The following is a 138,356-nucleotide window of genomic DNA, read 5'->3' on the forward strand; positions in this document are numbered from 1 at the left end:
CCACGCCCTTGGTGCCCCTGCGCCACGGTAACACAGTTTTTTCCTGCTCATCAACAGAGGTGGGCCTGTCGGCTTCAAATGCCAGGGCTGATTTTTAGTCCCAGTCCGGCCCTGCCTGCCCTCTTCTATTCCCTCTAAGTGTATAGAGTTATAAATGTAAAATGTGGCTGATCTGCATATGAACACAAGCATACACATTTTTTTATGCGTATTTCAGGGGGAGGGGGAACATATATACTCTACATGAGCCCACAGTATCCAACTGCACCATATGCTGATCTCAACAATATGAACATACAGGTACGATTATTTCAAAATGCTTTGTGGAGATCTGATCATTTGGAAAAACTAAATATGTTTTGGGAAATGATTCAGTAAAGGGATTTACAGTAAGCTGGCAGGACTTCATCGTGCCCATGCAGCACATTTAACTGTAAGGGATAACAATTTCCTGGCAAAACAAAATGGTTTTTTTATGTAGAGTCTGCATTTTATCATATTTATCGTTTGTTTGTCTTTTTATAGTTGCAAATATTTTCCTTGATAACCATCTGAATTCTGACTGTGTTTTGCCACAGAAAATGTAACAGATATCTGATTCTTGTTAAGCATTCATCTCTTGTGTTAGATCGTTTAAGCACTTTTTTCGCGAGACAGGACAGGACTTCTTTCAACCACCTCCCAAAGTCACGAAAGGCAGCTAATGTTTTCCGAGACCTTTTAAATGAAAGTATTTCAGTATGTTTGCTACCAGTTACATATGGTAACTAGAAAATCATGAACCCAAATGTTTGCACTAGGTCTGCACCATTACCCCACTCCCTCTTGTACATGCACCAATGCCCACACCTTCTCTGTATGCACCATTCGTTTCTTAGCTAGGGCCAAGGTTAGACAGACCCACCTTGGTTCCGAGGAAATTCCCAGCAGGCCTCATTACCTGAGAGTCCCGCCCCCTACCCTAGGTGGTCAGAACATAATTAGGTCACGTCTTCAATACTGTCATTGGAGAGGAGCCAGACATAGAAGAACAGAAGTAAGTATGTAATACAGGGCTTGAAACAAATGTGGGGTGTTTGTCCATGGGGAGAACCTGACTCCCTGTAATAGCTGTAGTTCTACTGTGGGTAGCTAAAACTGACCTACTCAAACAGTTTAACACTCACGAGATAACATAACGTTCCTGGATGTAGTAATTGAATTTGTGATCTTCACCAGAATATCTGTATTCCATGTAGTCAGCAGATTTTATGAAAATAATTATTAATAAAAGCTACTATAGTTTAATAGATTATTTAAAAGATTATAATAAATAGATCAAGGTTCAAACGATAATGCATTTGAATGTGTATTTATTTGGATATCACAGGTGAGAATTGCAGTTATGTCTGCAATATTTATTATTTTGGTATTAATATGACCTCACTTGTTTATAGAGATATACAGAAACAGATATATTTTGTTCAAATCCATTACGCAGTGTTTATGAGGTGATAGTTTTAAAAGATTTTAATATCTTGGGACATTTTTTTCTTCAAGTACTTAGTTCTTCCACCTAATTGACCCCTTATAATATACTTAATATTTGTGTTATCATTGCTGCCTGTATGGAAATATGCTTATTTGAGTCCATTTACATTTTTATGCTAATAAATATTGGTTTTTTTGTAAATATATACATTTATGTAATATAATACCTTTTTCTTATACATATTTTTATCTTATATATATGTATTTTTAATACGATTATAAATGCAGCCAATTCTTTGCCCTTTTTTTCCCCTGACTAAACTAAAGAGACCATAGAGTCTCCTTTGGCATTAGCTACATTTCTTATTTTTTATGATGGTGAGGGCAGATAATTTGATGGTAGGGGCTACTTAATTTAATATGAGGGTCATGGTTAGTGCCTGTTAATTCAAGGTGGGATGATGGGACAATTCATTTAATGCTTGTGTGGTTTGGGGAGAAGATGGGCTATTTATTAAATACAATTTATTTAATGACAGAGCTCTTTGGGGGTGGGATGGGTTTATTTACTAAATGTGAATACTTTTACTTTAATGTCAGGGCACATTAAGGGAAAATAGGTCTGCTTATTAAATGTGAATGTGTAACGGATTAGGCTGCATTTTAGAGCTAATCTCGATTGACACTGGATTTCCAGAGGTGCGGTGTCTAACGAGCTCCCTGGTGTTCCCCCGGGATGGGCTTAGCTGCCGGGAGTTCGCAGTCCTCTGGTCTGCCTCTGGATGTAGCACTAGCAGATAAGGTGAACAGGTAGGCACACATAGTCAGACAACTGGATCAGGTACACACACGGGCGACACAGTACAGAATCAGCAGGCAGTCTCAGCATGAGGGGATTCCTTGGTTCGGTACACAATCAGGCAGCAGAAGTACAAAAATAGCAGGCAGGAGCAACGTCAGACAAGCCGGGTGTCAGGGTAAGGTTTAAATAACCAGCAGTTCAAAATCCCTGCCCTGAGCTAGCGATCATGTGACCACCGATACCCAGAAGTGTGGCTTCCAATTGCAGAACATAGACAGCGCTGGAGCGAGGACAGCTAAGTTTATGACAGAATGGTATTAATTTAGTGTGGAGGTTGGTTGCAGGTAGGGAGGCAGGCGCACACTTACGGGGGTTCTAGAAACACCCCCTACAGATCATTCAGACCCACCTACACTCTATGGGGTAAATGTATTAATGTCCGGATTCCTCAACTCCGGCATGTTCAGCGTCTTCGGCGATTAAATTTAAAGCGGCGCTGCATTGTAAAGGGAAGTTGACAGCAACAGAGAAATGAGAAAAGTTCCAGGAAACAAATAAAAGATAAGAGTCAGGTGACAGGGAGCACACGAGGGTCAGATAGTTTAGACAGTTGAGTGGTGGACAACAAGAGAGAAGGGGGAGGACATGTCAGAGGCAAGAAAGAGAAACATTGAGGAATATTAGGCAATAAAGTATATGAAATGAGAGTATTGTGACATACTAAGAAGATAACTATTGATACAAAAGTAGGATACGATATAGAGAAACCTTAGACTACAAGGATAAGAATCTGTTTGTCAGGAATATGTCAGTTTTGAGAGATAAGTGTATCAACCCACAGTCCTGTAGCAAACAGTGTGTGTAATCTGCCTATAGATATTTATATAACTGAACTACAGTGGTTTTCCTTTAAAAAAAAAAAGAACTGGATTTAGAGATAGTCAGACTAAGATTTTTGCTTCAAGCAGAGACAGTTAAATTATAATAACCTTTTACCACACTCCCTGTATTAAGATAATGAACACATTATTATATAGGGCCTGATTCATCAAAGGAAGCATTCTGAGCGCAACCCATGTGCAGTATTATATGCACGTATTTAGGCCTTGCACACATCAAGGCTCGGATCTCAAGGTACTGTGCTAGATTCATCTGGCAGTAAAGTCATTTGCGCAGCGTACAAACTGGCATGGCGTACCACTGCTTCTGACTGCGTAAGTCTGTGTTCCAATGTAGACTACAAGGCTCACGTAAGTTTGAGCACACTCGGCAATTGGTTTGCCTGCTTGTTATAGATAGGATGCTGCTGCTTACTTTGCAGGGGAGCTCTTAGGAGCTGACTTTGCATCATCTCCCAGGGTTTTGCTTTTAATTGAATCCTGCAGTGTTTTACAGATGAAAGACACTTCATGTAGGTGACAATAAACACTGGGTGTGTATTTATGGCATTAAAAATTATGTTACACTTGTGTTTGTGTTTGATTTACGTGTTTCTTTGGGACTCTACAGGTCGCAGCATGTGCTTGCAGCCATGGGTATGCTAGTACTTGTAGTACTACACGTGTCAGCATGCCCAGAACTTAATGGCAGCCTGGCCATGCTGGGAACTGTAGTGCTCCAGGGACAAAATACTTGATACATTATACTATATATAAGAGGGTTTTATGTAAGGGACTACACTACAGCCACTTATTCAGACTGGCAAAAATGACCTTTTGCTTACTTTGCCACCTGGAAAAACAAATAAAGCAGTGCGGTGTATCCCCTGCTCATTCAGCAACAACAATAATAATATATTATTAAATGATAAATAAATGTGGATCAAAAGAGTCAAGCTTTATAATTTTATTATAAATTATTATAAAAATGTAACCAGTGGTAGAAGTGAGCTGGTATATGGTGGTATGTCATAGCACTACTTCTCCTACTGCCTTCATAGTAACATATTCCACTCACTTATTGTCCTCCATACCACCACTTCTAAATTTCCACCTCGACCACTGAATGAGATCGTAGGCAAGTTCAGGACATAAAATATATCCCAGTAATAACTTGATCTATGCATACATAACTCTGGGTATAAATTATATAATACAATGGTATACTGCGCTACAGACTTGATGCATAACACCTTGTTGGACCTAAATAGAATTGGGTTTTATGTGAAGTACTCACCTATGTGGATTACACTGTTGTGATTGAATAATATAAATAATTATTCAATCATTGAAAAATAAAGTTTATTTAATAAAAAGCATGAATAAGGAAAATAACTACGAATACGCTCCTTATTCGACCAAATTCTTATTCCCTTATTTGTCTACACCTGCCAGTTATTTCAAGTTAATTTGCATTTCTTCATAACATCCTAATGAAACCAGGACACTGATAAGCTGCCTTGACAGGGAACAGAAGACAATTTTGGCAATGTTCCCAGTAATATTCCATTGTAAATCTACAAAACTCAGATCATTATCCTTGGTATGCAGAGGAATAAAATGACTAAATGTGTAGTCGACCTGCTTTTTTTCAGTTAGTGAGACATGACCTGTATCCATATATTCCACAGTGTTTCAACCAATTTTTTTACTACATTTCTACATTAGTGGTGCTTAATATTTATAACCAACAAACCTCTTTTTGAAAGCTGTGGAATCGGGTACGATTCGCACTCACTCTCAGGAGGTGTGTCTCTTGTGGACAGGGCCGGACTGGCCATCGGGCACTTCTGGCAAATGCCAGAAGGGCCGATGGCTAGTTGGGCCGATCCGGTGGGGCACCATGCCCGCCCGAGCAGCGCAGCTCACTGCGCGCTGCTCGGCGGAGGGAGTTAAATGTGATGTGCGGCCATGTAATATTAATCACATGGGAAGGCACCTGTCACATGGTGTGCGTCCCATGTGATTACTGGCAACGGCCGCACATCACATTGAACTCCCTCCGCCAAGCAACAAGATAAGTGTGTTTCTCTGAGGGGGCTGTGTTTCTCTGAGGGGGCTGTGTTTCACTGAGGGGGGCTGTGTTTCACTGAGGGGGGCTGTGTTTCACTGAGGGGGGCTGTATTTCTCTGAGGGGGGCTGTGTTTTACTGAGGGGGGCTGTGTTTCTCTGAGAGGGGCTGTGTTTCACTGACGGGGGCTGTGATAAATGTAATGTTTTATTATAATGTACGTATCAATGCCCCATGTTGGCCACACCCACAAAACAATGTAGCCACGCCCTTTTCGGTGCCGCCGCTACGCGGCGTCACACAGTGTCTTTCATACTTGAACTGAGGTGGGCCTCTGTATTTTAAATACCAGGGCTGATTTTTAGTCCCAGTCCGCCCCTGCTTGTGGATACTGGAGGGCTGTTTCTGATTGGCTGCTTGCACATTGATTCCTCTAATATATAATTCACTAGTGTGCCAGCTACATTATTTAATTTTTAAGCAATGGATCTGGGGTGTTATATATGAAAAATGTGTGTTTCACATTTATTGATAACACTGCCAAGACAATATGCTATGTATATGCAGTGCTGATGCAAGACTTCAAAAGGCCCTACCAAAGCTTCAGTCTGCCTCCTCTGCTACCTCAATACTCACAGCCCATCACACGTTTGACTTTTGTAAAATTAAAATAATAACTCTTACCTCCTCATGGCTGTCCGGCTGGCCTGCTCTCTCCTATCTGTTCTTGCAGCTTTCACCTTCTGCTGCTGCTATTGATGTCTCAAGTTCAGTTGCTGCTTGTCTGGATCCTGGAATGTTGGTGATCTAATTAAAAAAAAGAGAAGTACATACAATTTAGAAAGCCCCAACCAGCCCCAGCATTAAATCAATAGCACTCACATTTAATAATTAGGTATTCATCCCTGCAACCAATCCCAAATATTAAATGAAATCAAATTAATAGTATTCACATTAAAAACATGGACCTATTTCCCTCCAACCAGCCCTGACTTTAAATTATCAAAAAATGCGGTAGGTAACCAAGTCTGCCACAAAGTACTCATGCACGGTGAAACAATAGAAAAGGGTATTTATTAAAACATTCTAAAATCCACATAAAAATGGTATACACATTATAACCACATGTTGGAGATCTCAGTGCCAATTAGAACATATAACTAAGTAGGTGCACCTACACGATGTTCAAATCATCAAAGGTATTGGTATATAACCAGTCCAGCAGCTTCTGCAACCACTCGTATTATTGAAATATAGCGCTATGTATTATATGTTGCATGGAGACAATATTCCCGATGATCGTGGATCCACAGTTTGGAGCATTAAAATAGTAGTGATGGAGGGTATCTTTACATAGATGGTAACAGGATTCCAAATGGTATAGTCAAAAAGGTATAATAAAGTCTCTTACCAGATCCCTGGCATCACACGCAAGACCAATACCGTGACAGTAAATTCCGATTCCTGTGTTTAATAAACCTCCTCCAGTTGGAAAAAGTGAGAGATGTATAGTCAGAGCTCTACTCACTGCTCCTATCCGCTCCACGTGGTAAACAACCAATAGCGCCTGGGTTCGCGCACTCCTGACGTCATAGAAGTGCGCCCCGTCTTTGACGGAACTCTCCGAAATTTGCTAAGAGATTAGCGGTTGCTGGTAAAGAAGCACTGTATGTATAAAGATGGCACTCTGTTTCATCCAACAAATACTTGTTGCTTATCTGACGCGTTTCATCGCCGTAAAGGCGATTTCCTCAGAGATAAAATTCACTCTGACCCTAGACGTCTTTTAAGTTCACAACTAATTGCAAACAATCATCACATGGTAAAAAATGCATTAACTCTTAGTACTCCGTGCATGAGTGCTCAGTCCCCATCATAGAGGGAATCTATCTATGCGGGGAAGGTGTATAGAAAAGACAAGGAGGGGAGGGGGGGAAGGAAAGAAGTCACTGCCTAAAAAGGTATAAAGGGCAAAATAATAGAGAAGATATGTTAATCCTGCAAAGGAGCGACAGCCCTCTAGTGCATAGTTCAAGAGCTCAGTCCAAGAAAATTTATTGGGGGTACGATAAATGATGCTAGAAATAAATTCTATGTGGTAGACCTGCCAGATCCAATTAATATTGTATAGGATGGAGGGTGGTTATGGACTCCTCCAGGAGAGGGCAATCTGGCATCTTGTGCTACTGAGAATATGTGTGATCAGTTTCTGTGCGTGTTTAGGGTTATCTGGGATACTGCAAGGTAGTAAGGAATTTAGCAACGTCGGTAATACCAGTCAGAGCCGGATTTAGACCTCATGGGGCCCTAGGCAAGATATTGGTTTGCCCTCCCCCCCTCGAAACAATGCATAGCATATACTCCTATAGTTAAGAAAAAGGGTAAGCTATGTCCCGCCACTCATCACTCTGCTTCTCCTGCGTCACCTTGCGACCCCTCATTATTGTCCCTCTCTTCACACTGTGCCCTCTCTGCCCACACCTTTGTCCCCTCTCTGCCCAGCACCTTCACACATGCCTCCTCTCTGCCCAGCACCTTCGCTCCCTCTCTGCCCAACACCTTCACACATGCCCCCTCTCTGCCCAGCACCATCATGCATGGCCCCTCTCTGCACAGCACCTTCACACATGACCCCTCTCTGCCCAGCACCTTCACACATGTCCCCTCTCTGCCCGCACCATCACACATGGCCCCTCTCTGCACAGCACCATCACACATGTCCTCTCTCTGCCCAGCACCTTCACACATGCCCCCTCTCTGCCCAGCACCTTCACACATGCCCCCTCTCTGCCCAGCACCATCTCACATGCCCCCTCTCTGCTCAGCACCTTCACACATGCCCCCTCTCTTCCCAGCACCTTCACACATGCCCCCTCTCTGCCCAGCACCATCTCACATGCCCCCTCTCTGCTCAGCACCTTCACACATGCCCCCTCTCTTCCCAGCACCTTCACACATGCCCCCTCTCTTCCCAGCACCTTCACACATGCCCCCTCTCTGCCCAGCACCATCTCACATGCCCCCTCTCTGCTCAGCACCTTCACACATGCCCCCTCTCTTCCCAGCACCTTCACACATGCCCCCTCTCTTCCCAGCACCTTCACACATGCCCCCTCTCTGCTCAGCACCTTCACCAGGAACAGACAGAAATGCTGCAGCTCCTGCACATTGCACACTGACTACCATAGAGTTCCAGCAACCCGCCTAACACTGTGTACCATGTGACTGCTGATGACCCTGTGATGTCAGAGTGACATGGGAAGGTACCTAAGCTTAAGATGATTTAGCCGCTACCATAACACCAGCCCCTCCCTCGACTCGTGGCACCCGACACCCCGGGGGGGGTGCCGCGAGTTGGGGGAGGGGGCCGCAATTTTTTTTGTGTGTCCCCCATCTGGGCCCCCTGAGAGCCGCTAGGCCCTAGGCAGGTGCCTAGGTTGCCTAGTGGTAAATCCGGCCCTGATACCAGTGTTTAAGTGGTGTATTTCTTTCCAGAGGGGGACTAATTTTGGGAAATGCCACCAAATATGTGACAGAGCATCCACATCACCACAGAAACTCCAACATAGAGGGGAAGGGTAACATTTTCAAGCAATAAACTGCAAATATACACAAATCCCCACAAGTAAACATGTTTTTGTATGAGGTGTGTTTTTCTTTATATTTTACTCTTCCAAACATTCAAAAGGGGCCTGTTAATTCAGATCATACAGACTGATGGATCCATGAGTGCAAACGTTGTTTTTGTCTTGGACACCCAGCTCCCACTACTGTGGGAACAGAGCCAGGCTTAGAAGGAGTTATAGCTGAGAGATAAGTGAGTTGAGGTGAACGGTTCTGACTGGGTGTAATTTCTCCCATTGTGCTGATCAGAAGCAGTCTTGCTATCATCCCAAGTTAGTAAAAGACTATTTGGCTTTGATGTGCTCCCGCCAAAGCTGGGTCGCTTGATTACTGCCCTGCTGGCAGAGAGAAAGCACATGGGTAATCATTTTCAGGAAGAGGGTGATATATAAGTATCAGGGGTTGAGTTTCTTCCTCTTTGTGGATGTGCAGTGGTTATGTATGCAGTGCACTGTTGTAACAATTAGTAAAGGTGTTATATACATAAACTAGTTGTGTTTGAAGATACCTGCCTAGGTGATGATCCGTATCAGGGTAGCAGTACCGAGAAAAGGGTTGAGGCTGGCCAGATAACCTGGGTGTTGGAGCTATTACACTGGTCAACGGCATTTTTGCTGCCCAACGTTTTAAAGTTGTTTTAGGACCAGTTTTTGGTGCTGATTCCAAATATGTAATCAGATTTCCCAGATTGGCTACAGTTTTTGAGATATGAGGGGTCACGCAAATTCAATGAAAACCAACGATTTATCGTGATCACATGGGTCTGATCGTAAATAATACATAGGTAATTGCACACAATCAGCACATTTTATTTTTTCTGAAGCACACACAAAATTCCTTACAATAATTTCAACTAATAAGATCGAAAATCCTGTAAAAATCACTTGTAAAGCAAATATTCAATTGTTAATTCTCTTATACCTTTCAATAATGCTGTCTGTAGGATTTTCTTTTGTACTGTAACTTAGAACAGTCACGCTGGAGGTTCCAACAGTAGTCCGCCATCATATGTATGTCCCAACTGCCTTGGTGTCTCTCCTCCATCACCTTGATGTCCTGGTGAAACCGCTCCCCTTGTTCTTCACTAAAATCACCAAGATTGTGTTGGAATTTGTCTAGGTGGCTATGCAGGAAGTACACCTTTATGCTCATATTAATTCTCAAATTCTCTCCAAACCATGGGCACACCAAAGCTTAAGCTTTTCCATTTACCATTTTTCCAGTGTCTTAGGTCCTCTACACATGGTTTACAAACCTTATGTGGTGCCCATGCCTTGTCCTGGTCTCCTAATTTGATCCCAAAATATGTCAAATAAACTTGTTTTGCAAAGTTGGTCATGGTTTTTTTTTGTTTCACAAGAATATAGCTACCACATATGTAGCAGAATACGTCTGGATCATTCAAACAGCTTCTACGGGAGGAATTCATTTTTTCGGGGGGAAGAAACAAAGTTATATTGACATTATTTATATGTTTGACCAAAGTGTAATAAGCTGCACAACATGTTATGTTAAAGGAATCATTAATTTAAAAAGACAACCCAAAAATGATCCGACTATGGATATCGGCAGCAATGCAAATGTTGCAGAAAAAACACTTAGCTGCTAGAATAGTACCTCACATATCTCGAGAACCGTAGCGAATTGTGAAAAACGGGTTACATTTCTGAAATCAGCAACACTGATATACCTCAAATCCATTTAAAGTTCCTGGGCAGCAGACAAAAAGTTAGATTTTGTTGAGCAGTGTTTTTGGTTAATTCTCATACACTACTCACTGGTTGACATGGTAAGAAAGACCACAGCAAACCCAACATTGTGAAATGTTGTGGCAGCAGTGAGATCATCTAGCCCTGGTTAGACAGATTGAGAAGAGCCATCGGGGATCATACTTAAGGTACATTACAAGACTTTGCAAGTATCTTTTTCACCCAACTCAGTTGACTTCACTGACAAAGACATAGCCTCTGGAGGAGGTGTTAGCAGCATGTCTAGTGAGGTCAATGCCATTCAGCAAGCAGAAATGCAATAGGCATACCTGGAGCAAAAATTAGGTGCCTGTAGGAATTAAATTATGCCACTTACGAGAGATTGAATTCCTGCCCACCAATACATGGGAGGCTCTTTTCTAGTTCGAACATACAATGGTTCGTACAATGGCAGTCACTAATTTGGCATACAAGGTGCAAACTAAATGTCAGAAAAACATATAGGAAAATTCCCCATAGACATATGTAACATATATACGGAAGTGTATCAAAATAGTTCCATAAAATGCGGCTAGGGCAGTAGTTCCGACGCGCTGGAAATCCCGAACGCCCCCTCTGATTATGGACTGGTTCAATAGAATTGACTATTATATGTCCATGGAAGACATCATCCTCTCAGCCAATGACAAATCCACAGAATTTCTGGCCACATGGTTTTCCTGGATTGAGTTTAAAAATTCAGAGGATTTCAAGACAGTTTGTTCTTCACCTGTCTGCGCTTGCTAGCTCCCCTCCCCTCTCCTCACCTTCCTCATGTGTCCTCTATCCCGTCCTTGTCTCCCCTCCCCTTGGGGAGTGTTTTGTTTTTGTTTTTTTGCCTTTCTTTTTGTGTTTGTGCCCTATTCTCCGATTTAAAATTTTTGCGTAAGTGAAATTTGTCATTGTTTCGGGCTATTGATGGTCCATTTGTTACAAGTGTATTGTACTAATAGTGTTTTTCTTTCTCCTAATGGACCATTCTTATGGTCAAGCCTGTAATAATTCTTGTTCACTCGCAATGAAAATAAAGAATTTAAAAAAAAAAAATAGTTCCATAAAATCCTTAAACCAATCCCGTATCATATATCCTGAAAGGGTAGGTGTCTTATGATCCTCCCTAGGTCTTTTCTAGTTGTTTGGTGAATGGGATCGTGGACACCCTGGTGAGATGGGAGAAGATGATTTGAAGATGAGGAAAAAGTCCCACGACAAGTCACAAGCATTCCCCTAGAAGCAGTACTTCCAATGAGTCTGAAACAACATTAATATGGAAGTCCTAGTGGCTCTGGGTCTGAATGCAACAGAGAGATTGCATCCTCAGCTGGGATACAGGGATGTACCTGAGTTCAATGAGACTGTCACAGACCTAGTTTCGTCCCTGGGAATGGCAGTAGGACTTCTGGATGAGAAGTGATCATAGGAAATAAATTGGGACAGGGTCTCTCCAGTCTGAAAGCATTGACCTGTAGCCACATCTCTACCAGCAGAGTCCCTGACTTTGGCACCAGAGCCGGTACCATCTCACCAGCCGCCAGTGGTGAGTAATGATTACAATGACTTTACTAACCTGGGGGTAGACCTGGGTAACTCAGCAGAATTTAGCACTGTCCGTTGGACCAAAATATCTTGGGCCTACAATGGATAAAACGACCTGATTAAGCAAAGATTTCTGGCAAATGAATTAAGTGACAGTGTGCTTACTATGTGTCAACAGTGGACCGGAGCAAAGACCACTGGTGGATGGCCCCTTACAAGTGAAGTTAAGAGAGAGTCATTTTCATCACTCTATATTTAAATTTACTGTCAAACTATTTGGACTGAAGAATATCTAGTTACTTCACATTCTGGTGGGATGAAGTTGAGGCCATTTTAATATCTTGGGCTAGCATCAGGACAGGGAGAGTTTGGTACATGAGCAAGGTTTATGGTTCTCCTGATGTTATCTAAGCCCTATCAGCCTGGTATAAAACACATTTGGGGGTAAATTTACTAAACTACGGGTTTGAAAGTGGAGATGTTGCCTATAGCAACCTATCAGATTCTAGTTACCATTTATTTAGTGCATTCTGCAAAATGACAACCTAGAATCTAATTGGTTACTATAGGCAACATCCCTATTTTTTCAAGCCCGCAGTCTAGTAAATATACCCCTTGGACTGGGTATACTAGGTATGGAATGATCCCCTTAATACTATTCACTAGAATTTTGGCAAAATTGAATCTATATTAAGTTGACAAATTGGTCTATAATGGGCTTATAACTGCTAGAATCGTTACGACCTTTGCCTTGCCTGGGAATGACTGCAATCTCTGCACAGGTGGTGGCAAGTTTAGACCAATGTAGGTTACAGTTGAGAGCCCAGCTAACAACTGCACTAAATGCCTTTTCATCATGTCTTTTTAAGATATCCTTTTCTTAAAACACATACAAGATTTGCTGTGCAATACATCGTTCACGGAAAATGTTATTATTCAAAAGTTAATGCATTTACACACCAAAAAATTACACCGTTTCATTAAATTAAGTGACATCAGCAACCCAATCTTTAGATGGTGAGCAATAGCTGCACACACTCACTTCTTCTTTTTAGTTTTCATGAAGCTGGTACCCCATTTTACCAAATGATCAAGGATCCTCAGGGTTGCCAGACAGAGGCATTACTACTCCCTCTGGGATTAACCAGCTATCCTCCCAGTCTCCCCCCAGATTCCCATGAGCTCCTATTATCTCAGCAAGTCCTTCTCCTTATAGATTGTAAGATCTTAACAACAAGGTCTTTTTTACCTGTGGTCTTACGTCCGCATCTTCTTCGTCAGCCTTGCATATACTTGTTCTCTTTATACATGTTATTTCTTTTATATATGATTTGTTTTATGTATGATGTGATATACTGACTGACCAGTGCAGCAGATTTTTGTGGCGACTCATAAATAGATGATGATCATTTCTAGCAACTCAACAAGAATTTGAATTCCAGGTACAAGACATCCTCTTTGATGGTGTGTCAATGTTCCATAAATATGTTTTCTGATATGATGAGGCTTGTAGTGCACATGCTCTGAGAACACATTTGCATATGGAGTTCAATTCCTGACCATGGCCTTATCTGTGTGGAGCTTGTATGTTCTCCCCGTGTTTGCGTGGGTTTCCTCCGGGTGCTCCGGTTTCCTCCCACACTCCAAAAACATACTGGTAGGTTAGGGAATTTAGACTGTAAGCTCCAATCGGGCAGGGACTGATGTGAATGAGTTCTCTGTACAGCGCTGCAGAATCAGTGGCGCTATATAAATAAGTGATGATGATGATGATATGGTCAGTATCCCACAGCATTCTGGTACATGTAGTTTTATTTAGCCACATTTCCTTAAAAGTGAGGAAACAGATCTCTGTCTGTTCTACTGCCCTCCAGAGAGCTCTATGAAACAATACAGCCATTTTAAATTGGCAGGACCATAAAATATTTAAAAAGGTATTTATATATAGTCATATACATTTTCTCAAATATGTTTTACTCTTAATTTAAGATGAAATATTTGTTATATTTAGCTAAAATATTTGTTGTATTTAGCTGCCATGGCTACATCTAAAATTTAGAGTCCCTTAGATAAGGTGTATATTTTCTACCTAGACCCCACAGGGAGAACTAGCTTTAATCATGTAGTTAGGTCTGCACTTCGGTCTCTGTGAAAATTACACTGAGTAATTCCAGACAAGTATTTTCTTTGGCTACTCTGAACTGTGTGAAGATGTGTAATCTATGTGCTGGGGGAGGGAGACTTTCCATTCCTTGAACTGAAACTCCGGCTTTCAACCTCAGCAGGAGATACTTGGACTAGGTTCATAGAATTGCTAAATTGTTGTTATTTTAAACAGTTTAATGATTTTTCTGGCCTATTTTATGGTTTAAACCACTGCAATGACATGATGAGTCTGTGTGAATAATTCCTTCAAGTGCCGCTAAACGAAATACAAGCTGCTTTATAGAATAATACTAATAGCATTAGTGACAATGGATGGGGAAAGCTCACTAAGTTTTTATTATATAGAACATTATTATATTTTAATGCAGGGTTTCCCAAACCCAGTCCTCAGGGCTCCCTAACAGTGCAGGTTTTCCATATCTGCTTGCTGGAGCACAGGTGTATTCATTACTGACTGACACATTGTAACAGATCCACAGGTGGTCCTAATTATGTGTTAGGAACTTACCTTATTCCCGTTCCGCTGCGCTGTCAGCGTGGTCTGACAGCAGTATCCGATCCGTGCAGCGCTTCTCCTGATGGCGCTGCCGCACTTCCGGGTTCTCCCTGCTGCCGATCATGTGACTCCTGGGCGGGGAATTCAAACTCCTATATCTCCCCTGCTCTGACACGCTGCCTGTGTCAGAGCAATGTGTTTCCTGTTCCTGGCTACAGTTCCTGTGTCCTGACTCCTGTGAACCTGCTCCCTGTGTATCCCTCTATTCCTCCTTCTCCTGTGTACCTACCTGGCTGTGACCTGACTATTCTTTGGCTTATCCCTGGCACCACAAACTGGACTATCTCCTGTGTACCGACTCGGCTGTGTTACCAACTATTCTCTGGATCTCCCTCTGGCACCGTATACCTGATACCTTCTGTGTACCGACCCGGCTGTGTTACCAACTATTCTCTGGATCTCCCTCTGGCACCGTATACCTGATACCTTCTGTGTACCGACTCGGCTGTGTTACCAACTATTCTCTGGATCTCCCTCTGGCACCGTATACCTGATACCTTCTGTGTACCGACCCGGCTATGTTACCAACTATTCTCTGGATCTCCCTCTGGCACCGTATACCTGATACCTTCTGTGTACCGACTCGGCTGTGTTACCAACTATTCTCTGGATTTCCCTCTGGTACCGTATATCTGATATCACCTGTGTACTGACCCGGTCGTGTCTCTGGACCCATATCCTGTCACGCACCCATTGGCTCCGTGCATCTTCCGGTTACTGTTCCAGACCTACAACGCCTGGAATTAACGGTTAGTGCCTGTACTTGCACCGCTTTGTCTATTTTCTTGTCTGCCTGCCATCACTTAGAACTTTCTCCCTTACGTCAGTAGGCTAATCTGGGGGCCGCGACCTGCGGTTCTTTGGCAGCAAAGTCCACACTACCTTGCGGTGGTTCTTGGTGAAGACCGGAAGGCCGTTAGACTCCGCGCCCTAGGTAAGCCTGTGCTAATACTGACTAAGGCATCATAATCGTAACATTATGTCACATGTGATCCAGAAAACCTGCACTGTTAGGGAGCCCTGAGGACTGGGTTTGGGAAACCCTGTTTTAATGGAAAAAATGATTTACAGATTTCTAGCAGCTTAGTGTGTAAGTTAACTATGCGTAAATGTTGGTAGCTTTCATGAAGCTGGTAACCCATTTACCATGTGATCAAGGCTCTTCCTCAGGTGTAGGTACAGGCGGCTTTGTAATATTGTGTGTGTGTAGTTAGGTTGAGATTGTTGGATCATTATATAGGGCTTATATTATTATTATTATTATTATCGTAGATTTGTAAGGCGCCACAGTGCTCTGCAGCACTGTACAGTAGGGAAAACAGTAGATACATAAAACAGGGATATACAAGGTAGACAAGATAAATGCAGACATGAAAACAAAGGGTATGGAGGACCCTGCTCATTAGAGAACTTACATTCTGAGTTGAAGAGGGCACAGCTGAAATAAGAGGAGCAAGTGTGGCTCAGAGTGGAGATTGGGATAGTTGTGAGGGTGCATTAGTGTAAATAGTGTTATCAAGGATAAGGTCATCTCTAAAAAAGAAATGGGATTTCAAAAAGCATCTATAGTTTTGAAGGCTGTGGGAAAGTCTGATTGAGTGAGGTAGGAAATTCCATAAGTGGGGAGCAGCACAAGAGAAGTCTTTTATTCATGAGCAGGCTGAGCTGGAGGGCAGGGGGTCATATGCCCCCTGAGCCGGTCCCATAGTGGGCTACCTGCATTTTTTTTCCTTTAAAGTTCCTAATAGGCTGCTGAGTTGAGTCTCGTCCCCAGACTAAAATTTTCCAGCCAACCCCTGCTTATTTTCTCTCAGGTTTGCTTTTTAAAATGTTGGTAAGTGTCTGATTTCTAGGAAAATAACTATTGTGAATTATGAATATGATATGGAAGCCAGTGATCGGTCTACTGGTGTGATTGTCTAATTTCGGGCAGGGCTGCAAGTGAGCAGTGCAGCCTTATGATGTGGGTAGGGGGATGGAGATAAGCAGAAAGACAGAGTTAGGCTGGGTATAAACTACAGGGTTTTCAGCAGATTATCAGGCCAATCACATGATAAACGACCCTTCGGCCCGATATCGCATCAGTGTGTATGCTCCAATGATGAATGATTATCGGTCCAAAGCACATTGAATTGTTTAATTTGATTTTTAAACCGGTCTAAAAATCTCTTTCAACAATGGAATGATATTGTTCCAATTCTGCAGTGCTTATGCACTCACGACAAGTACTGTAGGCAGATCTCTATCGGGAGTGCAGTCAGAATTTTTGGAGGCGATGGTTAGGATTGATGAAGTTACTCAATCCCAATTTTCTTCTCTGTGTATTATTTTTCCAAAGTACACTTTCACCCACCTGTAGGGGGTCTGCTTGAGCATTTTTGTCATAGCCTCTTATCAGTCTCTGCTAGACTTATTGTGCTCTCTCATGTTCATGTTCTCTCACTATTTCTCCAATCCCATTATGATGTTCAATTACCTTTTTAGTATGATCTGAGTTTGCAGGATTCAGTTCACTCTTTGCTGCAATTTTTCAGCAGTGGGTAATATGCCCATAGCATAAGGCAGTATGGGATGTACACAGTAGACATATTTAAAGTGTGCCAACTGTGGTAAGAGTATTGGCCATTGTTTCTTCTACTGATCTGACTAAGCTCTTAACGTGCCCAGTAAAGTCCTGTAGTTTTACAGACTCCATTGCGTTGTACGTAAGTTTTGACTTCCATAGGTTTCACAAAGTTCTTTAAATGGTTGACTTTAAAATGCTGCACCTTGGTCACATTTCAGGACTCCCATAAATTTATATAAAACGACTCAATAATTTGTTGGCTTTGACTTTTGCAGTTAGATCTGTTAATGGAACCACTACAATATATTTGGTGTAGTATTCCACCATCATGAGTACATATGTGTAATTATTATATCCTGTTTCCAACTTCAAGTGATCTATTGTGTATAGAACAGACGTGTGCAGTGAGTTTCACTGTATTCAACCTCTTTTTTTTTTTTTTTTTAATTCTTTATGTATTCAACCTCTTTAACAAGCATGGGAGAGAGATCTCACACCGATAATCAATGTACGTTTTCATTGACATCCAATAAAATCTTTCATATGGTGGCTTCAGTTTCCTGCTAAAGTGTCTTTCCTTCTTTATTCTCAGGCCAATATTGGCCCTTGTCCCTTATTACTAGTAGCAGTATATAGGTTGAATGGACAGCTGGGTAAGCAATAAGGGTGTTTCTATCAATATCTGTTTAATCTCTTCAAATGCAGTTTGCTGTCAATCAGTCAATGAAACCAAACTCATTATGGAGTGTTTTTGTAATTGTTGAAAAGTTTTTGATGAAACTCCTGTGATAACTAGAGAAACCCAGGAACTGCTACACTTCTTTAATGCTGTGCGCAATGGTAAATCTTTTTACACCATCTTATTTTCGTGTCCTAGAAACTGCATCTCAGATTTTAGAAAGTGACACTTGTGGGTCTTATCTTTAGACCAAATTATTTTAGACTGACAAAGACAACTCTAAGGTGAGTTAGGTGTTCTATGTAAAATGTATACTATGATGTTATCTAGGTATAATATTACTATCTCAGAATTTCAGCTTTCCAGACAATGCTCCATTAGTCTGCCACGTTGAAAAACCTGAAGGCCATCGTATTGAACTCAGATAAGCCCATTGGGAGGTGATGGTGGTTTACTGACTCAGGAACCATGGTCACTTGTCACCATCCCTGGCAATGTCAATTCTGGAGAACAATTTAATTTCTGGATAAGCATCCTCATGTGTGATATTGTTAAGCTAGCTTGTGGGTGTTGGCTAAAGGAGGCAGCTTGTTCCTTAATCAAGTCCAATACTTGAGTTCGGACTTATTCCAGTGTCTCTTTAGTCACTACATTCAGTTTGTCACACCATTTGGAAGATGTAGTAGAAAGTGGTGCAGTGGTGGTATCATTACAGCAATAGTGTGTTCAGTTTGATCCTGAAACGAGGTAACCATACGAGAACTCTTCTTTTTAGTAACCATAACACAGCAATGGACTCCTGCTCTTCAAGGATAATGTTAACGGTGGTACTGCTCCCCACTAATACCCCCCCCCTCTAATGTTTGATTTAGACCTGCACGGGACTCTCCAGAATTCCTTGATCCATTTTAGTTGGCATTTAAAGGCACCTGGTTCTTGCGGTAACATTTTCACCCTATGTGCCTGCTTCTTCCGCAATGACTGCATTTAGGTCTCCTTCTTCATTCTATCTGTCATAATGTATTCCTCGTATTGGAGGTTCACTATTCCTCATTGAATTTATGGCAAAGGTTCTTTTTTCCAGCTGCAATTCTGTCTTCATAAGCCTAAATTCCTTGCACATCTCATTTATATTTTTGCTCACTTTGGTGATGTTTTCTGTGTCTCTCATCTTAAGAGTTTGAATTTGCACTTTTATACTTTCTTCACGTTTGCCTGCTACGAACTGATCAATCAGCCGTTTATCTGCCTTCTTGTTTCTCATAAGTTCCATTCTTCTGACAGCTGCTATGTTTTCTATAGCATGAGTCTCTTATTGATTCTCATGGTTTTTCTGAGTAAGATTACATATTCATCTCAGATGCTGTTTGCCTAATGAATGTGGTTCTCATTTAGTTGAATATATATTCTGCAGTGGGAATAAGAGAAGAGGTATGAGGACTACCTGAGTGCTACAGCACAGCTACTGTTAAAGGATTTCTTACACTTAATATTAAAGCTGACATCCATACCCTTGTAGCCCATATAACACTTTTAAAATCTTTTTTTTTTTACATGCTTGAACATTTTTTTGTACCTATGAAGCTTCACAACACTAGTTCCAGATGGCAGCTGTCAGATAACTATTCACAATGACAGCTGCAAACACCTTTTCTCAATTCCTGTAATCAGCACTCTGCTAAGAACAGCAACCTAGCCAGTCACCTCACCTGACTATGGCACTGCCTTCCCTACTCTTTAATCAGCCATTCAGTGAAACAGTCAAGTCAATCAGAACAATTTATCTCACCTGTTTCTAGCCTTTATAAGTCCTTCAATTCTATCAAACCTTTGCAGAAGCAAAGTTTTGTTTTGGATCTCTCTGCTTGTGCTTTGAAGAAGAAGTGTTTGACTGTACATCACGATTATACCTTCTACAATCCCTATGACTTCAGCTTCGTCCCCCACAATTCTACCTTCTACAGTCATTTGACTTTGGCTTTGTCAATCACTATTCTACCTTCTACAGTCCTTTGACTTGTACCTTCTACAGTCCTTTGACTTGTACCTCACATCCACTCCTCTCATGAGTGAGCGACTTGGCCGGATTTGATGTGTCACTGACAACTACCCCAACCAAGTGGTTCTTTCCTGTGAGCTGCCAGCGCCATGACAGTACCCTGCATTTCCTGGTGTCCCAAACTCTGTATACAAGAATAACTTGGTCCTTAGCAACCTTGTTTTTCCATTACTGGTGTCATCAGACACTATAGGCAATATCTTGTCACTAAACTACAAGTCTAATCATATCTCTAGTTGGCTCTTTCTTCGCAAAATTAATCTTGCAGCTAGACATTGCAAAAAGGCATCATGGCGTGTGTCAAATACCAGTTCTCACGGTGAAGGATGCAGCATCTATCCCTGCTTTCCTGTGTCCAGGCAGGACATTTCCAGAGGCAACTAAAGCATAAACAGTCTGCTGCCTGCAGTAGAGACACAGAAACACATTCAGAGGAATGGCAACACAAGTAAATTAAGTATGTTCTTATCTGAGAATGATATAACTTATAACCAAATCTGTTTGAAAGTGTTTTGATGCCCCAAGGACCACAGTTCAGCCAATTTCTGTGTGACCATGAGCAAGTGAGTCGTAAGTGGAATGGATTTGGCCAACAATTAGCCCATCTGAGCATCTAACTATTAACAGTAGCACAGAGTAGTGGTGTGAGGCTTGCAACTGGTGTGAGAAGCGGTGGTAATTGCTTCAACAATGATGATAAATCCGACACCGAGAACACCTACAAGAAACAAACGATTTAATGAAAAAATGACAGCAATATTGACAGACTTACCTGAAAAGCGACAGTGCAGATATCCAATGGCAGCAGAAGAGAGAGCTGGCCAGTCAGACGGAGGTCCTGTCAGCCTTCTACTGCCATCGGATATCGGCACTGTCGTTTTTCAGGTAAGTCTGTCAATATTGCTGTCATTTTTTTATTAAATCGTTTGTTTCTTGCAGGTGTTCTCGGTGTCGGATTTATCGTCATCGTGGAGCCGTACCCAACCCATGAGAAGATTGTGGTGTCAAACTTGTATGAAACAAAGCTCATACATCCAACCTGTTAATCAAAGAAATGGGCCTTGGAACATTCGATGAGAGTAGACTTGATAAATTATTGGGAATAATTTGTGCAACTTTCTCCCTAATTTCTATAACTTTTTTTCTCCAAAAGATTACAATGAAAGCACAGGACCATCAGGTATAACCTACAGTTTATCTGGCTTTTCTACATCTCCCCCATATATCTGAGATGGGGAGTAGATGATTCAAGGACAGGAACTCAACATCATCTCGATAGGCTTTTATTGTGTTCTCACTAATGAGACTGTGTACATGGGAAACGTTTTGTTTACTGTCATGGTGCAAACCAGTAATCCCAAAACAGTGGTTAGTACCTCAGCTCAGGCTAACCCAACACAGCGGTTCATCTTGTTGCAATACAGGTCAATGGGAGGCATTGTGCTGTCTTTGATTGGGTGCATATCAGTCATAGCACTGTGCAGGCCAGTGAAGACAACTAAGGCGCACATTTATCAACATACAATGATCCATATTGTCAGCCAGTTTCATCTGGGTAGTCAAAAAGTTCTACACATTATTATTGTTATCATCCTTTATTTATATGGTACCACATTATTTAACAGCGCTTTACAAAAATGGTGACACATTTAATATATAACATAACAAAGAAACATACTAAGGGACAAGACCTTGTTTTAAGAACTTATGTTATTTTCATTTATGTTTTTGAATTACCACCATTGCAGTTGCTAAAACAACAGTTCTGTTGAGGTGCAACACTTTGACTGCAATCGTTATTCACATCCCCTTTCTTATTGGACCAATAAACCAAAAATACAAACGGTCTAATGTAAAATAGCTTCACTTATTAGATATTGAGATGTAGTTATGGTTGTCAGTAATCCCAATGAATGACACTGCAACCAAACTCCTAGTGAAAATAGCCAAATAACAGAACAAATGTAAATACTACACAATGTCACATATCACTAGTTCTGGCAACATATGGAAACTGGCACAACATTATTAATATTATTATTAAAATTTGTATTTAAGACTTACTAGTAAAATAATTCTCACAGCTTTCTCTGCAGATGGTGCTTTTGCATATAAAGGTAACAGGGAATTGCTGTCTGAATTCTGACATGACCTTTACATTGTGTATAATGCAAAAATCACATTTTCCAGAGAAGATTTTCATTTCTTGTCAAATGCCTATCAATAAGCATATAGGAAATAACATATAATGTATAAAAAACAAATTGGGGGACATTTATTAAAACCGATGCACTGTAAATTTTATTGCAACTCATAGAAATAAGTCAAGTATAATAATAATAATAATAATAATAATAATAGAAATAAAATCCTAACTAATTTTCCTAGCACATACACAAATAAAAGCATCAAGCCATCTGACTCTTGTTGGTTACAGCACCGGTTTTATAAATATACCAGTTTGTATTTTATGCAGCTAAAATAAACTTCATAAACAATAAGCTGAGCTCTAGACTGAATTTATATATATATATTACAATTAAAAAGCAAAAACTAAAACTAAAAAGTGAACGCACTGAGTCATCCTGTTCATCACTATACAGTCTTACAGGAAGGTCTCTAGAGCATATACTGAATCACCTTTCCAATATTGTATCTATATATACAGATGGGCTGAAATGATCATTTATGTCTATTTAGATAATATTGTTCTCCTGACTTAATCCTGCTGTGGCTTTAAATGAAAACATGACTCAAGATGTGGGGGCAAAGAACAATATATGATTGCCACAATATAGTGAGGATGTCCAAATTATGGTTTAAGTACATAAATTTGAATTGACTTGAACCTCAATAGGTATTTTTTCAATAAATATTTATTGGTCTTTTACAATTTAAATACAATCAGGGATAAACAGATGGATGAAAAAAGAAATATAAGTGATAGAAAAGAGAATAAAGAAGCAAAGGGACAAGACTACACAAAACGCCCCTCACCCCTTAGACCAAACTCCCAAAGCACTAACAGGGACAGTACATCAGAACATGAGGAGCGCAGGATTGTATGTGGAGGGGAAAGTGAAACAGATCTGTGGACACCATGTTAAAAAGGAATGGAGCTTAAAGTGTTTTGTTAAAAACTCATCAATTGTTTAATGATCAGTAGAACGTGTCCTTATCTTTACCAAGGCCAAGCCTAGCAGTTTTTCAAGATCTCACCAATATAATCTTGAACTCCCCAAAAATATAAGAGATTATTTTATAACCAAAAAAAAGTATAAAAGATTGTTTTCCTGATTTATTAGCCATTTCCACATGTGCGCCCTCTGAGGATTATATGGGAGTCCAATATTAAGGACAAAATCAATAGTAGTGAAAACTCATATCCAGAAATGTTTGGCTTGGGACAAGCCCACCAGATATGAAATAGTGTTCCTTCTCTTCCTCGTCAATGGAACATAGAACTATATTCAGGGAGCTATTCAGAAATCTTTGAAGGAACTGTGTATGTGATCAACACATCAGCACTTTAAAAGAAGTTCTAAAGAAAGGGACATATACTAAGACACATACCTTGGATTCACTTTATTTGTACATAAACCTTACGAGAGTTTAACAAGGACCTCCATACATCAGAAAACATTTTGAGTAATGAGACATGTTTATTGCCTTTATGCAATCATTCAAACTAAGCAATACTAACTTGTCAGAATATATACAACCCTCTTTTCTTTATTTTTATTCTTAAATATATTGGAGAGCCTCAGGATATCCTATTTGGGGATATCCATTCTTGGCCCTACAGCAGTTACTGCACAGTTACTCCAGCAGCAGATCAAGTCCTAGTGTTGGACATTACTGATCTGTTTTGTGGAATGTTAGAAGATGCCCAAATCCAGTTCTTGCCTCTAAAGAATAACAATTCTAACACTGAATGACTTGAAGACTGCCCATCTTGGCTCTATTGTACGGTATTATCATTTACAGTGCATACCACCCAATTCTCTAGTCTATCAACAGGGCAGGACCAGCCCTCGTGCTTCTAGAGCCGTTCAATGTTAAAGCCTCTGATACCTTTTAGTTCACTGCAACTGAAAGGAAGACAATTTTACCCCTCTGCGTGCAACATTCCCTTCTACACATACTCCATTTTAAACAATTTGTACTTCCTTTCTTTAAAAGGCTCGTTTTAGGCAACAGAACCCCAAAGCAAAAGACAATGATGTCATAAACAGAGATCTTATAGATTCCTGAAATATGCAAAGTCTCTTTAGTTCATCGCTAGGAAATCTGTGTCTTGGTCTCAGATTTTTCATCCTCTATCTTGTCCTGAGCAAGTCCCTCTGTAACTTCTTCTTGAATGGTAAAGTGAACATCAGAAGAGGAAGATTCCGAGCTCAGGCTGCTGTCTGCTATATTATTGTCATTACAGAAGCGGCCTGGGACCAAGTTGTCCTGCAGAATACTGAACATGGTGCACTGTTGGGGAGGTCTAGACACAGAAAAAGAAGAGGACCTCTTTCTGGGCTCCATCCATTGCTTCTCCTCATCCTGGTATAGCAGAAGCAGTTTGGATTCCTTCTCCCTCCTTTTGGATCTCATGTAGACCAGCATGATGCCCATCAGAAATATTCCATAGAAAGACATGACAATAAGGATGTAAAGATACTCATTGCTATCCTTCCCACTGCTCATTTCACTTGGTGGGTACTGATGCAGACCAATGCCTTGGTTTGCCATGGTCCCATTGGCTGGGTCTTCCATCCTCAACATTGAAGCAAAGTTGGATCAATCAATTCAATACGTCCTCTGCCAATTTAAACTGATAACACAACCTGAGAAGCAAAAACAGCATAATGTCAAAACTTCTAGGAAAATTCTATATTCTCACATGAGAGAACTGGCAAGGGGACGAGTAGGCATTATTTTTACAAAATGGAAAGTTGCCAGGCAACTAGCTTTGTTTATTGCGTATTTAACGAACCAATTTCATATGTATAAAGCCACCAACATGGAAAAAAAAACATTCGATTTTTAATAAAGTCACACTAACATGTAGAAAATGTCAAGGCTGCAAAAACAAAGTATTTGGATTAAAGTTTTCAGCTCACTACAAATGCATTGTTACAACACAAACAATGAAAAGGCCAGGGGATTGAAATGGTGTTTACTATTTACAGTGATTGTAAAATATTGCATTGCTCTGCCTTTTGCCTATACAGTCACTTTGTGTGACTGTCTCAGAATCTGAAAACACTAAGGGCTAGATTTACTAAGCTGCGGGTTTGAAAAAGTGGGGATGTTGCCTATAGCAACCTATCAGATTCTAGGTGTCATTTTGTAGAAACCACTAAATAAATGACAGCTAGAATCTGATTGGTTGCTATAGGCAACATCTCCACTTTTTCAAACCCGCAGTTTAGTAAATCTAGCCCTAAGTCTTTTTAGATATGATGCACATATACTGTAAATGTTGAAAACCAGACATTTGTTATGTGATAGCACAAAGCTTAATTGTACAGTGTTTTTTCACCTATTACAGCTATCTGTGTAGTTGCACTATGCTACTAAGTATGGCTTCAAATGTCAGTGCCTACTTAACATGTTTTGCAGTATGTGTATTTATGGACACGCTATTAGTGCAATAGCTATACATGATCTATCATGCTTAGTTTCTACCGTATGTATTACTTTAAATATTTCACAATATCCATCCTTCTTCTAAACTTTTAATAGTTGGTTTCCATTGCTGTTCATGGAATTTCCCTCCAAGGAAGTGGTGAATGTGGTTATTAAACAAACCATTTGTTAATCTAGCAGCAGGGAAGTGTAATTACAGTGATATATGAGTCTTATACCACCAGGCTCCCAACATGCTACAGCAGTCTTTTCAGAATTAACTAACAGATATTTCAGAACCATGATCTATTATCCTAAATGCAAAAGCTAGTTTCAGGGTTGAGGCTTTAGGTATTATCTTCCTTATTATAGAGATAAGATGTGTATCCACCGAATTCTAGCCTGCCTGGGCTTACGTGAAACTTATCATGGAACCAATTTCCTGTCTAATTAAATATAATACAGTGTGTTTATAGGATCAGATATTAATGTGTTTTACGTAATATGGGTAGATGGCTGTGCAGTGAGGGACTACTGGTTTTAACAAAATCTATGCAAAATACTATTTGTTTCATTTGACAGTTAATTGGGCCCCTTCCTTCCTCATCACAAATTCCCAATACAATCTTGTGCTCATTTCACAAGTAGCTGTATACATTCAGCAGCAAAGTCTCTCTGGAAATTGTTTTCCGATATTGGCAACTAATCTACGGCCATGCAGGTTCCCACTTTAAAACAATGGGAATAAAAGATTTGTGAAGATGCTGGTGGTTTAAACACCATCACTGATACTCATAAAATATTTTTATTGCCAACTGCTCTTCTCTAAAACCATTTCTGTGTGCAGAGGGAAGTGCAGGATTTCCACTGTGTGGTGAGTCCGACTGTGTGTTTCAATAACACTGCCGCTGACAAAGTTTTCCTGCAGTGGAAAAGTGTACGTATAGCACTGTCATATAAAGAATGAATGGCACATGGCTTATTTTGATATTTGATAAAGCACTTGCAGCATTTTTGGTATACAGGGCATTCTACACCTAATATGCCCTGAGCTTGCCGCTGAGGTGCATCTGGGGAACTCTTGCCAAATCATTCGGTTTTGTTTGCACTGTGATATATAATAGTGAGTTAAGCTGTCATCTCCAGTAAGAGAACCAGCTACAAACCAGATGCCTCATTGATCCACCGTATTCTGCATTATTTCAGATTTACAAAAAAAAATGCATATGTCAAATTTCCACTCATTTAAAGTACGTTTATTGCTTGCTTGGGCACTTGTTTTATAGAAATGTTTCTTTCACTTTCATGGAGTAAACTGGCCAGATATCTGTGTTTGTGTTGTAATGGTAGATGGATTACATTCATGAAATAGTCTCCAAGCAGTTGTGGTGGGGATTCATATACTAAAATACAAGAATGCATAGGACAACTATAAAAAGAAAACTAACAGTGCAGAACAAATGAACCAGCAGGTTCTTTTCTGCTGTCAAATTGCCTGAATAAAGTTAAATGTTATACAGCTCTACGGCATATGTTAGATCTATAAACATAATGATTAAAATAATTATGATTGTATGTGATACAATGTAACTCTTATTATAGAACACTGCATAATACCCTGCAGCTCAGTTATTTGTGAAAATAAATAAATGGCATTATCACAAAGTATACATTAGCTACTCAAGGTGTCCATCATCTATAGATAGTTATATAAAGATTGTGTAGGAAATAAGCTGGTCTGGACTTACGTGTGAGAAGTGCTGGGAGGACAGATACAATGATATCTGCTGCTCTTGGTCTCTGTACGTCTGGAAAGCTGAAACCGGTCTCCACTTGATGCTGTGATAGCTGTTTGAGCTGCTGGAGAATAAATAGCCAGCTGTGGACGTCTGTATGACATAATGCAGAAGGGGGCGGGGACAGGCTTGTGCTTGAAGACACGCAGAACATCCCATTGAACTTGTGATAGCTGCCAGGGAGAGAGAACATGCGCTTGGGGAGTAAGGAAGGAATGGAAAACTTTCAGGCCTAAGTAACATAAGGAAAGCAAAGAAAGCCAAAAACAAATGACTGCATGGGGTTAATCTGTTATGTAATGGTGCTGAAGGTAATACATTCTACCATAGAACAATTTCACAATGACGCATGTAATACAAGTGGTTGGAGCTTTTTCCTAAGTATAGGCAGATAGACTCTGGTCAACACAAACGTATACCTCTCAACTGCCTGGTTTAGGAGGGACAGTCCATCGATTGAGATATGGATAGGTATTGCTCCAAGGACAGTTGAAAGACGTACCCTGCTGTTTTTAGGGGAAAGGACTTGGGCGTTGCCTAGTGCCTTGAAAGCATTGGGCATGTTCCAAGAAATTTAGCATGCTCCGATGTGCAATGACCAAACCGCAATGCATATGAGGGTCAAGGCCCAAAAGTAAACTTGTCCCTTTAGGGGGATATACATATAGACTGGGAACCTGTATTACATTGTAATTTGTGATGGAGTGTGCATACATGTTAATCAGGGGCAGATTCGCTTAGTGGGACATAAGGTATGCCACAGTGGGCCAGAGCAATTGCTTCGAGAGTCTCCTTCTCTCCTCCTAGATTTTTATACTCTCCGTTGTTCAAGTGGTACGGCTGTGCTTACAGCAAATATGCTGGGGCCAGGGCAATGTGACCACCTGCAGAACTTCCTTCAGGAGAAAATAGCAGATCAGTATTGTCATTGACTGCTCAAAAAATGTCCACCACCCAATCAAAACTCAGTGGTTGCTAGAACTCATTGAGCAAATGTAAGCGATGTCATTGGCTCCACTGACTGCTTTCCACAAATTAAGTACTGGGGGTAAATGTATCAATCTGGTTGGTTGTTATAGGCAACATCTCCACTTTTCAAACCCATCAGAAACTCAAAGCTTGATACATTTACCCCCTGGAATATGCAACACATTTTTATTGTGCCCATCATCTGCTATGTGTCCACAGCTTGAAAGTAAACCACTGACTTTGCTAACTAAATAGTGAATATTACCTGCACATGCTGTACTTAAAGTGTCTCCTGCCATTCATGTTCCTTAAATAACCCATTGGATCAATCTAATAAGAATTCCCCCTGGACACATTTTTCTTACAATCCTCCTATGCTGCCAATGCCAATATTCACATAACAGTCCCATTATTGTATTGAGTGGAAGGGGTGTGGCCTGTCAGGAACAGAGGTAATCTTAGTGGGTGTGGTTTGAGTGGATCAGGGATATTTATCTATTTTGCCCTGAATTTCCCGTCTAGAATGTTGGCAGCTATGAGGGTGGGGGCAGCATTAGGCCTTACGCGAGTCTGGGGAATGATGTGTAAAGTTGCATATGGGGTACTTGAAAAAGTAGCTGAGTAATTTCTAGTTATCCCTCAATAAGTTTTATTTCTTGGAAGTATGTACCAGCACCACCAGAGACGCATAGGGTGACTCTGGACCTGGTACATTTCTGAATTTTGAGTATTGGAACCATCCATTTCTATTGTAACCCATCACAACATACACTTAGTTTTCATGGAATAAGACAGTTGGCACAATGTGCACAGAAATCTGCAAGTAGTGACAAGGATAAGATCTTACTTGTGTGTTGCTGCCAGTGCAAACTTAAAATGAAATCATTTATTCTTGGTTTATGTTCAGTTTTGACAGGCTGCTTACAATGCAAGCAGAGAAAAAAGAGACCTGGGATGCAGCCAGATTTAAAGCTGTAATGTGATGGACATTAGTAGCCAGTGATTACTGTACATTTGGACAGTTTGGTGTTATTTTTAGGGAAAAGCAACAGAGCCAAGTCAGAGTGTCGTGGAAGGCTGAAAGATGTTAGAAGCTCTTAGAAATCTATATTAGACCATCATTATTCAAAGTAGATATATCAATACCCATATTCCCATGCATGCTCATTAACATCAATATTTTTTTACTGAGATAAAAAGAAACTTAATTTTTCACCACCATCAAAATATAAAGCAAAAGTTAGTGTATACAAATAATGATAATTTATTAAAAACACACAAAAACCTGAATATTTTCTGGGAATCTAATGGGAAAAAAAACACATGTGGCAAGTCTGAGGTCACTGCAGGCGGCTGACAATAGAATGTTGAAGGTCCGGGCACGTGTCAGGGCAGGTGGAAAGGTACAAAATCCAGGCAGAGGTCAAGGCAGCTAGAGAGCAGAAAAGGTCAAAATAAATAATGCCAGGGATGTCAGAAACATGAACAGGGGAACAGTCTATTCAGGTACACAGCACCCATCATGGGTATATACAGCTAATGCAAGGCTCCAAAAGAAGCTGAGCCACCTGCACACCTGCAGCTGTATATAGCTGAAAAAGATACATGATCACAACATTTAAACTACCTGCCCAGCCACTCGTAAAAGAGTAACTTGTGGAGGTGCAGTCCTGCAGCCGCAGCTTGGGACACTGGTATAAATTAAGGAGCCCTTTACAAAACACGTCAGCCAAGTGTATTACATGGTGATGGAATTGTGATTGAAGCAGCATCTCCGTAAAGGAAAAAGGTACAGCAGAATCTGGGTACTTTGGGATTGGCCATAGAATATGTTTCCGTAAAGTACAGGAAGGAGCACACTGCTTCCAGATTTTTGATAATGGCTGTAATGATTGACAGGCGATTTTTGGCAAACTGCTGGTAGCAATTTGCAAGTGGCAGGAAACATTGCAAGGATTTTATGTGTATTAGTTGCAGCCTGTTAAGTACTTCTATCATTTTCGTAAGGTCCATGCACTTAATATTCTCTATGGGCCTGAGTCATTAAAGAGAGCAAAGCAGAAAAAAAGGAGTAACTCTGCACCTTGGCAAAACCAGGTTGCATTGGAGGGGGAGGTAAGTTTACAATGTGGGGACAGATTTATAGTTGGAGTAGGACATGCACTAGATCAACTTTAAATTTCATTGTAAAAATAGAGTTATCAAGTATTTGTGTGCTACATGACAAGAAGGCCAGTATGCTTATGTGCATAATAATAAACTAATTTGCACCCCTTTGCATTGTAACATGGTTTGTCCCAGGATCAAATGTACTCCTTTTTGTGCCTTGCTCTCCTTAATAATTCAGGCCCATAGAGAATATTGACAAAAATGTAACTAAGCAACTAACAAAGACGCACATTGAAGAAGTTAAATTACTTTAAGGCAAGCAACAAAAAATGAAGATCCAAAAGAACTTGACCATCTCTATTGGATCACTGTTGATCACTGAGTTGTTGTTGAAGCCATGATAGGCCTATAGGAACTGAGTTTAAGGATTTAGTAATAAAATATCAAATTTTCTGCTTATGCATAAACCCTTCTTGTTATTAGAGGAAGCTCTATTCCAAATAGACTCACCGAGAATCATACTTCCATGAATGACTAATCTAAAAGGCTTCTCAAAAAGAACAAGAATATAATCTTTGTTAACCAGAGTTTGTTCAATATAATTACTGATAACTCCATATTGCAGCAAAGGAGCCCAGACAGAAAAGCCTGGTCCTACAGAATGTGACTAGACGGGTGAGGCAATGACCGCAAACACTTTCACGTCATTGAAATTGTCTGCATCTTCTTTCCCAATTAGAATGGGCACGTTGCAAATCTTGCCAACAATGATACGTCAGTCAATTAGAGCTAATGTTAATTGAAAGTAATTAACCAATGTAGGATTTGCAAACAGGCTACGGCAGCAAATACGAAAAAAAAAAATATATATATTTTTTTATATCTTCACCTTTGCAGCAGAAAAGTTGGTTTTGTTACTGTAAGGAAGATTCCACCAGTAGCTAAAATGTTGATGTAGTAACATTATTAATGATGAGTTTTCTGTTTGTTTTATGTAGCAGAATTTCCAGTTTTGGCTATTTGAGAATCTGACTCTTCAAACTGGAGTATTATAGCCATGGAACAGACCCAGGCTCACTCACTATTTATATCTGGCTGGCTTGCGGCTATATCTTAAGGAACACAGCTGCTGTCATGGAAAATGTGAGCTGTTTAGAACACAAAAGAGCAGACAGGAGGCTGAAAGAACAATACACAAATCTCCTTATCCTGCTGATGTTAAGGTGCCATCTGACTGATCCTACAAGTATACACAGACCTATTTCCTAACCAAGGAAAGAGCTGAATTGTTACTATTACAATGCAGTGGGTGAGAGGATTAATATCCAGCAATTTACAGATATTCTTAATTTGAAAAAGAATGTTCAGATAGAAAACTGTTCTCCACCCAAATTAAAATAAAAAAATAAAAAAAATCTGTATCTATACTCCACCCCAGTATGAGCCTCCCACAATTTAAATCTTTTTTTTTATTATTTAAATTGCCCTTGCTGGCAAATCCAGCACTGGTCTAGAGTAGGGATGTGCACCGGCGACTTTTGAGGTCTCGTGTTTTGTGTTTTGGATCCGGATTTTCGTTATTTTTGAGGTTCGGATTTGTCTCGCAGAACACTTGACGAAAGGTCTCGGTTCGGATTTAAGGTATTGGATTCGGATTTTTTTTGAAAAAAACATAAAAAGTTTAAAAATCAAGTTTTTGGGCTTATTTTCACTCCTAGGCTATTATTAACCTCAATAACATTCAATAACAAGCATTTCCACTAATTTACAGTGTATTCTGAACACCTCACAATATAGTTATTAGTCCAAAACGTTGCAAAAAGGTATCTTTCTGGACTGCGTAGAGGAGTGGGTCACCACAATATCTTAAAAACCCTGAACTTTTATGATTCGCACCAATAATTGTACCTGGACTGCGTAGAGGAGTGGGTCACCACAATATATTAAAAACCCTGAACTTTTATGAATCGCACCAATAAATGTACCTGGACTGCGTAGAGGAGTGGGTCACCACAATATATTAAAAACCCTGAACTTTTATGAATCGCACCAATAAATGTACCTGGACTGCGTAGAGGAGTGGGCACTGGGCACCACAATAAAATATATAAAAAACCTTCAACAGGTCTGCATTACACTACACATACGGCTGCTCCTCCATCCTCTCCATCATATACATGTTGGAGTTTTAGCGTGTGACAACCTCTTGTTTTTGATAATGTCAGTGCATTTTGAATATTTTTCAATTTGCCCCACACCACTGAATGTACTTTATCTATGATACGCATCTATCTATCTTGACTGCGTAGTGTGGTGGCCCCGGTACACAATTTGGTACCGAGGCCACAATATAATTAAAAAACCCTCCACGTGTCAGAATTCCACCAAACAAGTATCTGGACTGCGTAGTGGGGTGGCCCCGGTACCCAACTTGATACCGGGGCCACAATAAAATAAATACACCCTCCACGTGTCAGAATTCCACCAAACAAGTATCTGGACTGCGTAGTGGGGTGGCCCCGGTACCCAACTTGATACCGGGGCCACAATAAAATAAATACACCCTCCACGTGTCAGAATTCCACCAAACAAGTATCTGGACTGCGTAGTGGGGTGGCCCCGGTACCCAACTTGATACCGGGGCCACAATACCTCCTCCAAACATGCTACAGACAATTCGTCATTGAGATCCCATTAAGTATGTTAAAGACAGACAGGGTCCAAGTGTTATTAGTTGACTTTGTAAAGAAAAAAACTGTCCCTGTTGCACATAGTCGTGCAATGAAGACTTACTTTTTCATTTAAAGGCACGATCTTTCAAGTGTAGTGTTTGTAAGTCTAAGTCATATTATACTTTTGGTAAAATTGGTTTTTTTTGTTCCTCTTTATGTTAATTAATTAGTAATAGAATTAAAGTAGGAAATAGAATTAAATAGAATTAAAGTAGGAAATAGAGTGGTATAGAGTTGTAGTGTGGTATAGATAGAGTGGTCCACACAATATAATAATAAAACCCTCAACTGGTCTGAATTCCACCAAACAAGTATCTTGACTGCGTAGTGTGGTGGCCCCGGTACACAATTTGGTACCGAGGCCACAATATAATTAAAAAACCCTCCACGTGTCGTAATTCCACCAAACAAGTATCTGGACTGCATAGTGGGGTGGCCCCGGTACCCAATTTGATACCGGGGCCACAATACCTCCTCAAAACATGCTCCAGACAATTCGTCATTGACAGACCCCAGACAGACAGGGTCGTAGTGTTATTGTTTGACTTTGTAAACCCAAAAAAATGTCCCTGTTGCACTTGCACATAGTCGTGCAATGAAGACTGACTTTTTCATTTAAAGGCACGATCTTTAAGGTGTCAGAAAGAGAGAGAAGACACAGGAGAGGAGAGTTGTAGCTGGGGACCTGGGGTGGAAGCTCCCAGGCTCCCCCAGCATTGCCTGGAAGTCTGAGCGTGGTGACTGAGCCAGGGCAAGGAATGTGTGCCCTGGATGAGGGGGAGAACTCCATGCCACTATAGTGAACCCAAGAGAGAGGGGGACACTGCACATGGAAGAGGCCCTGGAGTGAGGGCTGCTACAAGAGGCATGGTAGCTGTAGTGTCAGATCCTGAGGCTGAGAGTACACAGAGTGACGTGTCAGAGCACAGGAGACATTATCCCCGCAGAGGAGGGATGAGCTGCAGTTGAGAGGTCTGTTGTTGAAATAGGACATGCACACTTTAACAAACCAATCATTTCAGCGACAGGGCCTACCAAACAACTTTGACTGAAATGATTGGTTTGTTTGGGCCCCCACACCAAAAAAGCTATTCATCTCTCCCTGTACAGACTAAACAGGCTCTACTGAGGCAAGATGTCGTCCTCATCCTCAACCTCTGATTCCTCTCCCCCTACAGTGTGTACTTCCTCCTCATCACACATTATCAATTCGTCCCCGCTGGACTCCACAACCACAGGTCCCTCTGTAGTATCTGGAGGGCAGTGCTGTACTTCATTGAGGAATTGATTATTCATTTTTATAAACATCATTTTTTCAATGTTGTGAGGAAGCAACCTCCTTCGCCGCTCACTGACCAGGTTCCCCGCTGCACTAAAAACTCTTTCCGAGTACACACTGGAGGGGGGACAACTCAGGTAAAATAGAGCCAGTTTGTACAGGGGCTTCCAAACTGCCTTTTTTTCCTGCCAGTAACAATATGGACTGTCTGACATGTCTACTTGGATGGTGTCAGCAAAGTAATCATCCACAATTTTTTCTATTGTGACAGCATCCAATGCAGCGAGAGGAGATATGTCTGCAATGGTTGGCAGGTCCTTCAGTCCGGACCAGATGTTATCAGCATCCCCACCAGTGCCTCTTTTGGGAAAACTGAGCTTTTTCCTCGCAGCCATAGATGTGGAAGAAAATGAGGGTGGAGCTGTTGGCATGTCACGGTCCTCTTCAGAGGACAATCTCCTGACCAGCAGGTCTTTGCACCGCTGTAGATTTGTGTCCGCCGGAAACAGAGACACAACATACGCTTTAAACCGAGGATCGAGCACGGTGGCCAGAATGTATTCCTCTGACTTTAAAAGAGTGACCACCCTCGGATCCTGGCAAAGCGTACGAAGGGCTACATCCACAAGAGCTACATGCTTGCTGTAATCGCAATGGCTTACCAGCTCCTCCCTCACTTTCTCCAGCTGCTTCTGCAACAGCCTGATCAGGGGAATGACCTGACTCAAGCTGGCAGTGTCGGAACTGACTTCTCGTGTGGCAAGTTCAAATGGCTGCAGAACCTTGCACAACACGGAAATCAGTCTCCACTGCGCTTGACTCAGGCGCATCCCCACTCCTTTGCCTATGTCGTAGGTGGCTGTGTAGGCCTGAATGGCCTTTTGCTGCTCCTCCATCCTCTGCAGCATATAGAGGGTGGAGTTCCAGCGCGTCACAACCTCTTGTTTGAGGTGATGGCAGGGCAGGTTCAAGCTTTTTTGATGTGCCTCTAGTCTGCGGTAGGCACTGGCTGAATGCCGAAAGTGTCCAGCAATTTTGCGCGCCACCGCAAGCATCTCCTGCACACCCCTGTCACTCTTCAGGTAATGCTGCACCACCAAATTAATGGTGTGGGCAAAACATGGGACGTGCTGGAAATTGCCCATATTTAATGCCCGCACAATGTTACTGGCATTGTCTGACACCACAAATCCCCATGAGAGTCTAAGTGGGGTAAGCCACTGGGAGATAATTTCCCTCATTTTCTCTAATATGTTGGCAGCGTTGTGCCTCTTATTAAAGCCTGTAATGCACAATGTTGCCTGCCTTTGCATGAGCAGCCATTTTGTAGATGCTGCTACTGATGCAGCTGTTGCTGTTGCTGCGGAAGGGGATGCATCTACCCAGTGGGCTGTCACAGTCATATAGTCCTTCGTTTGCCCAGAACCACTTGTCCACATGTCCGTGGTTAAGTGGACAGTGGGTACAACCGCATTTTTAAGAGCACTGAGGACACTTGATCGTACTTCTCTGTACATTTTTGGTATCGCCTGCCTAGTGAAGTGGAATCTCGAGGGGATTTGGTACCGGGGACACAATACCTCCATCAACCCTCTAAATCCCACTCCACTGATGGCGGACACCGGGCGCACGTCTAACACCAACATTGCAGTTACAGCCGCAGTTATACGCTTTGCAATAGGGTGACTACTATCGTATTTGGTGGTCATGGCAAACGACTGTTGGACGGTCAATTGTTTGGTGAAAGACTTAGCGGTCTTACGACTTCCCCTCTGGGAAGATGACCGACTAACAGCAGCAACAGCAGCAGTGGCAGTAGTAGGCGTACCGCTGCAGGATTCCTCGGATGAATCCCGTATTGAGGAGGACTCAGTCTGGCTGGTGACTTGGGCTGCAGGACTGAATCTGATGGAGATTGTGGAGGAAGTTGACGAGGAGGGTGTTGCTGGTGTGTATCCAACTGGACCACGGGATTTAGGTGTCCCTGTACCGATGAGGGTCCTAGCCCCAGTTCCTGAACTAACCACTGAACTATGAAGGTTATTCAGGTGACGTATAAGGGAGGATGTTCCTAGGTGGGCAAGATCCTTACCCCTGCTTATTTGAGCTTTACATAAGCTACATATTGCCATACATTGGTTGTCTGGATTTGGATAAAAATAACTCCAGACCGAAGAGGTGCATTTTTTGGTCTTCTGACCAGGCATGACGATGGGCTTTTTCATCCCATGGACATCAGCTGTTTCCCCCCCTGGTGCCTCATTTACAATAACCACATCACCATCCTCATCATCAAGTTCCTCCACAGCGCCAGCTACATCATCAATAGCCTCCTCCCGAGCCACCTCTTCCCGTACAGTGATGGGAAGGTCAGGCTTGACAACCACCAACACCCTTGGACTCGCCTTGGGGATTTGTGATAATTTCTCTTTAGAAGGCAGAGTTGTTTGCTGTTTTGTTGCTGACAGCATAACTCTCTTCAATTTTTTGTAGGGGGGGGGAGGAGGAGGAGGGCTAAGATCCGTGGGTGAAGCTGAACCACTAGTCATGAACACGGGCCAGGGCCTAAGCCGTTCCTTGCCTCTCCGTGTCGTAAATGGCATATTGGCAACTTTACGTTTCTCCTCAGATGATTTTAAGTTTCTCTTTTTGCTACTTTTTCTTAACTTGGGCTTTTTGGATTTTACATGCCTGGTACTACGAGATTGGGCATCGGGCTTGGAAGACGACGTTGATGGCATTTCATCGTCTATGTCATGACTAGTGGCAGCAGCTTCAGCATTAGGAGGAAGTGGGTCTTGATCTTTCCCTACTTTATCCTCCAAATTTTTGGTCTCCATTATATGTAGCACAAGATACTGCAGAATGTGTGAACTTGGTAATATTGCAGTACCAATGGACTTATAATGCTGGATTGGTTTTGCAAATTTGGTTATAATTATTATATTTTTTTATTTTTTTTTAATTTTTTATTTTTTTTTACTTTTTTTTTATTTTTTACAAACTTGGGAATAATGGGGAAATAACTATGCCCTTAGAAGCACAGAGCACAGGACACAGCACCACTGGACTGAACAGGACACGGCACAGGACCCAGCAGCACTACGGAACTCAGCAGGACAGAGCACAGGACACAGCACCACTGGACTGATACTGCAGAATGTGTAAACTTTGTAATATTGCAGTACCACTGGACTTTTACTGCTGAATGTGTGAACTTGGTAATATTGCAGTACCAATGGACTTATAATGCTGGATTGGTTTTGCAAATTTGGTTATAATTATTATATTTTTTTATTTTTTTTAATTTTTTATTTTTTTTTACTTTTTTTTTATTTTTTACAAACTTGGGAATAATGGGGAAATAACTATGCCCTTAGAAGCACAGAGCACAGGACACAGCACCACTGGACTGAACAGGACACGGCACAGGACCCAGCAGCACTACGGAACTCAGCAGGACAGAGCACAGGACACAGCACCACTGGACTGATACTGCAGAATGTGTAAACTTTGTAATATTGCAGTACCACTGGACTTTTACTGCTGAATGTGTGAACTTGGTAATATTGCAGTACCAATGGGCTTATACTGCAGGATTGGTTGTGAAAATTTTGTGGTAATTAAAAAATATTAAAGTAGTTTTTGGTATTTTATAAAAAAAACTTTTTTTTATTTTTTTAAACACAGGGGAATATTGGGGAAATAACTATGCCCTTAGAAGCACAGAGCACAGGACACAGCACCACTGGACTGAACAGGACACAGCACAGGACCCAGCAGCACCACTGACCTCAGAAGGACAGAGCACAGCACACAGCACCACTGGACTGATACTGCAGAACACAGCACAGCACAGCACAGCACAGCACAGCACAGCACAGCACTAAACAGCACAGAACTAAACAGCACAGAACTAAACAGCACAGAACTAAACAGCACAGAACTAAACAGCACAGAGGACCACCTAACACACCCTCCCTCTACCCTGATCAATGCCCGAGTGAAGATGGCGGCGACTAGCGGGGAATTTATAGGATCCGAGTATCGCGAGATCCGACAACGGGATTATGAGTCAGAGCCTCAGTTTCACTTTTGAATTTGGCGCCAATACCCGGATCTGTCTCGGATCCGACTCGGATCCGCAACGTTCGGGTGGGCTCGGATTTCAGAAATCCGAGCGCGCTCATCCCTAGTCTAGAGGTGTGTAGGGACTATTCCCATTTACACAAGGCTCTCTTGCCTCTTCCAGTGCACTTTAATGCACTGTATAGGAGATACGTATAGTGCTAAGCTACATTATAATGTACTCTGATATATATCACATTATATGTTATCAGGTGTTAGGAGCCGCGGCGGTGCCCCTCTCCCTGGTGTCCCGGCCGTCTCCATGACGACAGGGAGGTCACTTCCGGGTTCTCGGCCCGACCGTTGCTAAGGCAACGGCCAGACACCGAGTGTTCTGTCAGCACGCCCCGGTAACACAGGGCAGCCGGGCGCGTGCGCTGGAGCTTATACAGCCTGCGGGCTGATTAATGAAGGCAATTAATTAAGCGACCAGGTCCTGAGGATTGTTACAGGGCTAAGCCCTGATTGGCTAGTTATAGTATTTAAGGCAAGGAGGGCTTAGCCTCCTTGCCGGTTATAGCGTAGAGTTTCTCTGTTGCTGACCTGCTCCTGTCCTGTTCCTGCATGTCCCAGTTTTCTATTGGACCTGCTGTTGTGACTCTCTGCCTGTACCTTGGACCTTTTGCCTGGTTCCTGGATTCTGCTGTCTTGCTGGCAGGGCCGGACTGGGACTAAAAATCAGCCCTGGCATTTTAAACACACAGGCCCACCTGTTGTCGGCTCCATGCACAATATTGTTGCACGCTGAAGTGGCGTTAAAGGTTCCGGTCACCGTAGGCAAATACACCAACAGCACCCTCCCCCCCCCAATGTATAGGAATACTCCTAAATATAAATATTCTGAAATATTCTCCAGCATTCAAATTAAGATTGATTGCGCCGTTGTCTCTTACCTGTTCTTGCTCTTCTCTCTTGCTGCTTTGTTGTCTTCTCGCTGGCTTTGGGAAATTTGGAGTCCTGTATTGAAAATGCAAAAAATTTATTATATTACAAAATGTTAAACCCAGAATGACTAGGGTCTTTAATTAAAAAAAAAACCACTCTATTATGACCAGATAACACTACCCCAATATACAGGCATATATAAGTAATTTCTGAACATTTGTGGTCAATAAAATGTTAACCTCTACCAGCCCCATCTCACTGGTATTTAATATTCCAGTGATAGTTGAGACCAGACATTTTCAGCCCCTCTCCACCCCCCCTGCAGACATTTTCAGCCCCTCTCCAGCCCCCTTGCAGACATTTTCAGTCCCTCTCTACTCCCCCTGCAGACATTTTCAGACCCTCTCCACCCCCCCTGCAGACATTTTCAGCCCCTCTCCACCCCCCCTGCAGACATTTTCAGCCCCTCTCCACCCCCCCGCAGACTTTTTCAGCCCCTCTCAACCCCCCCTGTAGACATTTTCAGCCCCTCTCCATCCCCCTTGCAGACATTTTCAGCCCCTCTCCACCTCCCTTGCAGACATTTTTAGCCCCTCCCTCCCCCTGCAGACACTTTCAGCCCCCCCCCCACCGATTTTTCTATTCCTCTCTCCCCCCCCCTGCACACATTCTCGGGTCCTCTCTCCCCCCCCCCCTGCAGACTTTATCGGGTCCTCTCTCCCCCCCCTGCACATATTATCGGGTCCTCTCTCCCCCCCACCCCGCACATATTATCAGGTCCTCTCTCCCCCACCTGCACACATTATCGGGTCCTCTCCCCCCCCTGCACATATTATCGGGTCCTCTCTCCCCCCCCTGCACATATTATCGTGTCCACTTTCTCCCTCCCTGCACATATTATCGGGTCCTCTCTCTCCCCCCCCCCCCCCCGCACATATTATCGGGTCCACTTTCTCCCCCCCCCCCTTTTGCACATATTATCGGGTCCACTTTCTCCTCCCCTGCACATATTATCGGGTCCACTTTCTCCCCCCCTACACATATTATCGGGTCCATTTTCTCCCCCCCACCCCTGCACACATTTTCCCTGTGAAAGTAAGAGATACTTACCTCAGCAGCCTCCAGGAATCTGTGCGCCCTCTACAGCCAGTCCTACGCGGCCACGCATGACGTCCTGATGTCACATCGCGCGGCCGCAAACCTATAGCGCGGGCCGGCCCACAGAGCTGTCATGACGTGTGACGCCATGACGGCTTCAAAAATTTATTTAATTTAATTAAATCGGTGATCGCAGGGAGCCGGACTGGCCCGCGGTGCCATCGGCCCTTTTGGCATTTGCCAGAAGTGCCAGATGGTCAGTCCGGCCCTGCTTGCTGGTGACCCTGACCCTTGGCATGCTATTTGACCATTCTAACTTGCTTGTGACCCTTGACCTCGGCTTATGTCTGACCATCCGTTACCATCTACTCAGCCTCCTCTGGCCTGCCGCTGTGGTATTGTATAACTAACTCACACTACGCGAGAAGTTAAGTCCTGGGGATATCCGAGTACCGGTGAGCACATAAAGCTCTACAGGAAAGGTGGCTGCTATAAGTGAAGACCTCTGTCATCTGTTCTGTGAGTTCGTTATCAGACCGGCAGCCTAACATCACGTAGGCAAGAGCTGGAAGTACACATTTGATTCTTGAATATTCCAAAGTCAAACTCTCATTTACTCACTGTCTTCAGGTATATAGGAGCAGTTCTCTATGCCCATCTCTTTTGCAATAGATTCAGGCCAGGACTTAAGTATGATGTGTAAAAGAACCTGTTCTCTACCATACGTCCGTGGAGAAATAATTTCAGAAGTTTTTATTGAGGATATTAGACTGACTAGAGTTCCCTTTTAATCCACCTGACCTGTCTCATCCAGGCCATATTTCTTAAGCTGCTCAATTGTAACTTTATATAACTTATCATATGCTATAGGCCAACTGAGCTTTTCCCTGTATCTTGTGCCACATGCAGTTTATGTACATCAGATTTGGATTCCACACAAGATAACCTAGGCTCTTGTCTAGTGTCTCGTGGTTATAAGGTGGTGGCTTGCACTGGTACCTGGGACTCATACAGTTAACTTGCTGGGTTGGAGATATGGGGTGATATGGACGCAGTTGGGGTTCCGTCATACACAGTACGCAATTATCTTGTTAACAGTAAAAATTTACGATCATGCTGTCTCAGGATTTAAAATAAAGTATTGCTTTGGCAGTGTGATAATATAATTAATATATGGACATACGTAAATTCATTTGGGGCAATGCTAGTAAAATATAGGGACTCTCCCACTATAATTTGGGGACTTCTATTCTGTCTCATGTCTACACTGTCTCAGTCAACATTGTATGATCGTATTCTGCAAGATTTTTTTCTACCAAATGTGTGGCACTGAGGAGTTTTCTGGTACCTTACATATAGTCATAGATATCTTCACTATTTATAACTAATATGGGGCAATAGTAGGGGGGTACTGCTGATATAAATAGTAAGGGAACACTGCTGGAATGTGTGGGGTCATTGTGTAGATCAAAGGATGGGCCCCCCAAAACTGCTATTCTAAAGTTATGTCATGTAGGGCACCCCAGGACACCTTTTCATAAAAGCTCCCCCATAGTTCGTTTTGTGTGCAAACTGTGAATCAGTTTCCATTGCATTAACTCCGCTAAGAATCGAAATTCTAGGCAAGTAAAAAATATAGTGTTAAAACAGGACATGTAAGGAGCCCTAATCTACCCACAGTGCCAGAAAACCACCTGTATAGACACAAGCTCTAATCTCGACAAAGGATAAATATTTAAATTAATTTTTCTAACTTTAATGTACTTTATTTTATTTCTAACAGAAAGTGTCTCCCCTCCCCGTTACTGGGTTCAATAGAAAGAGGCAGATGTGGGGAACCAGGCTCAGAACTGCTCACCACCTAGACTGCACTTTGGTCTCATTTACAGAACATGATGGGAAAACAGTAGAAAACTAATGGAGGAAATGATTTCTAGGAAGGAGTTCTTTATTTTAATTTTCCTTGTTGACATGGATAGATGGCTCTAGAAGGGGAAACTGGCTGCTACTAAACTTGGTTGTATACAATATTTCAGTTTCATGGATGTTTTAAATGTTTTTAGGCAAACTATAAGTAACACCGTGAATAAACTTTCTCCACTACTGTGTTAGGACACACCCGCAATTCCAAGTTGAATATGTTATTCAGAGGTCATAGGTAAAATGCCTTAAAAGGATGCTAAACATTAAAGATGCTTTCTCTATCTCCTGCTCCTCCGATACTTATGCCTCTTTGGTCGAATCCAGCCTTTACGCCAGGCCTATAACGTCCCTTATACACAAAATAGGCGGGGGGAGAGTAAATTATTGCTGCTAAATCACATAACAGGGTCAAGGTTCAATTATCTTCTAGGCCCCCCACTGTGTTTGAGAATTTATGCCTATCAGAACCATCTTCAAAGGGTCTCATCTCCATGCTGTACAATGCCTTACTCCCCACCTCCCTGGAGGTCAGGGACAGATTCCAGACACAGTGGGAGGCAGACTTGGGAACGTCCCTAGACCCAGAAGAATGGTCAGACATCTCTGAATGGACAGCACATTGCTCCATAAATGTCCGCATTAAAAAAAAATGCCAATAAATTGCTCCATAGATGGTACTACGTGCCTTCTAGGCTCCACACTATATATCCTCAAACAAGTCCAACATGTTGGAGAAATTGTGGCCACATTGGCACCATCATGCACACTTGGTGGGACTTACCCAAATTGCGCCCGTTCTGGACAGAGGTTCTCACATTAGCAGCGGCTGTTCTTGACACTCCCGTACCCTCCGTTCCTAAGCATGTGTTATTACCCCTACCTCTCCCAGACTTCCCAACACATACCCATAAGCTCCTCCGGCATATAATTAGTGCAGCTACTTGTCAAATAGCTGCCTACTGGAAAAATCCCACACCCCCAACTCTCCAAATGGTCTGTGGTCGGGTCTGGCACACCTATCAGATGGAACATATCCCCAGTGTGCTTAGGAGCTCCTCCGTGTCCTTCAACAAAGTCTGGTCTCCCTGGGCTTCATATTGTAATCAACTCTGTGATCTACCATTGTGACCTTTTGCCTGTGACCCTGACCTATTGGCTTGTATTCTGGACTTCGCTGTTTCACTACGGACCTCTGACCTCAGCCTGCCTCTGACCACCCGCTCCAGCCTGGGCTAGCGCCCCAGTTTCCATCTGCACTGCAGCCATCTTTGATGAGCTTTTACTACTCTGAGCCTAAGACCTGGGGGCATCTGAGTACATAAAGCTCTACGGAAAAGGCGGCTGCTAAAGGTGAAGATCTCTACTCTACTCTAACTGTTCTAAAAGCTCATCTAGGTGGTCATGGGCCCTAACAGACATTGGGAAAGGAAGGGGGGGGGGTGTATTTTACTCAAGCTCAGTGGAGAAAACTTTCCGTATTGTGCAAGGTGCTGAAACCATTCGAAGTAGTCACCTGTGAAGCGAGTTCAGACACTGCTAGCTTGAGCCAAGCGATTCCCTTAATTAGACTATTGGAAAAGCAGCTTGAGAAACTGAAGGAGGAGATTAAACAAAGCAATTACGCTAAGTATGTAGAGCAAGTACTTTAATAACTCTTGGATCCTGGCGAAACGAATAAAATCTTGAAATCGGATCACTACATTTTGGCGACTGTGCTTGATCCTCGGTTTAAGAGATAGATCTTCTCTGTTTCCAACTGACCCAGATCTCAAGAGATGTAAGGAGCTCCTGGTGAGCAAGATGACAGCTCAAGTGTTACGTGACAAGACGGCATCTCCTCCTTCAGTTTCTCAATCAACTGCTTCTAGGAAAAAAAACTTAGCCTTCCCAAGAGACTCAGGGATGATGCAGAGGACTCAGCACAACATTTGAACATATTGTCTGGTCTAAAATAAAATGCTTAACGGCTGATATCTTTAATTTCTTTAACTTCTTAACCTTATTTTAACCATTCCTGAATAAATGACACAACACCTTAGTGTGGCAAAATTAAAGAAGTTTAGTTTGAAGGTATAGTGGTAGATAAAAAGAGTCGTCAGTTCGACATCCATCAGGCAAACCAGGATGCCCCAGCAATAACCATGGGACACCCGCAGATGGGGGTACAACCAACACACACCCCAGGCGCACATATCTACCTTATATGGGGCATTCACCCCAGGTACTACAGAAACCCACAACCCTTCTGGGCTAACAGAATGCAATTATAAGCCGACCTGCTTGGGCGGTACTTGGACCGAGACTATAGCCAAATCCATCGAAAAAAGGCAGGTTAAGGGTGCCCGCTACCGTAATGTGCACCCTAACCACTGGCCGCCGACGGCACTGCGTTTTCAGGCAACTTCATCATCCTTGATAATCACCAACACCACCAGACATAATCGAACCGGAGTCATCACTATACAACAGCCTGCATCCCCAGCAGGCCCTAATGTCATCCAATGAGGGAGGGTGGGTGGGCAACTTCCAGAAGTCAAGAGGCTGCCCTACTCTCCGCCCATCTAACTTATGTGCTATGCCTGGTCCTCCCCTATGACATCAGATGGGCATACCCCACTTTAGTTAAACTATTAACCCCAGCGTACTAACTAGTTTAATGATTCAGACTTAGATTTTAAAATGCTTCAAGCTTAATTCAGCCCTCAGTTCTCAGAATTGACCAAAAAACGTGACACCTGTGCTGTAACTCCACCTGATCTTACTATCAACATCCAAAGGATGGTGGAGGATTATTTTAACAGCAGCATAAAAATAGACAGATCAGACAGTCCCTTTACATACTGGGAGGAGAAAAAGGGAATTTGGGACCCATGTACTAGCTCACTTTGCACTACCTAAGTTGCCTACCCTCCAGTGTGTTTAGCACAGTCAATTTCCACGAGGAAGGCCTTTCCCACCAATTACATCAAAATACAGAGACTTCTGTACTCTATAATAGTGGATTCCAGCGGTGATGAATTAATAATGTGTGAGGATGATGTACACACTGATGAGGGTGAGGATAAGGTGGAGGATGATGGCAACATCTTGCCACAGTAGAGTTCATTAATAGCACTGTTACCTTAGGTGCCTTAAACCCATTGTTGGCTTGTTTTTGTGGGGGCCCAAACAAACCAAGCACTTCAGCCACAAATGTGCACTTGTTGTCGCTTAAGTTCTTGTTTTTTTTTAAAGTGTCCATGTCCTTTTTAAGAGCCAACATAAGGGTGGGTGGGAGGGTGCAAGGACAATTCCATCTTACACCACTTTTCCTTTTAGCTACTGCTGTGTGCCAATGTTACCTACATATGCTATATACTGGTGTATGTTGTGCAAAACTCAGACACCCATTGATGATGCAGATGACTCGGCACAACATTTTGACATCTGGTCTAGTCTACTGTAAAATAATTGAGCAAAATTAGCGACACCGCTGCTGTAACTGCACCTGATCCTACCATCAACATCTAAAGAATGGTGGATTATTATTAATTTTTAATTAAAAATGTAAGTTTTATTAACAAAGAACAACGTTGCTTGCAGAAGTAATGTAGGCATGGATGTCTAAATAGATGTGTATACGTGTTACTCTAACCTTCCACTTTGTGCAATACTGATGAAACAGCAGTAAAGTGTTTTTAATCTGAACTTTATGTCAAAGATACCTAGCTATATTTTACGTTTTTGAGAATTGGGGCCGATTCGAAGCTCAGTGATAATCTTGCTTTTTGCTGTGAATTTCAATGGCTCTTTTTAGTGCATTGTCTGGAACAAGATCCGATATACTCATGTCAGAGTGATCACAGCCAATTTATGTACTGCTGGTGGATTTACCCTTCTGAAGTTTTTTAGTGAGGCTTTCAATTGCTTCTTTCTCATACATGTGACCACATACTTTGTTTTTCACTGGGTTCACCATCTCCAACTGTGTTATAGAAGTGCTCTGGGTGATGGGGATCTCCTCGTCTTCATCTTCCAAACCTTAGTCTGCAGGGGCCGGGTGACACACCCATTTGTTTCCTCAGGTCTCTTAGCTGTTCCTTAAACTGGACATATCGTCCTGCCTCAGGGCCTCCTCTGTATTATTCTTCTGAAGCGCAGTGTATCTCTCGTGTACAAGGTCTCTTAAATTCGGGATCTCATCCGGTGGGTCACGTTTTGACTTAAGTACTGTCTCCTCAACTGTGTCTATATATTGGTTTAAATCTCTGTTCAATTCAGCATATTCCAACATGACAGATTCCATGCTGCCCACATGTTCCGTGCCACAGTCTGTCTGAAGCAGATCTAACGCCACTCCAGTTGTAATATCCATTCCTGTGTCTACATAAGTTTAGGTTCTTCAGAGATGAGAGGGAAGTATTCACAGAGATTAAAGATGCAGCACAAGCAGACATGGTTTAATAATGTAGTGTTCATTGACAGCACTGTTAGGCTTAAGGCAGCTAAGCTACTGGTAGCTTGTTTTGTGGGGGCCCAAACAAACCAAGCACTTCAGCCACAAAAGTGCCACTGTTTCTCCCTTGAGTATCTAATTTGTTAAACTGTAGATGTCCTTTTTAATAGCTGACATAAGGGTGGGTGGGAGGACAATTCCATCTTGCACCACTTTTCTTTTCTGCCACTGCTGTGTGGCAAGGTTTCCTAAATCTGCTATGAACTGCCGTGTGTTTGTGTCATTGATCTGTCGCTTAACATTCTGTCAGCTTGCTGCAGTCTGTCAGAAAGTGTATGAAAATATTGTGACCTGTGAGGTAGTCAAAATTGACTGAAAATAAGTGTTATTGAGGTGAACAATAATAATGTAGGAACACAAAAAAAGAGCAAAATTATGTGATTTTATCATATTTTACCTATTTTTATTAAAAAATAAATAAATAAAACAAAATACAGATCCAAACCAAAAACAGACAAACGCGGTTTTGCCAAAACACAAACTTAATCCAGATCCAAAACACAGGGGTCAGTGAACATCTCTACTAAAAATATCCACAAGGAATACTAAAAACAGAATTTCAATTGGGAAGCAATTAATGGTTGTTAATTGTAATTAACATTCAATATGTATATGATTCATAACATTTTAGGCATGTTACAGAAACCAAAAAGACTGAAAGCCTCCAACCTCGAGGAACACGTCCTAGAACTTGGACTTCCATAACTTGGAAATGAGAAGCAGGCACCTATGTGATCTGTAGTTCAGGTCATAGTAATTTATAGACTTCTGTTTCGGTGGCACATGAGGTCTTATGCCATTTCTAAAGAAATATGCTACAGGAGCTAAGTTTCCATACAACATCAAGTGTGTTATCTCTCCAAGCTATTATATTTCTCATTTTAGGCACTGGTAGACTTTGCAAAGGAACTTTGCTGCACATTGGAAGTCTTTCCCATATTGAAAGCCTTCTCTCAGACATGTCATGTCTACATCTATCTATGATGGTCTGCAGTGTATTTCTGAGAAACGTTGAATTGTTTGTAAGATTCCGGGGGTGTCGGTAAAAGGCTGGAAAATCCCAACTGCTCCACTGGTTGTCACTCTCTTATCCTGCCTTATGTTCTGTCTCCCAGTTCTCACTACCAGGATATCATACTGAAGATTTGTTACTGGAAGAATGAACTACAATGAGTGACACACAGTTACAGACCTCTTGCTGGATTCTTTTGCATGTGCCAAACAAATAGGATGGGTTAGAGGTCGGCTGTTGCCATCACTGCACGTGCTATGGATACTAGCGCTAAACGAACTGTGGTTACATGTGTCACAAAACACTATCTTCCTAATGACAGATATTTTGTCTAAACATCCCATGTAATAAACCATTTTAGTGTTGTGGTACAGAAAGCAGATTAAGCCACAGAGAGCTGGAGTATCTTCTGACACATTTGGTCTTCCCAAAGAAAGCTTATGATTAGGAATTAATATGTCGTATTTTGCCATGTGGAATTAAAAAAGTGTTTTAAAGTATTTGGTATATTGTTGACCATGAAAAACCCATACAAAATTATAAAAATGAAGCCAAAAAAGGAGATTAGATGGACCTGTAGGTTATTTTCTGCCAAAATTTTTTAGATCCAGACTAAACAACGATTATAAACAGTAATGTGTGCAAGCTAGAAGATGGCACAACCCAAAGGAATACCAAATATCTAATTCAATGGCAAAAAGTTCTGTCTTTACGTTCACACATTTTGATAGTTCTGTTGTGACTAGTAAATTAATTATACAGTAATAATGTATAGTTCTAAAAGTTCTAACGATGAATCAGTGATGTCCTGGTTTATAAACTTATAATAGAATACAGAAAATTATATGGATATTACAAGACCTAGCAGAGTTCTCTGTATAAAAACTATTAGGTGTTTCATATGGTCATAGAACTCCGTGGTGGCTTGTAATGCAATAACTTATCCCCTATGAATTTCTACATCACAGACTTAATATAAATCACTTTATTATCCTTTTGTTTATTATTAAAGCTGTAACTCAAACTCTGTCACTCAGCATTGAGGCATTATATGTATATTTAAACCCAAATTCTGAGTGCTCAGGAACTATGCAAACATTATAATTTACCACTATCTGTGATGTCATTTGGAGAGAGGGAGACTGAAGATCTCAGCCAATTAAAAAGTAATTACACATGCCACAGCCCAGCAAACAGTTGTGTTAGGATGCAGGGGAAATCAGTTTTTCCTGTTATGTCATTTGTACAGTAAATACATTACACAAATGTCATGTGTAATGGAGGATAAAGCAAGTTTTAAGAAAAAAAACAAACTGACAAGTTGAATGAAACCTAAATGAGTAGACAAACTTTAAATGATCAACCAATAGAACACCCCCTTGACTTGTTGTGGCTGGATCACTTATAAATAACCTATGGTATATATTTATTTATAGGGAATAGTGCAGGGTGCTTTTTTATATTATTGTAGTTGTACTTATTTTTGATAGTGTGCATTTTGGTATAGGAAATGTCTTGTTTTGGGGTTTTGAAATTACACTAGTGCAGTACTGTATCTCCTACACCGCAGGGACGCCATTAATGACAAATAAGAATGGATAGGTTTTTTTTTTTCTTCTCATCTTCATGTTGATGTTTAACCTTCACATTTTCCAGAAATAAAAAAGTAAACAAGCAGGTGGGGACCTATTTGGACAGAAAGGTAGTAACCAACAGGGGTTTACAGCTCCCACAAGTACTGTATACTGTATACAATTCATAGCTACTATTCCAGTCAGTGTTAACAATAAACTCATGAAGAGATTGTGAAATTTTACTCCAGGACCAGGTCTATAAACTCAAACAATGAATATTGTAAGCAGGGTTCTCTTACCTCTCTGTCTGTATGTATTACCCAGTATTGTCTTATTAATTTTTGTTCCCAATTGTAAAGCGCTACGGAATTTGCTGGCGCTATATAAATAAATGTTGATGACGATGATGAATGAAATACAAGGACAACCACAAAACTCTGTGACTGTCAATTCACATCGTTTATTTGAAAACCTCAAACCATTTAGAGTAACAAATAAATAAACAACATAACCCAAAATGGACATTCGCTTTATCCCTAGCAGAGCCAACCCCAACATATCTGCACGTTATACTACTTGTCATGTTAACCGTGCCCATCTAAAGACAAGAGAACATTTACAATTCAAAGAACAATGGGTTCACACAGATCACATTTATTTAGTACACAAATATTAGGAAGAAGTTGTTCTATATAAAAAGTTTTATTGGTTTCTTAGAAAGACAGAAAAATTGACCTTTTTTTTATGAAAACACCACTCTGAATGCCATTTATCAGCCAGGACACGTAGCTGCTTCATAGAAGCATTAGATTATTATAATAGAAGAAAATATAGATTCAAGAATATATTTTGGGTGAGCTGTTAAAATAGTTTGCTTTAAGGAGGAGGGTAGAAACTCTTCAGATCGGAGGCACTGGATGAGCGAGGGATTTGATACAAGGAGAGGTAGGATAATCATCTAAATGGAGATCAAGCGAGAAATGTAAGGGCTGCTTTTCTCACATAAGATGTAAAACTAGAAAAGGTTATTTGGTTGCGGTTACAAGATTGCCTGGCTCCAAACACATTTTCATTGCTTGCTATGGTTTATATTATTTTAATGAGACAAATCATTTCAATTGCCGCTGTCCACATTCTCACTGCTACTAAACCCTGCATGCATCAACTTAGGCTCCAATTTAAAGTGACAAGTGTGTGTGTACAAAAAGGCCTGCTAAAGATCGCAGTGTCAGTCAGACATTATTCCTTAACCCATCAGAACAGCTTTGCAGATGCATCTGTGTAAGTAATGTCGCTAGTTAAATCATGAAAGACATACCCTGTCAGCAGTGGCTGAACATTCACAACTGGCATCCATATAAAGAGGTTTTTAACCAAAGAATAATCCCACCCGATTTTGTCTGGAACATCACAAGTTCTGCTCCATGCTTTTACTTACCAGAAGAGCAGCATTCATGTTGGGCCCCAGGTAAGTAAAGCATTGGGATGGGGTATAACCTGTGATGCTCTTCAGTTTTGAATGATATAATCCTTTAACTACTATATTCTCTTCATTATGGATGTGCCTTGTTTTTTGAGACCCAAAAGCACAATAGCAAAATACACATTATATAAATACATGAAAGTTAAAACAAACTACCTGCCAATCACATAAGACGACTAACCAGACACTAGCACCCAGTATTAATGAACATAGAGGCAAGTAATTATCTAGGAGACGCTCTACAGGTATGAGTGTCATTTCTTAAAAATGTTAAAAGAAAAACAAACAGTATGACAAATTGTTCTATACGACAACACAATCACAGATACTGGTTATGTCACTAAAGCAGAGTAGCTTTGTGGGAGAGATGTGTGTATTGCCATGGTTTTGCCAGCATTACATTTTGTCCATGTTCACATATTTCTGGTTTTCATGCCTTTTTTCAGATGTTTGTCAATATGTATTTTGGGGGGGGGGGGGGGGGGGGGATTCAATTCCCCCCTGAATTTGCGCAGCATTAAAACTATTAGTTATTACGGTAGTTTTAATCCGGCTTTCTGCTCGCAGCAGCCGGCATTGAAACTACCGTAATAATGGTAATAAAGCGCATCATTACCGTAATGACAGTAATAATGCGCAGGCCGCGTTACTTTTACCTGTAATGCGGCCAATTGAATTCCCCCCTTCAACTGCAATAAAATATAGAAACATTTTAAAAAGGTGTAGATCTCGCCAATGTGTCCCAAAATCTCAATATTGCCTTTCTGATTTTACTGTACACTATGTTCTGTGTACAAATTACTAACATATGTTATCATCTGTAACATATAGGAAACACATAAGTGTAAGAAAGTGGATATTTTCATGCGATGAAACCCATTAAACATACGGCAAGTGCTTGAGCATAAAACATGCATTGAAAACGCCTATAAAAAGCGTTTCAAACATGTTATGTGAATGTAATCCAGCAGTTATTTGTATGTGTGGTGGTTAAATAAGTTCTATATTAATAAACTTGAAAATCTCACTGAACATGGATATTTGCTGGAAAAGGAATAATAGAACTGTACACAACCAATAGCTGAGCGGTGGTGAATTAGAAATAAGGAAGGCAGCTGACCAAGAGCAAAGCTATTCTTCCAATCTTTAAACTACCCTAATTGTCCCCGTCATCTACACACAGTGAATGCAGCCATTGTTCAACCTATCAATTCACTAGTGACATCACTGAGGCACGAAGTACTGAATTGATAGGTTAATATTGGCTCAGCCCACAAAATGGCTGCCTCCACGGTGTAGATGAAAGTGCCACTTTAATTCAAAACATTTTTATATTTCACTACCCTGACTGTGGACATATAGTACAACCCATATCATGCAAGCATAAGCTACTTTACTATGCATATGCTACTTTTCCATAGGCTTGCGATAAATACATGTTTTCTGATAATAAAAGCATAGGTGATGACAAAAGACCCTCACTCACAAAGTAACATTCATACAGATGTATAAAATTCTGCAGCAATGAATATACAGTCTACGATAAGACTACAGCATTAGATAAAATGCATGACTGGTGACAGGACAGAACAAACATTAGGACAAATTTCAGTAACCACCATAAATCTCTGCTTTCCTACAGCACAAAAGATTAATGAAAAATGCATTTACATATACATACAGCAATAATTCTTGTTCAAACAGGTCCGGAGAAAAATGACCTAGAACCCTTAGTGGGTTTAATAAATTAAACAGGTTAAGTATTCTCAATGATTCTTGTACAAAGTTCATGTTATGGCTCTCACTTTACAGTTTTCCTACAAAGTAGATTTAGATTTAAAATGTAATTTACTGTTCTTAATGCAGCAGTCCATGAGGTAAAAAATAAAACTCTGTGGTCCCCATTACTCCACGGGCCTTATGTACAGAACACACTAAATGTTTGCAGCAGAACGCCTTGGCTCTTACACTGAAGTATCTGGATTGTTTGCCAAGCGCACATCAAGGTGCGCGTCTACTCCTCTCAGAAGACAAAGGCAGATGTGCGCCTGGGTGTGCAGGGCCGCACTCTGCAAAAGTATAAACGTTACATATAAGTATATGGTGTAAATTAAAAGTCTTCTTGTGAACTAAAAATGTGCTCTCCTCCTTATAACAAGGAGCACCATATCTACCCCATCTCATCATAATAAACCATTACAGGATGAGACCTGAAGACCACCACCTCCAAGCTACAAATTGTGTGTCCCTCCACATAGCAAGGAATGAATAATCCTATTAAAAGCAACAGTCGCAGTGGCAAATAAGTAAATTAATTTGATAATTTGCAATGAAGGCAGTAGAAGTGGCGGTATGGCATACCACCCTATACCAGCCCACTCCAACTGCTTTTTAAAAGTACATATCATTTTTGTTCGTCTAAACTAAGTGCACTATAGTGCCTATTCTGCACTGTGCAAAGAATGCCCTCACCCCGTCTATCCCCTTCCCTTGGCGTGTTTCTCTGCCAATCCTGCCCATGTGCTTTGACACTAGCACAAACAGAGGCACACAGCCGGACAAAAGCAAGCAGCCTTCTGTGCGTTGTACATCTAGTGTAAAGTAATGTCTATAACTCTGGAAACCTGCAAAGCCATATTTATTACTGGGCAACTCTCCCTCTTATTTACTGTAAAGTTATACATGTCAGTTGTGATCTAGTGCTCTCACTGTAGAAGGCTAATACCTGCACACAGCATCCCTTCCTCTTGCAGTCAGCAACGGGTGCTGTCCATGACCTGCAAAGATAGTTACAGGACACCTATTTATACCCAATTCCTCCATGTGAAGAAACAAGAGTTGCAGCCTTCTGTATTATCTGAACTGCAGCCGCAGGTGACAGTATAACAGGGGTGCTGCATTTGGACGAGGCACAATTGTAAGGTGGACTGTGTGTGCATTTGGCTCAACACTGAAAACAGCCATCCAACAAGCGGCAAGATTACCCCTCCATCTCCGGACCAAAATGTTAGTGACGCTATGAGAGCGATAGCTGCAAGTACCTTACATGTACAAAGAAAGATAATTTGCTCACAAGAGAAAACACAAAACAGAGAAAGTCATTCCTTGATTGTTAGGGGGAAAAAAATCTTAAATATAGTGGACTGCTGCTTCAAATAACCCTGCTTTTACAAAATGAAAAAATCCATTACATACAAATATACACACACACACAGGGCACACATGTATGCTATGAAAGCATGTGTATGTGATAGGATGGGCTAATATATTATGTATATTTACACAGATCCAGCATAGAGTATTATGATCTTGTAGGGCTCTTCCATGCTGCTATAAATGTGCTTTTTGCACACTAATTAATGCATTAAAAAGAGATGTCACTTCAATACCAATGCTGTATAAAATATTAAACACTGTTTAAGATTTTAAGGCAAATCATGAACTGTTTTTAACGCACTAAGGTTCCTAACTTTAGAATGGGAAATAAACCGCAATGAAATTGCATTTAAATAAAAAACAATGCACATTTAATGCATTAATAATTTTGCATATTAATAATGGGCTGTATTGCCTGTGTGACCAGGATGACAGGTACATACACTATTGTTTTATATGACATCACACAGTAACCTATGCCAAAAAATGGTATTTAATATAGTGGCGTTCACATTGGCATTTTGTCATGTTACGGGATAGCAGTGTGCCTTTAATGTGCCACATTAACAACACAGTCATCGGTATTAGGATAAATAACACAGAAGTCATTTGAATCAAAATGACACATGTTGGTCATTGAGAAAAGCAAAGTGGCAATCCGGAATCAGTGATGTCATAAAAAACACATAAAATGGTTTCATACAAATAAAAAAATCTCAGCAACCCTGTATTAAAATAATTCTATACATAGAATGAACGAGCCAGTAGATTCCCATGGGTCAGACAGTTGCTGCAATAGCTCATGTGTTACAAAAACCATTCATTCCAATTGCACAGCCTGGCTGCCTGGAGCATAATCAGACCTCTTCTAGTTTTAAACATTGGGATCTATCCGCTAAAACAAAATTAAATTCTAGTTTTGTTGCTGTAACATGTTTTTGTTTCCCTGTGGTATAGTAACAATATTCATGTAGGGCATATTCAAGCTTTTCCATTGATCCCATGACCTAGCTACAGGCTGACTCTTCGTACGATCTGCTGCAGCCACGTTAACAAGTAACAGGTTGTTTTAACAACAAAGGGGGCAGAAAGCGTCCTGGGCTTCATTTCCCCCCATACATCCTCTCAATGTCTTCCAGGTAATGACTTTTGAGCTCTTTGCGTTTCAGTTTAAAGGCATCTGTCACCAATCCTGTCTCAGGAGTCCAAGGCTCAGCAACAAGGCGGATCTTTGCAGGGATCTCAAACTTCTCAAGGGTGGCTAGATAGAGAGAGAAAAAAAAGTGGACAGTTTAGGGTAAAGTTGGTTTTAAAGAAGTTTTTAAAATTGTATCACGATTAGCAATTCAGGTTACACATAAGAAGAAAAAGACTGGAAAATGATTCCAATCGCCTTCCCTCCTTACAACATGTAGAAGTCATGGAAGCTAATACAATGAACCCCTACGAAGCTCTGTAAATAGAGTGTCACCTCTGCTTCCAATTCCTAACAGGATCCTATAATCTGTTATCACACAGACAAGGAGAATAATAAACACTTCCTCCTATACTCCACAAAATAAGCCATTAACATGTGGAAGAAGCTGTGGGATCAGGTCACAGATGTGATACATTAATACAAACCCCCTACTTCGTCACAACGGACACACACTTCTCAGTTTGCCTGTTGAGTTTCAGGATCTGAGAGTGGTGGTATAAATCATACATACAGTTACTAGAAAAACAGGTTATCCATATGTCCTGTCCTTCTGTCACCAGATCTGAACCCAATCGAGCATTTATGGGATATTCAGGTACAACGTCCGAGACAGTGGTTTCCACCACCATAAACCAGCAATCAGTGAATGGACTTTTGTGGAAAAGTGGTGCTACATCCCTCCTGAACAATTCCAGGCATTGGTAGTCAATGCCATGGCACATACAAGCCGCGTTTGGTGGCCCAACGTCCTATTGAGTGACTTTAAATTGGATTTTCCCATTTTTGTACACTTTAAAAACTGTTTATGAAACGTTGGTAGACACTCATCAGCTACTTACCTGCAGCAGGAGATTCTACCAGCATTCTAAGCACCTCCCTCTCCATTGCTGAATTATTGCACAGAGACTCAAAGCTTCCTTGTGCTCCTTTCTTCCCTGCTAGCTTTAATAGCTCCTTTTGGTTTGGCACCACAAAGCCAATAACATATGACTGGTCACTGGAAAGGAAGAAATAACATAGGTTTGTAATCTAATAGACTGAATTACACGTGCAAGAGTAGGATACATTTGAATGAATTTTATCTCTCTTCATTTTAAAACAACAAGTAAAACCTGTGTTATGGTGTCCATTATTCCTGAACTATCAGACCTGTCCAGAATGGACCCAGTTGCTGTCTGTGTAAACCTTTAGAGAATGTGGGTATTTTATAACACACTGCTTAGGAGGGTGGTGCTTCTTTGTTTTACATTACTCTGGGGAAGTTCAAAGCCAGAGCTTTTGTGATTTGCTTCTTAGTTTCCAAAGTAACAAGTATTCTGGACAGCCTGATAATTAGTGGATTCATACAAAGTGACATCACAGCAACCATAACTGATAAGTGGTGCGCTTCCTGATAACAGCTTCAAACAGGGTTTTAGAGATGTGACAATGATTGTAAGTGTTTGCGGTGGTGGGTACTAGGAATAAATAAACGTCAATATGTAACAAAATGTCCTAGTGGACAGATCACGAAAATTGTCACAAAGTATAAAACCAATTCACAAACAAAACAGAAGAGTGCATGCAGCCCTGGACAATGCATTTTATATTCAAGAGTTGTAGGAAAATGTTTAATAAAAGAACATAATGCCTATTTTTCATGAGACATATGTAACATGTAAAAATGCTACTCGGAGAGCAATTAATTGTATTTATGCAAGACAGGAAAGACAACACAATGCGGACAAATTATAACATTCACAATTCTGGATAATAATGGTCTATTCCAGATCATATTCAAATCTGTAGAAAGTTTCAATAGGTGTGTCAAGACCATTTAACAGGCCCCATGTAAATGGTACTACAAAGCCACGAAACACAAGAAGGTATTTAACCTAGTTGTACACAGAATATATACCCAGAACCATGATACAACATAACATTCAGAAGCCTTACCAAAGTCACCTTTATTGGTCAAACAGCCAAATTAATTTGTAACACATACTTTTAATTAATGGGCCATAAGTAGTAAGCAAAATAAGCAGTTAAAGCAGAAGAAACTTTTTTAAAGGTTTCTGACAACACAAAGTTTTCTTTCCTGATTTGCTCAGATGCTATTTCTAACTGTAAAGGGGTGGAACTGGAGGGTGCTGGGACCATTTGCTTTATTCTTGGGAAATAACGAGCCATTTAATGTCCATTTATTTTCCAAAAGTCATATCCGTTTCACATATCTTGTTTATGCCATGTCATAGTCCAGAAACTCGTGGATTTGGATGGTTGGATAAATGCTACTTAAATCCCTGTGTGTACATATTTCAATAAGAAGGCTAACTGAGCTAACATGACTAGTATAGGGATGGAAGAAGTGCTGCCAGGACATACGCCAACATGACTAGTATAGGGATGGAAGAAGGGCTGTCAGGGCATACGCCAACATGACTAGTATAGGGATGGAAGAAGGGCTGCCAGGGCATACGCCAACATGACTAGTATAGGGATGGAAGAAGGGCTGCCAGGGCATACGCCAACATGACTACTATAGGGATGGAAGAAGTGCTGCCAGGGCATACGCCAACATGACTAGTATAGGGATGGAAGAAGTGCTGCCAGGGCATACGCCAAGATGACTACTATAAAGGATAGAAGAAGTGCTGCCAGGGCATACGCCAAGATGACCACTATAAGGATAGAAGAAGCTCTGCCAGGGCATACACCAAGATGACTACTATAAGGATAGAAGAAGTGCTGCCAGGGCATACGCCAAGATGACTACTATAAGGATAGAAGAAGCTCTGCCAGGGCATACGCCAAGATGACTACTATAGGGATAGAAGAAGTGCTGCCAGGGCATACGCCAAGATGACTACTATAGGGATAGAAGAAGTGCTAGCAGCGCACACGTCAAGATGACTTGCGGGTAACTTCTTTCCCTAGACTCTCCTCCTGCATTCCTACCGTGCAGGCTGCCTGTTGTAGCCAACGTCTCGCAAATTGAGAGTGGGGTTAAATTTTTTCTAATACTTCTGTGAATGTGTCTGGGGAAATAACCAGAAACACATTTTAATACTTAAACTCTATGAATCCTCAATAAGCCAAAGCCCACACTGCACCACCATCACAGAGCAGCTCACCAATATACTGAACCCTTAGTCCTCTTGGTTTCAGTCCCTGGTTGTTCTCACCTGTTTGCATATGCACAGATGTTGTCCACTATGGGGAGATTCTTCAAAGCGGCCTCCACTTTCCCAAGTGAAACATATTCTCCTGCTTGGAGCTTCACCAGGTCTTTCTTTCTGTCTAAAGGACATATTAATAGACTATAAGAAAAACTTCTACCAATATATTCTCTGTAAGCAAATACCTTTTGTTACAAGCGATTACAGCCACAGAACATGTTAAGAATGCCACTTTAAACACTTAGACCCCGATTAGTTGTTCTTTGTTTTCTGCAATGCTTGAGGCTATACAGGACATATACTGTATGACGGAATGAAACGGCCATATCTGAACTACATAGCTGAGGCAGTAATTTCATGAACATTCATGAGATACAACCTACCAGCCCACTATGTAGTACCGAGTTGATAGGCCACAATATAGCAGCCGCCAATGTGTGCATTTCCAACACATATATACAATTACTACAATTATACTAATTTGTACCCCCTCTACTAACACTTCAGAGGAGAGACGTTTAAGAGCTTAAGACTCTGGGTCAATGTGTTTAATGGACAGCTCTGTTAGTAGTGACTGGAACAGCCTATGAATTACACAGAGCAGCTACAATTAACAGAGCGCTAAGGAAACATTAAATTACAGGAACAATTTGATTTGTGTCTATAGTAGTACACAGACTACTGGAAAACAGAGCTGTTAACAGGCATTGAAAAGTAACTGGAAATGGGTACCTTAATGTATCACCGTAAATAGCGAGTTTTTATTTATTTGGGTTTAACATTTCATGCTAAAAACAAAAGAGAATCACTTCTTTGTGTAGAACACTCAATATATAATAGAAGTACATAATAGAAAATGGTTGTAGACACATAACAAATGGTTTAGTATAACAATAGCTTTGAGATCTAAATGTGACTTTAAAATAATTGGTTAGTAGTAGTAGCAAAAATGAAAATAAAAATACCACCTACATTAGTATACGTTCTATGTGTGTGTTCAGGATGGTCAGTAAAACAAGTAATAACAGCCACCTATTACTTATGTTCTTTCCCCAGTTGTGCAGATGTTTCTTTGTCATAGAGTCTTAGGGCTAGATTTACTAAGCTGCGGGTTTGAAAAAGTGGGGATGTTGCCTATAGCAACCAGATTCTAGCTTTCATTTATTTAGTACCTTCTACAAAATGACAGCTACAATCTGATTGGTTGCTATAGGCAACATCCCCACTTTTTCAAACCCGCAGCTTAGTAAATCTAGCCCTTAGAGTTCTACACTAAGCAGTACAGATGTGCTAAGTGGAGAACAATCATCCCTAGAAAGGCGCAGATGGAGGTGAAAACATTACACTCCTAATATTGAGCAGCGGTCTACATTTGGCTACAAAATTTTGCACACTTTGCTATTGACATTTGGCCTCAAGTGTCCCAAGTCCATATCAATTACACAAACTTCTCCACATGTACCCCAGTTCCTCTAAAGAGGTTATAGCTGGTTACAATATGATACCAGACCACAGCACTGCATGGAAAGCAATCAAATATTCTACAATAAGCTTGTGTTGTAGGCCGAAATGTGACTATTGAAAAAAATCAAAACTAAACCATTGTAATTAGTGAGGAGTACGGATGCTGTGAGTATTGACCAACACTTACCAATTATTTTTAAGCAGCCATCAGAGTGGAATTCTCCAATATCCCCAGTACAGAACCAGCGTTGACCATTTTTATCCACAAAAAAGTCCTCCTTGGTCTTCAGTTCATTTTTATAGTATCCCATGGTCACGTTGGGACCACCGATCAGGATCTCTCCTCTGGGGTACGGCTGGTCAGTGTTAAAGTAGCCTCCTGTGTGATGGAATGAGTTATACATTAGGTAAAACGTCACAGTGAAGAAACTTATCACCAGCATCAAAATACAACATTGAAATGTGTGTAAAATAATCATTCCCATGGATATTATCACATTTCTAAATGTTGGGAGATCTTCTAATGAGAAACTGCATTTAGGAATAGCATCACATTAGGAAAAAGTATGCCTCATGACAACACAGAACTGTATTTCCTGCCAATATATCACTTGTTGAAATCCAAAATGCCTACAAAAATAAACGATATTCAATGATAGAATCATTGATAAGAGTCTATTTTTGAAGCATGTGGACTTTCCTCAACATGTTATTTACTGTAAAATTAATTCTTAAAACAAAAACTCCCCACTTGATTAACTATTGGTATTATTTGGAATGTAGCCAGTACTTTAAAGTTTATCTTTAAATGTAAAAATGCATTAATCAATATAAAAGAAAATAAAATTGTGTAGCTGACACCATCACTCATTCCCAGCACCAAACCGCAGAATCCATTTTGGTAAAACACTAAAGTGGCCAAACTGGACAGTTCAGTCTGTCCAACAGGGACACAATGGGTCCTGTAAGTCCTATACTGACCTGATTAACAGGCATGCCCAAAAATGATGTGAATGCATTGCAGCAGACTTATGGGGGCAAGGCAATCATTTTGAAGCTGTAAATGCAGCATATCGGCCCAATTTGGCAATATTCCTATGTGTGGTGTGTGTCTTACATTCATGTAAATTCCCAGATCAGAGAAGCCAAGATATTGTATGTTCTTGTGAATTTCTGTGCTTTCTATCTTATAGCTCCCACAAAACACACAACATAGGTTATCCACCCCTCTAATGAAGTTGTGTTATTCACAATGGAACATGTGAAAGGCGGTGTTGCTATATTACAGGGTCCATCGCTCAATTTGCATATGGGATGGATAATTGGTCCCAAACGATTCCATTCAAACCGGATTTTGCATAAGTTGTTACTAACGGAATGAAGAGGCTTTGGGAGACCTGCTGGAGACATAGGGCCATCTGCAAGTATTTGCTAACCTGTCTCGTATCTCATTAAGCCAGTATTTGTTTTTTATTAGCATGCAGCTCAATTGCGTACAATAAAATCCATTATTGACAACCGGGACTTTTGTTCCTTATTGAATTTGCATTACATCAATAATGTTTAGTAGTAACCGACATGTTTAATTTGTGCCACTAATGCCATCTTGCTAATATTTGCCAATCTATGAGGATCCCAAAATTTGAGACTATACACTTTAGAAGTTAACCTAAATATCCCAGTTTTGCTTTTATTTGGTCTGATGTGCATGTTTTTAAGTGTACATATTCTAGACTCTTTACTATATGATACTGACATCTCTATCAGCTGCCATGGATCAGTACCTATAGCAAGCGCCATAGACACCATAAGGGTTATATTTTTTTTTTGCTAAAATCTTGGTCTCTGGCAAACTTCTGAAATGTTTACATACATACATTTTTACCATATACTCCATTGTATTAAACATGACTTAAACAGTCATTTCTATTCCAGATGTAGCATAATACCTTGAAAGTGACAAGCCCAATGTTACTTAACTTACCTTCTTCCCAGTTCTTGAGCTTTATCTCAGAACAGACCAAAGGGGCTCCAACTCTGCCTGTACTGTAGTCATACACTGAAAGACAGATGAACCTTAGATTAGTAAAGATCAGTGATCTAGTATCTGCTTTATAGAATGTCATTCCTACTGCAGTTTGCTCAGAGCGGAAGCCGGAAAAATACCATTATCTACATTATTATGATAGCCGTTTCCCCAAGCAACAGTGTGGTAATAATATAGAGCATGAGGCACTCAAACTGTTAAGTGAATATACTCAATTAAAAAATATAAAGCTAATCAAATGGAAATACACATAAAAACGGTACAAAGACAACGTTGTATTCTCAGGATTCAGTTTGACAAATTAAAATCCCAACTATACAGTACAGCAATCATGGGCAACTAATAGCCCTAGCCCTCTGAGCCTTCACCAGCGGCCCCAGCTCCTTTCTACTTTAACTTGCAACACCTGTTTAAAGCGTCAATATGTTATTACAGAGTCCCTGTGCCAGTCTCAAAACTCTAAACAGAATTACAGACCGTATAAAGTGCAAGCAGTAATACAAATCCTGGTATAGGTTCTCATTTAGATGAGGAACCTACAAGGTACACTATTAGTGAGCGACAAGAATGACTTTGAATCTTTTATCTTGGTAGGGTCCACACTCACTTTCAGTGATGTTGCCGGCACCACATGTTTCGGTAAGGCCATATCCCTGCCCTACTGGACAGCAGAAGCAGATGTTCATGAAGCGCTGGGTGGCAGCAGAAAGCGGGGCACCACCAGACAGCAGGACCCGCATCTTCCCTCCTAGTAACTTTCTTACTTTACAAAACACAATCCTGGAAGGACCAGAGATAGACAGTCTTAGTTATATTGCTCGCACTCCTACGTAAACAGAATACAGAGAATCATTTTCTTCCTAATCCATCTTTATTTTACTGGCGATACAGAACATCCCCGCAGACACTGCCCAGGCACAACTATGCCATCAGTCAGTGCTGTCCTACAATTACACTGTGCACAATAAGTCGCAAAATACCGTCATACATGCACATCTTCTATCAGAATCAAATGGAGTCCTTCCATCACAGACAACAGCGGTTTCTAAGCAACATTGGCAACAATACGAGATATGAGTATCATCATGTTTTCCTTCTTTAAAAAAAAACCCCAAAAAAAAAACACATGAAGAATGTACTAGTTTGGTTTAAAACACACTTTGTTCCAAGTGTCCCCATTATGGTAGTGCGAAATGAATTTACAAGAATTAATAAGCCATAAGAGAATTTAGAGATCACACCCAATGGGGACTGACCCATGACCCCACTAGCTTCAGAACAGGAAATCCATTAATACGTTGTGTAGATATTGAGCTTGTAGACGATTCATACTAGTGTGATAAACCAGATCTTAGTAGGCAGTACTGGAAATAAGTAGCATGTTTGCACTAATCGCTTATACATAATACAGGATTTAAAACAGACCTAAATGCTGGGTGAGGTTTATTTACCCTGCAGGGTCAACTCTTCCTCTGAACAATTCCATTCTGCCAGAGAGCAGCTGGGAGAGGACACAGCACAGGAAAAGCCACCAGTAACTATACCACTACACAGGCGGTTCATCTTGTGAACTCCAGACTTCACATGAAGCCATTAACAGACCCACACTGCAATAATCCACTTCCTAGAATGCAGATGATGACTCCAAGTCTGAACACTTTCCTCGCAATTTACTTTACATGTCACGCCATAATGCACCATCCTTGGCCTCATCTTTCATAGACCAGCCCAATGGCCTTCTTACCCCAGCAACTTTTATTTACAGCTGTTTACACAATATACTTTCAGAGTACATTTTACAGTAATAGTGGAGCTATATTATGACCTACAGCTTCATTTGAGTCCTTTAATGACAGAGAAATAAGAGGACCTCTGCATTATGCGATTTATTCAAATCCAAACACGATGTAAATACACTGAAATATGTCCTTATGTCCTCTTTTTTAATACAATTTCCGTGTAAGGATAATTCTACTTACAGTATATCTATTACAAATTATATTACACTAAATATATATATATATATATATATATATATATATATATATATATATATATATACATACATACATATATATACATACATACACACACACACATACACACTCACATATATACATACATAAATAATAGGGTGGTATACCTGTCACATAGTGGCGTGGTGGACCCTTTGGAGATCTGCTTCATTTTGTAGTTGTAGGCAACGCAGAAAAGACTTCTCTGCACTGGACTCATGGTGGCCACTTTACTCATGACATTCTTATAAATGCGATCCATTATTTCCTAGAAATATATAGTGTGTAACCAAGAGGAGTTCAAATACTAGTACAACAGTAACTATCCAGTTACTGCAATGTACGCCACCACACCATATATGTATAACACAGATGCAGGCAGGAGCTCTTCACATGCAATAAACCAAAACCCACCCCAAAGAAATTCTGGAGGCACACTACTACATAAATATTTATCACGTTATTTATATTTATTAAAAGAAAGAAGAAAAAGAAGAAGAAGTGGAAATTAACCTTCTGCAGCAATTATTTGGGGTTTGCACTTTTCATCTTCATACTAATGGCCAGTCTCGTCATGTGCTTCAAATATTTTTAGTTTGTTTACATGTTCTAAATATTTCATTAATATCTATATGAACCAGTGTCGGACTATTCCATGTGCTTTTGTTCTTTACTGTGCATAGAATAGTAATTTCTTTTATTGAATACTGTATAATCCTCCCACGTTTTGTACTCACAAAGCTCATCAAGTAAAAGCACAATTGCATTTATTCCTCATATTTGTATTGTACCGAAGTATGAGTAGTTACATTTTCTTTTTTAAAGAACTCTCATAACACGTGAATGTGTGGGGAGGAGGGGGCACTACATAAGAAACATTTGATGCATGCACTGTGGTATTATCACTCATTGCACAGGCTTGCAGGACATCTTTGTAAATATTTGTACCTGTAGCTCTTCACACTTTGTACTACAAATGTGAACACTGAGTCAGTCTAACGTCAGGGCAGCTAGCTTACAGTAATCATGAGGGTGAGGGTAGAGGACATTTTTGGAGTGTGGTTTTTTTTTTTTTTTTTTTACGAAACGCCACTTACAGGGACAGCGGCCATCAGAGTTGGTTGAAGTTCTGATGCATCCCCTTTGCTTCCTTTCTTGATCTTAGTGGACTAAAAAAAAAAAAGATTTTTTTTAAAAATAAAGAAAAAAAAAATTCAGAAGTTATGATCTTATAAATACAGGTGTATACAAAAGGATGACAGCTGTTTAGGGTAAAGAAAATATAAGCAGCAAGTACCACATGCTTTGCGTCATTACAATGTTCCCTATACACGTGCATGTTACACTGACTCATCGCTCATCATGTTTCTTTAGATAAAGGGCCTCACAGAACATTCTTCTCTCTCAAACCACAACAACGGAACCCAATGTTCCTATATTCCATAGATGTTCTTGAAAACCGTTCCAAATAAATATAGAGATTAGATTGCAGTGTCGTGATAGAGTCTCCGGTTACACTGCTTTCCAAATGAACCATGAGAGCCAGGCAAAATTGCCGAACAAAAATACAATTCAGGAAAGTAAACTACTAAAAATAACTTATTAGGTTTTTGATCTACAAATAAGTACATAATAATTAGTAACAATAGTCCTCCCTCATTGTCTCACTGGTGAATGGTGATTCTAACACAGGGTAATGTGGCTCTACTGAAGAGCGGCTGGATCTCTGCCCGATGTGGCCACATGCGTACATGGGAAAGATCCAGCTGTTTGACACTTGGTTGAAAGGCTGAAATCCAATGTGGTTCTATTATTTCTGACCACATACATGGTGGCCTTTGTCCAACTGCATCTATATCTAATGTGGATTGGCACCAGCGGTCTTTTCAAACTAATTTACACTACGATTTGTAAAGTATTAACAGATTCACTTGACCGTCAAACTACAGCATGTATGGGCACCTTTATATGTGCTCCAGGTCTATACCCTGTAACTCCCATGTAATTATCACTTCAACACGCCTTACTGCTTGGTAACAGGGGGAAAGTCCTCATACTTCAAAAGAATACTCAGGATAAGTTTAGCATTGGACTGTTCACCAGGGAGAATACCATTCCATCCCACAACTGTTATTGCATGGAGCACTCAAACACCTAAAGCATACATTTCACTGGGAGAAATTACTTCAGCATTTGTTATCAATTTGAAATGTAAAAGAACCACTAGCTCTAAAATACATTTAAAATAAATATTAGTAAGTTATATTTACAAGCATATGTGCAAAAGTTTCAGGCGCTCATCTGAACTGAAGATATACAAGATAAAGCTGTGATCGTGGGGGGCGAGGGTTTATTCAGGCAGACTTCCTGCCTTCAGTCAGTATGAAAATATTAGTTTCCCTCTAATAAAACATACATTGTAAATAAAAAGAAAAGTAGTAAAATTTTGTCAAGAAATAGGAATATTCACATAGATTCAGGAATACTTGAATTAGATCTTGTATTTAGGTGGCCCTTTGACATTGTCTGTTTTGATTAGCAAGTTAAAATGAACTGCAGCCCAGATTACTTACCTGATCTGAAAGGGTCTGTGGTGAAGAATAGCCCACACCGCAACCACGAGACAGACAAACCAACTCTGCACTCAGCTCCAACACATGGGCCAAAGGTAAGTAACCAATGTATGTATCCGTCTCTCTGCAACAATGAAAGGTTGTATTCAGTAGCACAGAAACCGAGGGGGGGGAAATCAACTGGTCACACCCATTGCTCACCATTGTTTTGTTAATGTCTTTATATTATATACATCTGTATAAAAAAATATATATACTTCCAATATTCATGTTCATACCATGCATTTAATTTTATCTGTACAAGTTCCTACAGTATCTGTTGGGAGACTATCAGAACTTTAAGTAACACTGCAGTCTCCCTCCAGTCACAAACTATCTCCTTTTATACATGGTATCTTCTGATTCTTAGATAGTCTTCTTCCTATCATTATGAGACTGGATCACCTCCGTCCCTTCTCTCCTCAGAACTACATATCTTTTAGCTGGATATGGAAGGAGGGTGGCACTACTTTTGTGGGACTGGCTGGAAGAGTGCCTGGTAAAGGGTCAGGGGGTTAAACTAGAGAACCTCTTTAAAGCCTAAAATGATCACTATTCAGCTTAAAAAACAAACGCACACAACCCCCCCCCCCCCCCAAAAAAAAAACCCAGCTGGTTTTGTTTTTCAACTGCAGAGATTGCTTTACGCTTCACAATGGATGTAAATGGACCTGTGAAATGTTTTACTATTTAAGAGTGCTGTTAAACAGAGCAGCGACTAAGATTATACATCTGCTACTAATAATCCTTGCAGAGACATTAAAAAAAACAAGACAACCTTTTCTTGTATTGTCAGGCGTACAGCGATTACACCATCTTGCCTACATGTTCCAAAGCGCCTTATTAGGTTTGCAAACAAAAATAATTCTTAGAGATGTATTTTTCTATTATACACTGCCCTTAAATTATTTTTATTTAACTGGTAAATAAAACTACAAGATGTTGGGTCACATCAACAATGTGGCTATAAGAAATAAAAATGGATGCGTGATAAACGTACTACGGTCATCAGAACTTACCCCAGGTTTGTTATCCTCTGTGCCATCCCAGTTATGCCAGCTATTATGTTACTATGAGAGATCATCACTCCTTTGGGTATGCCAGTAGAGCCACTTGTGTACATGATGACCGCAATGTCATGTGGCAAAGGGGAGGACTGCTTGTTTACTGTGGAAAAGTAATGACAAGTGTCATTCATGAAAGAGACTCAACACATCAATGTGTTTATTATTCTGGTATAAAAACAAACACGGTAAAAAAGGTAGTAACTGCCATATACCACAATACATAAAAGTGTAGTGGTCATGCAGCTATCCTTTGGCTTTACTGGAGGCAAAGACAATGCAAATCAGATGCTTATCAGGCTGTCCTGCTAGCTGGCTGACTGAGTCCAGCACTCTTCTGTTTACTAGTCTTGCTCACCTGACAAACTGGTAGAGCGAATGTTGAAGCCCCTCCCACAATTAGAGACTAAATCGCTCACTCTGCTTGTTTAAATCAGGAACACTCATATGCAGGAGAACACCATTAGACACATTGAGACTTCACAGTTGAGTAAATGACCTGGTAAACGCATGTATCGCATGCATCTTAAATCACCTGGACCAATTTGACAGTGCTAGATAAATGCTTGTTGCTTGCCAAGGAGGATGATTGTGGTTACTGGCAAATCCTGGAGGACTTAAGTTTAACCATGACTGATGCACAATAGCAGCTGTCATCTTATGACTATGGGTTTAAGAAACGTTTAATGTGCATTGTAGTGCAGGCAAAACAGCTTTGTTCATGTGTGTCCACTTTTACATGACTAATGTAGTAACCAAGCTATAATATTACCTATATGACAGACCCTGCCAGAAGGTGCAGAAACCATAACATGACACTTGAAGGTCACCTCTAATAGCCCAATAACCACAAACTAAGGGGTGCATAACACTGCGTTCCCTCTACAAGTATTATACACAGCCCACCATCCCATTGGTGCAGTCACCCTGATCTTTCTTTACATACGGCTATTACTACATGCTCCCTGTCTGCAGAGGAATCACTGATTGTTAGAATACCAATACAGAATCCAAAACCTCAGCATCATCGAGTATGTTAACATGTGTTGTAAGCGTGTCAGGCACCAGTTGGTGCTGGGAACAAAATGTAGTAAATGAGCTAATCATTTTATGTAATTTGTACCAGATGTATGGGTCCCTGAGACTGCATCTGTTCACATGAAATGAGAGTCTGTACAATACGACCAGAGGGGGATGGGTGGGATATACCAAGTTAATCATTTGCTTGGATGATTCTGGATTTCCTGCTTTGTGTGAGGAAGCTTAGCATTGGGATATCCTCTAATCCGTAGAAATTAACCCTCACTGCCAGCATGCACAGTGATTACTGAAGAGAAATAATGCATTCAGTAAATCCCAGAAACTAAATTACTGAAGCAATAGGTGTCATCATAGACATACACCTAGATTACAGGACAAGGAAAGGATGAGCTGGCTTTGAGTAGCAACATGAGGAAATCCCAGCACTCTCAATTGTACTGTAATCACCACAGCTTTGTCATAGGTTTACATCTATGATGATTGTCGTGAACATAGAGAACTTAGTTATTTATAAGGGTTAACCCATCACATAATTGTGGGGAATAAGGCCCAAATAACTGCAGTGTAAATATGGTATATCAAATGAATCCATTGATAAGTTAAGCTACTAAAGTGTAAAATGTGAAGCCAGAGAGTCTGTGTGTGTCTGTATTCAGTGGCTCAGCACATTCCAGAGTTAGAGGATCGCAGTGTCACCTGTAGCAGCTTCAAAGGCCCCTGCGGTGAGATATATCCTTGGCTAGGATGGAGTTTTAACACCTGAATAGACTTTTAGGAACCGCTCAGCATGGTGTCTGGCTCAAAGAGACCATGTGCTGACTTGGCTATAGTATATAGACAAGAATAATTCAGTTTTAAAATATGCCACTTAAAATCAATAAAAGTAGTGATGAACCACATATTCCTCAATAGTATGATGAAGGGCAGCTCCTATGTCAAATTAAGAATTCTGCCACACAGAGAAGTGGAGGAAATGGAGTATAATCTCAACTGATGCCCTATAGCTAGGCGTGTTTGGTATCAAAAGATGGACAAATTCATAGGGAATTTATTAATAATAAAATTGAGTATGTGTGATGCTCCACAGAAAAGTTAGGTCACATAGTAGAATTGGGTAGTAAATCAGACAACATGCAAATGGTGATTGAAAAAAGTATCACAAACCACAACCCCCGGGATGTGTTAAAGGTGTAATTGTGTCTTTAAAAAACTGAGACCAGTTACAAATTGTCAGTCTTTTGGGAAAATCAATCCACATTGATAACCTGTCCATCTTCCTAGCCAATTTCCCATGGCACAGATTATACAACTCATGTAAGTTATACTCCAAAATAAAAGGGGTTACATTCAAACTGCTTTGCTTGTGTATGTTATGTCAATTGTTCATTAATTGTTTTTTTTTTTTTTTATCAGAATGCCCTGTATCTTTGTATATTAAATCTATAAAAATTAATAAGTGGTGTCCTTGATACTCTAACACAGGCTTGGCTAACCTGTGGAACTCCAGGTGTTGTGAAACTACAAGTCCCAGCATACCCTTCCAGCAATAAGGTGGTGACAAACCTGAAGTGTGTGGAGATGTGAGCGCTGTTGTGGGGGGGGGGATTCAGTAGGTCTATAACCTGTGTGATAGGTGAGAGAGACTGCAGTCTGGAATCGTGTGTAACCTCATACAGCAAACACCCAAAGTCACGGAGCTGGGAGCGTGTTCGTGACAACGATAGATAGGCATGAGTAATATTATCTGGCATGCTTGGGACTTCTTATAGTGACTGTAGGAGGAGACATTCATCATCATGTCTTTGTCTATTACATTCAGCAAACAGCATTGATGATTTATTTTATTCACCTTTATGGTTTTGGATGTCGGGTTTCCTGATAAAGGCTACCACACTTGTATACTACGTGGAGGACCACACACTATTGTGATTGCACAAAAGGTCATTAGTGTAAAACTATCCAATAGGAGTAGTCACCAATTGTTTGTTTGCTTTTTGTTTTTTTATATGTTTGTGCATTACTATTAACAAATACAGAGCTTCTTTTTCATGCATGACAAGCTACCATAATAGTTACAGTGAGTGTACCATTATAGAAAAAGTGACCAATAACTGAATGATTCCTTAAAATTAATCTTTTACAAAATAAATAAAAATACTGGCATCAAGCAAGGTTTAAATGGTGTAAATGGGATGTGGTGTAAACAGAATATTATAGTCTTTAATACACCTAGGATCAAATAGTAAGAAATGACTGTGGATATCAACTGACACCACTTCATATAAATGTAAAAATGACCATTAAACCTAAAACATAAAAGTTTAACGTGAAAAGCATCTGGTGAAACAGTAAGTGTATTTAAACTCCTGCTTTATGACAGTCAGAGGAATAATATGTAAATTAGCATGCCATTCCTCACAGTAATCAGGCCTATTAAATGTCAATACAGGGCACAGAAATTAACAAAGCTGGATGGACGGACCCTGTGGCACAGCTTGAGTACCAAGGCCACACTCCTATTTGGCCACATGTGGCTGGCAAAGTTAGACAAGAATTCTGCCTCCAGCTTTACATGCATTATGTCTGGAATACAAAGTAAATATTTGCTTCTGAAACCTTACACCTACTTTATTTTATAAAGGGGAAAGGTGCATTTTAAATGTACATTTACTTACCCTGCTTTGCCCCCAGTGCCTGTACTGCCGCCATACTGTGCACAGTGATGTTACTGGGGTAGCCCGTCTGCTGTGTGCTGCTGCCATCCACTAGAATGATATGCTTTAGTAGAGGCACCTGAGGAAGGATGCTCTGTGGAATAAAAGGAAAAACAGCGTCCTTAGCCTTAGGACAAGTTTAACAAGTCAAAAACCTGTGTAAATGCCACTCTGCTGCTAAACCACATAGCAATATTAAGGAAACTTGCAACAGCATTATATATTTTAAGCAAGGAGTAGAACCCATTATAATGTTCAACATAATGATTTGTTGGTTTAAAATTTGAATCGAGATGCCTGCAGCCACCAAAATAGGGCTATATGAAATAACAAAGTCCAATTGCTTTTTCTCATGCACCAATTTTAATACATGTTCCCTAATGTCGTGGGCAGCAAGGTTCTTTAGTATGGTCAAGGGTTAAATACACAAACAGGACCTTATCTGTGAGTTTGCATGTTCTCCCTGTGTTTGTGTGGGTTTCCTGGTAGGTACATTGGCTGTAAGACTGTAAGCCCCAATGGGGCAAGGACTGATGTAAGTGACAAATATTCTCTGTACAGCACTGCAAAATTGGTGGCGCTAAATAAATAAATGGTGATGATGATAATAAATGTATTATAGAGAGTAACAGTAGCTACATATTTAACTAGATTTTCAAAAAAATAGAAACAAACTTAATACTAAAGGCTGATAGGTGTGTGTATTAGTTAACCCTGGATACCGGTTTTGCGAGTAAAAAAAAACAACCCAAGTCTAACCATATTTAGAGTTATTACTACTATTACCATTAATATACAGTGACCTGTGGAGCATTTCGGTACCCCCTCCCCTCCACCAGTTTTTCTTTTAACACCCAAATAATATTCCTTGCACCGGTATAATTCAAACTATACATATTATATAAAACAGACTGTTTATGTAGAGACTATGCTGGCCAGAATAAGAACAATTAGTGTAAGGTAGGATTTGTAAATATAGGCTGCTAGAACTGGCAAAGATTCAACTCACTAGAACATTGGTGCACAAAACAAAACAGCACCTCCAATTCTTAGCACTTAAGGACACAGATACCAATTCTATAGATTTAATACCTATATGGATGTTTTACGTGAGTTCTAAAAAACAGCAGCAATTTCAAAAGCCAAAACACTGTACAGTAGCAAACACATCAATCTGAGACAATATTTAGATTTGAGGACAATTAAAACTCAACAATTTTTATGCTTTACACATGAAATGCAGATTTAGCACGAGTCAAATTGTCTTCCAAAACCAAAAGATAGTAAATATTGCGTACTGCAACTTTTTTTTAGAAAACATTGCAGTGCATGTTTCCCAAAGTATATTATTGAAATTCCCTGCAATACATTTTTCCGCCGCCAGATGATTAGATAGAAGCGTATTACACATCAGATGAAAAGTACACAGCATATGCGTGCTGTGCGAACCAGATTAATATGTTCATGTCCTGAATAACATTAATGAATCAGCTGCCTCTGTGGTCAGTGGAGATTACGGCAAGAAAAACACAAACAGCTGAATAGCAGACAGCGATATATGATTGACGACAGTTACCGCGAGTCTGAGCGCAGATGCTGCACTGTGTAATTATGTGATCGTTATTATATTCAGTAGTGCTGCAGAAAGTGTTGTCACTTTACAACAGAAATATAGATAATAATCAACTGACCAACTACAATAGATCACAAGCAACAGTAATTGTAGGATGATAGACAATCAAAGACAAATGGACCTATAAATCAATAGCCAAGTACCTCCTCCTATGCCACAAAAAAAAGGTCTAGAAATCGATAAGTCCGACTTCTCAGTAAAAAGTATAGAACAAGCGAACCTATGAAACATTGATTTAGTAAACCACTGTGGAAATCAAAAATGTGTTCACTAGTTTTAGAAACCAGTGAGATGAAGAAAGTTCAAAAGACCTTTAATGAAAGTACAAGCTTTGAAATGAGCGGACCCATTCATTTCAATTGTGTTTCCATAGGTGTGCTATTATCCCTACAGAAATTAACGAGAAATGCTCTATGTATTGAGCCAAACAGGCTAATTATAAAATATAGTCCGACATCTGGACACACTTCTTGAGTTGTCAAGTGAACGACAATTGATAATACATTTTTCCCCCATTTTCTATTTACCCAGAGCTCATAATCAGTATTGAATGAACTTCCAAACCTTGAGGCACAAAAAAAAAAAATTGAGAGATTTAATTTGGTGTTTTCTATATGGCTTCATAAAGGGTTTTCATTGTAGTCAAGTAGTAATTACTCCTTTAAACTCCGCCCCATTAGCCTGAGCATAATGGACAATGGTCCCCAAGACCAAGAGTTATCTATTTTGCTTTTTAAAACACAAACACGCATAATTTTAAAATACATTTTGGAAACACTTGGGAAAGAAACATATAAAGGCCACCCCCTCCTCCCGTTGACTTCTTTCCTGTATAGCTGAAGACAGGCAGTCTCTAGCTAGCAATTTATGTGAAGCATACCCATAGAAGTCTTTTTGTGGCTGGTCTTAAATCAGACAGGCAGGTGGTGGCACTGCATCATAGGTCTCTGGGGAGACCAGAGGTAGAAGACTGGCATCCCTAAAGAGAAAATTTGAATCTTGATACTGGTGGGCAATGGAGATATCAGTACGCTGTATGGAGGGATGTAGTCTCTCCCGAACGTACCTAGTTAAAAAGTTAGTTATATCCCCCTATCCACTCAGCAGTCCTAGAGACTGACGCTAGAGCACCAGCAGCAGTCATATGCCACCCAGCACCTCCAAAGGACAAGCTCTATATCAACATTTTCCTTTGCATTATAAGTAACTGTATTTTCTTTTTTAGCAAAGAGTAGGTGTTTTTTTTTATTGTATCTTTGTTTTTCTGTCTTAGGCTGGGTACACACTACAGAAAATTTTCACCCAATAAGATAGTTAACAATTTTGCCAACGACTCAAAGGCCCAATCAGCATATCGATTTACTTGTACACACGATACACGTTTTACAAGACTTCCCTTCAGATCGGTGCTCTTCATCTGTCATAACCACCTGCTGAAAAGGTTGTGACTCTGTAAACTCTTTGGAGATCTGCCTATACTGCTGGCCATGATTGCAGACACACTTCAAAAATTTTCTCAACATCATTCCATCATTTATAGAGATTTTTGGTCCATTTATATACAATCAAACGAAACGATTTGCTTTGGAAAGCTAACACATGATTATTGGCGAGTAGACACTAATGCGATATAGGACCAAATGATCATTTATCGTGTGATTGGCACGATAATCAGATGAAAAACCTGTAGAGTGTACCCAGCCTTTGTCTGAACTTCAAAAAGTGAGATAAAAAGAAAGCAGCCAAATTTAAAAAGAGATCCTAAGCAGTCTCTGATACTGCACTGCCTGTGGACTACTCATTTTGTTTACAATTAGTATAAATACTTTGAAAAGGTACAGCAGAAACAATTGCAAGGTTGGTAAAATGAATTAAAATAGAAAATGAAAGACAATACCAGAAGAACTATAGACCTGATTTCTTACATAAATCAGACCAAACTTCCTTCTGTTGTCTTGGCGTTAGACGCAGAGAAAGCCTTTGATAGGCTCTCATGGCCATTTATGTTTCAAACCCTCCAATCCTTTGGATTCTTTGGCAATTTTCTTCAAGGTATTCAAGCCTTATATCATAGCCCATCCTCCTCGGTGTCGACAAATGGTTTGAGCTCTTCCGTGTTTGGCATCAAGAACGGGACGAGACAAGGTTGTCCTCTCTCCCCTCTTATCTATGCACTATGCATCGAACCACTTGCTGCTCGGATTCGACTGAACCGAGATGTGAGGGGGATCCAGGTCAAGAGTAGACAATATAAGATATCGTTGTTTGCAGATGATGTCCTTCTCACATTATCACCTCAAACTTCTCTTCCCAATTTATTCATGGAATTACAAAATTTCGGCTTTCTTTCCGGATACAAAGTAAATAACTCCAAATCAGAAGCGCTTGCGCTACATCTCTTACCTCACATAAAGAAAGTCCTAGAGCTTAATTTTGAGTTTCAGTGGCGACCCAAAGCAATCCGCTATCTGGGAGTCTATATAACAAACTCCTACGAAAATTTGTTTCAAGCTAATTTCCCCCCTTTGTTGTCTACAATAAAACGTGACCTGGGGTTCTCTTTACATCTCGTGGTTCGGAAGGATCAACGCCATCAAAATGAATATCTTACCCAGACTTTTATATTTATTTCAGACCCTTCCGGTTAAAGTCCCTGACTTTTTCTTGGGCTCCATCCAATCTATATGCGGTGAGTTTGTATGGCAGGGTAAGAGGCCCAGACGCAGCAAACTTTGTCTAGCTAAATCTAAATATAATGGTGGCCTGGGTCTCCCCCTGTTTGACAAATATTACCAAGCTACACAATTGACTCATCTCATTTCTTGGCTCTCGCCACTGGGAACCAAGAGGTGGGTGGATATCTAAGATTTGATGTCTCCAGATATAGGAGTTCGCTTTCTACCTTGGATTCCTAGGAGTGTCAGACCAGCCTCAGTCCTTGTTACGCCCTCCATCCGTTTTACACTGGAGGTTTGGGACAAATTGAACAAAAAATATACACTAGCCCCATATCCTTCGCCTCTCACCCAGCTGTGGAGACACCCTGGTTTCCCACAGAGGTGCATCAATGCTTTTGCTTACCCTTGGAGGAATGCAGGAATAGACCGTTTTCTTCATTTGATGGGAGAGCATGCTCCACGGTCTTTCACAGACCTGAGTGAGAAACATGCACTTCCAAACAACCTTTACTTTTACTATATACAAATTAAAAGCTTTATTCAAGCCCAGACTCATTCATCTAGGTTGCGGTTGCCAACAGCCTTTGAGAGGCACTGTATTTATAGCCCGGGTCGCCGTGGCTATATATCGATCCTGTATAGTTCCCTCGTGTCCTCCTCATTTCCTCCTAAGGAACCGTTTGAGCAGGCTTGGGAACAGGATCTCGGAGTGACCCTAGACAAGGAGAGATGGTCGCTCATTCGTGAAAAAATCTCAAGGTCATCTATTAATACAGCTATCCGTGAAAACTCATACAAGGTCTACACCAGATGGTATATGGTCCCTGAGAGGCTCCATGCTATCTTTCCCCAAACCTCAAATTTATGTTGGCGTGATTGCGGGGCGGTGGGCTCTTTTCTCCCTGTTTGGTGGGATTGCCCTCTGGTGGCTAAATTCTGGGACGATGTTATATCTCTGGTCCGACAGGTCACCTCAATTAACGTGCCTAAGAATCCACTCTCGGTGCTCCTTTACCAACCTATCAAGGGCATTACTAAGACATCAGATAAGCTGATCCGACAATGCAGCGAAGTTACAAATAGCTAGTGAATGGAAGAAGGCCTCACAACCTTCTAAAGAGGGAGTTATGAAAAGAACTTGGCACACGGCATCCATGGAATATATGACCAGTCTCCTCCATGACAAGGTCCCCACGTTCCACAAAATATGGGATCCTTGGTATAGCTTTAACTACAGCACTATGCCAGGCCTCTCATAAGCCTAAGTTGCTTCTCCCTCTTCTTCTCTCCTCAATCTCGGTAACTCTCTTTCTTCTATTCTCCTCGTGCTCCCTCTATCCACCTCTCCCCCTCTGTCCCTCCCCCCTTCCTCCCCTCCCCTCGTACCTCCCCAAAAAAATAAAAAATCATAGCAGTATGTTCTATTCACTAGATAAGTAAAATGGTATAAGTTGCACCTCTGCTATTGGGGGAAAAAAAATTCTATCTCAATTGTCCACTTCGCAGATCTTTAACTCCCTCCTGGAATGTTCCTGAATGAGAGAGATGTATTTTTATTTTGTCTGTTACTTTCTTTTGCATTTCTCATTTTTCTTATCTGGTGTCCTTATATCTAGTAATAATGGTACCTGGACAAGATGTATGATTTGTACTGTTGTGCTGTATACATGTATCTGCTGTTATAAATAAAAAGTTAAAAAAAAAAAAAAAAAAATAGAAAATGAAGGACACATTTGTGACTAAGCACTAGGACGTTCCCCAGATCTGAGCCAAGTCTAGATTTTGAGAACTATAGGAAAGTGGTTTCTTCCAAGAGTTCTTCTCCACCTGGCCTAAATGAGCACTGGTGCTCAAGGAAGGAATCATAGGACGACAGAGAAGAAGTGTTTAACACAGATATTATTGACACCCTCATTTAAGATATGAGGAAAACCCTGAATATTGTAGAAGGGCATGAAATTTGTGCCTTGCAAGATAAATTTGTTTGGGCCAAAACATAGGTCTGGAAAAACAATTCATCATCATTGTTTGGTTATAGGATGCCACAGACTCCGCAGCATCAGACAAACTTTAAGATATGACATACATGAATATAATGAACATAACATAAACATGTATAGAATTAAGCATAACAATACAAACATGGATAGTCATGAGCCTATGGATATCTGTACATATTCCAGATATGCGAGTGAAGAACCATCAAAAAATTCAGCTTAAGACAAGACATCAAAGTAGAAAGAGGTGGGCAGACATAAGACAGGTAAAAGGACACTGTCCTCGAGAGCTTACATTTTAGAGGGTGGAAGTTATGACAGACAATAGGTGCAAATAGCACACAAGTGGATTTGGTGGGCAGAGGAAGTGGACAGGGATAGAAGGGGGTATGGTAATTTTGAGGGAGCATTTGAAAGTTTGTTGGTTGGAAGAAAGTCTGGTAGAGCAAGGCAAGGAGCAGCACTGGAGGAGTCTTGGTGATGGAAGTGGGAGGAGATTATGAGGGAGATGCGTAGGTCAGAGGCAGAGTGGCGTGGTCAAGCTGGGGTTTATCTTGTGAAGGGGTTAGAGATGTAAGAATGGGAAGCATGCGAGAGCTTTGTAGATGAAAGTAAGCAGGTTGAACTGAATTCTGGAAGCAATGGGGAGCCAGTGAAGGGATTTAAATGAGAGCGTGGAAGGAGAGAAAGTAAGTCAGACAGTTGGAGACAAGTCGGTCAAGAATTTTAGAAGGGAGCAGAGAAGTGTGGTTATAGTTGTAGATAGAGGAAGGGTAAATAGAGGGTTTCTTGAGAACAGGGAGGGGTAAAAAAAAAAAAAAAAAAAAAGAATGTTTGCAGAGAAAAAGACACTGGTGAAGAAAGATAGGTTAAAGAGGTGAGCAAAGTGCAGGCAAGGAATGGGGAGAGGGAGTGGAGCAGGTGGAAGGGAAGTTTGCTGAGGGGGTAGGCTGTAGGTAAAGAGAGGCTCCATCCGTCTCTCACCCAATCTGTGCTCCTTCAAGCGGGCACTTAAAACTCACCTGTTCCTTAAGGCCTACCAACCATCCACTTAACCTCTCACCTCTTCTGTTTCTCCCTGGCTCCTTTTTACTCTCCCCTTTGCTTCACTGGCTCCCTCTTGTGCCTGATTTTGTCTACCCTCCCTTAGGATGTAAGCTCGTATGAGCAGGGCCCCTCTCCCCTCCTGTCTCCATACCTGTTCTTCCGCTCCATCTTTACAGTATTTGCCTGCCTGGAGTGTCTGAAGTTCTGGTACTTTGTGTTTATTGTTCTGTATTGTTTTACCCTGTATAGTCTACTGTTTGTACCATGTACGGCGCTGCGGATACCCTGTGGCGCCTAACAAATAAACGATAATAATAATAATAATAATAATAATAATAGTAGTGAGGATCTTGGACTCGGCTAGAGGAAAGAAATAACGGAGGGTGGTAGGGTGGGCGAATCTGTCGACAGGAAATTGTGGTGGTCAGTGCAATTTTTTTCTTTAAAGTAAGCTGCAACTGAGGATGGTACAGGTTGTGAGGGAGAAGAGTGAATAGACAGTAACGGGGGTTGTTGTATTTAACATAAGTTTAAATGCAGGAGCAGTTAAATATGCTGCACACAGCAGTATTTATGGCCTCCCCAGTGGCTAGAACTCAAATTGTGGATAGGTAACCTGGAGTCTGATATACACAAATCTGTTAACGGTTGTCTGCTATTAAGAATGAAGAAGAAAATGAAGAGGGCTATAATTTTTTTTTATTTAAGCGAGCCCTTGTTAGTCTCCATTAGCTTGTCCTGGACTCAATATAAAGACCGCCTAACTACTCTTCCTTTTTGGTCAGCAGCCCAATAAGACCAGTTTTAAGAAAGACTGATCATAACCAATTTGACAAAATATTTGCCAGTAGGAAGGTAGATTTGTTCAAATAAGTCTGGATCCAAGCAATCAGGCACTTATTGGTCCAATAAGTTACCAGAACTGTCCCCAGCAAGCATTATTTAGTGTGCGGCTACAGAATGGTCCTGGATCTCAATAGCCGTTTGTTTTTCTTGATAAAACAGAGCGAGGAGACTTCATGACCACCATAGATCTAAAGGATATCTACCCTCCATATTTCCATTCAAGGGCACAATAGACGTTTGCTGATCTAGGACACAAAACCTGAGACTGAGTCTGTCCACAGGTTTTTGCACTTTTACCAAAATTTTGGTAGTAGTTATTTTTTGATTGAAAAAAGGAGTAGTAGTTATAGCTCACCTGACTAATGTAACTATCGTTAGAGAAGCATTGATTAACCTTTAATGATCACATGCTATGAAAACATCTGTGTAAGATTTTTCACTTTAACATATACCTCAGACGTTAACCACCATATGGGCCTTGCCTGTTAATCTGAGGTCCTTTAGCATCGGATTTGTTGAAAATACTGTGTTTCTTTAGAGCTATGTTGGGAGACACCATTTCTTATACTAGCTGCAAAAGATATTCTAAATTTTGATTATTCATGATTATTGACACCATTCTCTATTTGGGGCTCATATAGCACCATTCCTGTAAAATCCAAATAGCTAGAATCCTTATGAGCCAGCTTACATACCCCAACTTTGTCAATCCATGCAGCCAGGGAATACAATGTGATGGTAAAGCTTCCTGAGCAAGATCAAGATGCATCCCAGGCAGCGGGAGGTTTTTTTAGTTTATATTCAACAAATTCAGGGCACCCCAAATAGACCTCATGGCCATAATGGCACATACAAATGTACAGAAATGGTGAGTGGTCACACTTACAGGATCCTGGAAGTTTAGACTAGGGTACATCTTCCCTCCATTGCCAATACCAAAATATCTAATGAAAATCAAGCAGTACATGGCAGAAGTGGTTGCCGATTTACCTTTCTGGCCAAGAAGGACATACTTTACTTCTACTAAATATGACACCAGAAAAGCTCCTTCTGCTGCCTGTCAGATCTTTTATAAGGTCCCTGTATCCTGCACCCCCAGACTGTGTCTGAGGACATGGAGACTGAAATATTTCTTGTTCAGGTTTCAGGACTAAGCTCTTTCCTAGAATTTTTAACACTAGATGTCACTCATAGAATGTGAGATCACTCACTGTGTATCTAAACAGATTCAAGCCACTGAGTCAGACTAAACATTTGTAATGGACAACCCCAAAGTAAAGACACTCTAGCAAGATGGCTGAGGAATTTTATTGGTAAAGCATATAAAGTGAACACTTCCACCAAGTATACTGATGCCCATAGCTTCTTCATGAACAGAGAAGGCTTAGGCCATATCAGGAGATATGTAAAGCAGCAGGATGAAGTTCCCTACAAACCTTACCTAAACATTATAGACTTCACATAGCAGTTTCAACAGAGGCCACATTTGACTGACGTGGAGGGCAACTACTTGCCACCCTTGTTTTTCCACTTTATTATTGCTAGCCATTATCCATGGTTCAGTAATTTTTCTTTTTATATGTAGTGTATAATACTGGGGAAGAGACAGAAGACAGCGTAGGAAGGAGGAAGTACCGAATTCCTCTTTAGCAATTGGATATGATTAACACTATAGTCACTGCTGCCATAGAGGGACTCTAGGAACCAAAAGTGAATAGACAAATTCTTGAATTTTTTCCCCGTTTATCTTTCTTACTTGGGTATTTACATAGGGCCAAATCAGGTTAAGGCTGTAGACTCACAAGTGATTCTTGCCACTCCTTTGCCTACCATGCTGCATAGAAAATATCAAGGCAAATGTTTCTTATTCCATCGCCAAATCTGAGATTTGCTTAAAAAAATGCTGCTTAGTTTCCTAGCAAAACATTAACCACTTGTCATCAAAGCCATATAAAACGCGCTTGATGACTTGGTCAGTCACTTTGGTTGTTCTGGTCCTGACCAAATTGGACAACCATTTCATAGTGTGGCTCAGGCATAAATGATCAAGATCCAATCAGATCCACCAAAATCATGTTGGGAGTGGCAGAGCTGGACATGTAGCCAATTTTCACAGTGATCTAATTAATGGGTCAGTTTAGTCCCTCATGTAAGTGTAAAGCAATGCACAGGTCATATTGTTCAGCAATCATGCGTAGCCAGAATTGGCTGTAATGCCGGAGAGGTTTCTTTTCTTAAAGGCAATTAATTCAATAAAAATAATCTTTTATTTTTTATGGCCCTCTGGGATAGGAACCATTCACCTAAAAAAATTGTAATCAGAAATTCAAAGACATTTACAGTTACAATGAAACACTATGAATGGTGGCATTCAGGACAGCCTCATTAAGAGATCAATACCTTCAGCTTTGATTGCAGGAGCTCCTTGCTGGTAATTATGTGGGTGACTTCAGTTTCTGCAAGTCCATGGGCAATGGCTGGACCACCCAGTGTTGAATACAATGTGACAACTGAAAATATAAAAAACGAGAGTCAGAATATTTGACATTGTTTTACATACGGTGAGTAAAACCCCCAGATGCCAGAAGTCTCCCCTAATTGATATATGATGGAAGGAAAAAAGAAACAAAAAACATTTTTATACATCCCTGTAATATCCAACACTGTTAGTACTGCAATGCTCTTGTGACTCGGAGAGACAAGATTCTTCACATATCACCCCTGACAAAACATAGAACGCAGGAGCCAGTTAATAAAATCTAGGAGCCAGACGCAGATATGCAGTTGTAATTTTTTAGGTGCGATTGACATGAATTTGTTGAAAACAAGATGTGTTCTGAAAGTGGAATGTTACCAAACACTAGTAATAGCGGTAACTTAGAAAGGATCTTCTCAGGTTCTTTATAGCCAAAAGTTTCATATCCTGAGAAAAAATAAAATGTAATGAACACTTGCAATTTTGCAAAAAGCATTAACAACAACAGACAGGTTGTTGTGGTGTGGGCTTGCTCAGATGGATTGGTCTGTACATCAAATAACGGTCTAAAAAAAAAAAAGTCTTGAAGAACAAGTTGTTTTTATTTTGTTCAGTTAGATTTCCAAACATTCAGTATACGTTGGAAAGTGTTCTATTTTAACCTTCTTTTGTGAAACCTTGGGAATGGGGCGTCCAGCCATGGTCTGAGCGCTGTGCTAGAACATATTTCATCTAATGCAGACCAGCTGTTTGAATTTCTACACATGGAGGAAAAAACTGAAGGACTCCTGCGCGCCCTTTTTCCAAATGAATGCAGAGTTGTTCCGAATCTGTTCCTGCTCCCCCACAGAGAGGAAGATACTAGGGGACAGCAGCTGCACTTCTGCCTGGGAGCTAAAGACTGGTGTGGGAGAAAAGGAAAAGCAGAAGTGCACAGTGGTTTTCTTGGCGTTACGGCTAATCACCCTTGCACTAAGCTACAGGACGTACCAAGCATGTCTAGTTGGATAAGGTTTAAAGCTACACACCATGACTGACTGAGCTCTGTTGAAAAATAAAACAGAATGCATTGGCGATCACTGTGCCTCATGGAGAACAGCTTCGCCATATACTCAAGTGTTTGAGAACCAATGAAGGACTATGAATACAGCAGGAATTACTTTTCTATGGCCAAGCAGCTATTTTCTTGCTATGAATGACTTAGTGCATCAATGGGTCCTAACACTACAAGAGTTGGGTTCCATTTGTGCTGGGTTCACTGCTCAGTGCACCATAGTAAACTTTTGATTTAACTACAACTTCCAAGATACAGGAGCCCTCCCCCTGCTCTTGACCATGAGTAAGGATGGCTGCTGTGTGGTGATTCATGTACTGTATTGTTCCATGCTTCACAGTTAGCATGAGCACTAGACACAAGGGAATACATTTCTGATTCAGAAACCACATCTGAAGTTTAACACATTAAGGCTGCATTTAAGAAAACAAAAACAAGTTAAGTCCAAGGATATGAGCTCTGAAAGCTAGCAACCAGCTCAAACAGGCCAGTGTGGATCTACCATGGGAAACTGGATTATGGATGACCTTAGGCTTTTTATTTTATTCATGCTTCTATGTTCATACAGTGAATAAATTCAAATCAGTAAAAAAATGCCTTTTAACTTTGGGAGATATGCCATCCTTTAATCAGGGAAGAATCAGGGAGAGAAAGAAAAGCATGAAAAGAAAAAAAAGTTTCACTTAATTAACTTTAAGGGTGGAAATCAATTAGTCGTGAGGTGTCCAAGGACCGTCCGTGAGAGAGCCCACAACAGCGATGGGACAGAAATGATTAGTTTCCCTATATAATATTTTTTCCCCTTGAAATGTTTATTGTTCTGTTTTTCCTTGCATTAATCATCAGCCTAGGTTCTCTGGAAACATAAAAAAAAGACCACAAGTCAAAATTACTACTTCTCCTACCTACCTATACTAGATGGGCACTAACTTCAACAGCTAAGATTACAAATCACTATAAAAATGTCTGGCGTGTCTTTGCATATATGGCCTTATTATGCCGAAGAGAAATCACTGCTCATGGGCTAAAGGAGTTTACATATATATACATATATATATACATATACACACTTTGTATTCCCAGCAATTCATGTAGTAACAGGTAGAGTTTATGCATTTAAAGAAAATTCCTCTAAAGCGCTGGTTATGAAGTCAGGTACAGCTGTCGTTAAAGAACATCCCCCCAAAAAGTACAAAAGTCTGAAAATATATCGTATAACAGCGCTTATATCTATAAATTGTTATACTGAGTCCCGTTACAGCAATGAATGTAAACAAATTAAAGACATAATACACATATTGCTTGAGCTCAAGAAATGATTAAAACAAACAAAAAAAAAACCCACACCAACAAGAATAGAAAACAAAAACATACAAATCAGAGCCAGCAATTTCTGGAGATTAGTGCTTTAGTACTACAAATACATGGCTATGAAATCGGGGCAGCAACTAACAAAACCATAGGAGTGCCAAACAGAGATCTGGTGAGTAGCAGACAAGTATAAATGGTTACAAGCAGAGGTCAGCAAGGGCAGCCGACAGGATAACCGGTAGAAACCCAGACATAATGGTAGGCAGCAGGGAAGAGTAGCCAAAAACGAGCAGGATCAATAAAGTGAAGACTATACGCTATGGAGCACAAACACCTAGGCAAGCTGAAGCTATTACAGGCAATGGGAGAATGATACTGACAGACTAATAAACCCACCGCTGACCAACCCAAACAGCGGATCAGTTCAGCCCTCTCAGCACTGATAAGCAATGTCTAGAATGTCAAAGTAGTCTGAAAATGTCAAGGCAATCAATATACACAGTTTAAGAAGGCTGAGAAGCAGTGGGACACCCGAGACTGCCAGTTTCTATTCCAGCATCATTGTCCACAATCCTGACAGCTAGATAGCAGTAGTCTAAGAGTTGCTTGCATTCATGGTTCTCGAGTTGCCAGCCAGCAAGACCAGGGTCCAGAATTTCTACCTAACTGGTATACAAATATGGTGAGGATATAAGGCTGCTGAAAGTAAACATTGGAATACACTTCTACAGATGAAATGCATGTGTTGTATAGAGTGGCTAGTGGTATAGAAAGGACATCTAACTAAAAAGTGCAGAGTTATGAAGTTATGAGTTTGAAGTCACTCCCATCAGTAGGGTCTGGTTGGGCAGGCTATGGATACTGGTACTGTGCAATATCCATTCTAACATGAAAGCAAGTAATTAAAACTTTCAGCAGTCCGATTGCAGCATTTCTCACCAATGCAAACTGCAACAATAGGTGTAAATGAAGTTGGGCGAGTGGTTCTATGTAAAAGGGGCTGTTATCCCTATTGCTGTGATTGGAATAAATTGTACAGCTACCCCAACAGAAGGTTATGACGGGGACTAAACTGATTACAACATGCATTAATATGTGATTTAGATTATGGAGTAAGTGGTTTCTCTTTTAAGGTGGAGGTAAAGTATATGAAAAATGCAGAATAACAGGTTTATATTTACATGCAATATATTAGGCAGCAGATTTAGAGGATTCATCAGGACTTTAAACAAGGATGGTCACAGCAACGTACATATAGGAAGGGCGTTTTACTAGTCTGTGGGAGTGTGCAAACTGCTTCTAAAACACATATCAGAAGAAGGGCTCAGCGTGTGGAAGAAATGGATTATGCGTTGTAATTTTACTTTGTGACCAAAATGGTCATAGTAAATTTGTTTCTTTTATTTTTCTTTGACGACATGGAATAAACCTGTTGAGTAAATGAAGGAGGGTGGATCTGTGGGACCTGGCTATGGCTGCTGTTTGGATTTGTCTTTGGGTGACTTGTGGTTGTGGCATTATATCTGTGCTGAAGATGGTTGCTGCGGAGGCTTAGTATCTGGTGGCTGATGCTTTATATACAGTATCCTTGATCAAGGTTTTATAGGGTGCCCATAGTTGTTGCATGGACTTTGATATTGTGCCCAATCCCCAGACCAGCAATACAATCTGTCTGAGCGTAATGTTGGAGCAGAGGTGACATGGGCACAGTATATAGTCTCCAAAGTTAATAGGGCATGGAAACCCTAAGGTGCCGGCTTCAATTTGGCTGACGGTTGGCAGTTGGGGCACTGTATTCATGATTCAGTGACAATAAGGGGCTATAGTAAATGAGTGCTTCCTGGACTTAATGTTGGCCATAGAGTGACAAGCCAAATGAAGGTACTACTTGTATTTTGCACTTTTCCTCTTCGAGGTGCTATCTAGTCCCTGCATGCTGATGAGAGTAGACAATAGAAAACACTGCATATATAGCAAATGGTTTCTGTGCACAGATTAAACTTTGTAATACAGATAGTGGATATCATCTACTATTTTTTCTTATTGCAGATTCTCTACTATACTGTTTTCCAATAAGCATGAATGTGGACAAAGGGTAACAGAAAGCAGACTTAGGATAATTGTGTTGGGTAACTTTGGGGTTTTATGGTCATTGATTACAATAAGAGCCAGATGGTTTATATGAAAGTTAGGACTGTGTAAATTAATTTATGTTAGGCTAACCTGACACAGGATTGAGCAACTTGGCAGGGCTTTAAAGCATGATCTAGAAGTCGTTCAATTCTATCAAGTGGACCAAGGTGTACATTGATACCCTTGTTTAAATGTTTAGATTGAGTTGGGTTTGAGACTAATTTATTGTGATAAAAAGGTCTTATCTGTGGTGCTGGAAGAAATGCAGGCAAGTAAATGCTATAATGATGAGCAGACAGACATGGCTTCTCAAAGGCTAGACAAGAGTGTATGGTAAACTGTTTGATTGCTGCAAGGCCTGAATTGTATATCAGGCAGCAGAAGGTATAAATAGTTACTTGCTTTGCACTTTCCTTAAACCCAATTGTGTTTATTATAATTTAATAAAAGTGGTGGACATTTCACCTCCAAAGGGCAGCATATGGTACAATTACTTGTAATATGACATTTGGTGTTTTGGTTAGGAGTAGAGACCATTCCATACACACAAGTCATGCTTTTCTGCTGAAAGTAACCAACACACAAAGGTCACCTCAAAAAACATAACTTACTCCCGTTATTAAATCACGCACACACATTTCACTTATTTTTGTGTTCATTACAACATAAGACATAATAAAATGAGAACACAAGACAAACATGTATGTAGTAAGTTTTTCCTGCCTCTTCTTTCTAACCTGGTGAAACAGAGAACAAAAACCAGCAAGTGTCTGGGATAGTTCCCACAAGCTGTCTTAACTCACTCATCTGACCCCAGTCACATAAACAATTAAGAGTAGGGAAAGCCTGCTTCTATGGCTTAAGCTAATGTGCTCTGCATATGTCTTACACCCTTTAGACTCGGGAATCTCTCATCACAGTTCTAAAAGCTTCCCAAAATTAGCCAAATCTCTACTTCTCTTTACAATCCAGAGCAAAGAAACCATGACTCAAGAGGCAAGAAGGTAAGCCAGAGGTGACAGTGTGATGCTCGGGACAATATTCTGCTGGAAAACCTTGGATCCTGGCATTCATGTGGGTGCTACTTTGACATGTACCACCTACCTAAACATTGTTGCAGATCAAGTACACCCCTTCCTGGCAACAGTATTCCCTGATGGCAGTGGCCTCTTTCAGCAGAATAATGTGGCCTGCCACACTGCAAAACTTGTTTAGCAACGATTTGAGGAACATGACAAAGAGTTCAAGGTGAATATAATGGACACCTTCACAGGTCTTGTGGAGTTCATGCCTCAAGGGGACAGAGTGGTTTTGGTGGCACGAGGGGGATCTATACAATATTGGGTGTGAGGTTTTAATGTTGTGGCTGATCGATGTATATTGATTGATAAATGGCTTCTGATAAGTCTATTGACGTCTATAGTTTAACTTCCAATCCTGATCAGTAATGCAAGAGATTCTACTAAGGAAATAATTATTTATGCATATATGTTGTACTGGAAGCTTTAAGAATAAGATTTATAAAAAACAAACAAACAAAAAAAAACAAAAAACACAGTTGACATAACACTGCACAGCATTGCTGTGAAGAGTGAGAATCAACTAGACAGCAGGGTAAAAATGGAAGGACAAGGTGGTAAGAAAATAGTTGAAGAGGATAGAAAAACCTATCTCAAAATTAGAAAATGACAAGGAAATACAACAATATACAGCTCTAAGTCTTGAGTTGCATTTTGTAAGCAACCTGTAGTGTAGGGAGGTCCTACACGCCACACAATAGCCTATAGAAGGATATAAAGCGCAATCATGGGTGGAGAAGGTGAACTAGTGATAAACCACAGGGGCTCTGTGACTGCCTTTACCACACAGCCCTGTGCTTCACCACTGGTCTCCCCTTCTCTTCACCGCTTTGTCCCCATGTTGGACTTCCACAAGCTGTAAAAGATGTGTAAAAGTGTACCCAAATACTGTGCTTCAGGAGAGCTGCCATAAGATTTGTCTTACAGTCACTCTGGAATGTGTCACAAAGCACTGAAACAGAAGACCCCTGTTGGTACTACTGTGTTTACCATCTCATACTTAATATATATTAGAGAAACCAGGGCCATAACTAGGCCAGTGCGGACGGAGCCACCACCCAGGGTGCAAGGCTGACGGGGGCGTCATGCGTAAAAGCCACTCCCCTCCCGCTCGTCCACCGGCCTGGTGAATAAGTCATGAATAATTACCAGACTTGGGCAGTGTAGGCCGTGTTAGTTCATATACATACTGTACACAGATTAATAGTTTGGAATCTTTCCAACTGCCACAAGGAGAATTACCCAGATTTAATATTAAAATAATGTGTGTAGAGAGGACAAAATGCAGGTCATGAGGTACAGCAATACACAAAATTATTTCATTTCAGGATTGGTGGGGGGGTGGGGAGGTCTGTTTATTAAATAGGAAAAATATTAATTTAATGTTGGGGCTGGTTGGGGGAAAGTAGCCATATTTATTAACGTGACAGCAATTAATATAATTTGGGTGAAGGGGGGGTCTACTTAGTAAACAAAAACGCTACTGATTTATGTTGGGCTGGTTGTGGGGAGAGAGGCCTAGATTATTCACTCACTGCTCTGCTTTCCAGGAAGTGATTAGTAAGCATCTTTTCCAAACAGGAAATTCCAAGATTTGGCCAAGTCGCAAATGAAATTAAGACACCAGCAGCATCAGGCAGTCAGAGTTGCAAAACCATGTAGGAAAGAGCAGCACAGGGTTGGATAGCCTTCCAGTGCTTGTAAAGGGCTAGACACATTCCCACAGTAAGATGGCCATGCCAATTGTGTCGCTTACAGGTGGCATCTACTGAAGGGGGGGTGCCAGTGTTCACTCTAGCCCAGGGTATTAAAGAGTCCAGTTACAGCTCTGCAGCAACCTGCAACTGCCTCCAATGATCCTGGCATATTCCACTCATCTTCAACAACCTCCCAGTTTTTCCAGTTGTCCTTCCTGTTTCCATCAGTGCATAAAACGTGTCCCCGAGTCGCTTATTGCCCTACATCTCAGCCTCCTTCACTTACCTATTTTCCCTGTATACACAGCATGTCTAATTATTTAATCTCCTTGTTGTACCACAGTGTCTTATTTTACAGGAATACTAAACCATGCATGCTGTTGTATTATGTATAAATCTTAAAGCACTTGTTATGTATATCCTACTGATTGCCTTTACATGAACCTAAATGTATTTTATTTACAGTATCTGGTCTATTGCAGCTCAACCTGTACTATGGTACTCTTGCATCGACAATCTACTTGTCTGTAAGTAAAATATATTGTTACTTATTATCACCATAGATCTATAAGGCACCACAGTGCTCTGCAGTGCCTTACAGTAGGGAAAACAGGGACATACAAGGTAGATAAAATAAAAGACATGCAGACATGAAAACAAAGGGTAAGAAGGGCCCTGCTCGTTAGTGGAAGAGGGCACAGCTGAAACAAGAGGAGCGGCTCAGAGTGGAAATTGGGACAGTTGTGAGAGTTTATAAGTATGAATAGAATTAATCGGGAAGGTGGTAAGCTCTAAAAAAAAAAAAAAAAAAAAAAAGAAAAGATGGATATTCAGAGAGCATCAAAATTTGAAGGTTGCGGGAGGCCTGATTGGGCCTGGCTATGATTTCCATAAGGTTGGTAGCAGCACGGCCTAAGTCTTGTAGGCGGGAGAGAGAGATGGTTACCAGAGAGGAGACAAGGTGCAGATCAGAGGTAGAGTATTTTGACGAGAGATTTAAGATGTATAAAGGGGTGGTGGTGGTAAGGGTGAGTAATTTGAATAATTACTACTTGACTTAATGTAGGTCTACTTTGGCTGATTGAAATAGTTGGAGAAGATATCAGTAGATAAGAACTGTGAAAAACAAGAGACATGTTTCCAAAAACCAACAGCTGCTAAAAGCCCCGTTTCTGATTCTGGTCTCACAAGGCCAGGTAAGGTTAATTTATGTGGATCTTGTGAATTTGCCAAAACACAACAGGACGTCATGACAGAACAAGAGGAAGCAGCTGTAAGAAGCCAGAGCTGCTCTCTCCTGAGCCTCAATCCTCAGCCAGATTTGCTTTCATGTGCTCAGAGATGACATTCATGAACATAAGCTTCCTGCAATGGAGCCTGCATAGTGAGAGATACAAGGGCAATACAATGAGAAAGTCACAGCACAGAAGAGGCAGGAACAAAACAACCAGTAAATGCTACAAATGCACATTTGCTCCAAATCAAGTTGCTACCAGGATGTCCTGATGTTGCGTTTATAAAAAGCCCACTTTTTTTTAACAGTTTCCAGCTTAAACCTTTTTAAACATTTCATCTAATAAGTAGCCTAACTCTGTGGTTCCCAAACTTTCAGTTTGAGGCACTCTTAGAGTATCAATAATTTTTTCAAGGCACCCCTCCAAAATAATTACCGAGCAGTCCTATTTTTTAAGTAACTGGGTCAAAAGAACGTAATAAGTATTTAGGTCAGGACAGAAAGACTTAGTAAGTTGTTTGCAAAAATAATACACATAAATGCAAGGAAAAAGAATATTTTTATATATTTTTTCCAATTATATTTCTGTCAAAGAATAATTTACAGCTAATATTAAGAGGAAAAAGAGCAAACAAAATAAAACACCATGTACAAAAGTTATCACACTCTGCAACCCCCCCCCTCCTTCATCCACTCACTCTGCCGCCCCCCCCCCTCCTTCATCCACTCACTCTGCCGCCCCCCCCTCCTTCATCCACTCACTCTGCCGCCCCCCCCCTCCTTCATCCACTCACTCTGCCGCCCCCCCCTCCTTCATCCACTCACTCTGCCGCCCCCCCTCCTTCATCCACTCACTCTGCCGCCCCCCCTCCTTCATCCACTCACTCTGCCGCCCCCCCCTCCTTCATCCACTCACTCTGCCGCCCCCCCCTCCTTCATCCACTCACTCTGCCGCCCCCCCTCCTTCATCCACTCACTCTGCCGCCCCCCCTCCTTCATCCACTCACTCTGCCGCCCCCCCTCCTTCATCCACTCACTCTGCCGCCCCCCCCCTCCTTCATCCACTCACTCTGCCGCCCCCCCCCCTCCTTCATACACTCACTCTGCCGCCCCCCCCCTCCTTCATACACTCACTCTGCCCCCCCCCTCCTTCATCCACTCTCTGCCGCCCCCCCCCCTCCTTCATCCACTCTCTGCCGCCCCCCCCCTCCTTCATCCACTCACTCTGCCGCCCCCCCCCCTCCTTCATCCACTCACTCTGCCGCCCCCCCCTCCTTCATCCACTCACTCTGCCGCCCCCCCCCCTCCTTCATCCACTCACTCTGCCGCCCCCCCCCTCCTTCATCCACTCACTCTGCCGCCCCCCCCCCCTCCTTCATCCACTCACTCTGCCGCCCCCCCCCTCCTTCATCCACTCACTCTGCCGCCCCCCTCCCCTCCTTCATCCACTCACTCTGTCCCCCCCTCCTTCATTCACTCACTCTGCCCCGCCCCCTCCTTCATTCTTTTGCCCCTCCATTGCTGTTTCCTATCACCATCCCCCCCCCCCTTTTTCTTTACTTACCATACTTGGCCTTCTTTCTTCTATTTCTTCTGTCTTCTAACCAATCCGGCAGCGCCTGGGACCCAGCATCCTCCTCTCTCCTGCCACTTCTCACTGACTATGTCGGACGTGATGATGTCTCGCCCGACATTCAGTGAGAAGCGAGGAAGGAGGAGGATGCTGGGTCCTGGGCGCTGACAGATTGGCAAGGTTTTTTTTTTTGTTTTTTTTTTAATCTTCCTGGCTGCGGCACCCCTGTGACAGCGCCGTGGCACACCTGGGAGCCGCGGCGCACGCTTTGGGAACCGCTGGCCAAACTGTTCCAAACACTGCTTTAGGCTGTGACAGACCAAACAATAAGTAAACAAGTAGTTTTCAACTTTGGAGGAGAAGAAACGAAGACAGGAGTCCTTAACTGCCCTCCTTGCATCATGCAGAGCACAAGGAAGACTGCTCTGCTAATAAAGCTTAATACTATACTAGAACTGCCAGCCACAGCAACTGCACTAGGTTATGGAAGGAGGCAAACTAATTCCATATTTAAGATACCACCAATTTAACCATTTGCTTATAAATCGTTAGGGGGCCAGAGGATAACAAAAAATTGGTATTTTCTGTTCAAGTTTACAGCATTCCCCTAGTAGCCTTAAATTAATTTTCTTTATTTCTCTTCAAATACGTTCATATCCACATTTCTTCTACCAGGTTAAACACACACCCCCCCCCTACGTCAGTAGGATCTGGTGACCGCTGTAAGCTGAGCAGCAGCAGTTGCTATGTTAGGGTAAAAAGGACAGGAGTGACACACAGCACGTTGCAAGAACTCAGTGCAGGCTCAAAGACCTCATGCCCTGAACACTCAGCTCTCCCCCTCACATCCTGCTGCAGGGCCCTTGTAATACTGTCCAACATGGTGGGAAAGCTGGAGCTGGGGTGAGAAAGAGACTACAGTTTATTTAGGTTACATTGAGAATCAGGCCCCTGTATGTCACAGACTTGGGGGATGGTGTCTTCTAGGTTTAAGCTGACTGCAGCAGTAGTGTTGAGTATTGCACAGCAAGCAAATGGTAGGGAAAACAGATTGTAGATTTAAATGATATGTGGAGGGGGATGGAGAGTCAAGACCTGCACTGCATGCGACAGTGCACAATTATCCAAATGCCTGTTTTGTGTCTGATTCAAGGTTTGAGGGAAAGTACTGGACTGCACGAATTCCAGAAGGGAGGTTTGGAATGACAAATATCATTAATATAAATAAGTGGTAATTACAGTCAAACGTCTTGCCCAACAGTGAATAGGAAATTTGGGAAAATTCTTATATTTGGACTGTAGACAAACCATAAAACAGATCTGAAGCCGCAGTGGCCAAGCCAAAGAGTAGCGGTTACAAAACTTACCGTAGATGACAGCGTATTGCATCAGTAAGTAGGTCATGGAAAAAAAAATATTTCTTATCTTACTATTGTTTCAACATTAACAATGAGAAATGTAATGTAAATTCCTCAGTAGAATAATAAAATATTGCTTTGTTTAAACAATGACAGAAACCACCTGACTGCTAACACTGAGCCAGCAGCTTGTCCCCACATCTGGAGTGTGTCACAGGCACTCTGCCACCAGTCTCTTCACCGACATGGGAGCAGAGGCTTTCTATGCCAATGTTATTATTACCGGTTAATTATAACACACCTACATATTACACAGTGCTTAATAGAGAATATATCATTAGCCAACATCCCTGCCCCCGTTGAGCTTACAGTCTATAGTCCCTCGGTCAGAATCTAATTAACCTACCAGTATGTTTTTGGACTGTGGGAGGAAACCCATGCAAACATGGGGAGAACATACAGACTTCACACATATAGGGCTCTGGTCAGAATCAAACCCATTACCCCAGGTGCTGAGAGGACACATACTCACTTCCCTGGCAGTACGTAAATGAAAACACTGTGTGCCTTATTTATAGAAGAGGTTGGTTCCCTGAAAAACTTCCTTTGTACGAGCTTGTGTCTTCTATCTAAAAGCTAGGTTCTGATAGATTTACATTGCTAATAATGGTTTATTGGGAGCACTGGGGAGGAGTTTATGGAATCAAAGGGGTAATGGGACCCACTGGAATACACAGTATAGAGCACAGAGAAGCTGTTGGCTCCCAGGTCAACATATTTGCTTTGCAAATATAAGTATTTGGCAGAAATACACAGATATTCGAATGAGTGCAAAAGTCACAGAAGATCATTTACAAGCCAATAAAGTAAAGTTAAAATGAACGTGGCCAGGCCCTTTTAGTACACAATTTATCAGCAATTTGACCTTTCCACTTCAGATTAATAGCACCAAATATTTACGTAGCAGTCTGCAAATGCATTTGCCATTGTCCACAGTAAATGGCCACAAAGGTTATACATCCATTTAGTTTGTGAGTACAAAAACAAGACGGAAACACAGCTCATTCAATACAGAAATACAGTTTGAGGATAACATTAGGAATCAAAGAAAAAAAAAAAAACAGGATTAGTGAATTGCACAATTGTAACATAACAGATGTGTAAACCATATAGCACAACCTATTCTAGAGGTTCTGGCATCCAGAAGATATAAAATAGTGCAGTTTGTTTCATTTTCTGGGCGGGAATTACATTCCTAGACAAATCGTTAATTCCCCCAAGAGATCAGAGTATTACTCACGTGGGATATTGTACATGAAGCATGCCTGGGCCGAGATTATCCACTCCGCTCGGGTCTCGCAGAATATAGCAATATTCGATCTGGGTTTCTGGCCAAGTGCAGCAAGCCCACTCCCAAACTGAGAGGCAGACATGTAGGCCTCCTCATACGACATCCAGTTGTACTTCCCCAAGATCACCTAGTGAAGATATGGGAATAAAAGCATGTTAGGGAAGTGTGAGGGCAGGCTGCTCTATTACTGTAAATGTAGATTTTCTATTGAACATACAAATGGCACACATATCTTCCACTGCTGCTTATATGACATAATATCGGCCATCAGAAGAACATCCTGAAGATATCAGAAACTGTATTAGAGTCAATACTAAACCAACACAAAGGTATCAGTGTCCAAGTACCATCATTGCAGATTATTTAAATTGTAGTGTGCTCAAATAGCTCCTAGGATGGATTTTATCTGCTGTGCTTGTGGATAGAAAACATATATAAAATGTGCATTTCAGGATGGTCACTAGCTCTGACTAATTAAGTTTTTTTGGCCCTTTCATAAGGCAGACTGTTTATTTAAATTAACTAAAAAGGTGAAGTGCCAGGATTGCAGTGGAGGTGTTCCTGTACACAGGTTAATGCTTAAGTCTCATGCCGAGTCTTCGTGCGCTGGCGAGCAGTAATAGACACCTAAATTCTACAAACATACATTTGTCCAAAGCCAACAAAACTAAGAAATATGTTTTTTGACCCAACTAGTCAATCCCAGTTAGGACCCATAGAAGAAAAAAAAGAAAGCAGTTTTCTATGTAGTTCAAACCGGTTCATATATACAGTTTCATGTGATTTACATGCCATGGATAGCAAGGAGAAAAGAATAAAACAAAAATAATAAAAACAAACCACAGCATTGGGTTTCCTGCTTGTCAGCAGCAGTATTTCAGCATAGCAAGCAACGCTGCAGATAACAGAGCAGGAAACACACCTGGTGCCAAAGAGCTCCAAACAACCCATCTCATTTAGATCATTACTGCCCCTTTAATAACCTATTCAGAAGGCTTTTTCCATGTTCACAATAACAAACTGGTTTAAGCCGTGGATGAGCTCAGTGACTAACCCTCTCTTCTCTGGGGAGTTGTCCCAGAGCACGTCAATGGCTGTCACATGCTAGAGACCTGCTCTCCATCAGAAGGAAGGCCTGCACACCCTCCTGTATAAGGAGATGTATAAAGTACAGCATCAATTGCATAAATGAATATATAAAATCATTGTGATAGGTGTAAGAGCCGATGTGAGGTGTTTATCATCCCCTATGTGTCCTTTGAGTGTGCCGACAGCAATGTCCAGGATCGGTTACATAAAATACTGAGTAATTGACATTTCTTGTTATTACTGCTTTCCCTTTCCTCTCTATCAGATTATATCCATTACAATATACATTACTGCATAGCAGATTATAGGAGGCTTGAGGAATACAATCTGTACCATAAAGAGCTTACAATGTAAATAATGTCTACAATATAAGCTAGAATAGGCAACCTATGACTTCTGAACTAGGACTATGAGCTATTTCCAGATATAAGCAGTATTATTTGCACTATGAGTTTTACAAACAATGAAATGCAGTATGTGTAGGTGTAATGAACTATGTAGGCATGTATTTTAAATCACATTAGACTAAACACCATTAGTATATACACTGCATAGTGTAGTTATGTGATGTCCCTTTTAGCAAAGTTAAAAAAAAAATGAAAAAAAAAAAAAAATGATGAAGTTGTAAAACGTGCCACCTCAGCTTAAGCAGCACAATTAGTGAATAACCTAACTGCGTAGACGTACTGCCCCTTAGTGGCAACAAGTAAAACTGCAAACCTTTGTATTACATGTGTGCCCCGACGTAGAACAGATTAAGCTTTTCCATCAACCCATCAAGATAGATTACACAGTGCAGCCCTGGAGTAAGAAGGGCCCACTAGGAAATTAGCTAGAGGGACCAACTGTTAATTACACACACAATAAGCCAAGCAGGCGCTAGGTGATGTATCAACCGTAAGTGAAAATACAATTCAAGATATACTTATTTTCATATATATGGTAGGAAGCTTCTTCTCTTAAATACACTTGTTTGCACAGCTGTCAATCTAAAAATTCAAACATACAGAGAGAGCGCCAAACTCTTAACACATGAAGGTGCAAAAGTGCGTATTGGACTCGTACCAAAGTGACAAATATCATAGGCTTATCTGATGCAGTAGTAGATAATATTCTTATGATGAGGTTATCAAGTCTTCCAGATGGATTCCAAACGGAACGAAAACTCAGAAGACATAGCAAGGATCGTGTAATACACTCTAGAATGTGTCACAATGTTCTCAAAATTCTTCTCCAAGGGCAATTAGATTCCTGGGCAGTAGAAAAATAGTCTCAACGGTGCTGGCAGGTGGAAGAGACAGTCCGCTGATCCCCGACGTATTTAGTCTAACAAGACTTTATCAAAGGGAATACCAACACCGAGACAAACAAGTTTAAATATTCCATATCGACCGTAATCAGCCAATCCGAATCCCAATTATAACGAGAAATACACAGGCACTCAGTTATTTGGCCGCGTGTCATTTACAGTATGTAACTTCCAGGACTTTGGCCTTCATAGTAAAACTATTAAATTCCACTTAAATTTTCCATACCGCCACATCTCAATGACCACTTCGATCAACTGAGCACACTGACTTGGGGCTAAACTGTAAAACACCATGTAACTTCAATGGCTAGTCTGTGTCTAGCTTACAACATGCTTGAAAGCAGTAACAATATACAAAGGGTATATTTAACTGGAAACGGATGTGACGGTATAACAGCATTTAGATCATAATTTAAACAGTTGTAACAACAAGAGACATTAAAATTCAGTAACAACACAAGACACTAAAATGATGTAAAGTGAGCTGGATTAAACCTCCAGCAACTGCCAAGATGGTAGTAAGATAAAGAAATGGATACACATCTGATCTGCCTCGATGAGAAGCTGAAATACATATTAGATAGCTGTGGTGAAACTCCAGTGCAATGTCCATGGCTGTCGTACAGCACATACACCCGGCTACTTTCCATGCGCCCACACGGCACAGACAAAGGTAAGCCAGCCGTGTATATGAGGTCTAACACAAAGGTAAACATGCTGTACTTTCCACCATCCTCTATGGTAGGTGTGCAATGCACTGGGCATTTCTATATGCAAGTATCAACCTCTCCTTAGTTCACCTGTAAAAACAAAAACACAAATATACCAAAAAAGCCAGCAGGTATTAAAATGACGTCAGAGTGCACAAAACCCCAATTAAGGTGAACAGATGCATGGTACATAGGTTCCAAATAATATGTCACCATCTAGCTGCCAGCAGTGGAAGTTATTTAACATCACATAGTAGAGATTACATTAAAATAATAATTCCATATTTAGTAACTGTAGTAAAGGCTATATTTGCCATAAAAATGGTCTGTTTTAATTATATTATGGTTACTTTTGTAAGAGCTTCTGGGAACTCCAACAACATATTTCTGGCTATGTATTTAAATCATATTACTTCACAGGACGCCAGGCCTTGCTGTATCTTCTGTAGGTTTCTGCCTAGTAGATTTAATAGAAACAACTTGTTTGAAAGCAGCAAAATACATTTTACATTGAGTAGATGAGACCTTAGGAACATACAAGGATAAACCACAGATGGATGAATGTGCCTATGTAGTATCTGTGTATGCAGCGCTGTACAGTTACACAATCTATACTACACAGAATAAACACGATTATGCAAGGCAAACATAAGTAATATAAATACATGAATTGACAAGGGAATGCCGACACTGGTGTATGTAGTTATTTGGGGGGGCTGCATTTTCGCCAGGATTGGTTTAGCGCACAAAATAACTGTCGACACTGTGCATTGGCGACAGCCTTACCACGTCAAGCCATAGTCAAGGAATCCATGTATAAATGTAAACTACACACCTTTTTAAAGACTTTTCCATTAGGCTGGATTTCATCTTCCTCACTCAGAACCTCTCTGGTTCCCAGACAACCCTTCTTCTTAAACAGGTCGGTGGCATGCTTGAAGACCTTGTCCAGGGTATCGCAGCCTGGATAGAGGGAGGAGGCCAGGCTGTGGAAGCTGTCCACTGACCGGAACGGGTTGCTCGGGTCATCATTCAGAGGCTTGGCTTTTACCCGCTTTGCCCGTCTCTGCCTCTCACTTGCTCCAGAGAGGAAGAACCAAGGAATAAATATGATAATGTCATAAAGCCACATAAAGCAATGCAAGATGCCGAGTAGCACTGGATTTAGGTCCTCTTTTATCTGCATTTTGGTAATCAAGGATGGGGGGGGAAGAAGCTGGAGTGATGGTAAAAAAAAAAAAATATACCTGAAAAGAAACAAAAATGTTATCAGAGCAGAGTATACATTGTGTGCGTGAAATGCATCTTCAAACAGTTTTACAACATTTCACAATACAGTATTAACATTAGAAAACAAAAAATATCAACGGTTATTCTGCGCATTTCTAATGTTTTTGTTTTGGCTTGTATATAGAGACTTAACACTGTCTCTTTTTTGAAATTGCTGCATTTGATACTGATATTCTTATAGAGTAATACTAGCTATAGAATTTAGCGCCAGAGAATTAAGTTGCTTTGTTTTAATATAGTATTAACATTAGAGTTAATACAATGTTAAGGACTCTTACAATATTCTAGTTACCAGTTATAGTGGCCTAGATGTAACCCATAACTAATCCTGTAGAGCTAAAACATACACATTGAGAGTGTTACAGTTATCCTGCATGCATATAGTTACACATAAACCATTCTGCAACTTTCCCCAATTTCCTTCTTCCATGGTCAATTCTCACCATGATTTCTACAATATTACTATAGCTGAGCTATTTCCCCCCCCCCCCCAACAATAGTTTAAGTATTCAGCGTATCAATTCATTAGGAACTAGTGACATCTGAGGGATAGAGCATTGTGCCACTGCTACTGTGAGTAGGGAACAGATATAGACAAAAATGTAGGTTGGCTTATATAAGAGCTACATAACATTCACAAGTATAAATATAGATTACTTCTTGCCAGTAATCTCACTACATGTCACTGCAGTCAGCTTCTCTTCATCCCGAAATGGCAAAGAACAGAACAGAAGCTTGCAAGTGACTGCACAGCAGGATGGAAAGCGTTTGACATATTTCAAGTTCTGTCAAAGTGTGGAAACTTTCCCATTTATATCTGAAGGTTACTGGTAGCCTTTCACATAAGGCAACTTTTGTTTCTGGTTTACAGGACTTTTAAGACAGCTAATATTGGCTTTGTTTCTCTCATTTCTTTACACTTTGAATAAAAACATTGATTAACAACTGTACATGTATGGTGTGTGTATCTAGCCATTTCCTTTCAAACAATTTACAGAACATAAATTGATTGAAATTGAGGTGCATGCATAAAACATTATGGGCCTGATTCATTAAGGAAAGCAAGGCAAAAAAAAATTAGTACATTATCTCCTGGACAAAACCATGTTAAAATGCAAGTGGTGCACATTATTCTTTAGCACATAAGTTAAATAGACTGTTTTTTCATGTAGCACACAAATACTGGATTGCTTTATTTTTACACTGAACTTTTAGGGACATATTCAATTGTCCACGGGATTGCCGAAAATCCCGCGGCCCGCGCAGGATTACCGTTATTACGGTAATCCTGCGTGGAAAAAATGTTAATACGGTAATTTACTCGCTGGATTCTAGCTCGCAGCTCAGGGAGCTGCGAGCTGAAATCCAGCGAGAGATTACCGTATTAACGGTAATCGTTTTTCCCGCGCTCGAACCCGCGGACAATTGAATACCCCTTTAAAAGTTGATTTAGAACACGCCCCAACTAGAAATCTGTCCCCACATTTTAAATTTAGCTTCCCCTCCAATGCAACATGGTTTTGCAAAGGTGCAAAGTTACTTATTTTATTTTTCTTTACGTTCCTTAATGAATCAGGCACGTAATGTTTTATTGGGACCCAGGCCACACCACAGCTTAAGAACACCAGATGTAATATGAAGAAACAAACATATAAACTTAGTCTACTAAATTGAAAAATTACTCACTGTTATCTATACAGCCATAATTGTTATATAAAAAAAAAAAAGGTAAAGACCGTTTATATATTTACATTTTCCCTGAAAAGCTTTGCGCAATGCATGAAAGTAGTTTAAAACAGCACTTGCAACAAAATGTTGTGCCCCATCACTTAGAACTACAACACTGTTCAGCAGGTGCTGACAGATGTGTTCATAGACACATGTACACACTTATAATACAAGTAGAATACATCTAAAATAAACATATACTAAAAATTGTACCCATCACAGCTTTATTATCTAAACTGAAATAATTTGTGCAGGAATATCAAATACACATTGTTCAATGCATTTTCATTTTAAACCACAAGGTGGCGATAAAAGAACAATTTGTTACATTCATACAAGAAGAAAAAATGTAAATAAAAAAAGAAACAGTTTACTTTATTTGTGCTAGATTGTAGATTTGTAAAAATCATATTAAAAGGACCAAAGCTTATGATCCTTAACTATATCCCTATGATAAAATAATTAGAATGACATACTGAATAAACGGTAAGAATTTGTGGGCAAGCCACTGCAATTTACTTATTTTAAAAATAAAATAGATCTTTATATCTGCTAGTAAAATAGTGGTATGCCCATGTCCAAGACTGTTTCCTCAAACAGCATACTAGCATTCATACAAATGTGTTTACTATGATAATTTTACCACTGGGTGGCACTGTCCTCAGTAGCCGTAGAATAAGTGCTCCCACTAAAAGTAAATATGGAACCTAATATTTATGTTCAGAATACCACGTTTCACATATTGAACACAGAAATAATGTACAAGTAAAGACTGTTAGTAAACAGGTCTGTGACTGGATCACTGATAAATACCTTCTGGTATGAATTTATTTAAAGGAAATAGCGCAGTGTACTTATTTATATAATTGAATATGCACTTATTTTTTATATTGTATATATTCTGAGATAGGAAATTGTTATTTCTGAGACCAGGGTAGAAACTTGTTTTTCCTGTTTTAAACTTACTAAAGGATATGCCTTCTTTCTGATACAATACGCCTTTGTTGATGGAGGTCTCTTGTATATTGGGATGTGCTTTGTATGGAAGTGTCATTGTGTGGGATTTGCCATAAAGAATAACTTACAGACAAGACTAACCAAACAACTGTTACAGTGGTTAAGCTGTATGTGTGTGTGTGACACTAAAGCTATCACGGATAAGACACCTCAGACTTGGCAAGCACTCAGTCAGAGAACAAACTGTCAATGACTGTGCTAAGAACGTTGCCCAGAAATGCACAACATACCTGCACAACCATTTTATATAAAAGGTTCCCTAATTCTTCTTATATAAAAAGGTCATTCTTTAAATACACAGATATAACATTACATATGTTTAATTCTCAGTCTCCAATAGGACAACATTTACAGTCATCTGGAGCTTCAATCATCTTCCTACACATGTAACGAATAGACCAGAAAATAAACACAGAAAAGCTAATGTACTTTGGTAAAAAGAAAGGTCTAGTTCTAAACAACATTTTGTGTATCCAATAATAAACACATAAATGTCTGAATTTCAAATTATCTTCAACAAGCAGTGCAGGACTGTAGGGACACTGTTGTAAATGCATATTTTATATTCAGGAATGTATCAATTACGAGATAACCATACCTCATAAATAAAAACATTTTGAAGATCTGAACATTTTTGGCTGCTGTTTTATTGATCCGATTTGTATACAGCAACAAGTACACAACAGTCTACTAGAATACACACTACAAGATAGGCTGTCCCCAAAATTTTTATTTTAGGCACCGCACCAGAGGTGTTCAAACAAGTCAGGAAACATCCCTTTCCCTTCACATGCTTCGGAGAGCAGAAGAGGGACCCAAATATGTCCGGAGGCTGTTTGTGTCCCCCAACTGTAAAGCGCTACGGAATCTGCTGGCACTATATAAATAAATGATGATCAGTATATAAGCAGGCAACTAATTGCACGTCTTTTTGGTAATTTTATGAAGTTTAGTTGTGTATTTTATTTAATATATGAAGAGACATTTCTGCGGACTAAGGGTATGGTAATTAGGCAAGGGGTGAAGAGAGTTAATTTTCAGGGACATGACTTGCCAAGGGGCGCATGGCAAAATATTGGGATTCCTAAGCAGCTCACAGCTGGCAAAAAAATGGGCCTGGTCTTTTAATTTGAATGAGAGAAAACACTTCCCACAGCACAGTGCACATTCAAATAAAAAAATATTTAAAATTATAAATAAAATAGGAACTATGGCGCCCTCATCCCAAATACTCAACAAGCCCCAGTTGAACAGGCCTGGAATCCCTTTGTTTTCAAGTCTCGGGAACATATTTTCAGCTCTCATAATAACGTACGAAAGATATTAAGTACAAAACAACATTTACAGTTTGTTAACCGTTATTATTTGAAGTTATTTCGTATTTATATATGTTGGAATATTTCTGAAATAAAGCGGTTGCTGGTTTAATCAATATCCTGTTCTAGGTGCTCGTATACAGTTGATCTGGGTGGACGCAGTTCAAGTCACACTGAAATAAGGGGGTGGTGGAGCACTGTACAGTGAGTGAAGAAAAGTAGTTCCTATGTCACTTCTTAATAACTGGACAGAGAAAGGAAGAGATGTGTTGATAGGGCACTCACAATCTATTTAATATATAACGATCTTTATTGATATGCATTAAAAAATGTATCAAAATAGTTAATAATTTGCAAAATATTAAAAATAGGAAATGTGGTTTTTAAGTGAACTACAAATACAAGAACTGTTAAAATTGGTAGTAAAACACTACCAAGGCGTGCCGCTATTTATATAGATATAGTGCACCCCCTTCTAGGTTTGTGTCCTATAATCAGGTATCTGTATACTCTTTAGGCTAAGGCAGCGGTTCCCAAACGTTTGCAGTTCGTGGCACCCTTAGTCTCCAAATTTTTTCAAGGCACCCCTCCAAAATAATTACTCAGCAGTCCTGTTTTAGAAGTAGTTGGGACAAAAAATTGTAATAAGTATTTAGGTTAGGACAGAAATACTTATTTAGTTGTATGCAAAAATGCCCCCTCTGCATCCAGACACTCTGCCCCCTCTGCCGCCCCCTCTGCTGTCACGATCCTTCTCACTCTGCCCCCCTCTGCTGTCACGATCCTTCTCACTCTGCCCCGCGCCAGCCATATAAAAAAAAGAAAGAACACAAAAACGTACTAATCCGCGTGGCGCCGGGACCCAGCATCCACCTCTCTCCCGCAGCTGTCACTGACGTCGCTATTCAGTGACAGCTGCGGGAGAGAGGTGGATTCCTCGGATCACGGGGGGGGGGGGGGGGGGGGGGGGGGTGGTGGCCCTCACGGGGGAATGGAGGCCCCCTTAGCCCAGGGGCCTCCATTCCCTTAATCCGGCCCTGACCACATGAGCCTCAAACTGAAACACCCTTCAACCTCTCTCATATGCCCTTTAGCACCCCATTTACCAACAACACCTCTCAGATCTCACACTTTCCCTAAAACACCTCTCTGCCTCCACTCATTTCATACAAGCTGGAGAGAAGGGGATGCTTGATGGGGCATACAGCAGAAAGAAAGATGTGGGGCTGACCAGTTATAAAAGCAGGAAGAATCTGGGTTTATGGTAGAAGGCTCGGCAGACAGCCCTCAATCTCAAATTGGGTTTCCAGTTCAATTGCGCACATGTGAATCGGTAAGGACATGTTGGGTCTCCCAGCACTGGCAAAGCAGCAAGAGCGCTCTTACCACTTCTAGCCATATCGCTGGGATAAGTAGCGGTAGACCATCTAGGTTATCACCCCTGGTTAATAAATAGGACCCTACACCTCCTGACCCAACCAATGGTCATAATTACAATTCATTTTTATTACACTGTATATAAACAGTACTTCTAAACATAGGCCACAACACCAACCAAACAGGACACAGCCGTTGTACGTGATCCTTTTCTTTTACAGCATACAGTATAAATACATAGGCAGAGTATGAAAAGATTATTAAAAGAATATTAATGATAATTCATATTGTCAGAAACAAAAACGTTACAGACAAGCCATTAAAACAAGTAACTATCCCTGTAAAAATGGTCACTTTAGATGAAAAAGAGCCAGAGATAGATAGATCATTATCCATCTGCTGTGTACTAGGATTATCAAACAGAACAAAGGTTCTGAAGTTGAATCATCAGTGGCTGCACACAGGTCAGTATTTAGCTCTTCCTCTATTCATTATCTTGGTTATTATGATAGATGCATATACATTTATAATCTGGCTTAACTGCTGCCACTACTGAGGATCTAGAAGCTGCCCACAAAGAAACCTTTAGCAGAGTATTTCACATTAAATTTCAGAATAATGTGTCAGAGTATTCAACAACGTGAAAGATTAATTTTAAAGTGGAAACATCACCGACACACAGCGGAAGCAGTCATTTTGTGGGTTGAAATACTATTCAATGGAATGCAGCCTATGACTTCACTGATGCAAAAGGCACCATGTGTAGGTAACTACAAGCTCTATGGCTGTGGATCTGTGGATCACACATACTTGTCTACTCTCCGAAAAAGTCCGGGAGACTAATTTCATGGAGTTCTCTCTGAGGGTAGGTCATCCTACTGAATCCCACTTCTCTTTCATGAGAAGTGGGAGGGTCCTTAACAGGATGTGTGTCATCAGGGCTTTGTCGTGAGATCACTATCAAGTCATTGTGCAACAAGAGCGCTATGACATGACACGAATCATGTCACACCCTCTAACCTGCCCTTTCGTCCACCCATCTGGAATCTCTCAGAGCAGATATCCAACCAATAGGCACGTATGATGACACACAGAAAATTCCCCCAGCATACTGATATAGCCAGCAAAAGACCTGCCATTTCTACTGTAGATAAAAATGCAAAAGTCTTAGTTGCACACATTTGCAAACGTATGTTAAAGCCACCCGCCACTCCACGGCCCTTTTGCCAATAGGGTGGTCCTAACTCTAAACAGTGAGAGTCCCATATATTTGGGCTATACATATATGTGTTTTTGGTGTCAGCTACTGACACAAACATGCCTCTCAGACAAATACAGAAGTGGAAGTTGCTTAATCAATTTATAGGCTCATAGCAGGTACTTGAAAGGGTGGGGTTATCCTAGCACCTGCTAGGAGCCTATAAATTGATTGAGCAACTTCCACTTCTGTATATGTATGAGGACACCAGCAATATTAAAAAACGTCTCACTCCAGCTTCATTGTGGGAGGTTGTAGTAGTTGCATAATCAGTAATTATGTTTTAGTCTTCCTTATGAAAATGCTTCTAAGCTGCTCAATGGAATTGCAAAGTAAACGCCACCAATATAAGCCCTGATGATGCACACCCTGCTTACCATGTACCAACTTTAGTACAGCAACAACTACTCCCCACAGAACAAAAAGCTGGAATAGCTTGTTCACATGTAAAAAGAAAGAAACCCACTGAAGAAAGTGTTACGCTGTAAAACCTGTACATATTTGTGTAATCCAGATATGCTAGGACAGGCCAGCAATTCAAAAACTCCAAGTGGTTGTAAAGTGTCAGTCATTGACTTGCAGAGGATTATGGGCGTTAAGTCATGCTAATAGACACTCATTCCTGATCATAATCATCATTAAATTCTATAGCTCCAGCAGATTCCATAGCGCTTTACAATTGGGAACAAACACAGTAATAAAGCAATACAGACAGAGATAAGACGGCCCTGCTTGCAGGCTTAAAATCTATTGGACAATGGGAGTTTTATACACGATGTTAAGTACTATATATTACACATTGGTCCAGCCAGACTGCAAATGTAAAAAGTGCTTAGTGCTCTGTATGATCCAGTCACACAGCAATGTTGGTCTAAGGGTTATTAGCTTGTGTGAACTGTGTGAAGGGTGGTAATATGGTACCCTAGGAAGGTTAAGAAGATGGCTGAGGAATAGTATAAGCTTGCCTGAAGAGGTGGGTTTTCACAGAACAGTTCAAGGTTAGGAAGATTAGAAGAAAAAAAGACTTATAGTGTGAGAATTCCACAAAGTAGGTGCAGCCCGCAAAAAGTCCTGTAACGGGAAAGGGGAGATGATATTTATAAAAAAAAAAAAAACACAACACACAAAGTAAAAATAAACTAAAACATCAGAATGCACTATGACAACCATGGACCTTTCATTCAAATGAGAAGTTCAGGAGATCTGACAACTGAATCCAATGAGTTCCAATAAGTAAAACTTTGTAGTTCAAGTCACCTAATCCCACCTAGAATTACATTTGAAGTTTTGGGTAGAATTAGCTCTTACGCCCATTATTTACAATATACAGCTAAATCAATTGAACCAAAGACTACTATAAGTGAATATTACATGTACAAGTTGCCCATTTTCAATAAATCCAGAGGCTATTTAGAGAGACAGGATTTACACAAACCAGCTCTACAACACTACTATGCCAACATGCAAACATCACCCCTTTACACTTGGTCTAAGGCCCAGTGCTCCCAAATACAGTATTCACTCCCAAAAATGAACAAATGAGAGTGCCTGAGACAGACAGATTACATGGCTGCTTCCTTAAATGATTTTTAAGCACTGAAAAGTGCTTACTGCTCTCTAATTAAAGCGCTTGACTCAACCTGGATTAACAGGATTAGTGCGATTAATAAACACATACAGCTTGTTTGTTGGCACCCAAAATGAAACAGGGGTCATTTTTAGTTTCTACAGATAACTCCTCCTCCCACTGGTCTCCCCTCCACCAGATTTCTTACTTCTCTCCAATGCAGACATCTTACTTTCTGACCCACTGGCCAACAGCTCCTCTGTAAAGCATATGTTAAGAAAATAAAAAAGTAAACATGTAAACAACCTCGAACCTGCATGCTTAGCACAGTCATACCAAGGTTAAAAAAGTAATATTACCATACCATTTTGTGTTATCACTAGAGTAATACCATAATAGTGCAACAGACATACCGTATGGCCCACGGGGACAGACCTCGAGCCATATTGGCAGACACTTTACTGATGAGTGATCCAGATGCATAGCACCAGGCCACTGGCTCCATTCTAGATTAAATGGAGGCTTAAAGATAAGGGGAATTACCCAATACCACATACTTTATGATCACAGCCAACATGCACTTGCCCCTACACAGGGTGGATGAGGCCATTTTGTTGGCTGAACCCAATATTTATAAGACTGCAGCACACCACTTTAATAGGAAACCCTGTCCTCACCAAGGGGCTTTAGGATAATTCAGTTTCTAGTATATGTATAGGCTGTATTATTTGGAAGCATGCAGAAATAAGATATGGTATCTAAAGGAAGACCATACTTGTCTATAAATGGATACTTGTCACTCTTAGATGGTTTTACGATGCTCTGGTGAAGCACAGCATCACCATGTCTGCATAGGATGGCACTGCAGAGCTGGTGGCCAGGGTAAGGCTAGGTACCCACTATTCAGCATGATTGCCTATAAAAATCATATAATTAGATTTAAAAAATATATTATATCAAATAACTAAAACAGTATAATTCATCAATAGATATGAATGTATAAAGTTACATTTAGCCAAATGCTGGTCACATACGCTGAATGACAAGACAGTGGCCTCTGTGATACATGTAAGTGACCACACAAGTCACCATTACCAAATGTAATGGGCCATTATAACCAAGATAATTGATCTGATGAGTTTAAAGTCTCATTTGGGCAACATGACATAGCAATAAACAGAAAATATGGCAACCATGTAGATGCTGAGCCACTAATACATCGTTCTGGTTGCTTAATCTGAAAACAAAGCAACAAGATTAATATCCAATATGGATACACACAGATAATCCTGACCGTGTGATCACACCGGTTTACCAATACGCAACTCAATCAAATTATCATCCGCTTCACATGGGTCCACAGATATCAGAGAGTGTGGCCAGCATAATATAAGCAGAAGGCTGCACGCATATTAATAACAGATCATTTTATGAATTTTAATTAAATGATCTTTTCCTTGATCAATTTGTACACGTACAGAACAATCAAAATCTGATAAACTTAATATAGTGAGTACGCTCAGAAGAGAGATTGTGATGGAACAATATGTCCACATGGGATACCGAGCAATCAAAGTTTTCAAACTACAACAATCATATTACTGGACAACGTTTTGACCATTTGAGTAGGATCTATATATAATGATGATTGTATATGATCACATAAAACAGATTTCCCAGTTCCACAAGTGCATGCTCGGTATAGCAGAATGGGGCCTTCGGAGTGATAAGTAACAATTATTGCTATGTACATCTTTTTTGCTGTAGTAGAAGAGTACCGTTCAGCTGTCATGGCGATATTATATGGTAAACTGCGGCAATAATTATCATGATAAATAGAGCCCTATAGTCTTCTGGGAAACACTGAACTACAGACTGCATGCCTTGCATTCCGGGTATATATATATGACTTGTACCGTGCATGTTTATTTCAAATACTAAATTTAATATTTACCTTACAAGTAAAGTACTGGGAATAAAATGTAAGTATAACTAATTAACCAGTAACTCATTCAGAGTACACTCAAAGACAATACATTGAAACCATGCCGTCTTGATCACAAAGCAACACTCTTAATACCATATATAATCTCACGAAAGAACAACAGCCAATATGAGACAAAACAACCTCACTGAGAAACACACAATACAAAGTGGTTCCAACCCATTACCAGAATAGGCAGCTGTGAGAGAGGGCGAGATGGAGAGGGAGACAGCAAGTCATAGGCACCCGGCGACTGGAAAATAAAATGTGAATAGCTAAAAGGGAGTGTTAGAGCGGTCATTCATTAGAAAAGAAAAAAAAAAAAACAACGTAAAAAACGTATACAGCTCAATTATTAGTTTGATTAAGCTTTCCATGCATATATAAAAAGAAACTATCAGTTCAGCAGCTCTGTGGTTACTCAGAACAGACACAGCTCAGTTATTTATAAAAGAACAAACATACAATCTACAGAAATATTCCCGACAGTGCACTATGGCTGAAGATTATAGTGAAGGAATAGTTCAGTTTCTGGTACACAAAATATAATGCCTTGACCTAATACATCTGCATTTTAAATAATTTAGTGGGCATGATGTATACTCTCTGTAAATATAGATTTAGAATACACAAGCTTCAGCTTTGAAACAAAGGCAGTTTCTTGTACGAGTTGATCCTTATGCATTTACCTTCACTAACAGTTATGTATTTTATCACAACACTTTCAAAATGAGTCATGACACACATGGGAATAGGAGGATTGCATTATACAACGTGTATTATAAAGGAATAATGAACCCTCTACTGTAAAATAAAAAAGGATATTAGCAGCCTCCCCAGCGTATCATGACCTGTATAACAAGGAACATCAGTTGTAATATGTTTATAACGAATATTAATGGACACAAAAAAAAAAAAAATCTATCATATCATTGTAGTAATAAACTACAGACTGCATCCAGATATCATGACAGGTATCTGGGAAACTTCAGATGTGAATTTTCAGTGCATTAAAAATAAAGACAGACTCTGGAACATCTGATTGCAGAGCAATGAACTAACCTTCCATGTGAAACTGAAAGATCTAATTTGTGCTATGCCCAGGCCAAAAATTCTGCATTTACCACAGATGGCTGTCTGCATGAGAAGATAGAACTGTAAGAGCTTTAACCAGACAGGAAACTAAAGTATTACATTCAGTATTAAATGGAAGCAGTCAGTAGAATGAATTTAAAGACACATACACAGGCAACAATGACAGATGAGAAAGGGAGAGAGAAGCTGGATTTACTCGGAAACGGAAAACCAACAGTCAGTTTATCAATAAGTAGCCCAAAACCAGCCATATTTTTCCTAGAAGCTCTGTTAATGGCCTAGTGTTTTGGAGTATGCACATGACAAAGTGTGGGGCTCTATATTGTTCCTTATTCCAGCCAAATCCCAGGCAGCACTGACTGACAACCGTAGTATGGCTATAAGAATAAGTCAGGTGTATGCAGTCACTCTATAGCTACTGGCTGTGGGCAGGGACAGTAGCAGCTGCTGTGCTCTAGTTGTTCACATCCGAATATGGAAGAGCAAGTTGCAACCTTATCATAGGGCTCTTACTGCTCCCTAGTTCTCCAGATTATCCAAATACTTTTATTCCACTTCAACATCTGCTGATCTTACACTGTCTGTACATAGTTCCTGCACTGCTTGATCATGGTGTCACGTAAATGCCCCAATATCACATGGTTGAGCAAATGTTGGTATTTTGTTTATTAATTAAAATATTATTTTTCAAAAATGTCCAATTCATGGTATATTTACACATAATATATAAATAAGTAGCAAAAACACAATATTCATCAGGGCTTTGATTATAAATTATTGCCTTAAGCTGGGTACACACTACAGAAATTTCGACCAACTTTTTATGCCGAGCGATTTTACATGCGATCGATGATCCGATCGCGCGGTCCATGGACTGCATACACACTAGCCTTGTTTAGGACGATAAAGGGAAGAGCGGACATCCCTTTAGCGACTTTTTACAGCCATGTTGTCGTGAGCAATGACTGTAATTTCGTACTCACTGTTGTGGATCGGTCGGAAGTTTATACACACTACACAGCGGAAACGAGATTGGAACGAAAATATACGACCAACCAAATGAGGCGATAATCGTCCATTTGGGCAGACTTTCAACCATCGTGTCACTACACACACTGACCCGACTTTTGAACGAGCGGTCATATGTCAGCTGTTTGAACCGATTATTGGACGAAAACAGTGTAGTGTGTACCTAGCTTTAGATGAGGCTGGGGTACCAAGGTCACTTTCCATACAAGATGGGTTCCAGTTTTACATGCCCCAAAGCAAGGATAGCCAATTGGAATGTAAACTGATGTCTCACAGAAGATGGTGCAGCGCAGCCTGTGACATGAGATACGATATGATGAGCCTCTTTGCGGAAGGTGTACGTATCCAAACGTAATCTGCAGGGTTGACGGGAAAACCAATAACTTTCTTTCCTTTTCCTTAAAGTGCATACATGACCCCTATGTGTGAGGCTTTAGTTTGCATATTACACAGGGAAATTCTCTGAAAGCTTTATACAACAATTGGCATAAAACTCTACTAACAAATACATATGTAAGGCGTAGGAGCTTTCCTGAACAGATGATCTCAGACACCAAGTAGCAGGGGAGAATCTTTCTATGCACAACAGACTTCCTGTCTTTAAGTCCATAGAAGGACACAGACTGTAGTATAGTCTGCAGTGGCCGCAATATATGTATTGGCAAGATATTTTTATTTTCTTTCCCCAATTGTCTATATAGATAGTTCTTAAATACCTGGTTTCATGTCAATGAAAGAACTGTGACTGGATTTTGGATTAAAGAAAAAAAAAAGTTCAAACTAGAAGAGAAGACAAATTCACCTTATTTGATGATGCTAAAAATACCTCCTGGGATTTAGTTACCAAGTATACCAAACTTTAGTTATATCATATTGGATTTAGGTCAATAATACACAGGTTTTTGTTTTTTTTTATATAATATCCAAATCTTGGCATATTTCTATAAAGTTAGAAGTCACCAATTTTGTAAGCACAATCTGTCAGCTGTGTAAGCTTTGGTTTGGGATGGGACTATACAAATAGTAAAAGCAGTCATAAGGTTATACTGAGTTGTTATTGAAGTCAGAGCCACAGTTTTGCCTAAAGCTCCAGGTCATGATGCCACAGTGTGATTCACTAAATACATTGGCTCAATACGCTGTGCCTGCTTTAGAGCTCTAGAAGTTGGAAACCAATTTAAAGGTTTCCAGCTTATACCCATAAGGGATGAGGATGAAGGACAATCATGATCCATTTGCCAGGTGACAGGCATTTGTCCAGACTCTTCGGGGTATATTTACTGAATTGAGGGTTTGAAAATGTGGAGGTGTTGCCTATGGTCCAAGATTGAAGCCATCATTTTGTAGAATGTACTAAATAGAATTTGATTGGTTGCTATAGGCAACATCACCACTTTTTTTAAATCTGCAGTTTAGTAAATATATCCCTTAATGTACAATGATGACCTTATCTATTCTTTAACACCTTACATTTATGGATTCAGATTTTTATTTCATTTTTGAAAACAGCGTCTGCGCAACCCCCTTTCAAACCAAGGTGGTCATTCTGGCATGTGTAAAAGGTAACCCTTACTGTCATTTCAGCTTTATATACGGTTGTCAGCCTTATAGGATTTTATCGACAAACATGAAGGGATAGTGGAGGAGTTTGAGCATAGAAATAAAGTAATATTTATTTAGTAATATTTATCTATAACAAACCTTATTATTGTGACCAAAGTACAAGCTGAGGACAACAAATATTGGACATGAAGTAAAAACTGCCCTGAATGCTGTGTGCACGTGTTTCTTGAACAATTTATCAATTTAACAGGAATACCATCTCTGTCAAATTTCAAAGGTGATCAGATTAAAAAGTACGATTGTTCTTTACAAAAGAGGAAAAACACATCAGGCTGGAGATCACTCAAAGGCATTTTTGGAACCCATAGAGAATCCAAAAGAAAAACAAGCTTGTTACAAGTAAACAAACAACATCACACTACTATAATAAAAAAAGACCACTTTGTATATTATCCTTAAATGGCACGAGTTTGATTTGAATTGTTAAAAAGGGTTAGTTGAGCGGCTGACATTTTTCAGTAGACATGCAACATAGTGGGTCTATGCAAAAACCATTCAGAAAATGGCTTCCACTATTAATCCCCATTTGAAATTAATGGAAGATAAATATAAAATAATTTGAGGTACAATTCTCCCATTACATACAAACTTAGGATATTCATTGGGTATGAGGGTTCCAAATAACCAGTCATTTTACAAGACAAGCCTTAGAGATCCTCTCAGGAGTCTGTGAGTCCATGTGTCAGTGGTATATTATAGAACTCTGAGATGAAGCCCAATACTCTAACAATTTACAGTAAGTGATACATTAACCCATATATCTTGAGCACAGAATTGCAGTGCAGTTGGGCTCATCAACAGCGACATACTGTGAAGGAGTATACATAAATATCACAATACATCAAAAAAGGTTTTCAAAAGGAGTCCGTCAATAGATTTGGCAGCATGTATAGGACTATTTGCTGTAAATGCCAAATTCGGTGAGGATCAGACTGAGGTAAGCCTGAAGGTCTGACTGAAAGAGATGTCCTGGGTACTGTAATGTCTAGATGAATACAGGTGCAGCATAGTACTGACTGCGCTTGCAGGCTCATTTATTTCATGATAATGGTGTATGTAAACTTGAAAGTAGAAAACTGGCCTTCTGGTGGGTGGAGCATCACGTTATGGTCATTTTAGACCTGCTCCAGCTCCTCGTCTTTCTACGGTCATAGAGCTTTTCTAAATAACCAAACCTATCTACAAACAGCATGTTTGAAGGTAAAGGCTGTAACTACTTCTGCATAGGCCTCATCCTCCCCCCTCCACATGTATACATCCCAGGTTATTCCACTTTGCTAGGAAATTCAGTACAAGCGTCGCCTAATCTGTGACTAGAGCAGAGGGGAGTACATTACAAACAGAGGACCTAATGATAAGCAACATATTAAAGAGGTGACATAGGTGGGAGGCCAGAAGACAGACAAAAATAAAGAAGGGAGATTACAAGTGAAGGGTCAAGGTGAAGGACAAAACAAGAGAAGGCATTTATGGAGTGCCTTACTATCAGTCGCCACAAGGCCAGCCCACATCAATAGGGCTCTGCCCATCTTGTTTTAGCCCTCCTGTCCTTGCCCATCAAGGGCTCCATGTCCCCGCCTTAGACTGGGATTTCTGGCCTTTCAGCCTTACCCTAGTAAGGAGAATGATTCGCAGATCCACAAGGTGGCTGCCTCCCCCGAGGGCTACCTGTGGACTGCCCCCGCAGCATCTGGGTTGGATCCAGACCACATTCATTGTAACGCGTACTAACTTTTCTTTAAATACATTTTTGAAAAAAACAGCATATACACTGGTTTATTAGAAGCACCCTCCTTACATTAACACACTTTGGGTTTTATTTCTATTTGGGTGCACTTAATCTTACATCACTGGTGTATGTGGTTTTTCTTATCTTTGTCTTAACATCTAATACAATTATATAGCAATTAGGTGGTCTTACATAGTCAAAAGGGAGAAGTTACAGAACCAGCTAGCGGATCACCCGAGACTGGCCCAGTGAAGCAACAGGTAAACCCTTACCCATCTGGGCCATATCATTGAGGTAGCCAAGTAACGCTCAGCTGTGGCAATGAGATTTTATTTATAAATGTCAGACCATGGATCTGCACAACAATTGTCATGTGACTTAATTTGACCCACTTCACACTAACTTCTTGGTATGTAGTGGGAACTCAATATCTGATTAAGACACAATAAGTCAATTTCTATCTTAAGAAAAATAGATGAGTGTCAGAGACAGTCCTCCCAAGTATAAACTTTGAACACACAGAGCCTGATGTAGAGTCGGACGCAAGTCCTTCTGTTCAGCGCAAAAAGCACTTCTGGACAAAGATCCGTCTCAGTTTGCAAAACGCGCTTAGAGAGGTGGAACGGGGAAGGTAGTGGGTGAGCCTAGCAATGTAAAGATGTTTACATGCTATTTTGAGTTGAAAGCAACCGCAGATAGGTCTCTAGGAGACGTATCTTTTGCAGGTCCTTTCAGATGGTGCAAGAATCCTTGATGTATTAAAAAACAAAAGTAAAAAATAATTAAATTTAAAGAAAAAAAAAATGTGTACCCCCTCCCAAACAGCATAACCAACCCTTGTGCTGTTTGGCAGGGGGGGGGGGGATATTAACTTTTTTTTATTTTTTTTTAATAATTATTTTTTTTTAATTATCTGCTTTACAGGGCGCTGTGCATGATACACTTGCACGCCGGCCCATATGGCAGATAAAGTGGCGTGATTGTACAATTTGCACGGATGAGTGCCACTCAAAACACCGTATAAGTTACGGGATGCAATTTACGACTTCAGTGTAAATTGCATCAGACACTAAATGAGATCCACAATCTCACAGGTGTTTCTTAACCTGGGAGTAGCACTAAATATACGCTCCTCAAAATTTACAACACACATGTTTCCCCCGAGGATTTGTATCAACATATATCACAATTTCTAGCTCAGAAAGACAACCCAAACTTCACTCTATTGGGTAATATAAATGCTGTGAACAATTCAAACTTAAATAAATCCCTCATTCCTTCTAATATTTAGTCTTTTATTGGGAACAAATCCCTATCATAAAAAAAAAAATTACTACTTATCAGATGTAGATTATTTAAGCCTGAGGGTAAATACTTCATATTTCACTACGCTGCCCACAAACCTTTTTCAAGAATAGACTATATCTTAATGGCACTACATGGAGCCCCACCAGAGCCTCCTCCTCACCCAAACTTAGAACACACCAAAAACTTTTTTTTTTTTTTTTAAAGATGGAGAATAATAAGATGGGGACACTCCTGACCTACATGACAAAAGATATCAAACAAAGGATTTCTAATGGATTGTTTTCATCCCCATACATGCTTTGAAAAAGTCTACTCTAAAAGGAAGACTAAAGACATCAGCAGATGTCACATTAACGTTAACACTGACTGGTACAAAGAATAAAGCCAAAGTACATTCATCATATGTGGAATGGTGGACTGATGAATGAATACCATTTATTCTGATAGCATCCTAGCCACACTAGTTCTACACAAAGACAATATTCAAGGCTCCACTATCACCAATGCTAGACGAGTGGATACACTTATCACTTTATTTTAACACTTTAAATTTATAATGTGCACACTATATTTCCTCTTTTTCCAGAATCACTTCAGGATCATCACTTTATTACCATTAGAATATGATTGGAAAAGCACTCCGATTTCTACATGCAAAATGCAATACCTCACTTGGGTGAGCGCAATCTATGCCATTAATTTTTTTTTTAACATTTCTGTGCACGTATATGGATAGTACACACTAGGTTTTCATTTTGTCCTTTGTCCCCCTGTGCTGAATTCGGTTACATACATATATATCAATATATTGAGCACAAAAATGATCTAGCCACTGGCCAGATTTAATTCTCTCTCGGTTCTCTGAGATATTGCTATGGTCCCTGCAAGACTAAATTAGATTAGACAACAAATTTTCAATAGGACTATCCATACATGTCCAAAATGCAACATTCCTATCAAAATAGTATTGGATTATCACCGCTTCTGGAGTTGTAGTTAACATATCTGTAAGTCCAGGTTTGAAGATTAGCCAACAACCACTTAATGACTTATCATCCATTCTGGTGTTAAGGATGTAGATATTGGGCATTTTCCAAATGGAATGGATGTCTCAAAAGGCATGGATGTCTCAAAAGGCATCAAAAATTGCTACTTTCAGATTCGGCAGCTGGAAGAAAAAGCATATGCTACATGCAGATTCAGAAAACCAAACCTCTCTCATCAGGGAAAAGCTTTTCCACATTCAATGGATGGATTAGCTGGTTGCATCACAACAAAAAGAAAAAAACTTTTTTTTCTTCTCTTAAATGTAGGAAAGTTTTATTCATATCCATCCTCCCTTTACTAAAGAATGTCTGGAAGTGCTTTCATCACTTTGAATAGCATTATACTCACCCAAGTAGCCAGTAACTATTTTCATAGGATACTTGCGAATATGACACTATGGGCTAGATTTACTAAGCTGCGGGTTTGAAAAAGTGGGGATGTTGCCTATAGCAACCAATCAGATTCTAGTTATCATTTATTTAGCACTTTCTACAAAATTTCAGCTAGAATCTGATTGGTTGCTATAGACAACATCCCCACTTTTTCAAACTCGCAGCTTAGTAAATCTAGCCCTGTGTCTTCCTTTACTTTATGTTTTAATTATGCAGCCATGGTTATTATAACAATTATTATGCTATAACAACTTGTATTATATAATCTTACATTGTATTCAGTGTTTGTAAACTGAACATTTTTCAATAAACAAAAGTATAAGACCACATTGGTATCTTATGACCAGTATATTATGTGATGTTTATTTTAGAAGAGGAAGCTCCTGCAGGTCCCGCTCACTGCATATCTAGTTCCAGTATAGCCCTACCCTTTCCTAAATCTGAGCACACATACAGCTCAAGGAAATCACTCAGAGGCAACAGCAGGGTAATATAGAGGATAGGGCCTGAACATTAGCATAAGTGGCAATCAACATGGTCATGCACAGTTGACAAGCTAGCACTAGTTTCTAAAACCTCTCACATGACTAACGTCAGTCTTTTTATGTATTTTCATTATAATTAATAATAAGATACTCATCCCTGATAAGCTGCCATTATTGCTGAACGTTAACAATCTAAATTAATTCTTCTCAATCATTACATTGCATTCTACCATCTCCTATGCAGCTTGTTTTTCCACAATGACTCTACATATACCTTTCCTTCATGAAACAAGCACTTAGACTTTTGTAATTATAGTTAATTTCAGATGAAAGGTAATTAAAAACAAAAAAAAAGACTAATATGTTATATTAGCTGTTCACTACATCTCTGCTGTGTACATGTCATTCTACTTATAGTGAAAACATGCACTGGAAGTCCCCTTTACCTCACATCATAAGATGTTTATGTATTACAGACATGTGCATGCAATGTGAACCATTATTAAAGGGACAGGAAAAAGTAAAGTGTATGTTATAACTGTATGTGTTGCATTGGGTCACCATGGTTATTATCCAGCTATACATAATTTAGCCCTAGGGACAAAAAAAGCAGCTTTTTTTTCTAAATGGGCATCCAGGCTTTTGTTCTAGCATATGTGGAATAGGCATAGCCTACTCATCTTTCATTCATGCTATTCAGACCACACTATTTTTGAACAGTAAAATAGTCACATCTGGTAGATAGACTAAGACATGTAAATATTAAATTGCAGACTACTAACAACGACACACACATAACAGTATATACTAAAAGAATACTCGCACACACAAACAGGTGCTTAATGCTTTGTATGTGTATATCCCTCTGTACTAATGTATGTAAAAGGATGTATACTCATACTAGGATTCAATGTATTTAAATTATAAAAAAAAAGTCAGCTTTATTATTTTAAACATGTAATCAAAGTACATTATACTTAAAGATCCCAAGAACTGAGCGGCACCTACGAACAATGAGGCGCTAACACATGGATAATACATATTGGGATCAGACGTCATTAGCATCGCACAGCAGCCACCACCACCACCAGGGCACGGCTGCAGGACGTGTGGTCCCCATGTGAGGAGAGAGGACACAGAGCAGACAATAACTCACCCCGGAGACGGGACCCCGGCTGTCCCGGCCGCTGACGGACGTTACACGCACAAGATGCTGCTCGTAGCCGGTGTCACCACCGTGAAAACGCAGAGCGGCCAGTGACGTCGCAACCACGCCTCCAGCAGCCAATCAGCGACCAGCATACCAGAGGTGTGACCATAACCTCCACTATACACCGGGACCGCCTCCGCCTCATCCTTCCTTCCAGTGTCATTGAGGACGATGAAAGCGCTGTGCTGATTGGCTGCTGAGAAGTGGCGCGTTGGTGGGGGCTGGAAGTGCGGTGTCATGGCTGGGCGGGACAGGGTTTATTAGAGGTCAGACTGAAGCAGAGCTATAAAGCCATAATTATATGTGTACTAATACAACTGCCAGCATTTACTGTACAGAGCTGCCATAGTGTCAATAGAGAAAGTGTCAATCTTCCCATAGCTTTTTATTTTATTTTTTTGGGGTATTTAAACATATCTTAGTTATGGTTTTTACGAATCTAAAATTAAAAAGACACTAGTTAGTAGTTTCAAAATGGAACAGAATGTTGACAGCAAATAAATGCAGTTTGAAAATCAAATTTGATTTATTTTTTTTGCTGTTCACTTTGATTTCAAAAATATTTTGTGTGGCTTATTGCATAGAGAGCTGTGTTTATCCCAAGCATGTTAAAATTCCTCTACAGTTGTTTCTTCAACTACATCTGCCCCAGGCATCTACTTGTTCAGTAAAATTATTTTTTAGCCTTACTCCTGGAAATTCCACCCACTAGTTTGAGAGTGTTGGACATTTATTGCATTCTTATGTGACTGTGTTCCCACTTGCATAGGAGACCGTACTATACTTCCCCTTTACTGGCACACTTCAAAAGAGTAAGCCTCTAAGCCAGTGGATCCCAAACTTTTTCAGTTCAAGGCACCCTTAGGGTTTCCATAATTTTTTCAAGGCACCCCTAAGCCAAAATAATTACCAAGTAGTCCTCCGCCTTGCTTACCACTGACCCTGGCCGAGGCACCCCTGTGAGATCTCTGAGGCACCCCAGGGAGGCTAGGAACACAGTTTGGGAACCACTGCTCTAAGCAGAAGACAAACAAACCCACAGGACTCAAACTAGTAGTTGAGACAATGATATTTCACACTTCTGGTGGAGGAGCCTTGTCTGGATGAAGAGCGTGTAGAGGCTTTTTCAAGGAAAACTTTAATATGTTTGATAGAGGTCTTAAAAAAGTTCTGAAACAGTTAATTGGAGGGTTGAATGTCAAGGCCTCCGCCTTAATATTTGATGTAAACGCAAATGCTAGGTATTGCAAAGAAAGCTGAGCACATGCTAACCACCATGTAATATGTAAACTTTGGTGGTATCTAGGATAGAATAGTTACTGGACTTCGAACAATAGGATAAGCAGGTAACAAAGCTTTGTATGAACAAAAAGATTGAAGTAAAGTGTTAAGTATATGAAAATAAGGCACTCCACTCCAGTGGACTCAAGTGCCCTATTTTTAAATACTTAAACTTTACTTCAGTCTTTTTGTTCATATGGTTAAATCTGTATTGAAAGAGCACCCCCTTAAAGATACAGTTGGTACAATATCTTGACTTACTTTCTAATGAGGTCAGTCCTACTCCATGTGCGATAACAACTCCTTTTTTTGGCGTGTGAACAAAGCTATGTAATCAGTTCTCAGCAGGGGCATAACTACCACCATGGTGACTGCTATGGGCCCAGTAGTGAGGAGGGCCAGACAATGCAAGTTCATCTACTCTGGAGACACTTACTCTGGTTTTCTGAGCATGTGCAGGCAGGGCCGGTGCTAGGGTCCTTGGCGCCCTAGGCACACTTTCAAAATCCGCCCCCCCAGGCACACTTTCAAAATCCGCCCCACGTCTTTCCTTACCTTTACTTGGCTCCATAAAGCTGCTCCTCTCTGCCGGGTCCCGTCCCTCACTGACACTGTTGGGCCGTGATGATGATGTCACGCCCGACAGTCAGTGAGTGGAGGGGAGGAGACAGAGTACCCCATCAGCATGTTGGAGGGGAGGGCGGCGGTGGTGATCCATAGCCCCTCCCCGTGGATCTATCTGAAGCTGTGCGGCGGCCGTGGAAGGTATGGTCAGCGGTCGCCGCACAGTTTTAAAGTAATTTTAATTCTGTGGCGCCCACCAGAGCCCGGCGCCCTAGGCAACTGCCTAACCTTGCCTAATGGGAGCGCCGGGCCTGTGTGCAGGAGCTGGTACACACACAGTGGAGCCCCGTTTGGGCTTTCAGTTAAAAATTTAAACAATAGGACTTATACCTTGTCTCAAAAAGTCCTTATGTTATGTAACACATGTAGTGTTATATAACAAAGGAGGCCACACCTCCCAGTGACAGCAGGTGAGGTGTTTAGTATAGTGAGGCAATGTCTCACATCAGGGTAGGGCAACGGTGATGTGTGTGGTCCCGTCACCAGAGAGGTATTTGCACGTAATGATGCGGGCAGCCGTATCATCGGTGGGGGCGTGATCATCAGCTCAGAATGCCAGGTATAAGGAACTCATGGTTTCCCTGCATTCAGTGGTAGCTTGACAACATGCCGGGGACAAGGGAGGAGGAGGTTTCTTTGCTCCCAGGGCGTTTGGGAAGTGGGTTCACGGCAGAGCCACGTGGGCTAAGGATATCGCTTGGGAAAGAGCCTCCCTTAAGAGAGGTCATTAAAAGAAGCTCCAATGAGGAGGGGGCAGGTGGCAAACACTGTCATTAACGACTCTTGAGAGGGGCAGAGCAAGGTAGGTACCCTGAGAAGAGGTACCAGAAGGGAGATGTCGAATCTAATTCAGATTGTTCACCTGTAAGTGTCAGTCTATCAGTTATAAGCTCATCAGCTGGAGAGAATTAAATACACTGCATGGTTTGAGTGTACAATAAACTCTGCTTTATTAGTTACAAGTCCCTATCTATATAGCAAAAATCACGTATATCAGAAAAGTACGCCCCAAAAGGTTTTAACCACTCATGCTCCCTTTACACAGATGTTACTATATTCTCTCATTATCACACAGGAAAACTCCCCAGGGGAGGTTGGCTTATCTCCTGTCTGCTATGTCCAAGGTTATAAGCATAGCCTTGCAAATAATTAATTACTCCTACAAAACAGGTGCATCTAATCTCTCTTTAAGCTGTAACAGAACAAAATGGCTATAAGGCAACAAGATGGCGTCAGCTTGGCAAAATCACGTTTCTCATTTCCCATCTTTTTATTCATTATTTGCCCTAACACTACCTATCAGAGATCACATTCTTGCTGTCGCTTTTAATGGGTACTTATACACATACACCCTTCTAACTGAACATATGAATAGGGATGCCTAAAACTGGATACATAGAACAACCCATCTCCCACCAATAGCAAATCCATGATCCCTCTTCTAACCGATAGATAGTCAATGAGTGCATCTAATCTGTCTTTAAGCTATAACAGAACAAAATGGCTATAAGGCAACAAGATGGCGTCAGCTTAGCAAAATCACATTTCTCAGAGATAAATAGTCTACAAAAACTAAGCCCCCAGGTGTAGAGAATTTTCACACGCACAACACTTAATGTAGGGAATGTGTGAAAATCAATTTACAATATAAGAGAATAGTTGTTCTCCAAATTACAAAGAAAACATGAAAGAAAATGTACAGAAAATTTCCCCAGCACACTGATATAGCCAGCAAAAGACCTGCCATTTTTAATGTAGATAAAAATGCAAAGGTCTTAGTTGCACTCATTTGCAAATGTATGTTAAAGCCACCTGCCACTCCACAGCAATTTTGCTAATAGGGTGGTCCTAACTCTAAACAGTGAGAGTCCCATATATTTGGGCCATACATATATGTGTTTTTAAATTGAGAGCTAACTTACCAAATAGGTACCCCAGAAGCCTCCTAACAGAAATTCAGTGCCAGTACTCCCCCTCAGTAGAAATGGCAGGTACATTTTTCTTCAAACACACAGAAAATTCCCCCAGCACACTGCTATAGCCAGCAAAAGACCTGCCATTTCTACTGTAGATAAAAATGCAAAAGTCTTAGTTGCAGATCTTTTGCTGGCTATAGCAGTGTGCTGGGGGAATTTTCTGTGTGTCTGTTCCCATTTCACGCAATATACAGCAACGACTTATGTCTGAAGATGAATGTAAGGTCCTTCTTGTTGCGGCGATCACCTGGCTCTATACTTCCTGGTAGCGCTGCCGCGATCACGTGACCAGAGAGGCTGGGAATTCAAACCTGTGTTAGAGCAACAAGCGTGCTTAGCATCTGGCTGCTTCTGATCCCTGTGCTTTCCTTGGGCACTTCTCCTTGTGAAATCCTGGCTGATTCTCTGTGTACCGACCCAGCTTGTCTAATTATCCCTTCATCTGCTGAACTCCTTGCAACACGCACTGGCTGATCTTCTGTGTACCGACCCGGCTACAGTTCCTGACTCCTCTTGTGTTTGCCTCCTCGTGCCTCTCTACTAGACAGCAAGGTACGTCTAGTTTCCACCTCTATGCAGATAATCTGCTAATTACTCAGCTTGACATGGGCTTTTATTGAGTTCTCGGAAACGTTCATCCTCCAGTTACCTCTCTACCACGCTGGTGGGCTAACCTAGCGGCGGCGACTTGCGGGCCTCCGGCAGCTAAAACCATCCCGCCTTGCGGCGGCTCTTGGAGAAGACCAGGGGGTCCGTTAGACTCCGTGCCCTGAGAAGGCCAGTGGCAATACCGGCTGGTAGTTGTCTCCTGTGAGACATAACAATGAATCAGGCCCAGTGTGTTTATTTTATTTTCTTACAGGTCCCAGTGGGTCCTGCATGCCAGGATATGCTGGCGCTTGTAGTTCTACAATCACCAGCATACCTCAACACTTTAGGCATGTTAAGGCTTGTAGTGCACCTGCAAAAAAATATGGATTACACCAATTAAACTTTATTAGCCCTCACCCACAGCCCCAGGGATGTTTGGTAAGAGCCCTAGTGCTTTCAGCACAGGGCTATTTTCTACTATGGTTTGACCCATATATTATGTTGGCCAAATATCCCAAGGTAATTCACCCCCAGCTTTCCCCCCACCCCGAGGGACCCCATGCTACAGGTTTCCCTCTTAGTGTCACCAACGCAGCCTTTTATAACCTAGTACTGGTAGCAGCTTTTGCTGGGAGACGTAATGCTATTCGTTCCCCCAAAATTGCCACTACCAGCCTATGCTATGAGCGCTTGCACTGGTAGCACTTTTTTTTTTTAATTAAAGCAACCAGCATCTCCACTGCATGATAATACGCCTAAAGTACTTTAATCATTTCTTCATGCAGCAGCCGTGTTTAACGTTGTGTGCTGATTCGCCCGTATCTTAATATGCATAAAGCTCTGTATACAGACTTAAATTTATTTTTTATGCATTTTACATTTGCATATTTTTTAATGTAAAATGCGTCTAACTCTACATGAGTCCGATGTTGTGCATCTAAATTGATGCTGCAGCCTGTAATAGTAGCACCAACAGCTTGCACAAATACTGACACAGCTTCCATTAGCTTGTTTTATGAGGTCCATTGGAAACCCATTTTCAAAGTGCCATGGTTGGGGTTTTATTGATGATCTTATTGAATCTATGTGAGTTACTATGTACCTTACAGAGCAATCAATTCAGTGTTCAAACTCAGTTTTGTTCATAGCTGTATTCAAACAATGGTTATTTACCACTGTTTGATTGTATATTGCATCACCGTTGTTAAGGTAGGCGAGATAATCATTAGATATGTTTAGTTAGTCAGATGCAGTTAATCTAATCTATCTAACAGAAGTCATAAATCTATTTGCTTTGTAAAACACAGCTACCTTGTTGAGTTCTAATACCGGCAGTGAGGAAAATGGCTTACCATTGGTTGCTAGGCAAACTAACCACTCCTACAGACATCAGGTCAGATGCGTGCTTGGGCCGCCTGGTGGTCCAGTGGTGCAGGCAGCCTATGCAGATGTCAGGCGCCGTCCGCACGGCCGCCTGACTGTGTGATCGCGCGTCTGGTTGCTAGGCAACCAGACGCGTCATTTCCGGATTCCCCCTGCCATCCATTTCCCCCGCAGTATGACGCGCCCCGTTGCTAGGCAACGGGACGCTATGTATTCCCGGCGGCAGGCATGACAGCGCTCAGCGCTGAAGCTGATTGGATCCTCACATTATTTAAACCCCTTCCTGTCCTCTAGTCAGTGCCAGAGTATCAGGTCTTCCTGCCTCCAGCGTTTCTGTGTACCAGTTGCTATATTGTTCCTGACCTTCCTCGTGCTGCCTGTGACCCTTTTGACCCGGACCGTTTGACCACCCCTATCTGGATTCTGCCTTTGTACTGCGCTCCCTGAAGATTACCGACTCGGCTTGCCTCACCATTCTTCTGGATTTCCCTTTTGTACCTCCTCTACCTGAACGTTGCTGAACCGGCCTGTCTGACACCCCCTTGTATCTCGCTGTGGACTCTAGGAAGGACCGCGACCTGCGTGTCCCTGCAGCGGAGTCCATACTTCCTTGCGGGGGTTCCTGGTGAATACCAGGGGCACGTTAGACTCCGCGCCTTCCTCTGAGTTGCGCCAACAACAGCAGGTACCTCCTACCAGTCATACACCCACTAACAGTCGTGACAGTATACTCTGGCCATGACAACGGAGGGGTCTGGTGAACCGTCTGCTCGTGACCTACTTCTGCATTTGGCCCAACGAGTGGAGCAACAAGAAGCAGCCCAAGCGCATCTTCTACAATGTGTCCAAGGGATTGCTACCCGCTTCGATACATTTCAGAATGCTGCACCCGCTACACCAGCCATAACCTCTGCGGCATCCACAGCATCCAGTGTGGTTACGGTCTCTACAGCGGCCTCCGGTGTACGCATCCCGACACCCGAAAAGTTTGACGGTGATCCCAAGAAGTGCAGGGGCTTTCTGAACCAATGTGCCATCCAATTTGAGTGCAACCCAGGGGCCTTTTCTTCAGAACGCACCAAAGTAGCTTTTCTCATCTCCCTCCTCAGTGGTCAAGCCCTTGCCTGGGCCTCACCTTTATGGGAACAAGGGGGTCCACTTCTTCATAACTCCAACTCTTTCATTGAAGCTTTCAGGAAAGTCTTCGATGATCCCGGAAGAGTTGCTTCTGCAGCTACCAGCTTGTTAAACCTCCGCCAAGGTGACCTGTCCGTGGGGCAATACGCAGTTCAATTCCGAACCCTGGCTTCCGAGTTAAAATGGAATAACGAAGCACTGGTGGCAACCTTTTGGCAAGGTCTGGTGGACCGGATTAAAGATGAGTTAATTTCCAGAGAACTCCCGGCTGAGTTAGATTCTCTCATCTCCATGTGCATCAAGGTGGATTTGCGTTACCAAGAGCGCACGCAGGAACGCTCTCCTGGCAAACGGTTCATACCACGGCTAGCACCCCAGTTCCAAAATCCCATCCTGCCAGTGGACGAACCAATGCAAGTAGGACGCTCTAAATTATCCCTTGAAGAGAGGGAGAGACGCTTCAAACAACGCCTGTGTCTGTATTGTGGAGATCCGGGACACCTGCTAAGAGTTTGTCCCAAGAAACCGGGAAACTCTTCCTCCTAAACGGTGGCGGGGAGGCCGTTTTAGGAGAATCCACAGTTGCTCCCTATGCTAAAGAAAATTCTCCAGAATTTCAGATGGCTGTCATCCTGAGCACCCCCAAGGGTACCTTTTCCACCACGGCCTTTGTGGACTCCGGCTCCTCCGGGAACTTCATTTCGGCGGATCTAGCTTCGCAGCTCCAAATACCTCTGAACCCATTGCCCCAACCGTTATCTCTGACGGCAGTCGACGGAAGTCGTGTCACTCACGGCTCCATCTCCTCCGTGACTTCTCCTGTTCGGTTGAGGGTAGGAGTACTTCACAGCGAAATGATCCAACTTTTGGTGTTGCCGAGGTCCATTAATCCCCTCATCTTGGGGCTACCATGGCTGAGAAGACATTCTCCTCAGATGGATTGGGACCACGCTCAAGTTATGTCATGGGGTGAAGGATGTCGCTTTGAATGTCTGTCTAGAGTCTTGCCTCCTAAATGTCAAGTAATGGCTCAGTCCGAGCTAACCCACCTTCCTGAGGCCTATATGGAATTCCAGGATGTATTCAGTAAAGTGGAAGCGGAGATCTTGCCTCCTCATCGTCCCTGGGATTGCGCTATTGTTTTATCTCCTGACCAACCCATCCCCAAAGGGCGGACCTACCCTTTATCTCGTCCAGAGACGTCAGCCATGTCTCAATATATTTCAGAAAACCTGAAACGGGGATTTATCCGCAAATCTACTTCCCCAGCGGGTGCAGGTTTTTTTTTTGTTAAGAAGAAGGATGGGTCTCTCCGGCCTTGTATTGATTATCGTCCTCTCAACCGCATCACTGTCAAAAATCGATATCCACTACCTCTCATCTCCGACCTCTTTGATAAACTCAGTGGATCTCAAATCTTTTCCAAATTAGATCTCCGTGGGGCCTATAATTTAATTCGCATCAAGGAAGGAGACGAATGGAAAACGGCCTTTAACACCAGAGATGGACATTTCGAGTACCTGGTGATGCCCTTCGGCCTCTGCAACGCCCCAGCCATCTTCCAAACCTTCGTTAACGATATCTTTCATGACCTGTTATACACTTCTGTGGTAGTATATCTAGACGATATATTAATATTTTCTAAAGATCTGAAGACTCATCGGGAACAAGTAAAGGAGGTCTTACGTAGACTTCGGAAACACCACCTCTATTGCAAGCTGGAGAAATGTGTGTTTGAGATTAGTCAGGTATCTTTTCTTGGTTTCATCGTGTCGAGTCAAGGTCTTTGTATGGATCCCACCAAGGTGTCAGCTATTCTGGACTGGCCTCAGCCACAAGGCCTTAAAGCCATTCAAAGGTTCATCGGCTTTGCAAACTATTATCGCCAATTTATTCAGGGATTCTCCACCATTATAGCCCCCATTACAGCGTTAACCAGGAAGACTGCCAACCCTAGGGTCTGGTCTTCGGAGGCCATGTCTGCCTTCATAACGTTAAAGAAAGCATTCTCTTCAGCCCCAGTTCTGTCCCAGCCAGATCAAGAACGACCTTTCTTCCTAGAGGTAGATGCATCCTCAGTAGGCATTGGGGCGGTGCTTTTTCAAGAGTCTCCGGCTGGCTCACACAACCCGTGTGGGTTTTTCTCCAGACGATTTCTTCCCAGCGAATGTAATTATGGAATAGGGGACAAGGAATTACTGGCCATCAAGGCGGCTCTGGAGGAGTGGCGACATCTGTTGGAGGGGGCTATATTTCCTGTTACTGTGTTTACCGACCATCGGAATCTAGTGTTCATTCAAGAGGCTCGTTGCCTTAATCCTCGGCAAGCCCGCTGGGCATCCTTCTTTGCTCGATTTGACATGAAACTCACATTCTGCCCGGGAGCCAAGAATGGACGTGCCGATGCATTATCTCGCTCATTTGACGATTCCGATCGTTTAAGACCATTGGTTCCGCAGCATATTATTGATCCTTCTAATATCGTAGCCCTTACTAGGACCAAAACGTCCTCTCCTCCTCCAGGCCGGTCATTTGTGGAACCCCATCTCCGGTTCAAGACCCTGCAGTGGGCTCATTCATCCCGCATTGCCGGCCATGCTGGAATAAAGAAGACAACATCGCTGCTTTGCCGACGCTTCTGGTGGCCTAATGTACGTGCCGATATTGAGAGATTTATTGCTTCCTGCACTACTTGTGCTCAACACAAAACTTGTAGAAGAGTCCCGGCAGGCCTTCTTCGTCCACTTCCTATCCCCGATGCTCCTTGGGAAAGTGTGGCCATGGATTTTATCACAGACCTACCCCTCAGTGCAGGGTTTACCACTATCTGGGTGGTTATTGATCGATTTTCGAAGATGGCACATTTTATTCCTCTAACTGGACTGCCCACGGCCAGTCGTCTGGCAGATATCTTTATCAAGGAGATATTCAGACTACATGGGTGCCCGAAGGAGATCATTTCGGACCGCGGAGTCCAATTTACATCCCAGTTTTGGAGAACCTTTTGTAAAAGAGTAAACATAGAATTGAAATTCTCTTCGGGATACCATCCGCAAACCAACGGACAGACGGAGCGAATCAATCAGGATCTCGAGACATTCCTCCGCTGTTTTACCTCCGACAACCAGAATAAATGGTCTCAATTCCTTCCTTGGGCGGAGTTCTCCCATAATCAACACATTCATGAGTCTACCGGATTCTCTCCGTTCTTTATTGTATACGGAAGTCACCCTGTGTTTCCGGATCCTTTTCCAGTATCCTCTTCACCGGTTCCAGCCGTAGATACTCTTTATCGGGAATTTTCTCTCATTTGGGCTAAGACTAAGACGGCTTTACTCAAGGCTACTCAGCATCACAAGATCTTTGCAGATCGTCATCGGAGGGCCACTCCTCTCTTAAAGGTGGGAGACCAGGTATGGCTATCCACCCGGGACCTAAGACTAAAGGTTCCTTCTATGAAGATGGCTCCTCGATTTATTGGCCCGTACACCATCATGCAAGTCATTAATCCTGTATGCTTCAAATTGAAACTTCCTCCTTCTCTGAGATGTCATAATACTTTTCATGTCTCATTACTACGACCACTGGTACTCAATAAATTCTATCGACCTCCCGGTCGTCCCCCACCAATACAAACCTCTTATGGAACTGAATTCGAAGTCAGTCGGATCTTGGCCTCTCGCATTCTTCGTGGCAAACAGCAATTTCTGGTCCATTGGAAAGGATTTGGCCCAGAGGAGAGATCATGGGTGGACAAGCAGGACTTTCACGCTCCTAGAATTCTTAAAAAGTTCCTTCAAACAGGAGGAGGAAGAGGAGGGTATACTGTCAGGCGCCGTCCGCACGGCCGCCTGACTGTGTGATCGCGCGTCTGGTTGCTAGGCAACCAGACGCGTCATTTCCGGATTCCCCCTGCCATCCATTTCCCCCGCAGTATGACGCGCCCCGTTGCTAGGCAACGGGACGCTATGTATTCCCGGCGGCAGGCATGACAGCGCTCAGCGCTGAAGCTGATTGGATCCTCACATTATTTAAACCCCTTCCTGTCCTCTAGTCAGTGCCAGAGTATCAGGTCTTCCTGCCTCCAGCGTTTCTGTGTACCAGTTGCTATATTGTTCCTGACCTTCCTCGTGCTGCCTGTGACCCTTTTGACCCGGACCGTTTGACCACCCCTATCTGGATTCTGCCTTTGTACTGCGCTCCCTGAAGATTACCGACTCGGCTTGCCTCACCATTCTTCTGGATTTCCCTTTTGTACCTCCTCTACCTGAACGTTGCTGAACCGGCCTGTCTGACACCCCCTTGTATCTCGCTGTGGACTCTAGGAAGGACCGCGACCTGCGTGTCCCTGCAGCGGAGTCCATACTTCCTTGCGGGGGTTCCTGGTGAATACCAGGGGCACGTTAGACTCCGCGCCTTCCTCTGAGTTGCGCCAACAACAGCAGGTACCTCCTACCAGTCATACACCCACTAACAGTCGTGACAGCAGACTGTGATAGGCGCATACTACTCCATACGGCTGCGTCGTCCATTAACAGAATACTGGTAATTTAGCTTGTTATATATACTGTAATATTCTATTAATGTATGATGCAGCCACATTAAGTAGCTTGTGATGCGGACAGCTATGCACAGACTGCATAGGCTGCTGCACCGCTCCTAACAAAAAACTGAATGTGAGTAGTCTCAGAAGGGCTTCACCATTTAACAGTCAACTGTTATTCCTTCTCTTGTCTTCTACACTTTTCCTGGCCATCTCTTCATAACTTGAGACTTCTTTATAGGAACCACTTAAAATATATTAGTTTTTTATTAGATTTTGCTCTTTTTGTGCTACTGATGATCCCAAAAAACCTTTATATGGAAAGCACTTTTAACAATGTTTGTTGTTACTATTGACTGCTTTTTATATCCCTAGTCCCCTTTAAATCTTTTGATATACTGGCTGTTTGCTAAGGGGTTTTGTGTCCATTTATAGTTGGTATTGTGCAAATAAGACTGCACAGATTCATTTGCACAGAGTTATAGTTTACAGTATGCAGTGTCCAAATTAAATAAGACACTCCTATTTCTGTGACGTTCTGCCAAATAAAAGTAGATGAACAAGATTAGTCAGAGAGTGGAGAGACAATAAAACTACTGAGCTCACTCCTTATTTAATGCCAAGCAGACACCTTGCAGGTCATAAAAAATATAAACTTAGGTTTTGGCAATGTCATGGTATTCTCTTCTGGGAGCCTATTTATCAAGCCTAAAACCATGTGGAAACGGCTGTTTACGTACGGTTTAGGCATTTTTAAGGATAGTAGAAATTCAACAAATGTTCGATATCTCCTGCATTAGACAAAGTATTGCATTATACCGCAGTCCCCATTATTTTCACTGGGGACTGCGGTCTGGTTAAATTTATCAAGTTCCGAAAAGCTAACCTTATAAAGCCCAGAGTATTTGTATAGATGATAAAAATTGCATTTAATATACAAAAAATGATGATTTGTATTGTGCCGTTGCTCAGTAATGGAATATTGGGACTTTTCAGGGAAAAACATTTCCACGGACAAATATTTAAAATCTGGGACTGTCCCTGGAAATTAGGAACAGTTGGCAATTATGAGAGTTATAGTTCCACATACGGTCTCATTCGGTTTATAAACCTTTTTACTCCACACAATTTGCAGAAAATTTAGATGACAACCCATGTATGAGGCGTTAACATAGGACATAAAGTCAAAGCACATATTAATTGCATTCTGAAGTGTGAAAAGATGATATAGGATTATGTGAGTGAGTTGTCTGTACAGCGCTGCGGATTTAGTGGCGCTACATAAATAGATGATGATTATGATGATGATGAAAGGATTAGCCAGTTCTGATTAGCCTGTCTCTTGCCTAGCAAATGTCTTCCTTGTAAACCAAAAAGAAAGTATATCAATATATCAAGTAAATGTAGTATAATCACAAAATGGATAGTTCTTCCACTACGTTACTACGAGCTGGCCATGTACTTGTTCTCTCCCTTACTCTCTCTCTCATTATCCCTCTCTTTGTCTTTTTATGTCACTGAAAATATTATTACAAATGCTAAAGTTGCAGATTGAGGGCCTGATTTATTAAGGAAAGGAAAGCAAAAAATATTAGAATCTTTGAACCTTGGCAAAACCATGTTGCATTGAAGGGGGAGGTAAATTTAAAATGTGTGGACAGATTTATAGCTGGGGAAGGGCATGTCCTAGACCAACTTTAATGTCAGTGTAAAAATAAAGCTATCAAGTGTTTGTGTCATACATGAAAAAACAGCCAGTATTTTCCTTGTGCAAAACAATAAACTCATCTGCACCCCTTGCATTGCAACATGGTTTTGCCAAGGTTCAAAGATACTCATTTATTTTGCTTTCCTTTCCTTAATGAGTCAGGCCCAGATTATTTAAGAAGAAAAAGAAATAAAAAACAAAAGCATAATAGTTGGTACCTTGTTCCAGACATGCTGCCCAATCATACAATACGTGATAGGGGGGTGTTGAAATCTAACTTTAGGAGCAGCGAAGAAAAGAGTAGTAGTGGGACAGGGAGATGCAGAGAATGAAAGTATTAAAAGAAAGGAGGTGTCCAAACAAAAGAGGAGCCAAAGACTTAAAGCATATAGAAGTGTATTTATTTATTTATTTTTTAAACAATTTTATTGAAGATGTTAGGAAATGAACAATTTACATTAATTTTTCAAGTCTTGTCAACCATTTTCAAATTCAATAAACATACATGTACATATAAATTATTACATGCTTTATAGGTGCAACAGGAGGAACATAGTTAAATTTAGTTTCTTTTTTTTCTTTCTTAACAGCTTCAGAAGCAAAAGTCCCAGTTCTTAGAAATGAGAGGTCCCATCATATTCCAGCATGAAACTTTGCATAATAAAACTCTGGTTTAAATCAAGAATTATAATTTCACAATAGCAAAGGATATATGAAAAGCTCCGCTGTCCACATTTTATACAAATAAAGGTAACAAAAATTTAAGACCTGAGGCTCGGAGAGGCTGAAGGGAAAATAAGAATCAACTCACTCTCCTATATATCAATTGGAGGGTCTTTAAGAAACACTCTGGTTTCATACCAAAGTGTGTGGTAAAACATTCTCTAAGCTGTACCTGCAGTGGAATAGGCAGTATGGTAATATTGCTTACGTGTTAGTGTGCCCTTGTGTAATGATGCCTCCAGCCAATCCATATGCAGAAGGAATAACATTTTTTATTTGAATATATCTAGCGAAGGAGGGGAGTTGTGTACCCACATATGAAGAATAGTTTTCCTGGCTGTAGGAGAGATTGCCATCAGTATTTTTTTTTCCCCTGCAGTAATCCGTGTGCCAGGTAGGAGTACACCCAACACTGCCCACTCAAGGGTGAGTGGTAAGTAGTTAACATGCTCTGTTGTTGCAAATCTCCATATGCGGGTCCAGAAGGTCTTAATCACGGGGCAAGCTCATCAACAGTGGTGTAGGTCGGCTTTAGATTCATCACATTTAGGGCATCTAGAATCATCAGAGACCAATTGTGTGCCTGCCATATGATGATAGGTATCTTCTATGGAATATATTTAGGAACATTTCTGTGTATGTGGAGGTTGGGAAAAGTTTAATTGGGGTAGCTAATGCCTTCAACAATAACTTCTCATCGAATAGGGTCAGCCACCTACTCAAACCTGATTTGACTTAAGTATGGTCTAGGATAGTCCTCAGGAAGGTATAATTAGAGGATATTGCTCCTTGTTTGGGGGGAGTAGCTAATAACAGGGTGTCAAAAGGGTTCTCCCAATCAACTGCAGAAAAGAGAGAGATTACTTCACAAGCGTAATGTTGGGCTTGAATAAAAGAAAGGCCAAATGGGCCTAAAAAAGGGAATAATTCCTGTGCTTTATTATATATTATGTTTTTTTGTTAGTCTTTTCCAGTAATGGCCAACTGTCCGCAGTCCTTCCCTCCCCCATCCGGTGAAGGGGTGGGCCGCCATTCCATTTTGGAAATCAGGGTTCTTAAGAAAGTGAGTGGATTTATAGGGATAGTGTTTGCAGAGAGTACAACAGCCTAGGAAATATTATCATTTTCAAGAGGTTAGCTCTAAGCAGATAAGAGAGTTTAAGTTGCTCCCATCTTAATAGTTCCTTTTGCATGTCAGCTATGGCTTTACCAATATTCAAACTGTAGAGAGTGGCCATGTTCTTCGGGAGCCGAACTCCCAGGTACGGTATTGAGTGATTAGCCCATTGCAACAAAAGAGCTTGAGCCCACCTAGGTTTTACTGGACCCCGTCCCAAAAAAATAGCAGATGATTTGTCAATATTCACCTCAAAGACTGACACTGAGCCAAATTTCTCAATTTATTCTATTAGGGGGCCCAGAAACACCTTTGGGTTTGAAATATGGAGCAGAATGTCCTATGCAAATACCGTAATTTTGGTGCACTCCGTGCCAATATGTATACCTTTCAGCTGAGGCCAGTGATGAATGACTCTTAGCATAGGATCTAATGATAGGTTGAATAGCAGGAGGGACATCGGACACCTCTGTCGAGTGCCCCTCGTCATGACCAAAGGGTCTCCTATTAGTGTGTTAATTATTAAAGTAGTTGATGGGGTGTCATAGAAATAATTGATCAGTACTGTAAAGTCTGTTCATCATCATCATTTATTTATATAGGGCCACTGATTCCGCAGCGCTGTACAGAGAACTCATTCACATCAGTCCCTGCCCCATTGTAGCTTACAGTCTAAATTCCCTAACATACACACACAGACAGACAGACAGAGAGACAGACTAGGGTCAATTTTGAAAGCAGCCAATTAACCTACTAGTATGTTTTTAGAGTGTGGAAGGAAATTGGAGCACCCCAAAGGAATCCCACGCAAACACAGGGAGAACATACAAACCCCACACAGATAAGTTCATGGTCGGGAATTGAACTCAAGACCCAAGCGCTGTGAGACAGAAGTGCTAACCATTTAGCCACCGTGCTGCCCCAAATTCCCTACCAGCCAGTACTGCTGACAAAAGGACCAAGACACTGTGTCAAATGCCTTATGGGCATCTAGGCTAATAATTATATTGGTTATGTTGGGGGTATGGGAGGAAACTATTATGGAGGCTATGGCGGTGCAGATACTCTGTACCAAATGGCGTCCATGAACAAAATTTAATTGGTGTGAGGTTAACAGGGAAGTCAGGATACTTTGGAGTCATTTGGCCATAATACCAGAAAGGATTTTAAAATCCAAATTTAGCAATGTAATAGGGCGATAGGAGGACATCAACATAGGGTCCTTGTTTGGCTTTGGAATAAGGCTGGTTTATGCCTAGTTAAAAGATGTGTAGTGGGGCGATGAAAGTGGATAAAGTTCGATAAAGTTCTAACAAGGTTGGAACTAGTTAAACTTTTAAGAGTTTATAATATTCGCCTGAATATCCATCAGGGCCAGGGGATTTGTGGAGTTTTAATTCCGAAATAGTATATTACTCAAACTTATTTTCTTTTCTTGCTGTATGACTGTGTAAGCCAGGGCTGAATTTAGATTTTATGGGGCCCAGGGCAAGTAAGCTGTGGGAGTTTCTACTGCAAACTTCATACGCTAGTCGCGCAAACACTTCATTTCCTGCCTGCAGTTAATGCTGCCCACCATTGGCAGCGGGCATGTATGGCACTATGTGATCATTGCACACCATGCTGATGCACCATGAGGAAACCAGCTTCCAAATGGGATGGGCATTGTTTGAGCCCTAAAAAAAAGGTGCATGAATTATTTTCTGTGACTAAAGCTGAGGGCTCATCATCACGCCCCACCCACAACAACTGAGAGGCCTTGCAATAGATGTATTATTTCATCCTGTTTCTCCACTCGATCATATAGAGCCTGAAGAGTTGTGGCCGGTACTGGAATTTGACAAGGAACCATGGCCTGAGCATGTCATAATAAGTCTTAGATGTAAACTCACTTTGTTGCTAGCAATTGGTGCTGACTACATTAGAGGTGTGGAGTCTAATAGGAACCCTGATCTTCATTATGACATCCACAAGGGAATGAAGGACTTTGTCACAGGCAGCCCACAGGTCACAGCCCTCAGAACTAGCCTCATTAAGCAGCAGCTTACTCTACAGAAGTATGAGACAGGAATCATAGTCAATATACTGTATATACCAGTGGTTCCCAAACTGTGCACCTAGGCTCCGTGGGGTGCCTCGGCGATCTCACAGGGGTGCCTCGGCCAGGGCTAGTGGTAAGCATGGCAGGGGACTTCTTGGTAATTATTTTGGCTTAGGGGTGCCTTGAAAAAGTTATGGAGACCCTAAGGGTGCCTTGAACTGAAAAGTTTGGGATCCACTGGTATAGGCCAAGGGCAGGGAAGATATAAAAGGTTCAGAGACCAAAAAAACATGTCAGACCCAGAGTCAAAAACACACAAGGGGATAAATGTATCAATCTGCGGGTTCTTCAACACCCGCGTGTTCAGCCTCTTCCGCGATTAAATTTCAAGCGGCGCTGCATTGTAAAGGGAAGTTAACCCTTTACAATGCAGCGAAATTTAATCGCGGAAGAGGCTGAACACGCGGGTGTTGAAGAACCCGCAGATTGATACATTTACCCATAGGTGTAAAAAACAAGTCTGATCAGTGTTAAAAGCCCTGTATATAAAATCTGAATACAAGTAAATAAAATGCGCCTATCCAAGAGTGTATAAATACATTATGCCTATTCAAGAGTGCTCTCTCATACAGAAGGACAAGAAGATACAAAATGTTTCAGATGGTGGTATCGCAAGGATAGGTGGTGGTTGTTCACTGTATGTTGGCAAAGTTAGGCTTGCGTCTGTGGATAACTTATACTGCGCATTGGATGCCCAACTGCTTTATTTCACCAGATTGCGAAGAGAGTTCAATAGAGCATTCTGAATACCTAATCTTTGTATGGCAACATTAAACAATGAATTGTTTTATGGATAGGCAGCGTGCATCTAAAATACAGCTGCAAAAGGCACATGTTCATTTCAAACAGGTTATGAGTTAGTCCAAGACAAAGTATCGGGTGCAAAAGAGAAGTTGTTGACATTCTGATCATTTACATCACCATTTATTTATATAGCGCCACTAATTCCGCAGCGCTGTACAGAGAATATTTGCAATCCACATCAGTCCCAGCTTACACACATAGACTAGTGTTCATTTTGTCAGCAGTCAATGAACCTACCAGTATATTTTTTGGACTGTGGAAGGAAATCGGAGCAAACACAGGGAGAATACCCAAACTCCACACAGATAAGGCCATGGTTGTTAATCAAAGTCATGATCCCAGAGCTGTGAGGCACAAGTGCTAACCACTGAGCCACCGTGCTGTCCACACTAGGCACCATAAGCAAGTATTCCTATACACATATCTTTGTAAAGGATTGTAAAACCTAACCTATTAAATCAGTGACCATGAAAGACTCAGAAATTATCTTGCAGAGGTTTAGCAAAATATTCTGAATATAGGGAAGGATTATCAAGTTCTGCATGAATAATTTATTTTCATTAAGCATTCTTATACTGTTTCAGATGGTCATGGAATGGAGCCAGTAGTTTG

At 41.0% G+C, this 138,356-nt stretch overlaps 2 protein-coding genes across 3 annotated transcripts; both read right to left on the reverse strand.

Annotated features, from left to right (window-relative positions):
- Positions 1 to 21,731: 21,731 nt before the first annotated feature.
- KCNE4 (potassium voltage-gated channel subfamily E regulatory subunit 4) lies at positions 21,732 to 27,651 on the reverse strand. The gene is made up of 2 exons (XM_075201847.1): positions 27,523 to 27,651; positions 21,732 to 24,990 (listed from the first exon to the last, which is right to left on the reverse strand). Exon 2 carries the CDS (start codon positions 24,926 to 24,928, stop codon positions 24,437 to 24,439), a length of 492 nt encoding a protein of 163 aa, XP_075057948.1. The 5' UTR covers positions 24,929 to 24,990; positions 27,523 to 27,651; the 3' UTR covers positions 21,732 to 24,436.
- Positions 27,652 to 50,214: 22,563 nt separating this feature from the next.
- Positions 50,215 to 119,814, reverse strand: ACSL3 (acyl-CoA synthetase long chain family member 3). 2 transcript variants are annotated; one of them, XM_075201849.1, is made up of 15 exons: positions 119,703 to 119,814; positions 99,137 to 99,548; positions 95,143 to 95,320; positions 82,328 to 82,437; positions 71,688 to 71,820; positions 67,927 to 68,074; positions 66,869 to 66,992; positions 65,393 to 65,464; positions 64,424 to 64,563; positions 62,888 to 63,060; positions 62,218 to 62,292; positions 60,421 to 60,612; positions 58,776 to 58,890; positions 56,451 to 56,608; positions 50,215 to 55,674 (listed from the first exon to the last, which is right to left on the reverse strand). In XM_075201849.1, the coding sequence occupies exons 2-15, from the start codon at positions 99,485 to 99,487 to the stop codon at positions 55,517 to 55,519; spliced, it is 2,127 nt and encodes a 708-aa protein (XP_075057950.1). In that variant the 5' UTR covers positions 99,488 to 99,548; positions 119,703 to 119,814; the 3' UTR covers positions 50,215 to 55,516. The 2 variants fall into 2 exon arrangements, with proteins under 2 accessions (XP_075057950.1, XP_075057949.1); XM_075201848.1 differs by lacking the exon at positions 119,703 to 119,814 and adding an exon at positions 112,126 to 112,206.
- Positions 119,815 to 138,356: the final 18,542 nt, after the last annotated feature.

This window comes from Mixophyes fleayi, chromosome 3, assembly GCF_038048845.1.
Source record: "Mixophyes fleayi isolate aMixFle1 chromosome 3, aMixFle1.hap1, whole genome shotgun sequence".
NCBI classification, from domain to species: domain Eukaryota; kingdom Metazoa; phylum Chordata; class Amphibia; order Anura; family Limnodynastidae; genus Mixophyes; species Mixophyes fleayi.

Bases quoted from the DNA above. Each gene is read 5' to 3' on its own strand.
- KCNE4 (XM_075201847.1), bottom strand. From the start codon at position 24,928: ATGTTGAGGATGGAAGACCCAGCCAATGGGACCATGGCAAACCAAGGC.
- ACSL3 (XM_075201848.1), bottom strand. From the start codon at position 112,166: ATGGAAAGTGACCTTGGTACCCCAGCCTCATCTAAAGCTAG. The intron at 66,993-67,926 runs GTAAGTTCTGAT...TCATTGTTGCAG, and splicing joins CAGAGGATAACAAACCTGGG to AGAGACGGATACATACATTG. The intron at 58,891-60,420 runs GTAAGTGTTGGT...TATGTCCTTTAG, and splicing joins TGGCTGCTTAAAAATAATTG to ACAGAAAGAAAGACCTGGTG.